This window comes from Atractosteus spatula, chromosome 17 (genome assembly GCF_055471065.1).
Source record: "Atractosteus spatula isolate fAtrSpa1 chromosome 17, fAtrSpa1.hap1, whole genome shotgun sequence".
Taxonomy (NCBI): Eukaryota; Metazoa; Chordata; class Actinopteri; order Semionotiformes; family Lepisosteidae; genus Atractosteus; species Atractosteus spatula.
This window is the reverse complement of record NC_142722.1, coordinates 4962548-5106726: the sequence shown is the minus strand read 5'-3', so window position 1 is coordinate 5106726 and position 144179 is coordinate 4962548. Positions and strand designations below refer to the sequence as shown.

General features: G+C 45.4%; 2 protein-coding genes across 2 annotated transcripts in view; both read left to right on the top strand.

Moving 5' to 3' along the window:
- The window catches only part of LOC148818889 (transmembrane protein 132C-like), a 63180-nt gene extending 56442 nt beyond the window's left edge, over nucleotides 1-6738 (top strand). Inside the window, exons 2-4 of the mRNA XM_088935937.1 lie at nucleotides 2871-3759; nucleotides 6367-6424; nucleotides 6676-6738. Of these exons, the coding sequence (XP_088792063.1) occupies nucleotides 2871-3759; nucleotides 6367-6424; nucleotides 6676-6738 (1010 nt within the window). The remainder of the gene's footprint in view (nucleotides 1-2870; nucleotides 3760-6366; nucleotides 6425-6675) is intronic.
- A 61304-nt stretch (nucleotides 6739-68042) lies between these two features.
- On the top strand, nucleotides 68043-136543 carry LOC148818888 (transmembrane protein 132C). The gene is made up of 9 exons (XM_088935936.1): nucleotides 68043-68295; nucleotides 68699-68739; nucleotides 80619-80647; nucleotides 80709-80895; nucleotides 106270-106413; nucleotides 126029-126234; nucleotides 130305-130578; nucleotides 131994-132185; nucleotides 133644-136543. Exons 1-9 carry the CDS (start codon nucleotides 68043-68045, stop codon nucleotides 134814-134816), a joined length of 2499 nt encoding a protein of 832 aa, XP_088792062.1. The 3' UTR covers nucleotides 134817-136543.
- The last annotated feature ends 7636 nt before the right edge of the window (nucleotides 136544-144179 follow it).

Here is a 144179-nt window from a genome sequence, read left to right as displayed (position 1 = left end):
AATATTTTCCAGAATTTGAACTGAAGAAGCAGGAAACGGGATAGGTTTGTTGTTTTTTAAGCCGTCACACATCTACCAGATGAAAACCTTCTCAAAATATGTTCCGAACTTGAAATGTGCTGGTTTTTCAATAAGGGCCCTGCAGCTTTTAGACCTGAAAATGGAGAAATTGCAATGCTGCGAATTTGAATAATATTAGCAATAGTCCTTCAATGTTGATGCACATATGTTTTGGGCTAAATATTATTGAGGTATTTCTTCACAGGGCAGTTCAGAACACACTACTGAAGTTGATAAGCCTGGTCTATAAAGAGTCTATAAGGATTTATGGTCCATAAAATCAAACGACCCTTTAAATTTTAAAATCAAAGCCAGCCCAGCACATTCTTCAGAATGAGCATGAACAGGAGGACATTAGTGGAAACTATGAAGGAAGTGCATTTAAAACTGAGAACGGGAGACTCATCTTTACACAAAGGGGTGCAAGAGTCTGGAACAAGCTGGTGAGCCGTGTTGTTGAAGCTGATCCCCTGGTTTCCTTCGAGAAATGGCTGGATGAGATCCGAGGATCAGTTAGCTACAAACAACCAAATGGGCTGATTAGCCTCTAGTTAATAACCTTTCTTATGATACCATCGAAAAATAGTTGTACAATGGAATAGCTAGTATTATAGTATTATTTACTTATACAACCAAGGATAAAGTCACCTTGGATGGAAGGGAACTTCAAAACAAATATTGAACTGTATGAATGTGGTTCTGGAGTTAGAGTTATAGTGGTTTAACACAGAGTTTATAATTGAGCACCACAGAATTGGTTCTGCAGTGCAAAACAAAATAAGTTGACATATTTTACCAAAACCTGGAGAGGAATTACAGTACATGCGAATTGGGGATTCAATCACAAAAAACTCCTGAAGTCTGAATGGTTTAGTTGACCATCTCCATCATCTCCTCGAGTCTCCAGGTAACTCTTTGAAATTGGTGTTGGAACAGTCACTCCGCGGGTTAATTTGTTTCTCTTCGTCCTCCTCTGGAAAACGCTGGAACTGAATTAAATCTCAGGAATTTCATAAAGCTCAGGAAATCTCCTTGGGGAGCGTGGAAGCAGCATCTGTAACCATAGAGGAAATAACTCCTTAAAATAGGTGCTTTGAGCAAATCCTTAGGGATTTCCCAAGTTCTGTAAAGTTCTCTTTTTAATAAAACGCGTCTGTATCGTGTCTTGGTAGGATCTCATCAGTTCTGAAGTGAGATTGCTAAAGGTTTCAGCGTCTTTATTCATCCCACATTTCTTTCATCACTGTAAAGCCTTGGGAAACAAGAAGCAAGAATCTGTCTCGTCTGTTAAAGGCTGAAGGTTTTATTGTTAGTAAATGTGTATCGGCTTAAAATGGAAATCAGGGTATCCGAAAGGGAGAGGGAATCTTGGGAAGATATGAAGAAAGAAAGAAAGAGCGTCTTAGTACTTTTGCTGGAGCCCTGAATACTCAATGATAAAGAATAACAAAGACTCTGGTTTGTCAAAGATTGATGTTCCTATCCAGTGCTCTGCCTCTCTCTGACATCTCTGTTTATTTTATTGTACATAACCTTGATATTACTGTTCCCTTGGGCTAAAAGATGCCTAATTTTCTCAGACCTCAGCACAGAATTTCTTTCCAGGCTTCTGTGTAAATTGGGAGGTTGCAGGGCTGTTCCCTCTGGTAAAGGCAGGTTGTGTACAAGCCAGAATAGCAGGCCTCTGGCTCTGCTTCCCTCCCGCAACTCCTGTGTCTTATACATTTCTCCCACGATGGGCCGGGCGCCTCCAGTGTGGCTTTTGGGCGTAGCGGGAAGGCAAAGACGTCCCGGGGCAGGGCAGTGCGTGCGGGAACACTTTGCCGAGTGGCGAATCAAGCAAGGGCTTCTCAAACCGGCTTGTGGGTAGCAAATACTTGCCGTTGTAGTATCTGGGGCTGCTCTCCGTCGCTCTGTCAATAACAATGTAAGTATTCCTGTTCCACCCCTCGTGTTCCTCAGGCTGGCTGGAGCTTGTGTGCTGGTCTATAAAGATCTGTACTGACATACAGAAGACATGATGGATGGATGGATTAATACCCTCATTCATTTATTTCCTTTTTTTTAGTTCTATAATCTTAGCATGCCCAAAGGGGTTGGGCAGCCAGTTGACCTTGGACCCCTAGAGGTTTCTTTTCTCCTTACCAAGGAGTCTTTGGTTCCTCTCCTCTGTTCTGTATTCACAACATGTAGGGTCACTTGCTTTGTTAAGCAACCTTGTTGTGAAAGGCGCTATATAAAAATGAATTGAATTGAATTGTTGCGTGCTTTATTGATTTATATTACTTCATAATACGAGAGAGGCAAAGAATCGCCCCCGACCCAAAGCAAGCCCGTTTGGACCGGTTCTGCCACCTCTGCCAGCTGCAAATTGAGTCTCTTCCTCAGCACGAGTGATGGTGGGTGTTTTTAACAGGTATCTGAACTGTACCTATAATGAATATAAGGAGAATCAAGAAGCCTAGAGTTTAGTGGAAGCCCCCCTTTTTAACAAAATAGCCCCGTTATGGACAAAGCTGGGAGTGGGTTACTGAAAAAGAGTTTTTACCTGTCCCAGTGGAGAATCTGCGAGAAGGGTTTTGTGGTCTGTTCGGAGCTTTTATTACTTTCAACACCACCATCAACCACAGCGTCATAAATACAGACACCTGGAGAAGGCTCCACAGCTGAAACATTGTGTTTCTTTTCTCCACTTTTTCAGAATGTCTTAAATGTAATAAATACATGACCTGCGGTGCGTGTGGAGAGATGCTCAGCTGGTTGTTCTTGGGTTTCTCATCTCCCAGTGATCTCCCACTTTTGTCTTCCAGCTGCAGAGAGCCGGGGGGCGTCCGATGCCCAGCCGCGGTTCAGTTCCCTCTCGACCTACCTGCCCGTATCCTTCCAGATCCAGAACGCCGCGTCCTCCTTCTTCCTGAAGGAGGCCGGCCAGGAGGTGATGAGGAACTCCAGCCTGCAGGCCCGGACCGAGCCCTTCTTCATCCACATGGCAGAGGGGATCCCCTCCATCAACTGCAGCTATGGCAACCTCACCGCGGAGGCCCCCGTCCCCCTGGAGCTACTGCAGTCCGCGCCGCGACTCCTCCCCAGCCCCTCCCAGGCGACTGTGAACTGGAAGATCAGGGCGCACATCGTCAACGAGAGGGTTCATCTCCAGCGGCCCCGGGTGCAGACCTTGTTCTACCTGGCCGGCCGAAGTTGGGATGAGGCCTCCCCGCCCGAAAATTTGCCTTGTATCAAAGTGTTCGCCTTTCAGGAGACGCAGGAAGTCATGGCTGGCTGTAGGCTGGAGGGCAACCTGGGGATCTGCGTGGCAGAGCTGGAGCTCCTCCCCCTCTGGTTCCACCCGAGCTCAGGGGTCCAGGGACGGAAGAAGGCCTCTGAGCAGGGGGAAGGCACCAGTGTGGAGCTGTATTACACGGTGCAGCCACTAGAGGGCGGCGGAGAGTGCAGCACAAAGGATCCCCGCAAGGGGAACAACGCCATTCGTCAGGGACAGGATGAAGCCACTCCCTCCCTGCAGCGGATTGGCTCCGTCTACCTTACCCACTCCCAGGAGGAGGGCCCCGAGGTGACGAGGCTCAGGCTGGATGACAACATTGAGATCTGGCTGCCGTCCAGCCCAGTGAAACAGGGGCAGGTCATCACCTTTCGTATTCACATGGGCACCAGCGCCACAGTGGATCAGTTCACACTGAGGTGGGTGAATTTAGGCTTGCGAAAGGCCGTAGCCACCTCTAATATGAGCTATTACAGCAAAATACCTGTTCTTGGTTATGTACTGCTGGCTAATTAGGATTTAAAAGAGCATCTACAGCCTTCATTTTCAGTAGGTACAGTGCTGGATCTGTTTGGCTCTTACAGACATCTTCCTTGGAGGTACTGTGTGCTTTTCAGGAGACGAAAAGTTGTTGTGGTTGCAGCTGCATGCTCACAGTTTTCAGTTTCCGTTCAGATTATTTGTCATATGCGCAAGTGCAAGGAGATGCTTATGTGCAATGAAAGGCTCAGACAGACATGATCTGATTTGTTTCTGAAAACACGTAAAAGCCCTTTTGGTTTGCAGGTCATTTGTTTTTCGTGTGTTTTGCAGCAACATAGAAACACGCATTTGGGGCTCGGATAGCCGACCTGTTCTGAATTTCAAGCAACATGCAGGGGTGCACTCTATCTCTGTCAGCAGCTCATTAACCCACACTGAGATCCAGCTAATTTTTATATAACTGGAACAACACAAAACAATCACACCTTTATAGCAGATTAATCTTTTTTGCATAGTGTATAGAATTTTTCCTATCAGGTTTTATACATTATTTATTATGTTAGTGTCTTAAAAATAATTTATTGGCAGTATTAAGGAAATGTGTTTCCCTGGAATAAAATTACTGCTTCTACTACAGATTGTCTTTGGCGTTTTTGGGCTTCCAGACTGTTTTCTCCTTCCCTGGACAGCACTCCCCCTGCTGGTCATAGAGAGCTGTTTGCATTGCTGAAGCAATCAGAGGCACCCTGGGCAGTGTCTTTGAAAAGGCAGCACAGGGAGAGTGATTACCGTGAGCAAGAATACAACTGCTGCAAAGAGGCCTGCTCAGAAGACAGGCTGCGGTTCTTCAGTGCACTCTTTCTTCTTGTCCCTGGGGGTTTTAGCTAACAAAACCGCCACATTAGTAAGCTTCCCCACTTCACTGTGCAGTGGATAGCTTTGGTCCTGCGCATGGATGTTATTAACCCAGTAAGGAGCTCCAGTGAAGGGCATGAAAAGCAGCTATGTGATTATTTAACAAATTCTTTCTGGCACATTTACCGAGACTTTCTAAAGCGTTGCAATCATAAAGCATGACTTAAAATTCATAGTCTCCAACAGCATTAGCAAAACCCATCACATTTTTTTTAATTCAGAATATCTGCAATCAATTTGCCATCTCACCTAGAGGCTTAGAGCACAGACAGCTTCTTTCCAATAACCCTTGTCCTTGTATACAGCTGGCTGGTTCTGGCTAATCCTACACCAGGCTCTAAGTAGCTCCAGTGCATTTTAATACTTTTCATTCTGTACTATAGGCCAAAAGTTCAAAATCAGCTGTAGAAGTGGGGACGTCTTAAAGGGCAAGGTCAGGGAGAGGGACCCAAAGTGTGCTAGAAAACGAGGAACAGTAAGACGTACCCCAAAACGGGACCTGCCTGTCCCAATCCCTTGATCTTTTGCCTGTGGGATAAACATGATAGAATTGTCTGAGAGGTGATGCCACGGGATGAAAAGTGCTGTGGGAGTAATTTAACAGTAATGTAACGTCCCTGGGTTTGCTGACACCTGGGAACAGGACTGCTAGAATGCGTACAGATAAGCAAAGCTGTAGTCCAAGGGAAGGGTGGTAGGGTTTAATAAAAGCAGGATTTAGAATGGTTTAGAAATACAGCAAGGTTCAGTTTTTTAGCCAGCAGCCATATCACCCTGCAACTCATAGCTGGCAGCCCACTGAAGCTCAGCAGGGTGAGCCTGGTCAGTACCTGGATGGGAGACTCCTGGGAAAAACTAAGGTTGCCACTAGTAGAGGTATTAGTGGGGCCAGTAGGGGGCGCTCACCCTGAGGTCTGTGTGGGTCCTAATGCCCCATTACATTATAGTGACAGGGACACTATAATTACTGTAAAATAGTGTCATCCTTTGCATGAGATGTAAAACCGAGGCCCTGACTCTCTGTGGTCATTAAAAATCCCAGAGCGTTTCTCGAAAAGAGTAGGGGTGTAACCCCGGTGTCCTGGCCAAATTTCCCCCTGGCCTTTACCAATCATGGCCTCCTAATAATCCCCATCTCTGAACTGGCTCCATCACTCTGCTCTCCTCTCCACTGAGAGCTGGTGTGTGGGGAGTGGACTGGCGCATCATCCAGGTGGGGCTGCACACTGGTTGCGGTGGAGGGGATCCCCATTATCTGTAAGTCACTTTGCATTGTCCAGAAAAGCTTTATATAAGTGTAAGCAATTATTATTGTTATTTAATGTGGAGACTTTATTCTCGTGCTTTTGGCAGTAGAATGGCCTTAACAAAACTGACCGGGTGATATACAGTGTGGATCCCATTCTGGTCAGAAAGCTTGTGAGCTTGTTCTTTACCTGTGTTGCTGCACTAGACCCCCTGCTGCAACACGTCCAGGCACTGCAGCAGCTGGGATGATGGGACTGTTTCCCCTGGGAGCAGAAGGGCACCATCTTTCTGCAGCACTTACCTCCGTTGCCCGATCTGAATTGGCTGTGTGTGTCAAGAGACTGCTGGAGATGCTGTGGGTGTGGGTGATCCTGGAGCAGGCCTTTCTCCCTGTGCCTCATCTCGTGGGACAACACCAGCCAAGGGGAAACGGACTGTGTAGAGCAGTAGAGCTGAGGCTCAGTTTTATATGTAATAATAATTTCAGCAATGGAGAGCCCTTCCAGATTGAGTTAAATAGACAGGGAACTTTGGAAACCATGTTTCCTGTATTTCTGCAGCGATGGTAGGGTCTCCCTACGGTTTCCCATCCTCTGTCTTTGTGATGCCACGCACTCCACAGATCTTGCCCTGAGCCCTGCTACCCTGTACCAGGATAATACCATGGTGGACCTGCGTGTCACTCACAGGGGCTGGCCTGCAGCCTGGATTTCCTGATCCCCACGGAGGGATTGCGGATCTCTGGAACATGATGGAGAGCGGGGAGGACTTATAAGTCCTGTAAAAGTGGATTGATTATCCAGTGCAGGTTCCCTTCCTCCAAGGATGTGTAACAGGAAGCTGGGCTTCCTGGTGCATTGATTGACTCTGTGTCATATAGACATTTAAAAGTCAGTGGAAACTCCCAGCTGTCAGTCCTCCTGAAGGGGTGTTGGGCAAACAGCGGAGAGGGGCTGTTTTAAACGATTGCTAGCTGCTGTCTCATCCCTGTGTCAATCCTTTTAATCCTTGCACACACAACTTTGCTTGCATTCTTCCTCCGGCCTCAGAGAGTCTCTGGTCTTGCACGGAGAGGGGCGCGGAGATGTGCTACAACTTCCACTGAGCTTTGGTACCTGTGGGAACAGAGGTAGCATCACGGTGTTGAATCAGGCAGGTCTTTTTCAGCATCCTGGATCTGGGGCTGTGTGTGTGTGTGTGGAGACCTATCTGGAAAGCCTAACTAGAAAGACATCAGCTAAGTGCTTCCTGCCTTTATCTTCAACCAAGAGCAATCGCGGTCTCTCTGTGCAAGAGAGACGGAGATTATAGACAGCCTTTCAGGCTGAGAACAAATGAAGAAACAGAAAATGCCAGACTTTGTGAAAGGATGGCTTGCTCTGACCTCATTGCCGTGGGCGATCTTATGTAACGTCAAGTGCTTCAGATGCAGAAACAATGAGGGGACCAGCAGTAACCTTGACTTCTTGTATTCGCGCCCCCAGCACAGCATCAGAAATCACAGCAGACAGCTCTCATCGGCTGCTGCTCTGCATCATGTGTACAGAGCCGACTTGCCAGAAAATACAGGCCGAGCAATTACACCAGTACCCAGCCTTGCACCTGAAATGAAAGGACTGAATTGCATATTCACAGAGACGCATTTTAGCTGCTGTGGAAATTATGGTACAGTATATGTTTTGTCCTGTTACATGGAAAGCTCGAAACGTGCTGCTGAAATGTAATGCTCTTTTTGTTTTAATTCTGAACATGGCAAACAGGCTCAATGCTGAGCGACAAAATCAAGTGCTGTCTGTCTCCGGTACCAGAGGTCCATTCTAGGTGCTGGAACTGTCAGCATGCGAGTTGGTGCTGCTCTCGTCACACAGCTCCCTCCCTGCATCCACTGCCACTCAGAGTAGCAGCTTGTAAACTGCTACCCCGACCAGCAGTGGGCGCAAGGGCACACAGACACTAATACGCACCAGGTACACACTCACACCAGGGCCAGTTTTCCCAGAGAATGTATGTCTGTGGACTATAGGAGGTAACCGGAGTGCCCAGGGAAACCCACGCAAACACGGGCAGAACATACAAACTCCACACAGATAGTACCCCAGTTCCAGAATTGAACCCTGGGCCCCATAGTGCCCTGTAAGCTTTACACTACTAATGAGGTCAGTGATACAAAGTTCTCCTCCTACAATGCAGATGCTTCATTTGGCCATGTTAAAAATCAACAAAAAAGATACAAGTGTTTGTGTTACAATGACTGGCTCTAAAATTCTAAATGTTTTCACCCCTGTAGCACTCTGTGTACAGCGTGTATCTCTGAGCAAATCTGTGTGCTCAGAAGGCTTGACGCTTGCTATGAAGCGAAAAAAAACATACCAGTAAGACGATTTTAACCTTTAACATACAGTCCTGGAAGTCTTTGAGTCAAAGACGTGTACAGTACATGTAACTCTAGTACAGGGGTCCCCAACCAGTTACCCCTATGGGTCTCCCCAGATCGTTTTTTTTTGAAGATCTGTTACAGTATTTGTTCAGTTAAAGAAATAAATTCTTAAGGTTTCGTTGAGGCTATTCCGATTTTTGTGCCAGAAGCTCCCTAAACTGCCTCATTTATCAAATCACCTGCTTAGCTGATCACAGGTAGATGGTCCCTGTTCCTTAGCAACGGATGGTTTAGAGGTTACAGACTGGAGCGCGCAAGGACTGGGAGTAGAGACCCCTGCTCTAATGCATTAAACAAGGGAAGTAATGTGTGCAGACAAACTTAAAAGGGAAAACTAAAACCTGAGGAAGTGCAATGTTTCTTCTTCCATGATGTAGCAGGCATATACTTTTTTGCAGCTTGTCATTATTTGGAAGATTGAGGTGACAAATGAGAAGGAGGTTCTTTCAATCCATCTTGCTTATTTCACTGGTAGTTGGTCGAGGATCATCGATCAGCTACTTATCGAAGAATTCCAGATAATCGGCTTCTTCGACATGGCTGGATGTTCGTTCCAGCTTCTGTAGGTGAACAGATAAGCCACAGAGCGGTGAAACAGATTTTTACTACACGGGGTTATTGAACACGCTTTTACAGACTAAAAAGGAGGAAAGCAGGCCTCAGCTTCCGCAGACCAGGCAAATGAAGATCTATTTCTTAGGTTTCTTTCATAAATGTTGTCCTTTTTCATGCTTTGACTATTTTTTTTCGGTACTGATTCTCCATATGTTAATATACAGTAAACCTGTATATCATGCTTCTTAATCGCAAGAAAAGGTTGGAAAAAGAGCCCTGGACCAATTTGCTCGGGGCTGCAGAGCAAAAGGGTGAGAGCAGACAAGCTCAGGCAGCTGTTTGTTCATGCAAAGCAGTTGTTTTCTGTGACAGTTCAACCCGGCAGGGGTGCTTTAAGTGATGGTAATGTTTGTAAATACTGCTAGCAGGGCTCTCATCCAGCAGAAAAAGAACTGTCTGAAATTCACTCCTGCACTGCTTTCAAAGCAATTTGCCACGAGGCAGGGCTGAAATTGGATTTCCGTACTGGGCTTGGATCAACTTCACTTTTAGCTGCTTGGTGCATTTGTTTCCTGTCCACACTTGCGTCGTTGGTCCATACGGAGGGCTGTTTGAAAACCGGGGGAAGGGGACGGGACTGTGACTTGTAGCCGGATGTCTGTGGAATTTTGCGCGATCCTTCTGTTCCTGAATCAAGTGCTGGGGTGACGACGGGCGACGTGGTGCCCCATGTGTGAGCACTTGTCTGTGCTGTATGAACCAGGCAAAGCTGAGGCCTCAGAGACAGGCCAGGCAGAGGTCTGTACATGGGAGACTCCAGGAGCTCTCTGGCCCCTCCCTGTGTCTCACTGAGCTTATAATCCCGGACACACCTGTAGCAAAGTGCTGCACAGCTTTCCTCAGTGCCTGCAACCAAAATAATTGCAGCCTGTGTGAAATTTCTCTTGTCAGAGAATGTTAATGGTCCAAAACGGAAGAAATTACCTATTTTCTCTCTGTCCTGTTGTAAGAGTGATAAGGCTTTGTAAGGCTGTTTGTGTGTGTGTGTGAGATAGTCCTGGTGTTTACTGTTCTTTTGCTTCTGCCTCAGATCTCAGCTATGGTTTGCCTCCTAATTGATGCAGTGAGGTCATTTTGTAATCACAGCCCAGTGTTTTCTCACTCTGTTCTATATTTGCCAAACCCTTCTTAAATGAAATGAGAAATCCATATTCCACAGGGACTCCTGGGGCTCTATCAATGAATAAATCAAATAAGTCCCCTCGCTGTGCAATGCAAACTTGCTTCATGAAAAACCCTCTTTATCACATGCTACTCTGAAGGCATTTGTATCTGTGCTGTTTATTGAATCCGTGCACATCTGCTCCCCCGAACGATTCTTTCAATAAAACCCCCAGCTCGTTTGTGATTTGTCTGATTATCGGTGCGTGACTTAAGTAAGAATGAAAACATATGCTCAGGCTTGTCACAGAATTATTCTATCAAAACAAGAAAAAGGAAATTATTTATATACACACACAGTGTACATGGGAAAGCTAAACAGAACCACATGAAACGGGTTCTTCTGCTTCACAAACTGTCTAGGTGCCACACGAGGAATTCATCATGCTATAACCATATGGCACAATCTCTTTTCAGTAGCATATGGCTTCAAAGGATAATGAAAGTGAGATGGTAGATTTCTGAATTATTGCAGTACTTATCTGCTTTGCAGACTCACCTCGTTAGATTATTTTGCTCTGCAGCCTTTTGTTCATTTCATTCCTCTTGTCTTTATCTGTAAAAACTGTGGCTCTGTTTACACTTGTATATATCGCATTTCTGTTCGATACTGTATGGTAGTAAAAATCTGTTTTTGCCACTCTGCAGTTGATCTCCCATAGAAGCCGAACTTGTCCTGTACCAGAGAAAGGTTTGCATATCATTCCATTAACAAGTAATATTCACATAGAATTTAAAAGATAAGATATCCATGTAATGGTATTAAAGAGACGTCCTGCAGCTACAAGTGGGAAACTAAGAGGAAGAAAATTGTTTAGGAATGAAAAGAGGAAGAAGTGCTTTACACAAAGGGTTGTAGGAGGCTGGAACAAGTTGCATGGCCATGGTGATGTACAGTAGCAGGTTCACTGGGATTCTTCACAGAAGCAGCTGGACAAGATCTGTGGATCAATTACTAGCACAATAAGCAAATTGGGTTTAAATTCCTCCTTTTGTGTGTCAGCTAATATTAGAAGATCCTAAATAATGCTCAAACGGTAAAAGTGTACATGTTATACAAGAGGAAAAATAACACTAGACGACTGGGTTTTGTTTGTCATTTTTCCCTTTTACGCCGTTTTTATTTTTAGATAGATTTTTTGCGTTCATGTTCTGATGAAGAGCTGGGAAACCGATCCCTGCAAATAAACAAAAAAAGGAACAGATTCACTAAAGATGCCCATAGTGTGTGAAGTATTGCTGCAAAAATAAATTGCAGGTGCTGTTGCCTGTGGCCATGTGTCTAAGGTGAAGGGGCTGTACTGGAGGGTTACTGGTTCAAGACCCTGCTGTTAACACAGAGTTACTGAGTACCTCGAGGTCTGCCCTTCGTGTGGGACGAACACTAAGGTCTCATTACTGCAGCAGTTGTCGATATCGAGGCAAGAATGATGCTGATGAAGGCGTCTGCTAAATAGAGAACACCTATTAGGATTTGATGTTTTGTCACAGTTTAAAACAGCCAAACCTGAAATCTTAATGGCTGGCAGCCATCGGTGTGTTAGATTGTACGAGCATTTTAGTGAAACGGCTGCCTTGTTAGGAAGGCAGAAAAAATATCTAGTTTTGTACTTTGGACAAAAAACTAAATATTAAGAAGCACTGAATGGTGGAAAAAGCCAACCAATTAAATGCATTGTAGTATGAGAGGTCTGAAACAATTATAGGGATATGTGCCTAATTTTAAATGAGGTGAAAAAAGAAACTTCTGCTTTTCCAAATCTTGTTTTCTTTAGTGCATGACACACGTCCTTTCTTCATTTTTCTTCTTTGTCACGTACAACTTGTTAGTCTTCAAGGGGAAACAAGACTACATCCGTGAAATTCAAAGACGAGCAAGGCGCAGTTCACTGCCTGTGGAAGCTGTTGAGCTGCTCCTTCGAAAGTTTTGAAACTCTGGGAGATGGGGCTGGCTAGCTTCTCTTTCTTCAGGTTTCTTCTTCTTCTTTGTTAGCAGCGCCTCCTGCGAAAATATTTTCTGCTGGCTCTAACACAGTTATGCATTCAAACACTTGAGTGCCCCCGTCTCGTGTCTTGCCCAATAGTTTCATCTTTAAAAAAAAAAATGGACTCATAAAAGCCCTGTTTTCTCCCTTGAAGTTACTGGGATCTGAAGCTGAAAACCTGATTTAACCTGATTTTTTTAATCTCTTGAGACCGAAGCCTTATAAAGAGAAATCCAATTTTCAGGAGCAATTGTCTGCTTTGCTTTTTAATGCAGATGGAAAAGAAATAAAGATAATTTGGTTTCCTTTTGACTTGGCATCAGATTGGGCCTCTTCAGGGCTTCCCAGCCACCTGTCCTCTGCTCGTGTTTTCTGTTAACTCCCCGGTGACCCGCTGGAGGCACTTTTTCGAGCCATTCCACTCCCCCACTTGAGAAGCCTATCTGAGCTTCGCCTCTAAAGAACCGGGCTCCCGCAAAAGTGATTTTCTGGGTCTGGGGGTTCCAGGAAAGCCGATTTTCTGGGTAGTCAGTCTACCTCGATGCCTGTTTCCAGGAGATATTTAAGTGCTTCTGCATACTGTCTGAGCAAGACTGAGCCTGGAGTACTGAGCCTTCTTGAGCGCTGGCAGAGGCACCAAACCTGCTATCACACTCCAGCAATAGTGGGCATTGGTGTCTGTTTTCTTAAGCCGGCCTAAATGCTCCCTTTTTTGCATCCGAGCGGTAGGACAAACCTTGATGCTCCACAAGAACGTGACAGAGAATCTGGCCTGTCTCCACCCAGGCGTTCGTTTCTGATTAGTTACCCAGTGCAACTCCTGGAAGAAAATAAACAGTGCCCACTTCAGCCCAGCCACTCCTGGTTAAATAAAGGCGATGCCACTGATTTGTAAAGCCCTTCTTAACTCTGTGCTCCATTGTTCAGGCGTGGCAACATTGACATTAGCATGCTGGAGGAATGCTAAGTTTAGAAATCCCACTTATTTCTGCACTGAAGCCTCCATCAAGGCTTAGATTGGATGCATTAATGCAGAGCCAGAGTAAGTGGATATTGTGCACTGCTGGCTAGCACAAGTTAGTCGGTTAGCCATGCACTGATTGGCCTCTCAGTGCCGAGTTGTGTCCGTGGTCAGAGAGGCTGCATTAGCAATGCTCTGTGTGATCTGCTGCCTAATGCGGTGTCTCGATAGCATTGGATGAACCTTTGATAATTGTTAAAACTGCTGCTTAAAAGGCCTCCAGGGTGAGTTTATCCCGGCTTGTTTGATTTTTTTCTTGTCGTTTAGCAGTCAATCGATAAACAAGTCAGCACAAACGCGAGTGAGGTTGCGAGACGGAGCCACTGGGGGTGGATGGAGCAGGGGGGGGGGGTGGGAGGGTGGAATGAAAAATGGGGGGACAAGCTTTCCTGTGTGTTTTCAGATGCAGTTTTGGAGGAAAAGCAAATGAGCAAAGCTGACCAACACCCAAGCACAAACAGACACGTGAAGGGCATAGAGGTCAGCAATAGCCCCTGACATAGCAGAGACTAATGTGGCTTTGAAATGTTAATGAAACGGCACATGTGCACAGGTTTACAATTTCAAGAAAGTGGACTGTGAAGGAAGAGGAGGAGAATGGGAGTTCTTTGTAATCGCTAGAGAACGGATCACAACAGTTGAAAGAAACTCTGGTTGAAGCACAGAGAAGATTCAAAAGTAAGTTAACCAAAAATTAGGAAGGAACAACAAATCAAATGGAGAAGGAGAAACAAATCAAATAATTTCAATAAAGCAATTGAGAAACATGTAAGGAGAAAGAAAGCACTGTATAAAATGATTAAAATACAGGGTACAGATAATACAGATAATAATAGAGCGTATAATGAGAGTATTATAAGCTCCACAAACGGCTAAAAAAAAAGCAACTTTGTTACGTTTATCAACACACTTTCTTGATTTTCACACAGATTCCTTTAGTGTTTCACAGAGTAGGCACACGTCCCATCAGCTATTGCCCTAGAAACTCACCTACGCTGCAGATCAGGTGTAGGAGTGAGAAATGACTTCTCCAAATGAATTAAGGGGGAACTGCAGGGCGGCCAGATCGTGCAAACCCAGGACTGAGATTTAGCCAAGACAATAGGATTTAACACCCCTACCCTTTAATGAGAGCCATAATGACAGAGTAGTCAATGACTTTAATTTAACGACTCAGCTGAAGGATGGCGCCTCCTACAGCTTGGTGTCCCCTATCTCACTGCTGGGCCATTGGTTTTTAATATCTGTTCCGTCTACTGGTCCACCAGCAGCAAACTGGTTTTGCTTTAGAGCTCATCACAGTTACCCACTGTGTGACTATGGTGTGTCTGATGTACTTGGGTTTTACTTATGTTAATTCCCCTTCCCCCCCAAAAAAGAACGACTGAGGGAACAGATAGGACATAATTATCCAGCCGTGACAGATGCTGCAGATGTGCTCCCACATGTTTGTACAGGTGAATTATTTCTGCGGCTGTGTCTTAGTGATGTTTGGGCCCTGAAAGGGTTTCATCTGATAAGTAGCTGAATTCTGTGGACTTCTACCAAAAAGCCCCCTTCTGGTCTGCCTGATTGTGGAAGCTGGGCTTTGCGTGTACGTGTCTGATCGTGGCACCCAGCACTGTTTTATGGAAGAGTTTCCCTGCGGTATGCAAGTTCTGCTCCCAGTAAAGAAAACGTTTTTTTTTTGTCTATGTGCAACCTAGGTAAACAAGTTCTGAAAGAGAGCTGCCACCTTCCTGGTTAGCTGTGGAGGAGCGAGCAGGGGCAGTGCCGTTTGCAGAGAAGGGAGGGTCCCCTCATTCCTCCACACCCCAAAATTTATGGCCTTTGGGTCTTGGGTTTGCCTGTCATGAAGGAACTAGCTCCAGTTCTTTTCTCACTCGGTTTTAATTACCTGTTAAAAGAGACAACGGGCAGGACCACCCCGAGGAGCGAAAAAAAGCAGAAATTTCCACTGCTGATCTTTGCTTCTATCGTGCTTCACATACGTCCCCTCAGCCTTCAGACAGCCGCCTACACCGCAGAGCAGGTGGAGGAGAGAGAAATGACTTCTCCAAATGAATGAAGGGAGATCTGCAGGGTGGCCAGAGTTCGGCAGGAGGCTGGCCAAGGGGAAAGTGCTGGTGGGGCACGAGTCTGCAGCGTACAGGGAGTGAGAAGCGTTTCCACATGAGCTGCAGCCTTGGCTGCTGTCTGCCAGCAGCAGTGGAGTCACAGGGCCGCACGCAGTGCCTGTGAGGGGCATTACTGGGCCAAACTGCTTTTCTCTTAGATTATGTTAATGATACTCTAATGCACTGCAATGCAAAAGCTGTTTTTAGCACACTGTACTGCATGAGAGTACATTAAAGGCTGAATCAGAGGCATGTCTAGGCAGAGGAAGGGGGTGAAGGGAGGGTGTTGTTGTGTGGGGGGGGGAACTGCAGCTTTAAAACAGTTTTCACAAATTCTCCCTTTGCCATGTGTGCTTCTGTCCTTGGAGTTAATCATGCGCTGTGCTAACTGGCTTGTAAAGACCTCTTCTGGATTTCTCCTTGCAGCACATGAGTGGTCACAAACACATCAGATGATTTGTACTTCAAGGGCTATCACTTTATTATTTTCTACCGGTTAGCTGGTACGTGCAAATGTGGGCATTCCTGCCTTTTTATTGACGCATTGGTTACAGACTAATAAGAGACTCTTGAGCCCCCTCATTAGAATTCTCCACGAGGTGGAAGACGATGGTTAATTTTCAGCAGGTTTCTGCAGCTGTGTTATAATGCTTCTGCTGGGTCGGTTCTTCCTGCTTTGTGTTTTTAACAGTCGGTATCCGTTGCTTTCGCCAGGGAATCCTAAAATGTACAGATCGCATTTGAAGTAGTGTGCGCTTTCAAACAAATGTCAAAAAAAAAATATTCATCATGGATGTTGCATGTTCTTTCTCTTGGTTTTGAACGATTCTGTATTTTTAGAAGGAGAAAATGCCTCTTGCGAGTCTGTGCAAATAAAATCAGGTTGAGTTCTGTATTTTGCAAAGTAGCGTCGGTGGTTCTTTGTCAGCCGGAATGCTCCCACGTACAGTATAAAGTCTGTAAGTTGCAGTCGCACACTTTAAAAACCAAGGCTCGCTTCTCTGTGATTTTCAGTCTGTCTAAAACGTGACTTTTGAAGCACTACAGCAGTGTAGTACAGTTCTCGCGCGTGGGCGTCGCCTGAGAGCTCCGAGCCGACTCCGCTAGTGCTTTCTCCCTGCGACTTGTGCGCCGCGATTCTCGCAGTTCGATCCCAAGACAAGGACAAGTTCATTATTAATAACTCTGTCTGTCGGTCAGCGGCTGAAGGCAGAGGGGTCCCCACCTTCCCCCGAGGAATCACGGTGCGTGCTCCACTGGGTGGTCTTCTTGAGCATGGGGAGTTCTCCTCCCCAGGTCTGCTGCCCGTTTCCTATACAGATAGTGGACTTCAAGCTCACAGCTCACTGCATGGCCTTCCTGCAATGGCTGCTCAGCACTGGTGCAACAGGGTTTGAAAAGCTCAGCCCTTCCTCCACATCACGCACCTGGTTCCTGATTCACTGATGTCATACTCTCGGTTCCTGATTCGCTGACGTCACACAGCTGGGCCCTAATTCACTGATGTCGCACACCTGGTTTCTGATTCGCTGGCATCACACACCTGGGCCCTGATTCGCTGACATCACACACCCGGTTCCTGATTCGCTGACGTCACACACCTGGGCCCTTATTTTGCAGCATCACACACCCGGTTCCTGATTCGCTGACGTCACACACCTGGGCCATGATTCGCTGACGTCACACACCTGGGTCCTGGGTGCTTTGGTACCAGCCAGTTAAATTTGCAGAGAAGTTGAAAAGTGATCCATTCACTGCTCTTTTTCTATGTTATTTTAAGTCTAGCTGAAAGTCTGTATTTTATTTTGTTTACTCCTTTCTGTTTTCTTGATAATAGAGAATAGGTGGTGGAGTGTTGCAGTCATGCAGTGGCACAGACAGGAACAGAGTCAGCTTTTACCACAGAATCGTAACCACAGGTACCCCTTTCACTGGTATTGAAGAAAGAAAATGAAAATTGCTGTATGACTTTGTGTGCATGTGGCTTTGTGGCTAATCCTTATACCACTTCTGCCTCAGGATTTTTTAACGATACGGATGAGATTTACAGGAATTGTGCGGCTACAAAAGTGTGTTCTGCTAGGTTAGGCATAGTGACATCATCAGATTAGTACCTTATAAAGTTAACTATGCTCCATTACCCTGCTGGCTAATGTTTCTTATCTAATTATTTCTGCTACATATGTATTTTATGACATCTTCTAAAATCCTGTAACCTCATTTTGAATATAGGTCAGTCCTCTTAATAAAAATCACAGAAGATGTCTTTTCTTTTAGTTGTATATGCATATATTGTCATTTTAGTTTACAGCTTAGAAAATACATCTTAGATTCCCTGTTACCTGCTCACAGTAATTAACATTTACATACTCCACCATGCTGATCAGCTAATTAAGTAAGACAGGGTTTAATTACACATAATTAACATTGCCTTGGAGCGAGGCACACTGAATATTCTCAGAGATGTTGCAATCAAATTCAGTAAGTGGGTAGCAGCTAAACTGGTGGAGTGATTAATTGACACACTTCTCAATCTGTGTTTGAAGTTTATACTGCGCAACGGTTTTGCAGCAAAGTAGCAGGTGTTGTGTTGGCTCTTACAAGTGAGCTCCTCGGCACTGTGCTGTGTACTTAAGCCAGCAGTGATTAGGGTGCTGAAGTTCACACCAACAGGGTCGTGGCTTCAAATTTCAAGTGCAACACTGCTGTTGTATTGTTGTACCCTTGAATGAGATACCTGACCCATTAAAATACCCTTCTGTATAAATGGAGGCTGCAGGTCATCATTGTTACTGAGACCTTTTTTTCCCATTAGCCCAGTATATAGGATACAGGATTGAAACGATAATAAAAGGGTATGGCATGTTTGCCTACTGAGAACTTCAGTCCTAATTGTTAAGAGTTGTAGTATCTGAGCCGTGGGAGTGTGTAAGAAGCGGCCCAGCCATTACTGAAGGTAGAACTCTTGACATCTTTCAAGAAACGACTGGATTAGATCATTGGAGAAATTAGCTGCCATCAACGAGCGGTCTAGGTGGACCCAAATGGCCTTCTGTTGTGTATAATCGTTCCTCTGTAGTCTTGTATTCATCCTGCGGCAGTGATAGTGCATTGCATGTGCAGAAAGCAGCTTTTAGCTGTGGCTGTTGATAATCCCAGAGTTACTCATTTGGGGAAGCCCAGAGGTCTTCTTTGCTGGTGCCGTTCAGGGGGGGTAACTGTTTTGGGCGATGGGGAAGCAGTGTGTCGGGTGCTGCTGTTTGCGGTGGATTAGAACTGCAGTCCGAGGGTCGTAAACGAACCCAGGCATGGGGTCAGACAGGAGAAACAGGAAACCAGCGAGGTGTGCGAGGAACTGGGCAGTCAAGCTCAGCTGAGCTGAGATCGGGATGAGGCAGGAAGGTACAATAAATCCCAGTTCAAGGCACAAAGGGAGAGTCTGAGAGATGAGGTCAAAAACACAGCAGGGTATGAGAATTCAAACAGAGCACAAGACAGGGAACCAGGAGTACAGAGAAGTTACTTTTGTAGCAAAGCGCAGAGCACTGCTCGGTCAGGCCTGAAACAGTAGCTTGCTTCACCAGGAGACAGGGCCGGAGGTGATTACCCACAGGTGAACCAAGCTTCCCGTCTGCTTGCGTTTCCGTAGCAACCAGCCTGACTGACAGGTGGGAGAGGCGTGGCCGGCTGCTGCAGTAGAACTCCACAAGGACAGGCATGACCCAGTGGAGGAGCATGAGTAGGCATGAAAGTCATTTTGATATCCTGCATTGCTGTTGCATATTAATCTAATTTAGAGAAATTCCTATTCATTATGCTCTAAGCATGGGTGAAGGTTGCAATTACTGTATATACTTGGATATACTCAATATTTAAGATAAGATAATATCACTTTATGGGCCATATACAATTTCTTGTATTAGGAATTTGTCTTTTTTCACATACTCCAGCTTGCTTGTCCATGAGACATAGTGACAGAGAGAAGTTTGGGGTCAGAGCACAGTTCAGAGCCATTGTACAGCGCCCCTGGAGCAGTTGGGGGTTAAGGGCATTGCTCAGGGGCCCAAGGGAGTAGGATTCCTCTGCTGGCTGCAGGATTTGAACTGGCAACCTTCCAGCCACAGGCGCAGATCCTTAGCCACAGAGCTACTGCTCCACCCGTTAGTGTAGTGCTGCCTTTTACTGTCCATCTTGGAATTTTTCAAAGAACCCAAGTATTCTGCTCTATCATTCTCGTGATGCATCTCTCATTAACCGAGCATTGAATTGGAATTGCAGCTGGTTGTCGCTCTGCTTCTGTACTAGAATGGTGCTTATCTGTGTTTTCGGAGTGGTGATGGGTAGCTCTTCTGGGGGCCTGGTGGGGTGTGTCTCCAATAATCAATCCCTCTGTCACTGCAATAATTAGCAAGTTCTAATTTCCTTCTTATCAGGCAGAGACTAATTTACTAAAGGAATGGGAAGAATGATCATCAGACAGTCAGGTTAACCTCATCAAACCTCCTGCTGATTTCTGTGCGAGAATGGATCTGTTTTTCTTTTGCATGTTTCTGCCTGGATCTTCACTGTGTCCTGACTCTGGGCCTGATAGGACAACAATTTTCTAGCTTTGCTACTGAGTGCTGCTCCTCTCCAGCTGTGAAATACAAAAACTCAATAACAAATCCACGTGTGAGTGTGTTCGACAGATGTGACAGCTGAGCAGGATCCACACACACACACACACACACACACACACACACACACACACACACACACACACACACACACACACACACACACACACACACACACACACACACACACAGGCCCACTGGAACAGAGCAGAGACGTGCTCTTTCACACTTCTCATCTGATGCAAGATCTTTGCATTCTTAGACTGGTTTTAACTTTTTTTCCCCAACACAACTGCCAAACACACCAGTGACGTTTAGGGTCCCCTGGAACAATATCTTCCCTTGGTGCCCCCCTGAGCTAGGTATCTAGGTATCAAAACTAGGTATCTTCCAAGACTGTTCTCAAAACCTCAAGTTATCTCCAGCATCTTGCTTGGTCAGCCAGACTCTATCTTTCCTCTCTCTTGCAGGTGGCTCTGGTGTCTCCCTCTGTCTTCAGGGAGCAGATTTAGACTGATCTGGAAACAGCAGCTTCCTGTTTGTTTTTTTAAATCAACACTTGCAAAGTTGTCTTTGACCAATCGTCTTCTCCCAGCCGGTCAGGTGACTGAGGGCGGCAGCACAATGCCACACACGTTCCTGGGGGTTTCCATCCTGCCTGACCTCATTGTCGCTGTCCCCCAACAATTGTCATGTCGTCTTGTTAGACAAACCTAGATTTGGAAATCTTTAGGGGCTTTTTCTGAGTCTGAATGAGCCCAAGAACGGCAATGAAGTGAATCTGAGCAAGACTGTTATAACAAGCCATTCAGCATTTTGTCTCCTGTACTGTTACTGCACTGTTAATCTCTAAATACAACAGGCCAGAAAAATATACTGTAGAGCCCTCACTACTGCTGCCTCAGGTTGGCCCCCCACCACTCGGGGCTCAAACCCAGGCCTCCAGCATCACTCAACAGGGAACCAGCCAGCTGAGCTAAAGGGAGCTCTCCCCCCAGCCCGCCTGCTGAGGTCCCTGCTATTCACAGGGAAGGGCGGTGATGTCACCGCGCTGGCAAGCCAGCTCGCACAACCTGTAATGTCGGCCGTATGTGTTACAATACTGAAGCAGTGAGCTAAGTGCCATAGGAGTCATCGCAGGAGTTCTGATCTCCAGGTGCTGCACTTCAGGAGAACACACAGGAGTGACATCAGCAGAGTGTGCTCTGTCAGCGTTCTGGACAGCTGCAGCTCAGTTACTGATAAGTTACACCATGTAAGGTATTCTTATCGTAAGGTAACGGCAGGTCCTGAGCTGTCATCTTCCTCTCATTGCTGATGCTGGGCTGTTTCTGTCACAGAGGAGTGGAACACCAGCCTTTTCAATTTTTTTAAAGTAGCAACTTGGCTCCTGCAAGATTTCGAAATTTACAGTCTGACATAGTTCTTGGAAGTTCCCTTTTACAAAACAAACAAAGTCCCTGTGGTAGGCTGTTTTCTTTCCTTTATTTTTATGGATGTGTTATATAAGTCTTTTAGTGAGACGATTTTTGGTGAATAGGGTGTGTTATGTAAGTCTAAAAAGAACAGACAAGGTGATATTTCTTTCAGTTTGCAGCAGATGTGATGATTGAGGGTTTTCAGGCATGGCTGCACAGAAAAAGCCGACAAGAGTGCCCAGTTATGAGCTTCACTGGCAGATGTGTCTGCTGTGTCTTCTTTGGGGAAAGTGCAAGAATATGGATTGACAGAACCCCCCTACACACACACACACACACACACACACACACACACACACACACACACACACACACACACACACACACACACACACACACACACACACACACAGTACCAAGTTTGTGAAATCATAATGACATTCTTTCAGGATCTCTTCACAAACTGCTGGTTCAGGACATTGCTGGCATCCTGGAAAAGACACAGTAGGCATTTAATTTTTAGATTTTAAACACGGGTTTCCAGTCATCTATTCTTCAAAGTCTATCTAATAGAAGTTTGTCCATGACAACCCTGTGCAGACATTTTGCAGTGTGTCGTGTCTGTGTTATGAATTTGAATGGTCCATTTTCACTATGTAAGCTTTTACTCTGCTGCACTACACTTTAATTTAGCAAGAGACATCTGCAAGTACCTCCCTAGAGCCATCTGTTATACCTTGTATGTGAAGGACTTGTTCCAAACCTCTGATTTTGTCTGCCCTGTGTCGAAGAACCCTGCTAATTCTTTGTCTCTGCGTGTCTACTTCTGTCCCAGCCCTGGTATGTGCTGCTCCTTAGTTGTGGTGCATTGCTCTGCAAAGGTGCATTGTTCTGCATTACCAACACCTAATTTAACAGCATTTTCATAGAAAAACCTATCTACTGCCATCAGAGCATGAGATCCATGCATTCTGAATCCCCATAAGTATTGGGAATCCACACAAATAGAGTACCTGAATGGGAGACTCCTGGGAAAGCTAAGGTTGCTGCTAAAAGTGGTGTTAGTGGGGCCAGTAGGGGGCGTTCACCCCACAGTCTGTGTGGGTCCTAATGCCCCAGTATAGTGACGGGGACACTATACTCTAAAAGTGTTGCCATCCTTCAGATGAGATGTAAAACCGAGGTCCCAACTCTCTGTGGTCATTAAAAATCCCAGGGTGTTTCTCGAAATGTGTAGGGCTGTTACGCTGGAGTCCTGGGCAAATTTCCCCCTGGCCTTTACCAGTCATGGCCTCCTAATAATCCCCATCTCTGAACTGGCTCCATCACTCTGCTCTCCTTCCCACTGAGAGCTGGTGTGTGTGGGGAGCGGACTGGCGCATCATCCAGGTGGGGCTGCACACTGGTGCTGGTGGACGTGATCCCCATTACCTGTATAGCGCTTTGAGTGGAGTGTCCAGAAAAGCGCTATATAAGTGTAAGGAATTATGAAGTCTGTCCTTTTCACTGTGGGGAAAGCTCAGTTTTTCTCCTGGACCTGTAACCTTCATGATTCCCATCTTCCAGTGCAGATCCCGAGGACTGGATGGCAGCCTTGTCTCCCGGCTGTCGGGATGTCAGGAGAGGGGAGACCGCTTTCGGAGGCGGTTGGGGCCGGCCAGCGGGAAAGGACAAAGAGCCCTCTCACACCTTTCAGAGATGAACTTTAAATGACGGCTTTGCTATTGTAGAGGCGCAACATTAAAACTCAAGGAAGACGAAACTTGATTGCCCATTAATGACAGGGCCCTGACTGAACTGAAAGGGTCGTCTCGGTGATTGAAAAGGTTAGCAGTTGCGCAGCCCGTTGCTTAGCTACCCAGCTCTTCCCTGCTTTGTGTTGTATTGAGTAAGTCGTGGTGTCATGCAAAAGAGGGCCATTTTATTAATGTATTGCATGCCGGCGGGAGTTCGGAAAGGATACCGGGTTTCAAAGAGAACCTTATAATGCGTCCAAGGCAGTGGAAACGTCTTTTAGCAAGAGTCTCTGCGTGCCCTTTCCACCTTAAAACCCCCTTTGGTTTTAAGAGTTCGGAGGGATTTTTCCCTGGGGAGGAAATGTTCTTCCATCAGACGAAGAAGGGAGCCCAGCAGCGGGAAAGGGAACGAGATTGAGAGAGCGTGACGGAACGAGTGAGAGAAGAGAAGACAGCGGCGATATGGGTTCCAAAATAAAAGACTGGCCCCCTTAACAAATGGCACTGGGCACTCTTATCTGCCCGCCGCACCTTGGGAAGTCATGGAGGAATGGAGCTGTTCATCACCGCTGCTCCGTGTCTGTTGACATTGATCTCAGCCCAGTTTAATGCAAACTTTTTATTATTATTTATTTAGAGGAAAGGTCACTGCGCTGGATTGGCTCCAGTATTATTACCCATCTCCAGCCGCGTGACGACGTCGCCGCATGTGGGGCTACCGGAGCCCAGCTCGTGTGTGGCTCTGGAGCTGACGAGGCAGCCTGTGCTGCTGTTGCAGCCACAGCGTTGCTCTGAGAAGGCATGTCATTGTAGAAGAGGGGGACTTTTTCCATTTTAACAGCTCCAGCTAGACATTGAAATGAAATGCATGGTTTTGCCACCTTCATTACCGTTAGTCGACCTGATGGGGGTTCGTTTGTGTTTATTTCATACACAAACCAGCCCCCTGTTTTATGTGGATGTTTAGTACAGAAGGTTGCAGTTTCCTGTTATAAACATTGCTGACAGTGGCAGAGTGGTAATAGCTGCTAATAACAAGCTTTAATGCATTAACTGGTTATTACCCACACAATGCTAGGTTATCTCTAAACCGTAAATAGTTAAACACATATTTTAACATTAAGATCGCCGAAAGAATGATGATAATGGAACTAGAACTGGTGTTTACTCACCCATTGACAGTCTATTTCAAACATGCTATTAAAGGACACTATAGTTAGGGGTTTTGTCCTCTTCTCTGAGCACAGTGAAGTTACATTGCTCAACACAGTGAGAGGTGTTATGTGTGGAATTTTGTCCCCACCCTCATTCATTCAAGTGTCTGGATTTTCAAATGGACCAAATTAACCCAGAGGACTTTGGAACGAGCAGCGAGTCACGAACTAGAGGACACAAGTGGCAACTACCTGGAAGAGCATTTAAACCTGAGAAAGAGAGTTTATGCAAAGGGTGGTGGGAGTGTGCAATAAGCTGCCCAGCCATGTTGTTGAAGCCGATACCCTGGTTTCTTTAAAGATGCAGCTGGATGAGATCCTGGGATCAGTTAGCTACTAACTTCTGATGGGTTAGAGGGACCAAATGGCCTCCTCTCACTTGCAACAGTTCCTACGTTCAATTTTGGTGTGGAAGTGAGAGACGACACGACCCACATATCCCTTCTGAATGGTCTGTAGCAAAAAAAAGTCTTGCGCTTGTATTTCTGCCACATTCATTCAAACGCTTCTTCTCCGTACACCCACACCCCTGTGTGTCATGGGAAACGTTTAGGTGGCGGTGAGATGTAATGACATTCGCAGTGCTCATGCTCTTCCTTTGTAGTGTAGCATTGTGTTTTTATTCTTGCTCCTTTTTGGTGACTCTCTGTCAATGTCACCTCTTTTAATCACAGTGAGGGGGCTCTGTGATTCATTTCTAATGCAGCCTGGCCTCCCCTGAGACCACTTTTACTTCTCAACAATAGAATACAATTAGAGATAAAACAAGACCTTGCCTCACACAACGCACTCACCCCCCTCCCTCCCCTCCACCTGCCATTGTTAAACTGGAGAGTTCTTCTGGTCACCTTGGAAAAGAAGAAAAGGCTTTAATAAAGCCTGATGGAATTAAGTTGGGCTTTGGGCTGGTGAGCTGTTTTGAAGATTTGGTGCTTCACCCAGACCATCAGATCTGTAAGGCTATTCCTTAAGATCAAACATGAGGCCAGCACAAAGCATTAATTACTGCTCAACTGGAGGTTTCTCTTGGACGAGCCTGTATGAAGCAGGAATTGCTAAACAGACTGTACTTCACTGTACTCTTTACTTGGTCTACAATGGCAGTTTGGAACTTTTTTTTTCCTATGGAGGTATATATTATCATACAATCCGTCTGATTCTTTAGTATTTTGTGGTAGTGATTAAGGCTACGGTGTTTGTTTTGTATGAGAAGCAGATGGGTCAATAGGGAGCCTTAGTCACATAGTGCATACCTGAACCGGAACAGAAGACAGTGAAGGTAATCACGTGTTTTAGTAATAAAAATGAGAATCACAACATGCAGACGTAAAAGTTTCATCCAATAAGAAAGTTGTATCTTATGAGATGTTTTCCTCACTGGTCCTACGGGCACCATTAATCCCACAGGAAACGAGAAACGACTTCACACATCAACGATAGTGTATCGTTAAAACAACTGGCTGCAACTGACTGATACGCTGAGATAAAATCCTCCTGTATGCGTCTGATTTTTTGCATGCCAACAAAGATATGTGATTCAGGTATAAAATAGTGTGATTTGTATATTGTTCAGTACTGTGTGGGGAATTACAGAAACACGTTGGCTGTGAGGGAAATGTATTTCTTTTCTTTCTAATCTAGGTGAGATGCTTGTGGATAGGGCTTTGATTTAAACCAGAAATATTTTTCAGCCATTACTCTGAAACGTACTAATAGCACGAACGGCCTTTAGAGATATCAACCAATAAATGTCACCACACGGCAAAATTGCATTTGAAAAATGATCAAATAAAATACGACAGTCTGCTAAAAATTTTATAGAATTCTTTTCTCTCCCCGTTTTGAAGGAGCAGGGCTTTAATATTACTTTATGTTAATATGGTCTTTCAGCAAAAGGGGAGAAATATTCTTGCAGGACTATTCTGCATCTTTGTGAAATATTGGTTCACATATTGGACAGTGAGCAAGTCGAGAGATTTTCACTTTTGTTGTTTCTGCCAGGGATAAAGTGGTGTATGTACTGCAGGCCTCCTATATTCTTTGCTCTCTCTATTCTGTCAGTTTCTTCTCTTTGGCTGTTTAAAAAGTGACGTTCCAGGGGTGACCTTTCTGAAATGTGTTCCTCATCCGTATTAGATCTGAGCTTTTCTCTCTGGATTCACTTTCTGATGAGACCTTTGGGGATGGTTTGAGAAGCAAGGATTCACTCATTATATTATCTGATAATGGTGAAATTTCATTTTCATTTTTTTCGTGAATGTGGCCTCCTGTCCCCTATCAAATACATATATATTCCTTGTATATATTTATTCATGCAAATTATGTCAATTTCACTAATTAATGTGGATTGCAACATTTTAATTTCATTATTGCACACAGTAAAGAATTGTTTCCATCCTATGGTGCTAGGAACCAGCTATGGCATTTTAAAAGGTTCTTTGTGCAATTAGGAACATAAATAAGTTGATGCATTGTTAGACATCTAAAATGCATGAAGTGTTCTGTTGGAGCAGTCAGAATGCAGAACTGCTCCTCATCTGATGGCTCGATAATGTGCTTGTAAACCCTTAAGATCAGCAGATGCTGTGTGTTGGAAATACATTATGAAAGATGGCACCCAGGAGTTAAATAGAAACTGTGTGCTTGCATCCTGTTCTCCAGTGCTGTCCATGTGCTCCTGCACTTCTGTGAGGGACAACCAGGAAAAGCTTTTCTGTCACAATTCATTAAATGTGTTAGGAAGATATTTAAAAAATACTTCTGCCTATAAATTTTGTCAATTAATGCACAAGCTGGACAGGTTGATGAATGAAAGTAATAGCTCCAAGTTACGGTTTGACTGCCTGGCACCCCATGATTCTCACAATAAACAACACAGGAACAATGAATATGCTCTTGCTCAGTCTGGAGCAAGCGACACAGGTTGAGTTATATGCTGACCTCCGACCTCCCTGCTAGACATCATTTGCAGCCAGAAAAATTAAAATGTTATCCACACGAAACCAGGCCCCAAGAAGTGTAAACCTTCGCTAATGCAATTCCCCACTGAGTTAATTTCAGGGCCACGCCAGTCACAAAATGAACATTTTTTCCTCCTTATATTTCTGTTACTGTTGCCTACGTGAACAGGGATAAAATTACCTCAAGCCACTGTTGTGTGAGTCTAGTCTGCACCGTTATTTACTCCTTAGTGATGGCTGATAACACCTGAGAACTGTTACATTTTAAAAACCTAATCAGTGGCTTTTTGTACATTTGCATTTCTCAACACACACTCCACAGCTGTGGAAACATAACACAGACCAGCGTGATCGCTGCTTACCCGATTCACATCAGTTTTATACCATGCTGCATCTGTGCTTCCAAAGCAGATTTTACACTTTCAGCTTCTTAAATGCTTATTTGTTCATTTATGGTCCAAAAGTGAAGAGTGCCACCAGCGCAGTCCAAATTTCTTAGACTAGCTATTAAATCTCGGTGACAAAATAAATTCATTGACATTATAGAAAAAAATTGACAAATTCAAATTAAGCACAATATCCTCAACTTTGTGAAGGTACAGTCAGTCACCATGTTCTCATAAACCCCTGGTCTCGCCATGGGCCAGAGTGAGAGTACTCGAGAATTGTGATGTGATGCAGCCCTTCCTGCTCACTAGTCACTGTAATGACTAATGTACTGTGATGTACAAGCGAATAAGTACAGGTTGTGCAGCAGACGTCTACTGCAGAAATGTTCCAACGTGATCTGCACACAGTTAACAAGTAAGTAGTATTTGTCCGGAAAACTGTCTGAATGTCGAGAGCAATATTTCTATTGCATTAAAAGAGATGTATTCACAAGCCTGCTTCTTTACAGTGTAATAAGGCTGTCCCCTAGATGTTTTGTTGTCTTGTTCTGAATCGCTGAATATGGAGCTGCGCAGACCTGGAAATTATATCTATTTTGTGATGTAAAGTGGAAGTTTTACAACTTATTGTGTCCATTTTACTTTTATTGCAGTTTGAAATGCACCCATCAATGCTGATTCGTTCTAATCCAAAATAAAAAAAATAGTATTGCAGTTCCCCTTTAAGAAAGAAGGTCTTCTATCATTGCAGTGCTGACCAGGATTATGATTGCTCAGCTTCTGAGATCTGACAAGATCAGGTTGCAGGGTGGTAACACTAACACATCTGCCTATTCTGATTACAAGAACAAAGCCAGTAGGCCTAGTTTGACTGGGGGGATTCTGTCTAAAATCATAGCCACATTGCAATCGCCAGCCTGTCAAGCTGATGTAGAGAGGATACTGCACAAGCAGCTAGCCAGGACTGTCATGAAGTGTGTTGACCCCATGCAAAGTGGTGGCGACTTACCAGCTGTGACAAATGTACTAGTACATGTGGATTCTGGTCCTGTTTCTGTGCTGGACATGTACATATTGTTGTGAATGTAACATTATGCTGGACCATTTATTAAATCTCAGTGACAAAACAGATCCGTTGACAACATAAGAAAATGCTAAAAATTTTTGATTTAAGCATAAAATCGTGAACTTTGTGAAAGTACTGTAAGTCGCCATGTTGTCAAAAATGCGCATTTGAGTTCCCACCACTTGTGACATGAAGTGGCCCTTCCTGCTCACTAGTCACTGTAATGACTAATGTGATGTACGAGTGAATAAGTACAGATTGTGCAGCAGACATTTCACCGCAGAACACCAGGCTCTGGAATGCTTTGCAACCTCTTATATAATTTTCCGCAATAGCTTCTTTCCTTTTGTCTGATTGCAAGTCATCAAACCTTGCATGTTACATCTATCATAGCCTAGCTATTTTTAGGCTGGAAACCCATCTTTATTTTTAGAAGTTCTCGGATTTTTTTTCTTGTTTCTCTTATGTTTCTAAACCGGAGGCACATCCCACGATTGTTTCGTTCAAGTGGAGAAAACCGTGACTCTTTGGTTCCATCAAGGCAGCCTCTCAAGGACCGAATGTATAATTCAACACGCAGTAGTGTGCAGTGAGCTCTTTCGGCTCTCTTCTTCCCCGGGAGGGCAGATGTCAAAATCTTAAGTGAGCAGAAGTGATGGAGCGGCAGAGAGGCAGCGCCGGGCCGCGGTGTCAGGGCTGTCTCTCTCCGCGGCTCGCCTCCCGTTTGCTGGCGATTCCCCCGCGTGGCTCAGCCTCTCCACCGCCCTTTGAAAACCTCGCCTGCTGCCACCGCGACAGAACTGCTTTGCCTGCGGAGTTCGTGCTGAATGTCTGTTTGCGTGGCTGCGATCAGGCGCTCGAATCTGCCAAAATGATGGATTTTCCTGATCCCTGGCCATTTCAGCATTACTTGCCTTCTTTGTGTGTGTGGTTTACAGTTTGACTTGTTGGCACAGGATTGAATCACAGGGGAGAGTTTGTTTTTTTAAACCAAAGTGAACATTGGCTTCCACTTTCCTTACTTTGGATATCATTCTGGCATGGTCCACTGTTGGCCATGTTGACCGGGTACTTTGTGTACCTGTGAAGGACACTCTAAATACCACAGAGAATTCCCAGCCTCCGAAGTGCAGGCCTGGAAGTAGCACATGTAGCTCTGTCTGCATACACCCCGGAGTTTTTATTTTGCATCGCTCTTAAGACTTCCAATCCAATTATCACCTTTGCTAAAGTCTGTACTTAAGAGTCCTCATCCAAGGAAAAGTGATTTTAAATTTCAGCCTGATGTCTCCTGAGGCCCCTTGGATGGATGTTGGCGTGAAAAGCACCATCCTGGGCTCTCAAGGCTGTTTTATTAAAGAAATGCCAGCGGACGGACCCGCTGAAAGGTTATCAAGGAAGCACTGGGAAGCTGTCCCTAGCTGTCCCTAGCGCTGTCACTTGTGAATGCTGAAAATAAGCAAGAATCAGGAGATCCAAAGACAACAACAGCAACAACCTTGTAACAGGAGAACAACTTTAACGTCCTATTATTGGTTCTGGAAGAGAATTAAAGCTACATATTCTACAGTACAGGTTTTAGTCTGTGGTGTATTGACTAATTACATTACTACACTCTTTATCCTGAATATCTTTCAGAATTTATGGTGATTGAAGCTCCTGGAAAAATAGAATTTAAATGAGAAAAAAATAAATAAATCGCTGTACAGGCTGGGGAATGAAGACACACCTGTGTGCAGTGTATAGCCGACCTGACAGCTTTGCTTTCTGTCAGGCCTTCAGGACATGATTTTGATCATGTGATTAAATGCCATTTTGATTTGTTTCAGGGTTTTAGTGCGTCTCCTGGTTTTCAGAGCAGGGGCAGCGGTACGTAAGAAGCTGATTTCCGACCTCTCTTCCTGTCTCGGCATGAACGTGTTGACCACTGATTGTAAATCAAATCGAAACTGGACGATGAAAGGAGGTATCTGAAATCAGGATTCTTCTCGTTGAGACGTCCAGGTGTTCTTTATATCTGTATATGCTGTGCACAATAATAATTAGCAACGTTAACGTCTCCTGTTCTGCAGATGAAAGAAAATTCTGTTAAATTCCACAGACCTGTAAATTGATTTACTGTCTGGTGCCCTTCTTTTTGTAATCAGGGATTTCTATCACCGCCATCTGTCTGTTAGAGGAGATTAAGTCATTTGCATAAAAATCCACACTCCAGTACACAATTCTAATAGACACATGAGAAAGGTGGGTTTTTATTATGCCAAGATTTTCTGTGGCAAGGGGACAGGAAAATAGTCTGTGTTTCAGAAAACCCCTGGACTCTCCCTGCTGCTCGCCTTGCTTAGAGCAGGTGTTGTGGCCACTGTGGTGAAGTCTGTGTCCCCTGAAGAAGATGCTATAGAGCTGACTGCAGCAGACCGTTCAAGGAGGTGACTTCATGAAAGGTGGACCAACTGTAACCTTTCTGCTTACAAAGGATCTAGACAAAAAACTTTCGGTGCTGGAAGGGCAGAGTCCTGGGTGTCTCGCTGTCTAAAAACATCGAGAGTCAGACTGGAGAGAGGCAGGGTTTCCGGACAGGAAGTTTTTAAGTAATGCCCTTGAGTTTTGTTTTTACAGAGCTGAAGTGGCACTGCTCACTGCTGAAATCCCTGCTTCTCCCCTGTCCCGTCCGCCTGCTGGGGGGGGGGACAGGAGAGGGCAATGAGTCTGTACCTTCCTCTAACTCCACACTCGGGCGCTCAGAAAGGCAATTTCGTCTCTGAAAGAGTAAGCAGGGAGTCGACGGGCGGAAATAAAACGCGCGGGCAAGCTGCCAGGCCGAATGTGAGGGGGAGCAGCTCTTCCGAGCACAGCGATGGCAGTCTGAAGCTGGAACAGATGTGCTTTGCAAATAATTAAAAGGGAAACGTTTAAGGGCACTGCCAGCCTTGCGAGGCCCTGATGTTAGCGGATCGGAAACCAGCGCCGGGCAGTGCAGATGCGCCCCTCGCTTTCGGATTTCTGCGACTCCGATGTCAGCTCACTGAGGCGTGGCGGCGGAGGCCTGGTCTCTGCGTCGATGACTTTGTTGGGGGCCAAATAATAAAGATAAAAAAAAAAAGATTTTTAGTCTTTTCCAAAGCGGGGCTTTGATTTAAAGAAATAAAAGGGAGGGATTGTGGGAAAAAAAACCCAAATAAATAACCTGGCAACGTGAGAAGATAATACATGTAACAAATAGGCATATACATTTAAATGCATTTTCCCTGACAGCGAGAATCCATCTCCTTTGTGCTTGTTAAACTCTAAAGGAAGCGCTTCAGTTTTACTGTGAATTGAATTGTGCAGTAAAGTTTGGCGTCAGATTATATAATATGAAGTGCGAGCAGATGTTAGGCCACTGAAAGCACAAGCAGATTCTCAATGTGACAGCTGTTCCAAATTCAGAGGGGCCCGATCGAGATCTGGAGAGGTCTTGGCAGATCAGAGGAATCTTAAAAGATCGCCGTTCAAGGGCTTCTGTTAAACCAGATATCATGACCAGAATTGCACGCAGTATCTGAATGAATCTGATGTACAGGGGGGCCAGTGGGCTAAGCCCAGGCTGACATCGGACGAGCAAACTGCCTTTGCTGTTGTTGACTGCTGTGTTGGCTGTGTTAAGCTGCTGTTGCACTAGAATTTCCCTCACGGGATCAATAAAGTATCTATCTATCGCTCTTTTCTCAGCCACTCGACAAAGAGAAATAGAGCTTCAGTTTGGCTTTTTAAGAAATGAAGCAGTAGATGTAATGGTCTGATTTTCGTTCTGGGCGAGCTCTGAATGATTTAATTCGTTGATTTCATTAGTGACAGAATTGTGGCTGTCCAAAACCTGGACAAAAACCTGGTGGCAGGCCGTAAGAGTGGCAACCATGGACTTCCATCAGGACAGCTGGGTTAAGTCACCCTTAATATTCTTTGGACTGTCTAGTCCCGTTCCCAGAGACTAGGGCCTTGCACTTTGTAGGAGCATACAGCCAACACAGCCAGCCTTGGCACTGAAGGAAAGACATGAGAAAATGAAGGCTGGAAAATTCCCAAAACTCTCCTCAGCAGCCCTGAGCTTTGTAGATCCACATCTCGGGTAGTTAAATTAGGGAAGAAGGTTCTGAAAGGAAATTGAAAGTCAGCAGTTTCTGCAAGATCATTCGCAGCTGAAACGTATGAAACTGTCCCCTCAGCCATCGTCCTGTCTCTCTTACACCGCGGTACTGAGACTTTAGTGCTTCTCTTCCTTTCGCTCTGTCAGAACGTCTGTAAATGCGGACGAGTTGGTAACATTTAGAGAAAGATGCTTGACAGCAGCAGGCGATAATTACATCTGTTTTTTTTCCTGTGACGGAAAGCAGTTTTTGCTCCTTTCCTCTAGTGGATACACATCCAGGCTCACTTGATGTGTCTCCAAAGTAATGTTCAGCATGTGCCTGTGTGGTTTAATTGCAGCTGTCTGGACAAAGGCAAAGACGACAAATTAAAATCGGGGCAGTGTGGTGGCTCTGTGGCTCAGGATCTGCGCCTGTGGCTGGGAGGTTGCCAGTTCGTATCCCGCGGCCGGCAGAGGAATCCTACTCCGTTGGGCCCCTGAGCAAGGCCCTTAACCCCAACTGCTCCAGGGGCGCCGTATAAATGGCTGACCCTGCGCTCTGACCCCAAGCTTCTCTCTCCCTGTCTGTGTGTCTCATGGAGAGCAAGCTGGGGTCTGCGAAAAGACACATTCGTAATGCGAGAAATTGTTAAGTGATCGTATCTTATCTAATTACGCTGATGGGGATGGTTTCAGTGCCAAGGTGGAAAACCTAGATAGGCAATTAAAATAAGTCCCTTCATTTCTATGGCCCTTTTAATTCCAAATTGTTCTCTATGAAGGGAACTACACTGAAGTGCAGCCCCATCTGGGTGATGTGCAGCATGTATCTTGCGCCAGCAGCCCCACTGAACAGCAGGTCAGGTGGAGAAGTGAGATTGGATTAAGGAGGCCAGACAGTGCAAGCTCAGCAGGGTTAACCGCCTTTACTCCATGGGATCATGAATAAATGAGTAGTCAGGACTACAGCCCAGGGTCCCCAGTCACCATTCCAGTGCGTTGAATTGCTTAGTGTGGGCCAGAGACAAGAGTGCCCCCTACTGGTCCACCAGTGCCCCATGCAGCTGGGGTTTCTCCCTCCCCAGTACTGGCCTGGCCCTGCCTTGCTCGCCTCCTGAGACCTGACGGTGTTGTGACTCAACCTCTAGACCCACCTGAATAACTGGGCAACACTGCCCGCCGCCTCACCCTCTCCTGACATGTGAGACTGAATTCAAACGTGGGGTTTCGGTTGCTTTTCATGCCCTTTTCCTCACGCCCCACAATGCAAACCTAGTCTGCGCCTGCAAATGCAAAACAAGCCTGAAATCCCAAAGACTGGCTGAAAATACAAAAAACAGCCTGGAACAAAAAAACAACAAAAGGAGACAATAAGAAGGAACGTCGCAGGCCTGGAGGTGAATATCCTCTGTATCTCACTTGACTGCCTGCGACCTCTAAGCCCCTTGTATCTGGGGCTGGGCTCCCAGACATCACTTTTTACCAAGGACACAGCAGTGAAACTAGTGTGGAGTGACAGGTCGAGGGAGTGGGGAGCTGTTCTGTAGGGGGGCGTCACAGCTTAAGAGCCAAATAAATCTGGAAACTTCTATTACTCCACAGTTGCGGAAAGCCTCAAGGTAAACCACGTTCCTCAGACACGTCGCCTGGGCAGTCATCGCTCTCATCCGCTGGGAGATTTACCGCCAGCCCCCAACTGAAACTCTCCTCCTGCCTGTCAGAATGTCACCATCCCCTGACGCTCGCCTGCCTCTGTTACTCCCTTCCTGAGCAACGCAGGATTTAGCACTTCTTATTCCTACCCCTTCCCGAGATCCGTCCCTGCCTCCCTAAGACGCACTGCGTTATTGCACAGGGTCACCACTGCCTCAGGATTCCTCAAACCTGTTTAATAATAATAAAAAACAAACAATCACCGCTTTCTGGCCTTGCGTGGGCAGCCCGTCTGGATCGGACTCGTGATCCCTGAGCGATGGCCCTTTCTGCCTTGTGGGCTCCTCTGGCTGTGTCGTTCCTGAAAAGCTCTTCTCCACGGCCCAAGCTTTATAAAGGGAGCTCTGTCCTGAGGCCACTCACAGCTGCACCACCTCGCTGGGGAGCAATATGTTTTCATAAGAGGAGATGGTAATGCTAAGCAGATGGCCTACATACACAGACACTCCATCCCAAAGGCTGCCCACTTTATATTCTATAGCCTATTTACATCAACCTTTTTATTAATATCAGCCGTTATTGTGTTTTCTACAGGGTGCAGATTTCAGGAGAATGTGTAATTGACTGTACTACAACTTCTGAAATGACTTTCCTCTCCAGTGATGGAGGCGAATGCAATAATATCATTATGAACAATGGTGTCCTGCAGGCTAGGAGGCAGGCTCTGGACAGTTCAATATTACTGCGCACGACTTATTGTTCCACTGTGGAACCCACCCACCCCTCCCGCCTGCTTCCAGATATTGACGGCTCGGAGTTAACCCTTCGCGTGCCTGTGTACTCCCGCCAAAACAAGGACTGTGGCGGACGGGCATGCTTTTAGCTACTGGGGATAATCTCTTCGCCCTTTTCAGCTTCCAGTCTGGTGTTATCCTCCTTGCTGCACAATGCAACCACTGAAGCTGTCAGGAAAGAAAGTTAGAAGTGCATCACATTTTGTCAACAAAGAAATAGCATGAGTCTTGATGGTTTAAGAGAGTAAAATGTCTTTAGCGATAGATTGTAGCCTGTGATGTCATTGGAATAATTTATTTCCGGGAGACTTGTCTTGTCAGGAAGATGAACCTCTGATGGTTGGCACATTTCCCCAGTCCTGCAGCAGCCTCTTCCGAAGGAAAACTAATGTTACTCACTACGTGCACTCACAAATCGCTTCTTATTAAGTAAAATACTTCTATTAGAATTCTTGGTGCAGTCTATTCTGCTTTCGTTGATTCTGATTTTTCGCTTCACTGCCCTTTTGGCTATTTTCTCCCAAAGCAGATTGTTTAAGGACATATAAAATAGTGGAGAAAACTGGAAGCACAGAGAATGGATCAGATGTAACAGCTGTCTGAAAGTATGGAGAAGAGGTAGGATTGGGGAGCTGTGCTCTTTCTTCCCCTGCTTGTGAGCAGCTGTGAGTGTAGCTCCTGAAATCTGCAGGACTCACTATAACATGACACTAATTACCAACAGTTCAGACCTGCTCTGCGATACAGGTTTGCAATACTGTAACATAACCCAAGAGATCCACCGAAATGTGGGATAATTACACCTCTGCTTGCAGCCTTGAGGAATTTACCTTTTTCTCCGTTAATCAAAAGCGCAGTGCTCTCTGTCAGGAAGAGCACACCGAGAAAGCTGAAGAGCAGCTGCCTGTCCTTTTACAAGAGAATAAACAAGCTGAATGGGTCTGAAGAGGGACTTGTTGTTGGCTCTGCTGCCAAGGTCGCTGCCACCTTGTAATAACTTGTGCATTTAATAAACTTCCCAAGTGTCTTGTCAAGGTGAAGAATAGCGCAGTCCGCCACAGCTGTATTAGCGGAAACTGGTATGAGCTAGTAAATGTGGGGAAAAAAAGTACTGTAGGGCCGCAGAAAGTCACAGCACAGTTTAGTCAAGTTTTGAAATGAGTGCATTATGGAAGTCCCCCTGGAGAGCCAAGCAGAAATGCAAATGATTCTTTTTTCCTACTCTTGTTCTGAAACAAGCCCTTCTGATTTATACGCCTGAACATGCTTTTGTGTTCCCATAAATGTCACGTGTAGGAGAGGCACACACATCCAACCTTTTTTTTCGAGCTTTTCGTTTGCAGTGGCTTTTCAGGATGTTGGAGCATTCTTGTTTTTCACTTGGAGGTTGTGTGAACGATTTGCCTAAATAAAGGCAATTTAATGCGTCTTGATTGGGGACGGTTAGGCCACAAAATGTGTTTCTTTGAGAAGGGTGTGTAGACTGTCAATAGCTGCTGTATATTTAAATGCAGGAGTGTAAAAGGACACACGTGGTATAAGAACATTTTTTAGCCCTAACATGGATTCCAGTGTCCAGTTGCTCAGGAATGTAATAATAATAATTAATAATTGCTTACACTTATATAGCGCTTTTCTGGACACTCCACTCAAAGCGCTTTACAGGTAATTGGGATCCCCTCCACCGCCACCAGTGTGCAGCCCCACCTGGATGATGCGACGGCAGCCATAGTGCACCAGAACGCTCCCCACACACCAGCTCTCAGTGGGGAGGAGAGCAGAGTGATGAAGCCAGTTCAGAGATGGGGATTATTAGGAGGCCATGATTGATAAGGGCCAATGGGAAATTTGGCCAGGAAGCCGGGGTTACACCCCTACTCTTTTCGAGAAACCCCTGGGATTTTTAGTGACCACAGAGAGTCAAGACCTCGGTTTTACGTCTCATCCGAAGGACAGCACCTGTTTACAGTATTGTGTCCCCGTCACTATACTGGGGCATTAGGACCCACACGAACCGCAGGGTGAGCGCCCCCTGCTGGCCCCACTAACACCTCTTCCAGCAGCAACCTTAGTTTTTCCCAGGAGGTCTCCCATCCAGGTACTGACCAGGCTCACACCTGCTTACACACACTTTCTGGACAGAGTCCACACAGCAGGCGTCTGTCCTCTGCCTTTACCAGAGTTAATTAAGGTCAGCACAAACCCTGCAGAGCGCAGACACTCCTATCAAGCTCTACAGTGCACGGAGCTCCTCAGGGTGGCACTATGTGTCCAGATGAGTCATCCGTCTTGAATAACTGGGATATAATTCTGAGGCCACACGGAGCAACCTGTCTTGCCCCGGAGCTTATTAGCAGCTAAGCACAGGTCTGGCCGTCTCAACTGGACCCGGAAATTTGTTAAGACAGATGGGCCTCGTCATGCCCGCTCTGCCCTCGCTGAGCTGCTCCCTGATGATGCCAGGTCGCCTGCGGCGGGCAGGACACCTGTCTCGGCAGGACAGTCTGGCTCCGGCCAGGTTCATCAGATCGAATCCTTCTGTGTTCAGCCCTCGGCCGCAAAACACATTGGAATGGGAGCAGCGTGTAGGAAGAAGGCACCACTGGCACACCTGCCTGGTTCAGAGTCTGGGCTGGCAGAGTTGCCCCTGCGTGAAAAAGGAATGACTTGGCCGACAGCCAGCGAGGGGAAAACTGGCGCGATCAAATTCTGATCATTTTTCCACCAGACTGCAGTAATAACATTTTAGAACCTAACAGGACCGCTGGCCATTGTCTTACAATAGAGTGTCCAGTAGCTCTTACACTGAGCTCTATTGGACTGTCCTTCTGAAACTGGGGCAAACCTGAATGTGTTAACTCTATAAAAGTGTTTTTCATTTCAGTTCTGTCTTTTAATTGAACACTGAGGCAGCCACTGAGGCAGCCAGCTCCACGCCTTGAGCACCTCAGTCAAGCAGGACCTCTTTAAGTCATCTTTGCTTAAATCCTGAGTGTTAAATTGGATCAACTAAAAAGCATAATTGGTTCAATAAGGCGATTAAGAGCTCAGTTACTATGGGAAGTCAAAGAGCCAGCGTCAGAGGAGTGGAGATGAAATGTCGCTACCTGAGTTTTTCATACCCCTGGGGCTTTAATCTCTGCGTCTGTGCTGTGCTCTTGCTTTCCAGAGCTCTGTTTAACGAAGGGGTGAATTTTCTGGCCGTCAAACCCAGTGACCCAGCTGCGTGGGACGTAAAACAGGAAGTAGGACCTGGAAGTTCAGCAGTGACAGCTTCCTGTCACAGGAAGTCCACTTCTGCAGGAAACGGGTAAGAAACGTTCATGTTTATTTCTCTTATTATTATAACACCATGTCTGAAACATGCCTCTGTTCCATAATGGTATATACTGTATATATATGGATTGTTTCTGCTAAATTGACTTTATAAAAACAGAAAAGGGGGAAAGTCTTCTATATAGTGTAGAGATCAAGTGACTTTCTACCACAACAGTTTAAAAAAAATAGAAAAAAAATCCTGTAATGTATTCATTGTTTTTATAGTGTACCCCTTCATATGAATCACTTTTGGAAATCATACACTTTTGCCTGAGGTGACAATACATTTGACCTGGCCCTAGGACTTTTTTCTTTTGGAGGCTTGGTTTAAAACAAATTATGCAAACAAAACTCTTTTGCTATGTGTTCCCTATCAGGCTTCGATCTTTCCTGGCTTGTACTGGATCTTGTCTCTTTGTACAAAAACTTGTTGGCAGATTATATTCTGACAACCATGTTCAGTGTCTTGTGCCTACCCTTTGCCCAGAAATGTCTCTCCCTGCTTGTCTGCACTTGTGTGCTACTGAGATCCTTCTTAGTGACCAGTTAATAGGCCCTACAGAGGTTAATAACAATTACTGCCCTTAATGAAGGAGTTCCATTCCAATTTGGGCAGCTAATGTGTAATTCTGGGTTTCATATTAAGATTTGCATTGGAGGAACCACATAAATGCTTATAGCCTTCTCCTTGTCTCTGCATGATCAAGCCCCAGCTATGCTTTAATTCTGACTCCAAAGGGTAAATATAAAATTACTTTTCTGAGCTAGGCTCCAAGAAAGCAGAAAAGACTGCAGATTACGAGAAACATGCAAATTAAATTGCTATGACCATTTAACAATGTTAGAAACCGAAAGTCTATTAAATCTTCAATTAAACACACCCGTCTTAAAGGACTTTTCATTCTTTTTAAAAGGAAACTGCTGCCGGGGTTTGTAGATCTTGAGTATGTAGGTGTGAAGCAGATTTGAAGTTTGTTTCAGAGAATCTTGTGTAATTAAACACTTCATTGGAAAAAATACACCTGCAAGGGATTCAATAAGGTTAAGCACTGCGTCAGTTATCAGATAAGGCTGCTTTTTCCCGGTAAGGGTGGTTTTCAGCTTATTCTAGAAAAGAGAGACCTGGAACATCAGTTATTGCAGGGCAAATACACACACACACACACACACACACACACATAGGAGACAATAACACTGGCTTGATAAGGAGGATGGAAACTGGGGTATGTGGTGAAAACCCACAAGTTCAAATTCAAGTTTATTGTCATTATACTCATGTATATACAGGTACTGTATATGGTATAACGAAAGGCTATTTAGCTAGCTCTCAGACGGTAAGTAGTACAAAACAAACAACAATACAATTGTGTAAGAAAAGAAAGACAGAGACAACAGGCAATGTGCAAAACAACAACAGGTAACAGGTCATGTGCAAAACAGCAACAGTGCAAAATCATACATCAACAGAATGAAATAAAGGATTCAAAATTAGGGGAATGTGTTTGAGATTTGAGAAAGAGAAATGGTACTGTAAGGGTTCAGATTGAGGGTGAGAGAGGCTGGGAGTTTAATAGTTTGATAGTGTGGGGGTAAAAACTGTCTCTGAGTCTGGTAGTCTGGGCCCGAATGCTCCAGTGCCGTTTTCCAGATGGTAGAGGGTCATACAGTCTGTAGCTGGGGCGTGTGGGGTCTTTGATGATGCTTAGAGCTTTCCTCAAGCACCGTCTGTCATCAATGCCCTGGATGGATGGGAGGGCAACCCCAGCGATGGACTGGGCAGTTTTCACCACCCGCTGTAGGGCTTTGCGGTCAGCAGTACTGCAGTTGCCATACCACACTGTGATGCAACCTGTCAGTGTGCTTTCTGTAGTGCATCTGTAAAAGTTAGTGAGGATCTGGGGATCTTCAACCGTCTTAGGAAGTAAAGGTGCTGTTGCACTTTCTTAATCAGACAAGTGGCGTTAAGAGACCATGTGAGGTCCTCGGTGATATGGATGCCAAGGAATTTGAAGTTACTGACCCTTTCCACTTCAGTCCCGTTGATGTGGACAGGGGCGCGACAAGGAGAACATTCCGACTCCACACAGACAGGCAGCTGATCCCAGGGAGCCTGGAGCTGTAAAATAATGGGTTCTATTTCAAAATAATTGCAGCAAGCAGTGTGTGAAGCCAAAGTTAATTCTGCATTGTTACTTTCTTAACCTGCTGAATTATTTACGTCACATTGCGGACATGGACTGAAGGCATCTTCCAAATCTCCACTTCTTCACTGTCAGGGTGTCTTTCTGTGGGAAGAAAAATGACAAAGTCTGACCAGCTGAGGGTCTCTTAACGTCGGGAGGGTTTTTACTCTGTTTTTTTTCTGCTCTAAAGAATGCCAAGCATGCGAGGAAAAAGCTGCCGATGGAAAATGTGCAGGGAGCAATAGACAGGAGGATTGATCCGAAAGGGGTCCGTGTAACGGAGACAGGAAACGGCCGTCTGTAAGAAAACAAACAAAAAAAAAAAAGGTTGTAGGGGTTTTATATTCAGGCTGTGTTACCAAAGTGGAATCAGGCGATGAAATTTTCATTGGGCATCATCGTTCTGATCACTGTACACGGACGTTTCAGTCCGTCGGCCGCTGCTGAAATGATCCGCCAAACGAGCAGTAGCATGTCGTCTTCAATCCGCGCTCAGTTCCTGGAGCAGTGATTGACTGAGCTCCGAGCAGCCTGGCAGGGAGCAAGTTTAATGAGGAGTTTTTAGACCAGATGTGGGGTTTATGAGAAAAGAAGCCATGTGAAACTGCCTTAACCCTATTGTCTCATGACAGCTGCCGATACAGTCTTGGGGTATATTCTCTCCAGAGGGGGCTAACGGCTGAAAGCCAATTTGCCTCCTAACGTCTCCCTTTAAAGGGCAAGATGCACTGTGGGATTCTAATTGATGGGGTGGGGCCAGGGTGTTGGATTATACCAATCTCTCCATGGCATTTCTCTCTGAATCCCAACAGCCAGTGTGAATTTACGGCTTTACAGGGCACTAAATCTGTCATATTGCTGGTAATTGCTTGGTCTTCAGACTTTAGGTGTTTGTAAGGGAAAGAAAATTGGTTCTGGAGGTTTTGTGGGCTTTTTTTTTTTGATTCAGTTGTTGCTGATGACGGCTTTAATAAGAAGAAGAAGGGGAAAAGAGGATTTATTTATTTTTAAGGTCTTTCATCTTGTCCCAGGCCTTGGCTAGCGGTACAGTGAAAGAACAAAGTCGTCCCCAGAGTAAGTAATTAGAGGTGGGTGTGCAGTTTGATTCCTTCTTTAGGGACTAGAAAGTGTGTAATATCTGGAAGAGCCCACAATTGCATTGATCTGATGTATTTCTCAGATAAATGCAGACCAGATGCATATTATTATTATTATTATTATTATTATTATTATCCTATCTTCCTTGTACTGGGTATGTTCTTGGGCTTAAGATTTATTCAATCTTTCATATTCTTGCATATTTACTTTGGAGACTGGGAAATATATTTGTGAATATATCATTTATATATTATATACAGTATAGAACTGTGGCCTATACTATATTTAGTACAACAAAAGGAACCCCTGCTTACTGTTAGCAGCGAGTGTGGTGTGAAAACATTATTTATCTTACAGTTATCCACAATGCTTGTTAAACAGCATCGGGACGCATTTTGCAGAAAATAATCTTGAGAAATGAATGGCTCTGTGCAGGATGACCGACATTCCCAGAGCCTCTCAGAGCAGTGAGGTGAGAATGTGCTTAAACCAGACGATTGCTTGAGAGAAATCCTGTCTCTGGTTGTTGCTGCCACTGGAGTTCCTAATTGAGATCTAGGGGGGTAAAGTCAGTTAAAGACTCAGCTGGGCTGAGGAGGGTTAGGGTTTGTAATGGCTAGGAGCATTATGGAGAGTGTGTCTCACTCTCTTCATTGAGAATTTACACTTCTCCAATCTGGGAGACGCCTCTGTGTCCCCAGGTGTAAAAGTAACAGCCTCAGGAAAACTTTCTTCCACTACAATCTCACTCTCAAACAGTGTGAAGTAACTCTTTATCTCCTGTACCACTACTGTACTGTCTTCTCTGCTGGAAACGTTTGTCTTCCTTGTTGTTTTGTTGTATTGGACTTGGCTGTAAAAGGAATTTTCCCCAAGGCATAATAAAGCTTGTATTGGATTGAACTGATCTGCACATGCTGTGGAGCGGGCGAAAGGAGTGAGTGAGGACAAAGTAAATTAGCAGGCCGGACAAATATCTGAAGGTGCCTGAACACTAAATGAGGAAATGCTAAACTTTACGATGACTGACTGGCCAGGTGTTGGCTTTAAAATTCAATAGTAACAGATCGCCAAGCAAGGTCTACGGAAAGGAAACAGACCTACGTGAAGTCATCTTTTTCTGTATTTGGTCTGGGTTTGTTTCTAATAATGTTTAATAAGTTGTTTGTTAAGTTTCTTTTTAATACTGGGAAATCTGCACTCCCTACTGTGAAACAATAAGAGCTTCATTTTTAAAGGACAGCTATGAATCTGTGAAGCCAGATACTGTACAGTATATTTAAGGAAAGCCTACATGCTTCACTGCACAGTATTTGGTTACATCTGGTTCCTTAATGACTTAATTGAATGTTATTAAGATTAATTAAAGACCTGGCGGAACTAAATTCCTTTGGCCAGATGGAGAGGAGAAGCAAAGGCTACCTGCTCATGCTTTTAGACAACAGGAGGCCATTATTATTTTTCCAATTAATGCCCCATTAATGCAGAGTGTTGCATTTTCGAGAATGCTCTCCATCCCACCTTTATGCTTCTTAAGTAATAATAATATAATTGCTTACACTTATATAGCTCTTTTCTGGACACTCCACTCAAAGTGCTTTACAGGTAATGGGGATCCCCTCCACCAGCACCAATGTGCAGCCCCACCTGGATGATGCGACGGCAGCCATAGTGCGCCAGAACACTCCCCACACACCAGCTCTCAGTGGGGAGGAGAGCAGAGTGATGAAGCCAGTTCAGAGATGGGGATTATTAGGAGGCCATGATTGGTAAAGGCCAGGGGGAAATTTGGCCAGGACACCGGGGTAACACTCCTACTCTTTTTGAGAAACGCCCTGGGATTTTGAATGACCACAGAGAGTCAGGACCTCGGTTTTACGTCTAATCCGAAGGACAGCGCCTGTTTACAGTATAGTGTCCCCGTCACTATACTGGGGCATTAGGACCCACATGGACCGCAGGGTGAGCGCCCCCTGCTGGCCCCAATAACACCTCTTCCAGCAGCAACCTTGGTTTTTCCCAGGAGGTCTCCCATCCAGGTACTGACCAGGCTCACGCCTGCTGAGCTTCAGTGGGGCTGCCAGCTGTAAGTTGCCCAAGGTTGCCTCGACCTCCTGGGACATGTGCTTTTTAGACAAAGGGGGGTGATGTTAACCTACCACTGTGCTTTTCTGCCTCCTACCCCCATTAGTCCTGCTGTGGGGCATTAGATTGAACTCTGTAGGAAGTGTGGGCAGCTGGTGGTCAGCTTTTTCAGATGCCGATGTGATAGCTGTTTAATAGCTGGGTGCCAAGGATTAGCTGTTCTTGGATAATTTAGATTTTATCTATAGTGTTTCAGTCCGTCAATCCATCCTCCTGTCTGTTGTCTCTCCATCTCGCTGTGTGTCAAGAATTCCTTACATACAGCTGTGTCATAGCGCATATCTTTTCTGATGTGGTTCTGTCAGTGGATGTGCATGAGGGAACGAAACTCCAGATCGCGCAACTGGAAGGAGCTTTCTTTCTTACTCCCCCGAAGGTGTAAGGTCTCCTGAGCTCCAACAATGCAGGACTTTCTCTTTCTGCGGGAGCCTTTTCACTTTTCTGCATGCTGAAACCCCAGCCCGGAGGCGTGACCTTGAAAAGCTGGGTTTGTGGGGCGCAGGCCACTTTTGGGGTATCATTGGACACTGTTCCTGCCTCCGGTCCTCGAAGCTGAGTGTCTGTCGCCCTTCAGTTCATTCGCTTTGGAGCAACTCCATTCTAACCCTGAGTCATGCGAGACTCTAAAGAAAGTACTGCTAGAATCCCATATGGTTCATGAGTTGGATTTACAGTGAAATTATGTGAAATATTATCAGTGCATAGGGATGAATGCTGTGCTGCTAGATTGCTGAAAAACTTTCCTTATCTAGTCAATTTTGAAGACGTTCTGTTTCCTTCCTCTTGGGCATCCCAATGGCAGCCTCATGTGCCATGTAGTTGACTGTCTTATTCTTTTCTATCATTGCACACTAACAGAGTGGCTGTTATCACTGAGAAGAAAATTATATATTGCTCGTGTTACCCACATGGTTGGTCAATCAGTTGGGAGGGAAGGAAATGAATTATTCCCTCACAGCACGATCTGCCTTACGGTTTGGTGCTGATGTTCTCAAAACATATTTTCAGACAGAGCCCTGTGCATCTCTGGGGAGAATGAGTTTCCTTTCTTGTTCTACAGAGTGTCTGCATCCATATCGTTGCTCTTCTCGGATTTCTTACTCACTTGCTTTTAATACGGCACATAGTCGCCAGCATTCGCCAAAGACCGTATCTTCGGTTCGCGAATAAATCAGTTTTCATGGCTGCACTGTCCTTCTTCTGTGGGAAACTGTTTTCGCAACAATTGCCGCCTGCATATTGTTCTGTGTTTTCAAGAAAATTAGAGAGCTTTCAAAAAAAACAAGGCTGTTCGGTCCATCTTGCCCATTCTGTCGCCAGTATCTGAGCATTGCCCAAGTCCCATTCAGTCATTTCGACAGCAGTTAGACTCAGGCTTCACAGATGGGCTCAATAAACAAAAGCTGTGGAAATCTGACTGCATTTAGTCTCACTTCTGTTTCTCTCTGTTTCCACACAGTCCCATTTCTCATTTTCACAGTCACTTCCCGATAGGCCGTGGGGATCTTCTAGTGAAGGGAAATCAAAAGACACATGTCGCTCTGTTTCTGCATGGATGCCTGCAGAAAATGAAAAACATGGATCGTAGGTATTAATTCAATGTTTTGATGTCCTTTCGTTCATTTGATCAATCGTGACTGACTGATCCGCACGTGAGAGTTTTGGAGTCTTGCACAAACTCTGAGCCACCCTATTAGTGGACCCAACATTAGTGCGTCTGATCAAGAAGAAACACACTTGGGCCATTGGTATGTTGGAGGCTGGACAGAGTCCCCTTGGGTGGACTCGCCAGCACTGGAATCAAGTTCTCCGTAGTGACGACTGAAGGAGTTGTTGTTTACTCATCATGGACATCAGCCACTATGGCACAGACCTGCAGAGTGACGTCCTAATTGCTATGCAACAACTGCCCAAATCGTGGGCAGGTCCAGGTGTGATGATCGTGATCTCAGCAGGGGGGTCCCATTGCACTAGTGACTGATGGTGACTTGACTGCAGGGCATTACATTGATCACGTCCCTGGAGCTCACTTATTACCCTTCCTGCAGAATCATCCTGACAGGACAATATTCCAGCAGGAGTCCTCACAAAGCCCACATCCTCACACTGCTCGTGCAAGAGCAGCTTTCTTACTGTATAAGAGTGAGTTATGCGCCCTACTCACCAGACCTGATCTGTGTTTAACGTCTGTGGGACCACGTGTGGCATTTAGGGCTCAGAGTCCAGTGAGAAGACATGTGCTATTGTATATTTTGGAGACAGTTTGCAGCTGTATATTGGGATTATAAAGGGCTCTAAGGGTGTGGGAAGCACAGGGATAAGGATGTGTAGGTGGGAGTGCATCACTGTTCGTGTGAGAAGGAAAATGGTTCATCTAAAACAACTGGAACTGAGGAAACCTCTGCACAGAGATTGGTAAAAAATAAATGTTTTTAAGAAAATACAAATCATGTATGCATCAAGCAATATTAATGGAGATTTAGTGGTAAAAAATAAAAGCCTTTAACCAGATTAGCCATCTGATGAATTTTCATTGATAATATCCATTTGAGCACATTATAAACCAGCTCGTTACTGCAAAGGAACAAGTAATAGGTTTATTCCATGCTGAAAAAAAGAAGAAAGAAAACACAACGTTTTGGCCGTGGAGCCTTCTTCAGCTCGTTACTGGTCTTACGCCTGACTTGAACCCATGGCCACAGCTTCATGCTGCTGATCATCACTGGGAGATGAGGGTCTCTGGATAGATGCAAGTGACAGTTGTGGTTATCTCTCAGCAGTGCTGCAGTGGGTGCTTCCTTGTTCCAGCAGTTATATCATCCTGCAACTCCCATCTGGCAGTCCACTGAAGCTCAGCAGGTGTAAACTTGGCCAGTACCTGGGTGGGAGACTCCTGGGAAAGCTGAGGCTGCAGTTGGAAGAGATGTTAGTGGGGCCAGCAGGGGGCTCTCACCCTGCGGTCGGTGTGAATCCTAATGCCCCAGTATAGTGACGTAGACGCTGTACTGTAAAATGGTGCTGTTCTTCGGATGAGACATAAAACCAAGATCCTGATGCTCTGTGGTCATTAAAAATCCCAGAGATTCTTGAAAAAAGTAATGGTGTTACCTCGGTCTCCTGGCCAAATCTCCCCCTGGCCTTTAACCATCATGGCCTCCTAATAATCCCCATCTCTGAACTGGCTCCATCACTCTGCTCTCCTCCCCACTGAGAGCTGGTGTGTGGGGAGTGTACTGGCGCATCATCCAGGTGGGGCTGCACACTGGTGGTGGTGGAGGGGATCCCCATTACCTGTAAAGAGCTTTGAGTGGAGTGTCCAGAAAAGAGCTAAAGAAGTGTAAGCAATTATTATTATTACTTCCCCATCAACTGACCATTTGTCTCCCTTCAAAGTGTCAGGTGACTGAGGTCGACAGGTCATTCCCCATTCACTTTCTGGGGGAAAGTAGTTGAGACCAGAACCACCATCTTACACAGTTGAACGAAGTACTCAGATGGTTAAAATATCACTGGTTTTGTTCTGTACAGCAGTGCAGGAAAAGCAAACTTTGTGTCATCAAGGGGAAATTTAGCTGTTGTCTTGTAATCCATCAATTCCATGAACGCTGAACAGCAGGGCCCTGCTTTGTTCTTTCTGTTTTGATTACAGCTTAAATCACACCTTCCACACAACCATAGGAAAGAACAAGTCGAAAATGCTTGTGTGTTATTTTGGCATCATGTATTTTTGTGTGTATTATTATAAGTATGCACTGCAACACTGAAATCTATCAATGCACTGATTAGAAAGTGCTCTTTCAGTGACACAAGATGAAACTGAGGTCCCATATGAAATTTCAAAATTTAGCCCTTCTTTATACAAAGGGTAGTGGACATCTGGAACAAGACTTTGGCACATGTGTAGAGATGTGGGGAAATAGGAGTTAAAAAACTAATTAGTTGCCCCCTCCATAGGTTGAAAGGTTTAGATATGGCTGTGTTTTGAATTCATTGTCTTTTGGTTAGTTTGCAAAAAAAAAAACTTGGAATACTGTGCCCATTTACCTCTTTTGTGGCTTTATTGAGTTTTAAAATACTCTGCAATGCAGTGGCACTCATACAGTAGGTTTGCTGTAATATACAGGAGGGAAGTTGTTTGTGGGTACTGTAAGTGCCCCGCTGTGCTGTTCTGGCCTTCCACACTGGGCACATCTGTACAGCCTGGCAGTACTGCCCACACAGCGCTCCACTGGTCTCCTCAAGGACGACTGGCTAACATCTGGAGCGCTAATGTCCATCTGCAGAGTTCTCCCGCTGTGCTCCGCATTTACTGAGCCACTGCTGGGTTTGTTTAAATAATTAGAACCGCTGCCCCAAGAGAGTCATTATCCACACTTCGCCGAAGAGAGGGCCCAACTAACACACCCCCAGGACACTCCCCTCCACAAACCTCAAGGCCACGATATTATGTGCAGATGCAAAACAAGCCAGACAATTTCCCAAATATTTTTACCCATTTTAATTCTGAAATTGTTTGCATTTGAACACTTTAATGCTCGTTATTCTTTGAAAGCTTTGTTGTTGAAACGTGGAGGTTCTCCGCAAGTGTATATTTAGATTATATTTCTGTGCACAGTGTCTGCGACTGTGTCACTGCAACTTCAAATTAGGGTCATCAGAATAGAATTGTGTGACTTTGTTACCAGGAATATATTCACAGATAATAAATGAAGTGATAATAACTTGGTAACCAAGGACCTTTCCTAATTATTATTTACATGTTATTAAGAAAGGTAGATTGTTCTCACCTAACCATGTAAAGTGCAATTGATTATTAATAGCTTGTTAATTGTTCCACTATCATATACAGTCTCTGTAATCCTTCTTACGGCTTTATGTGGTTCTACATTCAATGTTGGGGGAGGTTACATGAAAAATGTACTCCAGTACAGTGACAAATTGTTCAAGCAAAGGATTACATTTTAAAATTAACAAGAAGTTGGGTAAAATCATTTGTAAAATATCAGCAGTTACTATGATCTCTGTAGTGTATTTCTGGTATGCAAAGGAACACATGATGTCATAAAGGCATTTTCCTTCAAACTCTTATTCATTTAAAAATGTAATCCCTTATGCAAGTAACATTTAACTGTAATGGATTACTTTTGTACTTGTATATGTAATGGATAACAGACTTGCACTGAATTCTCCTGCTTGTCGCTGCTGCAGATGACATACTGTACACTGTGTTAAGGAGTTTACAAGCAAGTTATCTTATTTTCTCATCTGTACAGTATTCATGATTTATTAATACGAGCTCAAAGTTGCGGGAACTAATTTCCACAGCTAACTGCCTCTCAGCTGCGAGACAGTTTTCAGAAAGCACGAAAATAAAGGAAGGGTCTGACGGTAGATTTGTCCCCTGTGGTTCCCAAAGAAATCAAGAAAACAGTTTCTGGTACCAGATGTGCAGGCGAAGACCACAGAGACACTTAATGGAATAAATTAATTAATTGAACAAATTGCTTAAATTCCTTTTACCCTGTGGGCTGCTTCCAAACACCCCCTGCCTTTCTGCTTTATTTTCAAGTCGGCTGTATTTCTGGGGTTACGAGGGGTCGTGGCCAGCCAGTTGACCTCTGTGTGCAGAAGAATGAAAGAATGAAAAGGCTGCCTGGGTGTTGGAGCAGATACAGTACGTGTGTGCGATTGTGCTTATTCAGTATAGTGATCACAACCTGGGAAACGTCAGAGTTGAATCAAGATTAAAAAGACACCCAAAGGTCAGAGGTGTCACACACGGTTTTGTCATGCGCTCACACACAAGGGCAATGGCAAGGAAACTGCTTCGCAACACCAGTCTTCAAGGGCCATGCAGTTATTTTTCAGTTAAAAACTCTTGTTCAACCAGTTCAATTAAGTAATTAGGATTGGAGGAGAAATTAAAACCCAGAGTTCTCTGTAGCCTTTGAGCTGCCCATTCCCGTGACAGCTTAATAATCCAGACTTTCAAGACTTTCATGTTGTTCTATACTCTGCAAATAGACGAGTCTACTTTAAAACGCACTCTCTATTATCCTAACGCTGTTACTGCTACACTGAGTAGTTGAAGTGTTTGTGAGGGTTGAGCCTGTTTGATCCTTGAATGTCTGAAGCAATGCACAAGACTGGTCCGAAAAGCACAAGGGAAAAGTCAATGAATCTGTTAGGCCCCCCTTCGCTCAGGATTGGAATTAGCCCACAGCGGCCCTGCCTGCTTTTAATGACTGGCTGCATCTTTCTAACTGCTTCTCAGGAAGACCAGTGGAAGAAATGGGCCTGCTTGCCCAGGGGGGCTGCTTTAGGCTTGACGCAGCCAGGTTGATTGGGATCTTGTCACGTTGCGTAGTTCTGGACCCTATGCAGACGGTATAATCCAGAAGTGAGTGGAGCAGGACAACGGGGAGGAGACGACGAGGATCAGGAGGGGTTGACAGACAGGGGGGTGTGCCCATGGCAAAGAAGTCCAAGAGAGTCCGGGGGGAAATCCGGGGTTCTTCAAAAGTTCTTCGAGAACTTCGAGAGATCCATCCGCGCCGAAAACAAGACAAAGTTAAAAACCGGAACGGGATCCGGTACAGGGATAGGGAAGTAAAACCAGGATGACGAGGCCAGTTGCTCCGAGCCCCAGAATCAGCTGGCTCAGGATGCCGATAGGAGGCCTATGCCCTCAAGACGCGGATGTAGGGCGACTTGATGGTAGGCGGGCCTCCGGGCGTCCGTCTTCCAATGGAGAGCCGGGAGTAACGAGAGTGCCCGCTTAAATAAGGAGGGGCAGGATTGAGGGCAGGTGCACGGAATCAGCAACATGTGAAAGAGCCAGAGCCCCCTTAAGAGGAGGGATTATGATTGTGACGGATGTCTCTTGGCTCCGAGACCACCGGTGCAAAAGCTGCGGGTCTGTGAGTGCAGACTCCTGATGCAACACAGCGCACAGAGCGACCTGGTGATTTCGGGTTGCTAAAAGCATGCTGCCCTTTCCCCTCCTTGTGCAGAGAGGCCCCCAGGACCCTGCTGCCTTGTGCCCTTGAAATAGTGATGCAGACAGATAACTGATCAATATCAACAGCAGCAGTAGCAGCAACTCAAGTCTCTGAAGCGCTCGAGCCAGGGATTTGCATCAATCCATTCATCTGTTGGGGGATTGATATCTAACCAGCGTTTTGTGGGGAGAAAGGCACGTAGCCTTGTGCAGTTGGACCCGGGTTTCAAACTCTGGGTCACAGACACATAGCTTGTTCCTATTCACACAGCCCAAATAAGTACCAACCCCACTGTAGTAGGACAAACGTTCAGCCTCCTTGCAGAGCTGATGAAGGTCCCCAGAACACTCCTGGGAGTGTCGACACTTCCACTGCCTTCTTGAGGAAATAAAATGACACAAAACACCAGCACCACATAGAACAACCCCAATTTCCAACCACCCTCGTTGGATCCCAAAAACCTTCCCCCCTTGGACCATCAGAAAGCCTGCACATGAGAGGAGACTGTTAGGTCCGTCTGGCCTGTTTAGCAGTCAGTAGCAAATTAATCTCCGAGTCTCATCCAGCTTTAAAGAAAGAAACCAGGGTACCGGCTTCAACAACATGACTGGGCAGCTTGTTCCACACTCCCATAACCCAAAGATTAGGAATGGAAGAAAGTTTACAAATAAGAGGAGGTCACCTAGCCCAGTTTAAAGTTAATCCTTCCTGTTAATTAGGATTAACTGGTCACCTCAGGTGTTTTCCTGGGTGTGCATGTCACATGGAAGCTCATGCAGGCCAGACGGACCTACAGCCACTGTGGGATCCTCAAAGGATGTGGTCCATTCTCTAGTGCTTCCAAACAGTGTTATCCTGAAGAGAGCTGCTGTTTCACTCAGGGTCTGACAGTGAGGATCTACACACCTAAGATAAGATAAGAGATAAGATCACTTTATTGGCCATATACAATTTCTTGCATTAGGAATTTGTCTTTTCACAGACTCCAGCTTGCTCTCCATGAGACACACAGACAAGGAGAGAGAAGCTTGGGGTCAGAGCGCAGGGTCAGCCATTGATCAGCGCCCCTGGAGCAGTTGGGGTTAAGGGCCTTGCTCAGGGGCCCAACAGAGTAGGATTCCTCTGCCGGCCGCGGGATACAAACCGGCTACCTCCCAGCCACAGGCGCAGATCCTTAGCCACAGTGCCACCCCGATGCAGATAGCAGAGCATGGTTTCGATCCATAGACCTCTGGGTTATAGGCCACCCATCTTACCTGTGTTCTGTGGGGCTTCTGTTTTAAGTCAAAGTAAAAAGCAAAGTTCAGAGATACATTAGACTAAGAATTTCTCTGTAAGCAGGACATTGGGGAACGTGATGTATCGAAGGCCCATAATGAGGATAAATGCCTTTCCTTCACCTCACAGAAACCGCGTCACTGTAAAACCGGGCAGCTTCCAAGACACTGCCTGCTTTAATCCGAGCAGCTCAGCAGGGACATTAGCAGGAAAGAAACGGTGCAGCTGAATGAATTATTTTATGGTACTGGGTTTAAAATAGCTCTCTGGTGGCCGACACCGCCCTTCGCGAAAGCAAAAGCTACACATCCCTTTCCTCCAGAGAGCGAGCTGCAGGGAGATTGTGTGATTAAGGCGCTTTCTCCTTGTTCTCTAAGCTCAACCTGCCCCTCGGAGTATAGATTTGTTTTTTTCCTGTCCAGGCGAATGTCAGGCTCATCCTGGCTCTTCTTACAGAATCCTATCGTCCCCCAGCGTGAGCCGATCTGAACCCCACCTCCTTGCTTTCCCAAGTGTTAAAGATGGCAGCAGCTGAAACCACTGGGCTTCCTTTTATTAATTGGGCTGTTCATCATCCAGATAAAAAAAACAGACCTTGTTTATAATCTGCTGCTGTTCTTAGACTGCTGGGGCTGGAAAAATAACAAATCAAAAATCTTCTTCCCGGCCATCTCCTCTCTTGATTTACAGTAATTGGGACTTTTTCTCAGCACATTGTTCACATTTTCCCACTAGAAGAAACGCTCGCTGAACACGCAACTTTAAAACAGTTAATGCATGTAAATGTGACATTGAACACGTAGCTTCTAAAACAATCCAGAACTCCAATCTTGATCGGCTTAGCCGGAACTCTGTCTTCAAATTAAGAAAGAAAATAGATCAGTAATTTAGTCGCTTTTCTCAAAACCTAGTGCCTGAAAACTAGAAAAAACTTATCAGAAGAATTTTAAAGTTTTCTGTGTAAATGATTTCCTCTCATTCAGGCTGTTTATCTAGCGAAGTGTGCAGTGTATATTTGTCTGTTTTTATTTCACTTTCATTATTTTCCTCACTGCACATGTTTTTCACGGTGGGATGGCAATGGTGTTTTTGATTTTGCACCCCCACCCCCTGCCAGCGCGAGGACAGAACACAGTGGCACAGGGAACTCTGATGAACACGTGCGGTGATCACGCTCCAGTTGTACTCTGTACTCTGGGACGACATGAATTTGCAGCTGATTACAGAAAGTTTAGACACATTACCGTTGCAAATGCTACTTATGGAAATGCAAGAGCTAAAATGACATTTTCAGTTAGCCGGAAACATGACAGATGAGATCGGGCTTTTCCTTCTGAAGCTCAGAACTGTCCCTCTATCAGCAGTGGTCTGACTCGCTAACAGCCCTGTCTCACACTGCTTCCGATGACACCTAATTATGTCAATTACAGCTGGCAAAGCAAGTGGCGATATCACGCGTAGATACAGAAGGCTACACAGGGGAAGAAAGAAGTGTTTTTACGCTGAGTGCCGAGAGAGCTCTGGCTGTCTGATCCTCCTCTTCCCTCGGGGAATTGCTCCAAGTTGTGTAGGGGTACGATCCTGGCTTGATCCTGCGATCATGGAGCTCCGTCTACTCTTAGAAGAGTGCCTTTAAAAGTTGAACCAGTTGGGAGGCTTGCAATAAAGTATGGTCTTTTATTTCTTTCACCTGATGACTGCAGTAGAAAATCATGCAAATATCATCTATCCTCGTTGATATGTGTGCATTTGTATTTCTTTTTTTTGTGCTGAGACCAAGAAGGTGACCTGACAAGAAGGAGAGTTGTCATTTAAACCCAGGTGGGGCTCAGGAGCTGAGACCTTGCCAAGCTGTGTGTTCTCGTCTTTGCGAGTGAGTTCCATTTGAGAAAATCAAGACATTCATTATCCAAAGGCCAAGATGCAAAATAATTATATATTGTAAATGTGTGCGCGGGGGTGGGGTTCTTCTCTTAATTCCTTTACTGCCATGGACTCCAGTTTGGTGCCTGTGGGTATGATGGTTAATTAAGTCTATTTTGGTGTAACAGGGCTCAGTGCAATGATGGAGTTACAGAAGTGACATCGCCCTCCTAGACTGCGACGGTGTAGACTGACACATTCTGTGTAGATGGTGTGGACTGCATCTGTCTCAGCCAAAGACTCCGTCATTTAGTGTAGCAGTGTTCATCGCTGTGTCGGGAGTGGGGTTGTGTCCGTCCTGAGAACGTGATCAAATTCCGCTGGTAAAAAGACCATTCCTGACCATTGCAGACCATTCCGTTTTACTGCTGTTTCCTTTGTAATCAGTGCAAGCTTTTTCCCAAAACAAGAAACTGCCTTTGGGACCAATCATGAAGCAGCAAGGATTTTTCAGCAGAGCAGGACACCCTTTGTACAAATCTGGTAGCGAGCGTTTTCTCTGAAATGCAGCATGAATTCCGAAAGCATTGACTCGGCAAGGCAGAGCTATGTCTGTGTGATCACAAAAGCACTGTAAACATTTTTATATCTAGTGCCGACAACTAGATGTCTAGTGTTTTTCTCACAGAAGCTACTTTACATATAAATTGGCACGTTGAGAAAGACAATTGAGTTTTCCTCCTTTCAGAGACGGTAAATTAGCGTTTGCTTAAAAACCAAGGGTGAGTGGGACCGTCTGAGTGGGGCGCGTTAAATAGAAGGGCTCAGCTGAAGTGTCAGTTTGTTCTGGAGATCAGAACATTTGACTGTAACCCAAATCTCTTGTCTTCACATTTCGGGCCTTCGTATTTCTAATTAATGACCCATTTTCTAGAACTGGGTGCAAAACTAACTTTACATATCTCACTGATGCTAAAAATAAATCATAGGAATAGGAACAAATAGGAACTGTGGCTTATGCACCGAGAATTCAGTCTTTAAAACATACAAAGGAGCAGCACATACAGTACAGTAAGTGCATGTTTTTTGTATGTTGCCAGCAGAAGGTTTGTCCTTGATGCGATCTCTTAAGGCATGGATCATGATTAAATCAGACAGTTCGCAGCATTACGATGCAGCATCACAGTGCTAGACGCAGCATGGCAGCTGTCTTGTACCATTCTGTGAACACAGCTCACACTTGTGCTGACTGAAATTGCGCTCCTCAGTGCCTAGTTTCCAAGTGGCGTGCGTATGGGTTTGCAGCAGAGAGATCACACTTTCCCCTTGCCTGCAGGTGTGCACTGAATGAACAAGGTGTGGGGAGCATGTCTATGAAGAGCCAGTCGGCACATGTGGCACGTTTTTGTTTCCAGTGTGTTGTTTTGCATACTATTGTACGACTGCACACGCTTTTGTGTGCTTCCTGGGATTGAACGTCAGCAGAGGTGAAATGTCAGCGTTGTGATTATACCATCTGTAAAAAAACCTGCTAATGTCAAGCAGACTTTCCTTTACTCGGCACGCTTGAATCCCAAAAACATATCGTCGCGCACATCTGTTAGGTTGTCATTGCACATGAATCAGCACGTCGGTGGGAATCATATAGGGAGCCCTCAGAGAGCAGAGTCAGTAGCAGAAGTGTTTTTTTTTCTTTTAATTATTATTGCAGGGCCAGTGAAACAGGAAAAAAATCCCGATAGTCCTTGACGCATGAAATTAGGATCCAACTTTTGCCGGGCTCGTCTGTATATTAGGTGTTAAATTTAATATGCAGTGGTAACAAATTGTAATGCGGTTATTACCCAGTGGGACAGTTAAACGAGTGTTCTTTCACTACTAGTTTGGCAAATCATATGTCTTCTGTTTAATAAGCGCCTGTTTCCCGTCCAAATCTTTTCATTTTTGGAAAAGAAATGTTCATCCAGTTCTGCCCAAGTCCTGCGTGACAATGTGAGAATTGTGTACCGTTCCTGTATTTCTGACGGTCACTTTCTTTCTCTTTGCTCTGTGTCCTGGCATTCATCTTCACTGGTATCCTGGGCATTTCCATCACAGGCTCCGGTAACGGGAGCCAGTCCAGGCTCTCGTGAAGCGTAGTTCAGGACCCTGTGCAGACGGTATAATCCGGAAGTGAGTGGAGTAGGACAACGGGGAGGAGACGACAAGGATCAGGGCAGGTTGACAGACAGGGGGGCGTGACGACGGTGAACCGGTGCTCGGGGGGCGTGACCATAGCAGACAAGTCCAAGGAGTCCAGGGGGGAAATCCAGGGCGAATTCCAAGGTCCAGAACCGGCTGATCCATCCGAGACGAAACAAGACGAGGTTAAAAACCAGAATGGGATCCGGTGCAGGGACAGGGAATAAAAACAGGATGATGAGGCCAGGTGCTCCGAGCCCTGGTCTCAGACGGTCAGGACGCCGGGAGGAAGCCGATGGCATCGGGTCTCTCCTGGACCCGCTGGTAGGTGGGCTTCCGGGCGTCCATCTCCCAATGCTAAGCCAGGAATGGTAGGAGCGTCTGGCTTAAATAAGGAGGGGCAGGACTGGGGACAGGTGCAAGTAATCAGGTAAAATATGAAAGAGCCGGAGTGCCCTTCAAGCTACCCGAGGGATGACAAAGCATGGACACATCATGCTTATGAAACACGATATGAAAACATGACATTTCTCCATGGGAGAAAACAATTCCCCAAGGACTCAGCAAGGTGTCAAGGTGTCACCTCAGATTCCCCCTTTTCAGTGAATTGTTTCAAAGATGAAGGCCGTAAAACGTGTGGCTGAGGTGGAGAAGTACAAAGAGCTCCATGATCCTAGAAGCCCTTCATACACTGACATCGCAAAAAAGATGGAATGTGTTTCCTGTCAGCGTTGAGCATGTTTTATATAAGACTCTACCCCACACCAATACAATTAAAGTAATTCAGAGTTTCATTAATCGAACAGTGTTATATGTGGTATAGTTGTTGAATATGTTGTTTGGTTCTACAGTTCCATCTGTGTCCGTGCTATGGAGTTAACAACAAATTGCGCAGCATGGAAACATAACTAGTGTGGCTCACCAGCTGTTTTCTAAAACACTACACAAGCAGCCTGCATGCCTGTTGCTTATTAACGGACTGCCATCCATAATCACAAACACCAGGGTTTTATTAATGTAATGCTAGACTAGTGAATGCTTTATGACTTTAGAGCACAAAGTAATTACTGGAATTGCACTGTGATAAAGCAATTTAATGTGTCATCAGATAAAATATAAATTAATAATATTAACTGTACAAACAACATTTAACTTTCTAATGACATAGACAACCCTTCTTGAGATTTTGTTTGTTCATAAACCCAACTGACCTGCCTATGTAATACGCTCCCAAAGATTACACAGATACAAGGTGTACTCCTTTTAACCTTCCAGTCTCTACATGAGCTTACCATCCATTATTTACAACCAGTACACCAGCTCACCAGTATATAATGACCTAACCTCTCTCTGTATATTTAATGATGTAAACACAAGAATGTGTTGCTCTGAAGTTGGCATGGTACTTTGTAGGATTTCAAAAAAATCAGAATTACCATAAATTGCCACCGCTATTAGGCTTTATAATGACTGTAATAATTTTAATGTTGGTATGTAAGTAGATGTTTTACTTCTTCTATGTTTTTATTATTGCTTAGACAATAAAATTCTGCTTTTAACAGTGATGCATGAATCAAAAGTCATGAAGTCAAATTGTATCTTCCAAATCACTGAATGAATAAATAACAGGCTGTTTAAAAATGGCAAATGCGCTTTCAAACTTGATGAAATAGTGCACCACTAGATAGACTATGGATCAGGAGATGAGGTATTGGTGCATCTTAATAGACCTTGGCACCACAGAACTGTAAATAATTGGAGGTATAGAACTAAAAACATCTGTCCTTGCTCCTTTGATGCTACACGTGGTAACTGTCACGAACCGTCTTTGAGGACCCTATGCAGACAGCACAATCCGGAAGGGAGTGAGAAAACACGGGGAAAAAGACTAGGATAGGGGCTGGAAAAATAACAGGGGGCATATCCAAGGTGCGCTGGTGCTCGGGGGGGGGGGTGTCCAGGGCAAACAAGTCCAAGGGAGTCCGTTAGAATATCCTGGGAAAGGCAATCTCCAAAGCCGGGTGATCCATCCTGACACAGACGAACGGAGTTAAAAGCCGGAGCGGGATCCGGCGAAGTGTCGAGGGAATAAAAGGGGTATATGGGGCCAGGCGCTCTCAGTCCCGGACCCAGATGGTCAGGACACCGTGGTGAAGCCGATGTCGTCGGGTTGCTCCTGGACTCACGGGTAGGCGGGCTTCCGGGCGTCCATCTTCCAAAGCTGAGCCCAGAATAGTAGGAGCGTCTAGCTCTTATAGGATGGGGGTAGGAACCGGAGGCAGGTGCAGGAGATCCAGAACAAACAAGGAAGGGCTGGAGCGTCCTTAAGAGGAGGGGTTTACGATCGTGGCAGTAACTCTCAGGACATTGACTGTGAGAGGATGTTCTGCCAAACAAATCTTCCCCCTGTCTGCTCAGGGTTCTGAGGGCAGTGTCTACTGACATTGCCTGACATCCTGTACAAGGACTTCTAGCTCCTGGTATGCAAACCTCTTTTTTCTTTTCCACCCACAACCTCCACCGTCATATGGTTCAGCTCTCTGCTCTGGCTACTATGATGCCAAAACATAGCAAAACATAGCTGATTCTCTTTCTCACTCCGTTTATGTGCTTCTGCGTGGCACACCTGCTGTTGTTTTGCTGTTGCAAAAATCTGTGCTTAGTATGCTGCACCTATTTTTACCCTAAATTCACATAGAAAACTCTGTTACATGCAATCAGGTGTTGTTAATTTGAGCTGTAGGTGCGCTGATTTGTAGACGCTCCTTTTGCACAGTGACACCTCTTGCATAGACTTGCTTTGCACAGGACGAAGGCAACTGACAGCTGTACCCACTACCCACTGCTGTACAGCACATGCAATGGACATCTTGCTTTAATGCATAAAGCACATGGCATGCACATCAGTGGGTGTGTAGTTGGTCAGTTGCCTTTATCCTTGTGGGCTACAGGATCTTCTTACTGTGCTATCATTTCACCTGAGCTCATGTTGGCCTAATTGAGCTGGTTGTTTGCTCATGAAAGTAGTGGTTTAATGAGGCACACAAAACCCAGGTCCATCCAGTTTCCAAATTAAAATTTGGTACACAAAAACCTGTAATCTAGTACACAGGGTATCTCAAATATAATACCCCGGATGTCTGCCTTGACTTCTTGTTTTTGAGATCTAAAGGTGACCATGAAATAAAACAATTTATGAAAGGATGAAAGGGGAGCTTTAGAGATGAGGGACAGCAGTGTACCCTTGTGAGGTTGAAGTAAAAGGATGTGTAAAATTCATTTGTTGAATTATTTATTTAAATATATAATACATAAAGGCAAAAGTCTCTCTATTCTCTGCCGGTTTTTAGTTGTGGAAATAAATGCCGGTCAGATTTAGCCTCTAATTTAAAGTTTTTATGTCGGACAGAATTGATGCCCTGGAGTTACAGTCTTTTCCATTAATAGAGCTGCACTAAATTCTGTTAGAGCGGAGATCAATAACCTTTCCTGTGTGAAAGAGAAGCACTCTGCTTTCTCCTGGCCTGGTGGGCTGGGCTGTCCCGATCTCTCCCTGCTCTCCCCCTGGGAACCATCTGTCAGGGCCTTGCAGGACAGGCCAGACCTGGTCAGCGGGTCTGAAACCGCAGGGCAACAACGGGCTGATGGGAGGTTTGTTCAAGGTCATCGCGCTCCACACTCTGTAAACGAACGAATTGGCAGCTGTCATTATTAATGCATGCCGGCACCTTCCTCCTCCTCGCCTTGTATTCAGAAACATGCTGTCTAGAAAATTAAGCTAAACCCCAAAGCTTTGGAGGGCTACCGGTGTTAAATTAGGCCAGGCAGAGTGATTGGTTCTGGCCTTAATTAAAGAAAGACCTAAAAACACGCACACACTAAACTCTGCATGTACCCTGAGGCTTTGCAGCCAGACACTGGAGTGCCTATTTTAAGCACAGTTCAGATTATGTTTGATAAGGCTTGGTGACAAAGTGAGTGAATCACTGAGTCCAGTCCTTATCCTGTCTTCTCTGTGAATCGAAGGGTATTAATAAGCTGTGAAGGGCGTCGAGGTGTCACTTGTTGTGTTGGATCAGGCTGAAGTTTTTCAGCATGTAAAGTCTGTTGTGCTCACTTTTTCTTTCAAACCATCTGGGCATGTCAGGACAGCTCGGCGTGTCGTGTTTTTTGAAACACAGGGCCCGGTTCATGCATATCCTTGACCTCTCCTTGTAATAGGGTCAGCGCCCTGCTTTTGTGCTGCTTTAGAAACTGCTTTGGAACTATGGGGGACCGCCTCAACAAATACAGGTACAACAACAGTACGTCTAAGGGTGTAATTAGCAGGTGAGCCAGAAACATGCCGTGTGTGGTGAGTGCAGCCCTGCTCTGCCCCTGTCAGAGTTCACTCGCGGTCTGTAGAGGACACAGCACTGCTCCCAAGACAGAAACAAGCTCCACTGTGCCAAATGACAAGGTCTCCACCCGTACAGGAATACCTCACCATCTAGTTTTCACAGATGGGGGGACGACACTTTAATAACAGGCACAAGCACCACTGAACAAGCGCTTTGAGAAGTCACCTTTAAAGGTGCTATATAAAATAAAGTTTATTATTATATTATTATTATCAACTAACTAATGCATCCAACACAGCTATTAATAAGGCAACACATACTGTATGTTACAACTGTGCAATCATAGCGTGCCTGATATTCTTAGCCAAGAACCATGCCATTTATTTCCAAAACCTTGCGTGTCCAGAGTAGTCTTCTCATGGGGGAAATGGACGTAGTCTGAAGGACTCCTGTGAACAAAAAGGGCGAAGCTGTGAAATATTAAAGCCAGTGTTTGACATTACTGAGTTTCTCACTTAAAATGAGTCAGGATGACACCCGGAAAACCTGGCGAAGATCCCAACTGAAATCTTATTTATTTCTAATTTATTCCCAACAGGAGCCCTTATAGACAAAGACACGTCTGCCTGCGTACACATGCCAGCATGATGGAAATACAGAATTATCTTTTTTTTGTGTTGTACGACAGCATTACTGCTTCGATTTCTGTCACTGCGGTTGTATGCTATTCTTAATAATTATTAATATCAGTTAATTTGCCTGATGCTTTTACCCTCAAGAGACTTACATTTGTATTCATTTGTACAGCTGGGGTTTTAGTGAATCAGTCTAAATGTGCAGTACGTTGCATCAGGGGTATAGCAGCACTGTCTCACCTTCCTGGGCTTGGAGGTGAGCCCTCAGCTGTCCAGTTACAAGTCCCGAGACCCCCCTGCTCCTCCACACTGCTGCTTTTCTCCATTTAAGACCATTAAATACCATTTTCACTTTCCGAGCTGGAAGCGCTCAGTTCCCCATCTCTGCACGCTTTGGTGATCAGGACTAAGGGTCAGGCCTGTACCATGCTTCCTGGTCTCCTCTCACAGCCTAATCAGCTGAAGCCTGATGTGCTCTGAGATGCACAGCGAGATGTGCCTTAATCATTTAGCACGGCGACAGCTTATTGCTATTAAAATCTTTCATCACCCGCTGTCAAAAGTAGCCTCTCCGTCCTTCCTGGGCTGTTTTACAGTGCAGGCCACCACTGGCCTCTGATTTTATGCGGAATGAGTGGTTGGGTACGGACGGATCAGAGGAAAGGAGTTATCTCTGCTACACCCCCGGCACATCCAAGCCAGCCAGCCTCCAGAGAAACTTCATTCCTCCTGGTTGATGGCAGGCTTGAAGCCCCTGCCCTTGGACTACAGCCCCAGCTCTGTTATCAGAGCAGGAGCACGCTGAGCCACCCTGCACGCTCCACTTTAATTTCTCCTTTAATGGGAAAGGGACTCTGTAGCGCACAGAATTAATCCCTTCACCTCCGGGAGCAGTTTTCCTTTTCTAATTAGTCTAAACGTTAAATAGCTAAAAATTTCGTTTGATCTGCCTGCTGTAATTGCGTGAAATGGTGGCGAGACTCTGCCCTGCTGGTGGCCACTGACGGGCTATCTCCAAAGCTGCTCTGATTGATAACAGCTCCTCGGTCTGGACTGGAGACTCGCGAAGAGTGAGCTGCATTAAGGCTGTTTTAAAGTGACACGTACCAGTGTGAGGTCAGCCAGGCTGACGCAGCGGCTCTGCACCAAGAAGAAGAGAGATATCTGAACAGCGCTTATCTGCCATTCTCCGGGGTCACGTTGGGCCATGACTGACAGCGCAACATCAGCCCAGTTCTGAGAGTTTGAGACCCGTAGTTTCAGTACATGCAATTAATCCCTAAACCCAGCCCCCAAAACACAGCTACAGCCAGAAGTAAACTCCTTTCCCTGGTCTACTGTAAATCTGTTGCACAGAACTTGACCCAAAGCAGCCTGGTAAGGTAATTCACAGTTTTCTGATTGTTTTTCAGCTGTGTCGAAGCTGCACTGTTGTGCAGAAAAATATGTTGGCACTTTCAACATTTGGGATATTTGGTTTAGCTGTTTTTAAACTGGAGTCGCTGGCTGGTTTTCTGACTGTGTACCCAGTGCCTAATAGATAATTGATCTCCCCAGTATAATACGACGGCTGCTGGTTTCGTCCAGTGGAACTTCGCTCGAGGGTACGACACCAGCCTCTTGCAGGCAGCCTGCACACGCGCCTTCCTGGTGACAAGACCACCGCCCCCGTCACGGCTACACACTGCCGCCACATAGAGAATATCGCTCATCTCCACGTCCACAGCGATTGTCGTTTAAACTCAAATTGAAAGAAAAAAAAAGATTTTGGGCTTCCCTGTTGTTTCCTCACTCTTTGGGTGCTCAAGACCTCCCAGCTGACTCAAGGCCTTCTGCCCATCACTGACTAACAGCTGCCCCTCTGGAGCCCCTGTTACAGCCCCTGTATGCTGTATAGGCACTTGCGGTCTCCTGTTGGGCCCCTATGTTGCTGCTGGAACTCAGCTGCTCCCTCTATTCGTTTAGCTGTACGTTGTTAATACTTTCTCCAGCTGGTCCTTATTTTCAAACGTGTTTCTCCACCACGGACCGATCAGTGGGACTTATTCCCAGAATTTAACGGCTGATGTCGTAGCTGGGGAAGGCAGGCAGACGGCATTTCAGATTTGATGCTCCCACACAGTCATACCGTGACATACCTCCTGACACAGGCTTTCTTCTGATGGTGATGAATATTACTTGATGTGTCACCTTCTGCGGCCCCTTCTCCGTTCCTAATAGGATAATCCTTTTATATTTGGAGTGGAGGGCTCACAGAATCATTTCCGTTCCCCTTTTTTCAATCAGTCATTTACCATTCTTCTTCCAGACGGTATTGCTGCAATGAATTTTAAACAGAGCACGGTCTGTTGTTCGCAGCAAAGAAAGGCCAATGAAAGACAGAAGGATTCTATTAAATGCTGTTGAATACAATTGGCACAGAGAGAGTGTACTGTAAGTGCTCAATTCAGTCTCAGTGCATGAGAAGACCAGTGAGCAAATGAAGAGGGGTTAATTGTGTTTAGAGTATGGAGATTGAGAATATGAACTTAATTACAGAGCTGGTCTTCAGTGAGTTCCAAACTCTGCTGAATATAAGAAATTGATTTTTCCCTCTTTGGTATTAGAATTATTTATGTTTCACTGCTGCTAGCGAAGTGCATGCTTGTAGGTAGGTAGCCTTGTGTTATTTCACCAGTATTTCATTGCAGATGAGCCTTCTCCATTGCAGACGAGCTGAAATTAAATATCTTTTTAATGAAGTACGGACTGGAGACAGGACTTCAAGTGAATTGATTTTGGCTGTTGTCTAAAAGGTAGCAAAAAAAAATGATTAAACTTTAAATGTCTGTTTGCCTCATGTGTGGGAGGGTGGGAGGCTGGAGCATTCGGTGCAGACGTATTTAAAATAGTACTTTCCTTCCCGTACCTGCAGATGTTTCTGTGTCGGCTTTGGACACAGAGGTTAATAATAATAATAATAATTAATAATAATTCCTTTCACTTATATAGCGCTTTTCTGGACACTCCACTCAAAGCGCTTTACAGGTAATGGGGATCCCCTCCACCCCCACCAGTGTGCAGCCCCACCTGGATGATGCACCAGTCCTCTCCCCACACACCAGCTCTCAGTGGGGAGGAGAGCAGAGTGATGAAGCCAGTTCAGAGATGGGGATTATGAGGAGGCCATGACTGGTAAAGGCCAGGGGGAAATGTGGCCAGGACGCCGGGGTTATACCCCTACTCTTTTTGAGAAACGCCTTGAGATTTTTAATGACGACAGAGAGTCAGGTCCTCGATTTAACGTCTCATCCGAAGAAAGACGCCTTTTTACAGTATAGTGTCCCTGTCACTATACTGGGGCATAAGGTCCCACACAGACTGCAGGGTGAGCTCCCCCTGCTGGCCCCACTAACACCTCTTCCAGCTTTCCGAGTGTGAAGAAAGAGCTGTAAAATGAGATGTGTTATCTTGAAAGATCCCAGGAAGGGAAAAGGCACTGAAATAGGAACAGGAAGGTCAGTAGGACTACAGATTAGAGTGCGCAACACACAGGTGCCAAATCATCAACCTCAACTTGACCATTTTGCTTTAGTTAAAAGCCTCAGAAACCAGAGGGAAGCAGGAGGCCACAATGTAGCCTCTGTGGCTATTGTTGGTTCTGTGAAGAGTCTGCATTGAACTGCTCATTTCCTCCAAGACGCCACCCCTGTGCTTTGATTTATTACCCATCCACCCCATTCATCTGGCTCACTTTCACAAGCCGGCTAAAAGAAGCTATTGAATTTGAGCCCAAATTACAGGCAGAGCGTAATAACCGTTGTCAGAAAATAAGAAGTGCGGTGCCACACGCAGTAGGGAGAAGCTCCCCTCAGAGAAATTATCTTCGAGATGAAGGCATGACGGCAACTTTGACAGATCCCTCTCCACGCCCCCCTCCCCCCCCCCCACCAATCTCCCACTCCAGCTGCAAAATCGGATTCCTGACCTAGATATTTTTTAAAGAAATGATCACTGTCAGGCCGCGAGATGAAAGATCTTACTTTTCTCCAAGAGGCAGAGAAAGCCCCCCCCCCCCCCCTCCCCCACACCAGCAGTCCGGGCAAGAGGGGGCAAAGCTGACTTCTTTGGGAAAATAAGGGCAATCAGGATTCAAGAAAGCGACAAGCACCGTTTCACCAAACCACAGCAACCATTCGTCATAGTCGCCTGTTGATGTTGTGAAGAGTATTGACAGACTCCCCTTGGCTCTTATTAATTAATGCTTTTATTTTTGGTTGTGATGGATTGAAGGACTTCTCACAAAGGGTGCAGCTGTGCAAACCAGACATATTGGGGCAAACTATGGCCCAGTGCTCGTCCTTACCGATGATAAGCCTACGATCGAACTTCATACTATGGTTAGGTCAGTATTGGTACTGGCTGCCAAGACAGTGTATGCAACTACGTGGTTTAAAATGTCAAATGCTTGTGACAGACAGAAAATTTTATGAATAGTAATGAAGTGTCATTAATACCTTTTCCTGGAAGAAGACAATTCCTCTTAGGTGGAGTATCTCTTTTCAAAGACATTTCCAACCTTTCAAAGGTATGTCATTCCTGTAACACACTGGCTATTTGACTATCTGCCAGCAGCCATATCACCCTGCAACTCACCACAAGCAGCCCACTGAAGCTCAGCAGGTGTGAGCCTGGTCAGTACCTTCGTGGGATTCTCCTAGGAAAAACTAAGGTTGCTTCTGAAAGAGGTGTTGGTGGGGCCAGTATGGGGTGCTCACCCCATTATCTGTGTGGGATGTAATGCTCCAGTACAGTGACAGGGACACGACACTGTAAAAAGGCACTATACATAAAACCAAAGTCCTGACTGTCTGTGGTTATTAAAAATCCAAGGACATTTCTCAAAAAGAGTAGGGGTGTAACCCTGGTGTCCTGAACTGGCTAATCCCCATCTCTGAACTGGCTCCATCACTCTGCTCAACTCCCACTGAGAGCTGGTGTGTGGGGAGCGGACTGGCGCATCATCCAGGTGGGGGTGCACACTGGTGGGGGTGGAGGGGATCCCCATTACCTGTTAAGCGCTTTGAGTGGAGTGTCCAGAAAAGAGCTATATAGGTATAAGGAATTATTATTATTTTAAAACATCAGCTCTCTCCAAATCACATGCAGGTATGCACATACTGTAATTCCTGAAGCCACTGAATTATGCTTTAAAAAAGCATCAATCCCAAGGACATTACTTTCTCACATTTAATTCAAACAGAGTCGAGTGTCAGAAAGCACAGCCCTGAGATAAAATGTGTAGTATGGAAATGCATGATACAGTATAAGCATGTTCGCACTGTGAACAGACCATGCGCATGTACTGTTTTTTCTTCTCTTTTAGCTAGAGAGCCCAAACCTCGTTTTCTCACTCTCAGTCCGGCTCATGACACAGCATTTTCTACAACAAGGGTATTCAACCTTGGTACCTTGATTCCGTGTCATTTCAGGGATTTGAATCTTCTAAGATGTCCTGGATCCTTAATGAATTCCTTAATTAACCCAGTGTAACCCCGCAAAGCGTAGTTCAGGACCCTATGCAGATGGTATAATCCAGAAGTGAGTGGAGAAGGACATCAGGGGAGGAGATGAAGAGGATCAGGATGGGTTGACAGACAGGAGGGCGTGACGGCGGTGATCCAGTGCTCGGGGGGCGTGGCGATGGCAAGCAAGTTCAGGCAGTCCAAAGGGGGGAATCCGGGGCGCAGTCCAACGTCCAAAACGGGGGGATCCAAACAAGACTAAACAAACATAGTTAAAATCCGCAACAGGGACAGGGACAGGGAACCAGAAAGATTAAAACAGGATAACGAGGCAAGGCGCTCTGAGCCCCGGTCTCAGATGGTCAGGACACTGTGATGAAGCCGATGCCGTCGGGTCTCTCCTGGACCAGCTGGTGGGCGGGCTTCCAGGCGTCCATCTCCCAATGCTGAGCCAGGAATAGCGAGAGCGCCAGGCTTAAATAATGAGACACAAAACAGGTGGCAGGTGCACATAATCAACTAAGATACGAAAGGGTCGGAGAGCCCTTTAAGAAGAGGGATGCCGATCGTGACACTCATGTGCAGCAGATCACTTTGTGAATGAAGGATGAGCTGGAGCAAACACCTGCATGCTGAGCAAGACCACCAGGTCTCATCAGTATCGTTAATCTTTCCTTTTGAAACAGGAAGAGGCGTCACTCCCTGCTCTGCAGCACGACTGTCTTCTTCTTCTAATCTGGCTTTTGATTTGTACCATTTACCAGTGTTTCAATGAATATCACAGGCTGTGCGATGGTAGGGGTGGGAGTGTGTTGAGTTATTGCCAGCCTGATGTACAGATTGTATCTCCTTGCCCTCTGCAAGTGGTTTGAAAAGGAGACAGCATATTGTCTTATCTTCCCTGTCCTGTTTTTTTTCTCCCTTTTCCCCTTCTGTGTCTCGATTTTATTTCTGGCCACTTCCTGTGGAGGTGTTGTGGTGTATGGTATGTTTTGCCGTTTAGGCTTCTGAGCTGCATCTCTGATGCCTTAACTCTTTGCAAACGAGGTCCAGAGGCCCCAGGGTTCTGTCTAACGGAGACGTCATTAGCACATGAGTGGAAGCAGGTAAATTCCCTTCGGAAAGGTAAATAAAGTTTCTCTGCATCTGAATTGCAGCCTAAATTGTAGAGTATTTCTCTGTTTCCTTTTCCCTGTGGGATTAACCTGTGCTCATCGACAATGGGAAGCCCAAAAATGAAGCCCAAAGCCCAGTGTGAATTCGGACTGGGGCTCGGAGCTTTGGGAATTGTGTTGGCTTTGAAGCCGATAACTTTTAGAGCCGAGACCCCTTTGTCCTTTGCGCCCAAGTCGCTTTTGTTTCTTGCAGTCGAGTCGTTTAGTTTCTGTCTCCCTCCTCCGGAGTCCGTGAGGATGCAGTCGGATGTGTGGCACCAGGGAGCCTGCAGGTGTTTGGTACGGAGCAGGGGGAGCTGTCAGAATGAGTCTCCCTGACATGTCTGAGAATCAGCCCGACAGGTCCTACAGAGAAAGACATACAGTACCAGCAGCAGGCAGAGAGTGTCACGAAGCGTTCTTTCAGGACCCTATGCAGACAACACAATCCGGGGGGGGAGTGAAGAAAACCCGGGGAAAAGAGACATGCAAGGGGGCTGGTAGGAAAAGAGGGGGCGTGGTCAAGGTGCGCTGGTGTTCGGGGGAGGTGTGGCCGAGGCAAACAGTCTGAGGGAATCCGAGGCAAATCCAGGAGTGAAGCAAATGTCCAAGACCGGGTGATCCATCCTGACGGAGTTAAAAACCGGAGTGGGATCCGGCGGAGAGTCGGGGGAATAAAAAAGGGGGTAACGGGACCAGACGCTCCCTGATCCCGGACCCAGATGGTCAGGACGCCGTGGTGAAGCCACTCCTGGACTCGCGGGTAGGTGGGCTTCCGGGTGTCCATCTTCCAAAGCTGAGCCCAGATTGGCAGGAACACCTGGCTTTTATAGGACAGGGGGCAGGAACCGGAGGCAGGTGCAGGAGATCAGTTGAAAACAAGGAAGGGGTTAAGAGGAGGGGTTTACGAGCGTGACAAGAACATTCCATTACATTCAGCCCTTTGGAGTAGCCCTAACATGGACTTCATTCAGCAGAATCAACAAGCAGAATAACATTTTCCATAAAATGAAATCAACAGAACCTCAGCATTGTGTTGCTGGAATACTTTTTTTTTAAATACGTACTGTATTATCAGAGACAAATCACTGTGCAGATTCCCTTACCAGGCTCAGAGTGGCTTTCTTTCTGACAGGGTTATTTACACAGGAAGCCTTCTGCGGAGGAGAAGGACTTTGACATTGCTGTGTCTTCTGCAGCTGATAAAGACATTAAAAGTGAATGATCTGACACATTACAAACCCAGCCGCCCTCCTTAATGGACAATCCCTCAGTTTGGTTTTGAGAGTTTGGCAAATGTTACCTTAACCATCTACAGTATATTAAATTATTTAATTTTAATTAATAGTATAATAAATATTATTATACCTGAAGTATAACATGCAGACAGTAAAAAAAATCCAGAACTGTTTCCTGTTAAATAAATTATGATACTTGCTGTGATAAAGACAGTTCCTGGTTATCTGTGGGTCATTAATTCTTCTTAGTATTATCAATAGTTTTTGGCTGATGCATTTATCCAAAATGACTATTATTTACACAGCTGGGTGTTTCACTGTAGCAAACTGAGTGACGTGCTTTGCTCACGATATCGACAAGTACAGCCAGCAGACAGGAGTGAACCCACAGCCCTGGTGCTCTGGTCCTGTGCCCTGAGCACTGCTACCACATCATCCTGCATGGAGCCATGTGGGAAACTGACTGTAGCACCTACTGTGTGAAACCACAGTACAGTAAAGCCGTCTGTGGTACAGCTGTGTGGAATAATGCAGCTGTAGGTTATGCATTTCCCATGCAAAACATTTCAATGGGCAATGAGACCTTGTTTGAATCGGGGTTGACCTTGTGTTCTGAAGTGCTTGACTTCCTGTCACCAGAGCAGTGCACATTTTCATTAGGACACCGGATCCATAACCATTCACCATCCATCCAATAGTTTTAGAAGAGGACTGAGCCATGTGCACACTCTGCACTTCAGCAATATTTTGCACGCTGACACAATACGATAATTTTCTGCTCTACCGGTAGACAGAATCATCTCATCGTAATTGATGTACTGTAATTGGTCTGGCTCTGTCATTTTTTTTTCCCTGCGTGCTATTCCTAGCAAATCTGTGCCCCCTGGTTCATAAATAAAGCACACTGGTGAATGTCGGGAGTTAGGTTAAGACACACAGTGACATTCTCCAGTGCTGCTGTAGCCCCAGATCCTGTCTGTGCCTTTTGACTGTGGTCTTCAGAACCCTGCAGAAGAAACGAGGGCAAATAACTGATTTCACCCATGGTGGCGTTCGGTTGGGAAGATTGATGGATCAGACTGCCCTGGTTATGGAAATTGTTGAACCTTTAATTTTGTTTTTAATGAAGCGCATTTGGGATGGATTTATCAGACAGAAAGATTAATGCTTAACCAGTGTGCAGCACTTATAGGAAAAGGCTCAGTGCAGGGCTGAAGCAACAAACCTAACAGCGGCATTTCTACTATATAGCCAGGTCTTGTCAGATCTCACACCAGGCAGTGGGGGCATCTTAGGAAAACCAGGTTGCTGCTGTAAGTGGTGCTGGAAGACCACTAAGTGGCGCTGTGTAACCTTCTCAAACCCGTGTTCCAATATGGTGACCAGAGACACTGTTTTACAGGAGCTGCCCTTCTTCAGATGGGATGTTAAACTGAGGTCCAGTCTGCTTGGTCATTAAGGATCCTATGGCTGTTTGTATGAACCGTGATATTACTCTAGTGTCCAGCCTAAATCCCCTCGGGATTTGGGTGACCTATCCTACCAAAATCCCCCTCCCCCCCTTAAATTAAAACTAGTTCTATAATTTTGATGTTCATGACTTTCAACAACCATTTAACAACAAATGATGTTTTAATCAACATTATATCATAGATGTTTTTCCCTCCCTTCAAGGTAAACATTTCTGCTTCTCTTGCGTCCCTTAATTTGTAACAGCTCGATACCTAAGCGCAGTATGATGATGATTCTTATTGTTGGTTCGTTAAGGGATTTGACAATGCTTATCGTCTGCACACAAGGAAATTATATACTCTCGCTTTTTAGAATGCTTTCTGTTAGAACCAGGAAGCTCGGTGGAAAGACGCCTCATGATCCCCAGCTACTTCAAAATCCTATTAAAATGTTCAGTGCACCATGCAATTTGTCATAGGAATCAACACCAGTTGGCTCTCAAGGACACTGCTTTAATCTTTCCTGGGATGCATACTGGGAAATTTTATCCTAAACACGCTACTGCTAATACTAATAATAATGGAAAAAAACTGAATGAAATATTTCTGATTTCATTAGATCCACGTGCATTTCACACAGCATCTGGATTTGAGAGCATACTTTTAAATCATCAGGAAAATGTGACAACTGCCTTTCCGGAAGGTTTTCCACAATGCATCAAAGTTGCAACAGGATTATCATTGTCCTGTAGCCATAGGCGAGATTGTCCTTGCTGTGGACAATTCTTTTTTCCCAAGGGTTGAGCCGTCCCGTTCACAGGACTGTGTCTTTGGACAGGACGCACCGCAGGACAACTAAATTCAGAGTTTACTTGTGCTGGAACTTTTGAAGCATTTCCTGGTCGGCCGTCTTGTCTGTAACAGAAATCCAAACGCGCAACCAATCCCAAACAAGGAGTCACGCCTTGCGGCCTTCTTCCCGAAAAACGCCAAGGAGGCCTTCCTAGAATGAGAACCTTTTCCCTCCGTTGACTGAAAAATATCAGCCTGATACTGTCAAGCAAACAGAGCGTCTGGAGGCTTCAGAGAGGCTGACAGGCGCTGTGGAGTCTGCCCTCAGGTTTGAAGATGCTTTTGCGCAAGCTGGAGGCTCGCTGGGACTGACGTGCCGTTAGTGTGACGTGGAGCTCAGACACGGGGGCTGGATGCCGTGACAGCTCTGTGTCTCTGCGTACGGTCCGCTGAGTACGACCTCGGCTCTGTGGCTTGCCGACTGCCTGCCAGCCCAGTGCTCAGCATATTAAGTGACGGCTGAGGCCTGTGCTTCAGAATGAAGGCTCCCCCTGCAGGGGGAGGGTCTAGCCACCCTCTGTTCTGTGTTTTTCTGTGAACTATAGCGCTTTCTGGGAAGTGTCGGGCAGATTCCTTTAACTTCCCAGAAGTCCTAACATAACATCACTTTATTAGCCCTATACAATTTCTTGCATTAGGAATTTGTTTTTTCACATACCCCAGCTTGCTCTCCCTGAGACACACAGACAGGGAGAAAAGCTGGGGGTCAGCGCCCCTGGAGCAGTTGGGGTTAAGGGCCTTGCTCAGGAGCCCAACGGAGTAGGATTCCTCTGCCAGCTGCGGGATTTGAACCAGCAACCTTCCAGCCAGAGGCACAGTTCCTTAGCCACAGAGCCACCGCTCCGCCCCGTCTGAAGTCATCTTCATCAATGAAGTCATCTTCATCTACTGGGTGGACCTTGATCCCAAGGTCCACCCACTAGGAACAGGGCCTTGTTGCCTAAGACAAAGTCTTTTTGATGAATGTACAGAACGTACAGAACATGTGTTCAATATTAGCTTTTTTCACACAATCTCAGGCAACACAGGCAATATCCATCACGATCGTGTGAATAATTGCAGTGTTGGGTATTGAGAGCACAGCGACTGAGATGAGAGCAAACAGACAGAGGAAAGATGTCACTGCTGAGGGAGGCTACACCATACTCACGACACTCAAAGTCAGAGTGGATAGTCTTCTCAACCAAGACTTTGTTCAACATCTGGATATACGTAATTCACACGCGATGTACTTGCCTCTTGCGAGTTCAATTCCTTCCCAGTTCCTGCCCTCTTGATTTGCCCTCGTATCCCTTGACCCATGATAAGCTTTGGCGCAGACAGTTGGTAAACAGGGAAACCTTGTTTGAACACGGCTGATCATCAGTTCTCACCCCCCCCATTCAGTATTTTATTTTTAAATAAGTGCATGGGAATTGAGAAGAAGGTAGACAATGTTCTACAGGCTGGCATGACCTTAGCTGTATATTAGCCATGTAGGAGCAGAAGTCCTTGGTGATCACAATCCTTACTGATTCTGGGAATGCGATCAAGTCCGTCTGTTAAGTGCGCTGTTGAATCTGAAGAAACAGGAACAGAAAATGGGGCTCTAATGTGTTAGAAAATGCCAGTTCTGCAGGGGAGAATGAAGCCCTCAGTGCCCATTATGATGCTGGTAAATGTGTGAAGATGGTATCTCTGACTTTTCACTGCAGGTTATGGACCATTTGCATCAGAAAACATGACCTGAGCAGAGCTAAAGCCAGGGTATTTTCGGAGGTGCTGTCAGTGGATATCACAAAGGAGTGTCTCACTAGGAACTTGGCATTAAACTTCTTCTCCAAAAATGAGACGTTATACACTCGCAGTGCACAGCATGCTTCGGGTAAAAATTGAGGGAGCTAATAGCCTCTCCGCTGTACACTGGTAGTGCAGGGCATGCTCATATTGAGATCTTTCTCATCCTGTGTTGCCTCTTACTCATTCCCTGGCAGTGTTGCACTAGTGAATCTAAGATCCTGAGCCGAAATAGCAACACAGAATGACGGCAAAAGAAAACATAGAAGGTTCAACGGGGTTTATGCTGTGTCAATTTGTCAGCCATCTGTCAGCATCTTAATCCAGAAGTTAGCTTCTTGTTCCAGGTGTTACTGTGGCTTCTTGTTCTTGGTAGCTTGTTCCCGGGTAGCTGTTTCAGAAGAACGGGTGGAAGGTAATACTGTACACCGATCAGGACACCAGTCCTTCGCAGGGCACACAGACATAATTTAGAAACAATTTAGAGACGCTAATTAACCAATTAGCCAGCATGTGTCTAGGAGGAGGGCGGAAATGGTCCTACAGTATATTAAAACCAGGAACCTGTATGGAAGCAGCACAAAATGCCATGTGACTTTGCCACCCATTTAATCAACCAACAAGGCATTCTGCCTCAATGAAATACTGGAGTCAATTAGGCATTCAGTATTGTAGTCAGTACTGAGTCAATTTTGGAACTTGGTCTTAATAAGTAAATTGTTTATTTTAGAAGGAAAGAGAGACATCGTTCCAAAACAGACGATGTTATATAAAGCCTGGGAAATTATGCTCAGAGAACAAAAAACAGATTTAGTAAGGATTCGTGTCTGTCAGTAAGGCTGTTACATCAAGAGTTCAACAAGGGGATGAGCCAAACCCATCAACAGTCCCTATCAGACTCTTTGGGGCTGCTTACATGGCTGTCAGTCTGCTTTGTAATGATTAGAACTGCCTGCAACTGAAGATAGCATCTGCTTTGCTTCAGCTCCCTAGTGCAAGCCTTAATTAATCCTTAATGCAGTTTTAATTTGCTTTTTAATGTTAAAAAAATTGTTCCGCCTGCCAAGATGGGACAGTTTAGGGCTGTGTTATTCATTCAAGTAATGGAGAGCAGCCTTTTATGTGTAACGAAAATGGCAAACAAAAAGACCCTAATAAGTTTTTATTCAAAACATTTTTTTTGTTAACTACAAACCTGGACATACAGTTGCTCTATCAATAATCACTTGGCAGGCTAAAAGTATTTTTTTCTCATCTAGGGAGTGTTTTTTTAATGTTTTTTTATATTGAGTGGAAGTCCATTGTACATCAGCCCTGGAAGACAAATATAGAGGTCTACCAGGTGTGTCACAGCAATCCAGGTGACAAACATCTGGGAGTGTCTGTCCTGTCTTTCGAAATCCCCTTGCCAGCTTAGGGCTGGGGTATCTAGATTCCTTCATTCTTCTTGAAACTTGTTTCCACTTCCCCCTGAAATAGCCCAGAGCAGAATCTTGCCTTACGAAGGGCTTGTTCAGAGAGAACCTCTGTGGGTGCAAGTCTTTCTCCTCACCACTCTTTCAGATACCACAGAGAAGACTTTGCTTGAATCAACAGTCTGGTACTCCTCAGAAATCAGGGGTTTGGGGGGGGTTGGCTGGCCCCAGAAGCTCCATTCTCAGAGGATAGCTTATGAAATAAAAAAAAACAACAAAATATTGTTGATCAGTCTGTAAAAAACAAACTTTACCTTCACGAGCTCAGTGACAGCTTGCTTCTTTTTTCTTTTTTTAAGAAACATGACATTCTCAGCCAAGGGGCACAACCCTTGAGAAAATGATAACAAAGACTTCTCTAGACTTTATTCTGGGACAAAAAAAATGTTTGACTGTTTTGGGCATTCTTTATGTTTTATATCTGAACTAATATTTTGTTAAATTTGATCAATAGAAGCTTGGAAGGAGGACAAATTGTAATCGCACTTCAGCTTCATTACGTAGAGATATCTCCTATGCTGAGCCCCTTTGTCTGCATCCTTTCTTTCACCTCCCTTTGCTTCAACTTCACCTTTGTGACTGCCTCCCTCGCTCATTCCTTGCAAGTGAAGCCTATCCTTTCCTCAGCCAGCAAACACCAAATGATAAAGTATAACTACTCTATTTCTCGATGCATTCACTAAAATGTGACCCAAACTATTAAACATATTTTGCATAGAACTGAGAGTTAAGCAGAAGGAAATTCGCTGGGTATCTGTGACAGTATTTGTTCATCTGACAGTGTCAGCCATGCCACACAGCAAAACAGTTCTGCAAAAATCTTGTTCAGCAAGAGCTCGACTCTCCCCCAGAGAAATCAGTGCTACAGTTTTTGGTTCATAAACACATTATGCAAAACTACAAAACTACTCTTGCCATACAGAGGCTTAATTTAGACAGGATTACAAAACAACTTCTCAGCCTTGGTAGCAGGGGGCTTGTTTTTTACTCCTAAAACACCTACATTGTTACATCCCTCGTAGACATCTGCTCTGAGAGCTCATGTATTTCAGCTAGCTGCGCCCTTCCTGTCGTTCTATGATTTCCACTATGGCGTGATTTTTCACCCTTTAAAAAGCACACAAGGAGGAAATCCAGAATCAAACTTTCAGGCAAACTTTTCTATAACGGGAGCCAGTCCAGGCTCCCGTGATGTGCGTAGTTAGGACCCTATGAAGACAGTATAATCCGGAAGTAACTGGAGAAGGACAACAGAGAAAACACGAAGAGGATCAGGACGGGATGACAGACAGGGGGGCGTGATGACGGTTATCCGGAGCTTGGAGGGTTTGGCGCAGGCAAACAAATCCAAACATTCCAAGGGGGAAATCTGGAGCGCAGTCCAAGGTCCAGGTGCTTGGAGAACCATCCAAGACAGACAAAGTTAAAATCCAGAATGGTATCCAGAGCAAGAACAGGGTGTTAAAAACAGGGTAACGAAGTCAGGTGCTCCGAGCCCCAGAATCAGATGGTCAGGACGCTGTTCTGAAGCCGATGCCATCGGGTCTCTCCTTGACCTGCTGGTAGGCGGGCTTCCGGGCGTCCATCTCCTAATGCTGAGCCAGGAATAGCGGGAGTGCCGGGCTTAAATAATAACAGGCAAAACAGGGGGCAGGTGCACGTAATAAACTAAAATACGAAAGGGTTGGAGCGCGCTTAAGAGGAGCGATGACGATCGTGACATTTTGGGCAAGCTCAGGAAAGTTTGAGGTTTTCTCTGTATTGTTAGCATGTGCTAACAAGCTTCTTTTAATTAGTTATTAGTCAACAGAAAGTTTAGGATGTGTGAATTTCAGGGCAGGATCAGAAGAGGCGAACCATATTACAACATACGGTTCCTCTCCTGCCTTCATAACATGTATTGGGATGCTTGAAGAAAACTTGTCTTCGGTAGGCCCAGCACGTTCAAAGCCAAGTCTGAAAGAAGTGTAATTTGGCAGTTTTTCACTTTGGCATTTTGTAGATGTTTTAAAAGGAAAATAATAATATACATTCAGCATATTTACATATTCACAGCAAGGAGCTGTGGCACTGCGTGGTTTGGAGTTTGGAATGTTTGTAATTTAGAACCGTTGTATAATTTTCTATTCTAAAAATCTAAAATTGCCGTTTCAGCTATTCTTATGTCTCTTAGCTCAGCTTGGCTTCCCCACGTTTAACCACACATTATCATAAATTTCTAGGGGAATGAAGCCTCCTGCTTGAAAAATGCAGTCTTGGAGCTGAAGATCTTTCACTAGAGTTACAGTATCTCAAAGACCGCTGGCATCCCCAGCTCGCTGTCTTAATTCAGTCATCCAGGCCCGTTATTCGACTTGTGACTCAAGGGGCCTGCTGGAGGGTCAGCCAGTGCTCAGGGCAAATTAAAACTTCTTTAGGTTGGGAGGTGTTTAAAACTTGTTCCAATTAACCTACTTAAAGGCCCCAGCTTATACATTTAGAGCTATAATGGAAAATCCGCACATTTGCATAGCAGAATCTGGTGTTGTACTGACTGATGAATACAAACCTTAAAAAAACCCTTTAAAAAAAGGCTCAGTGTCATTTAAGCTGAGCCACGGTACTTAGCCACTTTCTGTATATATTAACTCTTTAATCCAATGAATCACCACATGAAGAATTTAAACTTGCATTTCAGCATCTGCTGCAGTCACAGATGGTAATATCTGTCCCTTTATACTAAATAACTTTTCTAATCTGCCCTGGTGCAGTAATCTACTTAGGCAGTATTACTGCACCTAATTCTGTTTCTACAGTACCCGTTAGTTTAACAAGGCTAGATGTGGTCTGTTAGCTGCTCCCCGTGAGACAGGCGGTGTGAAATAATAGCCTCTCTCTTGTAATCCTACTCCACTGAAGGCCATCAAATTAAAACACTGCATTACAGCACGTCAACGGGAGATAAAACATGCACTGAGAGGTTTGTGTAAGCAGGATGTGTTTAATGACGGAGACCTTATAATAAAGTAGTTTTCAGCAATTTGCTGCTCCCAATAAATATTTTTGTTCTTCCTTATAACGATGCCTTAACTTACTTTGAAATGAACTATGACAATAAAAATAATGAATATCACATCCTGTTTTTTTTTCAGAGGGGATGTCTTGGTAAACAAAGATCAATTAAGTCTTACAAAATGAAAAGAATAAAAATGGTCTGTATTTCATTTTGGGGTGGTATGGTGGCACAGTGTTTATCATTGCTGCCTGGCAGCGCTGAAGCTCTGGGGTCAATTCTGGCACATGCCTGTGCTGATATCTGTGTGGAGCTTGTATGTTCTCCCCATCCTCTAGATGCTCTGGTTTCCTCACACACTCCAAAACATAGCATAGAGGTCAGTTGGCTTCTGGGAAGATTGGCCCTGGTGTGAGTGTGTGCGTGTCCGTGTGTGTCCTGCCATGGACTGGCGTCCCCTCCAGGGTATAGCCTGCCTTGCTCCCATAGCTTGCTGGGTTAGGCTCTGGCTCCCCTGTGATTTTCAATTGGGATAAGTGGTTAAAAAACGGATGTATATTTCATTATTATTATTATTATTATTAATAATTACACACAGTGTAAAACATCATGTATCTGTTAATCCCTAAATAGGTTTTCATAATGCTGGCATTTTCAGGTTGTCTAATCTGATTTTAAAGATTACTGGATGAATAACTCCAACTCATTGGCACTGTGTTACACAGGCATAGCAATAAACCAAGTCAGTTTAAAGCCAGCATGTGAAATTCACGGAGTCTGTGCTTCATCCTGTTAAGGTACTGTATATATCCCACAGGACACATTGGGAACAATGTATTTTAGCAATAACATAACTGTAATTCTCCTTTCAATTTGTTAGATGTTTGTTTTAAAATCCCAAAGGGAACGGTGAAGCTTTGAGTCTTGAGAATTGCTCAAACATGCCTGCTCTTCAGGGACACTTAGAGGCCTCCCTTGAGTGTTGTAAATAGTGTCTGATGCAGGAAGGACTATAGAATTGGAGTGAGCAGGGACAGGATGGCACAGCATTGACATGCTGTCTGACAAAAGCACAATTAACAAGCAAAAGAGAAGGGGTCGATATAGAACAGACAATTCCCAGCGATTTCTGGACTCGTAACTGGAAGGTTGGGGGTTCAAAACCCAGGTGAGTCACTCCTTGTCTGAGGTACTTCATCTGAATTGTTCCTGTAAAATATTTCAGCTGTATAAGTGGGTGCAAATGTGAGTCTCTTTGGATAAAAGCTTTGATAAATTAGTAGTAGTGCTTGTAGCCTCTTCACAAATATGTGGTGTCTGGTTTTCTTCAGTCTTAAAACCTCTTGCCTATTGAGCAGTAGAGAGTTATGAGTCAGTTGGCACCAGGAATATGATTACTGGCTATTGCTTTGGTTTACAGCTTGATCACAGTTATTTTGACTAGATTACAGATGTAGGTATGAGCTGGTCTGTCATCTCCACTGCTCCCTGGACCTTTGACTGTTTTTCTTCCTCCCACTGCTGTGTTTTCATCACTTACCCATGCTGCGTGTAACAAGGACAGGCCTGATTGCAAGAAAACCCCCGACTCACCCCAGTCTGACACCTTGCCTGCAAATCTCTCTTATTTTGAACCGGCTTAAAAAGAGCGCTGCTGGCGGTTAAGTGTCAGGTCAGGACTGAGTTACTTACTTGCGCTCTTTAAATGTTTGATCCTGGACATCGCAGGGCAGTCAAATGCTGCAGAAGCTGTAGGCTTAGGCGATAGCTCCTGTGGATGTTTCTGTCACGAAAGCATTCTTTCCGGACCCTATGCAGACTATACAATCCGGGGTAGAGTGAGGAAAACACGGGGAAAAAAGCATGCGGAAGTAGGGAATGAAAACAGGGGGCGTGTCCATGGTGCGCAGGTGTTCAGGGGGGTGAATCCAGGGCAAACAATCCAAAACAGAGTCCAAAGGGAAATCCAAGAGGAAGGCAAAAGTTCCAAAGCAGGGAGGTCCATCCAAGACGAGGACAAACAGGATTAAAAACCGGAGCGGGATCTGGTGGAGGGTCGGGGGAAAAAGGGGGAACGGGACCAGACGCTCAGATCCCGGACTCGCTTGGTACAGGAACCAATGCAGAGCCCGGAACAGAGTGTGCGTCTGGCTCTTATAGGGAGGCAGGAACCGGGAGCAGGTGCACAAAATCGACTCAAAAGTGAAAGAGCTGGAGCTCCCTTAAGGGGGAGGGACTACAATCGTGACAGTTTCTTCCCAACAAAATGACATTTTTTGATCCCCTCCAAAACAGCGAGAAGCCTTTTACTCATTTCATTTCCTTAAATTAGTGAGCGAATGAGCGAGCAGACGAGTAGGCAGGACATCCAGTACATGAGCTGTAATGAAACCTGGTTATGTTCTAAGAATCTTCAGCCCGCAGGGATACGAGCTGTCTGGGGCAAATGTCAAGGCTGCCCCAATCTTGAAGGTCAGGGATCATTGCGACCTGTTAGATTTTGTCACCCACAGGGCAGATTAAACATCAGTCTCAATCAGAGGCTCTGGTGGCAGTTCCATTTCAGACAGAAAGCTCTTATTGAACAATTGAAGGTTTTCTTTTTTTCCAACTGGATACATTTAACTCCTCTGAGATGAAATGATGATTCCAATATATATAAAATGTTTTCCAATATATATATATCGACACTTGTTATTTTTTGAAATATTAGTTTCTCTAAACATGTGGGTTTGCCATTTGAGTTGTTAAAGAGTAATAAAGACAAAACAAGGATGCCTGTCAAAGCTTTTTACTGTCCAAATAAAACTCATCTCATTTCCATATTTTCGTTTAATAGACACTTTGTCTCTTGATAGGCGTGCAGCCACTGTCAGAAGACGGTTGCGTGAGGGCTGTTTAATAGTCCAGCTCTCTCACTGTCCCCCTGTGAACTTGTCTCTTTCCAGAGTGGATAGTGCCTCCTACGAGGTACTGCAGGTGGATTTCGAAATCGATAACTTCATCAGCTTGCGGTCCACGCAGACGGTCACCTGGCAGGTGGAGTATCCCGGCGACAGCATCGTGCCTGTGGAGGCAGCTTCCCACGTCTACGTCAGTCAGAGAGAGCTGACAGGGATCGTCCCCCTGGCCGAGGTAAGGCGATCAGCTGGGGGCCTTGTCCGTCAAGTGTTTTTGATGTGGCTTCAGTTTAACTGGGGGAATTGAAAAGTTGCGTTTCTCAAAGAGATAGCGGTAGTGTTTTCTCTCACTGGGCAGTGCCTCCATCTTACAAAGGCCTCCTATCTACGTAATCGGCCATCGATGGGCCCGTCTCGGTGGCCAGTCAGTCTGGTTTGCTTTTGGCTTGCTGTTCAAGGGATGCTGATTGTTCTGTGTAAGCGCTGTGATTTTGTCATGGTAGAAGTAGACAAAAATCATGGCGCTGTTAATGCAAATAATACAATACCAAGTTTCACTGGTTAATTCTGTAAGTAAGGACTCAGCGGAGACAACGGAGTCAGATGGACTGAGGTGACAGGCTGAGCTGGGGCACAGAGATTGAAAGGAAGAAGTAGGGAGTCTCCATAACTCGCGTCATGTCCTCATGGTCAGTCAGTATGCACCCTGGCAGTAATTTGGTCACCTGTAGAAGTTACCGATTCCTCAGCCAATGGGCAGTCTTTTGATTTGTGGTGTTTGGTGCTGTCTGACCAGGACATACAGTTTTCCTGTCGCTGCTCATTTCATGCAGCCTGGCTTTGTCATCTGAGGTCCCCAGTGAACAGCACTGCAGCCGTGAAGTTTGATTTTCTAAAAACACCGGCAGCGATCGCCCGTCGCTGTAGGATTATGTCCCATCCGCGCCGCTTCATGGAAAAGGAATTCTAAATTGCAAGTCCTGGTTGCAATTTCATTTTCAAATCTAAAAAAAAAAACTTCACTCCTCAAAAACTGCAGAAATATCTGGCCTTAAGCACCAGCCTGTTTCAGAAATTCCCCGGAACTGGATGTGAATCAAGACCATAAGGTGAAAAGCCTGTGGCTTGTCATCTGCCCCCATGGTTTCTATACACTAAAGGTCAAACATATTGAACGCAGGATTATCGCAGTCCTGTTTTCTTGTGCCATTTATTGTGTGCTCTTCTCTTTGCTCCAGACACAGAGAACTTGTGTTTTCCTTGTCAATCAAATCTCTCCAGCTCTCTGATGGCCAAGTGGTCTTAAAGGTCAACTCTCGTGTCCCTGCTGTTTGACACGGCAACAAGAATTTGTTACACTGCAAGCAACTGGGATTGTTTCACCACTAGCCCAGGACAGACTTCCTCATGGGTCGATCACCTGCGAGCACACCTGCTCCTCGGAGGAATGCCGGTGCTTCCGAAATGTGGGGCATTTTCATGGATCAGGGGTATTTGCCCAACGCTTCTGGAGTACGATACCTGCAGTTCTACTTCTCTATCCTCCACTCTGCGCTTTAGCAGCAGAGCTGGCTGGCCTTGAAGTAGGTTCATTGGGTGTGAAGTTTACAGTTGGTCATGACAACTCTGCTCCGTATCGCAGAGCTTGTCCCTGTGCTCTCTGGAGATGAAGATCTGTCACAGCAGTGTTCAGCAGACTAACGCCATAGGCTATGTGTGGCACACAACACAGAAGCATTTCCAGATGCTTCTGACTTGGTAGATATTAAAGCATATCTGTCTTGTTTATGACAGCAAAACCGACTGATGCTGCTTCCTGGCCCTTTTTCACCATGGCTGCTGTCCTTCAGCATTGCGCCGATAGCCTGGATGAAGGCAGCGGAGGTGTTTTGAAGTGTAGAAAACGCAGAGCGCCTTAGAGCCGCGTCCCCGGTTGGGAGAGACAGTCAGCTCTGCAGGTCGTCTCAGGGTTCAGCCCTGGCTGCTGAGTTCCAGCCGTTTCCTCCGAGGGAATATGGCTCCTGCGGCTTCTAGCCTGTCTCCCCCCTCAAAAGGTTTGCCTGGGTGTACGTCGTCACAAAAGCGAGAGAAATCTGGTCAGGCGCCACAGGCAGTGCAAGGGGGATAGGTGTAGAGTCACATGGGTAATGAGGCAGCACTTGGGCTGCCTTCCCAGAGAACTCGGTGTAAAAGAAGACCAAAAACAGCAAGTGAATTAATGAATCTCCTCAAATGTAACAAAGTATGGAAGCATCAGATCTAATGCTAAATATTACTTAGGATGTGTTGAAATAGGTTAATGGACTGTACATATTGTAGCAGTTCAGGTGGGTAGTTGCGTCAGCATGCGTAGGCTGCAAAGGAACAAATAATGGGTTTATTCCATGCTGAAAAGACAACATTTCGGCCGTGGAGCCTTCTTCATTTGGGTGTACATATTGTATGTAAGTGTACTGTCCCACAAATCCCAAGTATATGAGCACCATCGCAAAACACAGATATTACACAGCTTAAAGCATTGTTCTGAATGGACTTATTTTGTACTGTGTCTTTTGTATGTGATCTACTGTAGATTGGTTTGCTTGGTATTGCTCTAAACCTAAATGCTAGGTTCTTCTGGGCGTCTGACTGAGAGAATGTTTCTTGCACTTGTACAATTACGACAATTTTCCCAGTGGCACCTCCGCAGCTATTTTCTGAGCCGTGGCCATTAGCTTCTCCGTAATGGGATGGAAGAGGCGCCGGAGCAGGGTGGGCCTGATTTCGGAAGATGGGTCTCGGGGAGCCGCTGCGATCTCCCTGGAGATGAAAGGCAGGGAGGTCGTGTGCTCGCGCAGGATCGGCGCGGTTGAAGAACGCCTTCGCACGGTGCAAAAGAGCCTCGTCTCAGCCTCAGGCGCTCAGCTGCCAGGAGCTGCTGCATCTTTACAGACGGACGCTATTGACCTACTTAGAATTCGTTACGTCAGTCAATTAATACTTTCCTTGAATATGTTGACCGGTTAACCCAGGTTTCACGAGAATGAAGCACCGAATTTTATTAGAAAAATGTAATATATCATACTGTATATTATACTGTAAGATATCAATTTTCCCCCAAAATCTGTGCTTTATTCTATATAAAAAATATTTTATTTTTCTTCTTGGACCCAAATTTCAGGTCTGGGTGGTAACAATTTGTTGCGCTTCTTAGTCTGGGAGTCAGATTCCTCTGTGAAAGAGGACCAGAGCAGATTGTTCTTCTAGGTCCTGTGCTGGGCTATTACTCCCCAGGCTGTGGGCCTGTTGGGTTCATCTGCGTCATTAATAAAAACATTCTGCTTCTGTCTTCTTTCCTTTTCACCCAATAACCACACTGTCTGTTGTTTTTCAACAGCTTAACGCTTGGAATGACTTTCAGACTCACAGCCTGCTATATTTGAGAGAGGCCTGGGCCCCAGCAGCCTCATTGTGAGAATCAAAACATTTTTACCATGCTCACAGATAATATTTAATTCTAAGACCTGCTTTTGTTTTCTTTACTGGAGAATCTCAAGAGTTGCAGCTCACCCACTCAGCTTTAGCCAAAAAGAGAAGAGTCGTGTTTACTGTTCGTCATGCAGTGTAGCAATTACACACATTTGAATTTGTGGTGAACCATTTTGCTTTCCGTTTTCTGTAAGTGCTTGAATAAAGGGAGGTCTGACAAAGGGAGGTATAAATGGCTGACCCTGTGCTCTCTGACCCCCAGCTTCTCTCCCTGTCTGTGTGTCTCATGGAGAGCAAGTTGGGGGTATGCGAAAAGACAAATTTCTAATACAAGAAATTGTATATGGCAAATACAGTGATCTCAGTCTTATAGTGGGAGTCGCATCAGTTCTCCATTTGAGCTCAGTTCCCCTGAGTTTTCTGTGGGACTCTTGAGTGTGAAGAACAGCAGCTGGCCCTGCAGTGTGAGATTTGGAGGAGAGCGTGCACAGTCTTCACCATACCCTGCTGTTCCAAGAGTCATGGCAACAGACAGCTCTGGTTCATGGTTGGTTATTCTAAATGTATCTGCCACCTCCGCCCACCAGCTTTCAATGAAATATTCTACCACACTGTTTTATCCCCTTTAGAGGGAATCCTTGTACTTTGTCTTTGATGTCTTTTATAAACTTGAGTACCTAAAAGACACAAACATTTCAAAGATCCTGCTTCTCTACAGACCCACTGAAAAGGCCCTCAAATGTCTATGCAAATTACACAGGCAGCTGGTGTATCCACCAGAGCTCCACCAGTTACTGGCAGCTCCTTGCCTGCAAGATAGACGAGAGTGAAATAAGCATGACCAGGGAGACGTGGCGTGTAACGTTCAAATCATACCCTCTCGAGAATCTCATTGATTTTTCTTATGTCACTTTGATTAAGAGAAAGGAGGATTGCAGCATCTGATTTCGAGCCTAAATGTGATACATGTGCCACAAGAACAAGTTAGGCAAAGTAAAGCCCTGTTAGCCCAAGGAGAAAGACCAAGTTTAAACTACAAGGGGTTTTACAGCGTTAGCTTTAGCAAAGGATTGTTTGCAATGTAGGATTTGGCTCTGGCGTTGTCTGAAAAACAGGGTCTCATCCTGATCATGGCTGAGGTTAAAGAATTCTAATATACAGGTGTTGCTAACATAAGAATTCAGTTTCTGCCTGCACCGAGGAAAGGTTTAGGTTTTGTTCATCATCATTATTCAGGCAGCTGATGTACTGCACGTGTTTTTTCCAGCTGGAACAGTGTCTGTAGTGAGTTAGAACTTTATGGACAGATCTGCTGCGATGCACGGGCGTCCTGCCCCAGGGTGTATCCCACCTTGTGCCCCTTGTTACTTGCCAGGTTAGGCTTTGGCTGCCCCATGACCCTGTACTGGATAAAGTGGTTAAAAAATGAATGAATGGATGGATGATCTGTGAAGGTAAAACAGAAGACAGAAGAGCAGTACGCCTGTCTGGGGGTGCAGACCACTAGGGCTTGTGCTGTTCAGGAAAGGTGGTTTTGATGCTGTATAGAGTAGATCTGGGGGGCAGATATTTATAGACAGAAAGAAGTGAAAACATTTCTTGTGACAGTTTGGGAGTATCATATTTATTTTCTCACAGTGATTTGATAGAGAATTCTCAAAAATATTTGCTTGTATAGATTATTTTATTGAACTAAATACCCTTTGTTAATTTCTGCCCCTGCCAGGCTCTTCTGCGCCAGTTTATCACTCATGCTCCTGTTTCTTAAATCCTCACAACCCCATTATCAGACCTGATGGTAATCCAATTGCACAGAATGGTGATTTCTTGTTTGTTAGTTGTTGTTTTTTTTTTGCCCTGTGGGTATAACACACGACTCGTTTTTTTTCTCAGAAAACCCATTGGGTCACGCTGGATTCCTTAATTTGCCGCCAGGCATCTTGTAGCTCCAAGGCCGGTGGAGCTGTATGTACTGTGTGTACGCGGGCTTGCTTCTGTCTGTTAAAGCAGAGGAGAAAGCAATTTCGCTATAAATTAGGGAAGTTGCTTAACTCGAATTGACAGAAGTGGAAATTAAAAGCCCAGTGGAATTCCCAGACCTCGCGCTAATAGGTCCACAGGGTAGGAGCAGGATGGAGCCTAATGTAATTAGAGGCTCAAAACTGAAAGAACGTCCTCATGTGAATGTTCAGATGGGCCATTAGGTTTTGCATCTGAAGAATGTGTTACTTTTTCTCAGCTATTTTTGCTTGAAAGGAAAAAAAAAATTGCCTCTATCTATCACACATTAGAGTAGCAGGCTGCCTTATTTTTTTTAATAATCTTTTATGATGAATAGCATGTTTAAAATAACTTGAGTGCACACCGACTCCAACATGTAGCTCTTTTGATCAAGGTTAAAAAAAATTGCAGTGTTCGGTGTTGCAGAAGGCTGGCTCTTGATGGCTTTACTTGGGGGATGTATTAAAAAGTAAGGTACAGAACAGAATTAAACAGCTTGTTCTTCCGCGGAGAGTGAACGTTTCTGAAAAACTAATTCCCCCTTGTAAAAGCAATTCTATATTTCGGTCCTTAAATATTATTTTATACCAACAATTCAGGAGTGTGTTCTGTGGGGTGCCTTTCGTTTTGACCAGCCCCTCCATCAATTAATCCATCAGTCTGATTGGACACAACAAACTAGATGTTTATTAGCGACAACCCTTGAAGAAAGTAAAACTGATATTTGCACGTAGTGCGTGTGGACCCAATAAAAGCACATCCCTGCTTTTGAAGCACATTCTGTGGACAAGGGGATGTGCACACGCATTTCTGTGTGGTTTATTGTGCCTGTACGCTCCAGGAGATAATTCTGTTTGACCTCGCAGAGCCCTTTGGGTGATAGCTAGCCTGCTTGGCCTGTTACGGCTTTTTTTTTTTCTTGATCGTATAGACTTTTGTCACATTTAATCTGGAGCTGAAACGAGGTCACCAGGACATTAATTGACATAGCCATTAGGAAGTTTACAAATAGATTATTTAGGTATTCAATTAGCCTGTCAGTAAAGTGCGGGAGTAAAGATTTTCCCCCCCATCACTGAATGAAGCTCGCTGTCAGTGTGCGGCTCGGCACTTTTTTAAACACCTAGAAAATAATCCTTCATCTTTTTTTTTTTTCCTGCCGAAGGAAGCCGGTGAGGGGGAGAAAGGGACATTTTTCCTCAGTCCGCCTGGGCACTAGGATAGCTGGCTTTTAAACAGGGATGAAGGGAACAGCTCAGAAGCCAACAATTTGAAAGTTGCTTTCCGGTCGTCGCCGGAGACTGAGGGACTGAGGGCATGCCCAGAGCGTGCAGGTGGTGATCCGCAGCTGGGCCTCGGGGCCGAATCGGAGAGAGGAGAGGGAATGTGGGGCTCGGATCCCCTCAGAGTTCCTGTGCCACGTCCGCTGCGCTTTGATTCCAAGTCATCCTTCTGCCCCGGCCTCGTTAGCGCAGTGGGATGTGGCTTTTTTTTCCCTTTGCCCAGCAGGGTTCTGTTTGCAGGGGAATGAATGGTTCAATTACCAGACTCCTAATAGATGAAGTGTAATTAACATTGTCATGCAGCTAATTTTCATTTATTTCTGTGCCATCACTCTTTAGCATCCTATTATTACTCCAGGCGCACAGCTCGCTCTGCTCTTCCCCGTTTCCTTGCTTTTCCAGGCTCATACAGCTCACGTGTAACACTTTCACACAACCTTAAAATACAGCTGCATCACATTTCCTTTGCGTCCCGTTTATTTTCTCCTGCCAAACCCGAAACTAAAATCCCTTGGGTGGTGCTGATGGTGTACGTGTCGGTTGTTCGGGGCACCGTGAGCCGTGAGCCCTTCCAGCTGTGATATCGGCACGCCTTCAGGCGAGAGGGTTGTGTGGAGTCTGTGTGTCGGTGCCTCTGGTGTGAGGAGGGTGCTTCTCTTGCCGTTTTGAAGATGCTGCTACCTCCTGAGTGTAACGAACAGTTCTTTCCGGACCCCATGCGGACGACACAATCCGAAGAAGTGAGGAAACACTAGGGAAAAGTCATGCAGGAATACGGGGGTGAAAACAGGGGGGCGTGTCCAAAGTGCGCTGGTGCACGGGGGAGGGGTGGCCGAGGCAAACAATCCAAAAGTAATCCATAGAGGGAATCCAAAAACGCAAGAATAAGTCCATAGCCAGGTGATCCATCCAAACAAGGAATTAAAACCATGAACTGGGTCGGAACCGGCGGACAGGGAATGGGAACAGAGATAAAACCTTAATGGGACCAGGCACTTCCAGGTCCCGGACTCGCACGATACGGAGATCAGATGCAGAGCCAGGATGAACGTCAGCGCCTGGCTTTTAAGGTGGACTGGGAACAGGGGTCAGGTGCACAGAATCAAGTCTGAAGTGAAAGGGCCGGAGCACCCTTAAGGAGGAGGGACTACAATCGTGACACTGAGTTTCACAGCAGTCTTTGTGATCACTTTATTAGCCCTATACAATTTCTTGTATTAGGAATGTGTCTTTTCGCAGACCCCAGCTTGCTCTCCATGAGACACACAGACAGGGAGAGAGAAGCTGGGGGTCAGAGCGCAGGGTCAGCCATTTATACGGCGCCCCTGGAGTGGTTGGGGTGAAGGGCCTTGCTCAGGGGCCCAACGGAGTAGGATTCCTCTGCTGGCCGCGGGATTTGAACCGGCAACCTCCCAGCCACAGGCCACAGAGACACCGCTCCGCCCGTGAACCGCCTGTGAACAAGTAAAGGTTTACTCCATGCTGAAAAGAGAAGAAAAGAAACACGACATTTCGGCTGTGGAGCCTTCTTCGGGTGTGAAAAAGAGAGGAAAGTCAGCAGCTGATAAAGCAGGGGAGAGCAAAAGCCGGGAGTGGAGAGGAGGCGGGAGCAGGGGGAAGGCGGAGTGGACACTCAGGTGGTGTGAAGTCAAGAGAGTTAAAGAGAGGAGTGAAGTCAAAACCTGCAAAAGAATAGATAGGATTAGAAGGAAACAAGTCTGTCATTGAGAGAAGGGGGAAGGTGTGATCCTAGTTTCAGGATAATTTCAGTTTCGGGTGTCTTTCTGCAGTAGGAGTTGAGAAACCCTTGTTTGAGAGCGCAGATGGAGAGATCAGTGTGATCATGGCCATTGGAGGTGAAATGAGAAACTATGGGCTTGGAGAGATCTTTGATTCTCACAGCCCTGACATGTTCTCTGAAGCGGTCTCAGAGCCAACTGTCTTTGAAGTCGTGACCATATCATTTTATCTAGAGACACAGTCATTTCCTCCCAAGCATGCACTGAAATCTGAGTTTTGGGAATCTTTGTGCGCTGCATAACATTGTGTAGCAGTTCTGTTTACTGCATTTGGATCACTGGCTTCTCGAGTTGGATTTCTATCATTGTCATTCATTTTGGACAGAAAGTTCCCGTGTTTTGGTCTAAACAGGACTTGAACCCATGTGTCGAAGCAAATACCCAGTGCATTAAGGCAGTTAAATCTAAATTTGTCTCCACCATAGGGTGGAGAGTGGGCTGAGGGCAGGCTCACAGGATGCACTTGATGTGTTTAATGGATTTTCAGTAAATCGTTGCTAAGTGCCTCCCCCCAATTTGTCTCTCTCTGCTGAAGCATGAAGAGCAAAAAAAAAAATGAAGAAATGAAAATCATGTTGCTTGAAAATAACCTGAGTGCGCTAAGCCCTAAATAAACTAAGTGGTAAATGAAAAGAAACAAAGTATTTTTACAGGGTGTGCTTGATCTTTTTTTTTTTCGGCTCTTGCTGTGAACGCCTGCAAGGCTGACGAATGCTGAGGAAAGACAGTCACTCCTCACCAGTTTATTTGTAGGTATAAAAGTGCCAAAAATATTGGCTTTGGTTGCCAAAGGGAAGAATGGCAGTCTTTTGGAAGTCCCTAGGAAGAAGAATTAAATTTATTTCTTGCTCTTCAAAGGATGCTTCACATATAGAAAGGGACTCATATTATCTACACTTCTTTGCTCCCCTAAACACCCCTAAACTTACAAACAGCCATGGAATCCTTAATGACCAAGTCGTCAGCCTAATGTGTCAACCAAAGTACAGCGCTCCTGCACTCTATACAGTATGTGGACACTTGTTTGCAAATTCTGCTGCAGAGAGAATAGCGCCACCTACTGGTTTACCAGCACCAGCTGCTGCAGCAGCCTGGTTTCTTCGGAGGTCTCCTGTCACAGTACTGACTCGCCTTCAGAGCTATGACAGGATTGACATACAAGGCGGCAATATTAAGTCCAAAAACCTTTAAAGAAAGGACCAACGTTCAAATTCTGTTGAACGGCGACGTACTGTATGGTGTCCCCACTTATTTTTGTCACAAAAGTCAAGCAGTGCGCTCCGTGCATTCGTACAGTAAAGGAAAAGAGAAATTACATTGTACATTGCAGATGGTAACTTCAGTGTCAACTCGCGTTACTGTGTGTTACGTCAAAAAATAAACTGCAAAATGTTTCATGATATCGATGTCATTATCGCTCAGATGGAGGGATTCCAGTGGTCTGAATGAAAACAGAATATGCAGGAGTCCATTGAGGACCCAGCAAAACTGCCAGGCTGTAAGGACCCTGTTTCCAGAACACGATACCATCTGGGATGTCAGTGACAGATGGTGTGTTTGACCGACCCCCTGTGGGGAACACACACAGAACACAGAGAGCACAAGGAAAGTTACAAAACGCAATGAGGCCTTTTGCTCATCTGCTAGTTAGAAGCATGCATTCATCTAAGACTCTTGTCTAGATGTTAGTAGAACGATTTCAGGGATTTGCTGCAGACGCATGCGATAGTTTTAAAGGGACCCCTGCAGAGAGAGAGAACCAAAATTCCCCAATTCATTTGATTATTCAGGGAAAAATATTTTTAAAAAGCTTGCACATTTAGTGCACAAAACCTATTCCTTCCCCCCCCCCCCAAATGATTTATAAGTGCTTTCCTTACAAAAATAGGCCTAATTCACAAATGTTAAATTTTGCACAGCAGAGCTGTCCTGAATTATTTAAGCAGCCCTGGCTCTTGACTTCAAGTAACACATATATTATTGTGGGAGGTCATGTAGATAACTTTCCATTTTTTCCCCACCTCCTACAGATTAAATTAAGAATTAAACCATAAAAAAGAGGGAATGGGTTTTTAACTTGATTATACTTTAATGGCAAGAGCCAACTCTTGTTCTGCTTAATGATACAGCCTCATGTACAAGACTGCCTTTTATTTGAATATAATTGTATTAGTATCTGGTTATGAACTCCCTAGTTATGGACGCAAGTCTTCAAATACTGTTACACAGTGCAACAGTCTAATAGGATAATACAGAAAATAATTATACCACTTACCAGGGTTTAAGTTTGGTATTCTAACTATAAAAAGAACAGCACTGTGATAATTAAAAACAGATGTGTTCATTTTCTATACAATATCCCTTGCAGTGCTTGACTTTTCACAGGGCAAAAACATTCTTACTGTAAACTCTAGTCTGGGCCGCCACTAAGACCATAACCAACAGGCTGATGACTCCTTCATACGATGTGCAGTTTGTGAAACAGGAACACTGGATGGAGGTTTGTCCATTATTGAAAGATCTTTCTTGTAGAACGCCTTGAGACTGTGTGAACTTTCAGTTCATGTCTTCCGGCTGTATATGCCAGTATGCTTACTTGCTTTAGAATAAATTGAATATAATATTCTGCTGATTTTTGTCAGAGTCTGAGAATGGTTACCATCCCCGAGAGGTCATTTGGCCCAAGTGGTTTGTGCGGTAGTTAGTAGCTGATCGATCGCAGGATCACACCCAGCTGTGCCGTGAAGGTAGCCGAGGTATCTCCTTCAGCAACACGGCTGGGCAGCTCGTTCCAGACTGCCACCATCCTTTGCCAGAGCTTCATTAGTAAATCAGGAGGAGCTGCAGCTCGATGTGAAATGGGGAAGAGTGGATGTGGGGGCAATGGAGGTACTAGCGTACTTGATCGTGGCATGCACATACAGTAATAGGAATTTAATGCACTTTATAATAATAATAATTTCTTATACTTATATAGCTCTTTTTTTTTCTGGACACTCCACTCAAAGCGCTTTACAGGTAATGGGGATCCCCTCCACCCCCTCCAGTGTGCAGCCCCACCTGGATGATGCGCCAGTCCGCTCCCCACACACCAGCTCTCAGTGGGGAGGACAGCAGAGAGATGAACCAGTTCAGAGATGGGGATTATTAGGAGGCCACGATCGGTAAAGTCCAGGGGGAAATTTGGCCGGGACAGTGGGGTAACACCCCTACTCTTTTCGAAACCCCTGGGATTTTTAAAGACCAGAGAGAGTCAGGACCTCGGTTTTACATCTCATCTGAAGGACAGTGCCTTTTTACAGTATAGTGTCTCCATCACTATACTGGGGCATTAGGACCCACACAGACTGCAGGGGTAGCGCCTCCTACTGGCCCCACTAACACCTCTTCCAGCGGCAACCTTAGCTTTCCCAGGAGGTTTCCAATCCAGATACTGGCCAGGCTCCCACCTGCTGAGCTTCAGTGCCAGTGGTGCGTTTCCCGCTAGCCTGTGCTGGACAGTACACGTCACAGGGCTCAGTGCAGTGAACCTGTTGCAGAAGTGGTGTCACTCTAGTAGAGGTCTCCCACAGCAGGAGACTCACTCAGTCGGTGTGGCTGCATTTTAGAAGTGCAAAGGTTGCAAGGTAGGACGATAGTAGCTCAGATAGGTACTGAGGCGCCAAGCCATGCAGAGCCTTAAAGGTGAGCATGAGGATTTTATTCATCCGGTACTGGACACCCACACTTCTTTCTGTAACATTCCCATGGGGCTTTGCACATTCTGATAGTACTGTTCAAACACAGGCATTCTGAGACCAGTGCATGCACCGTATTAAAAAGTTTTAAAAAGTTTTTGCCCCATTCTGTACAGAATTTATCTCCTTTGTGTTATTGATCCTGAAGTGGCCACTGAGTTATACACCTGGACTGTTTGTTTTCAGCATGGGGTGAAATAAGCTGAGTTTACAAACACCACTTCTCTGAAGGGACTCAGGTAAACCAAGTGACTTAACCCTGAGTAGGCTGTTGTGCAATAGCTCAAATACAACACAACCCCCTCCACCCTTATAATGTAAACTACTTTGTATGCAACTGCTTTTTATAGATCAGGATTTATATAATCCATGTTCTTATTTTATTGTATATAATACTTCAGCATGGGTAATCTCCTCCAACTGGTTCTCTCTGCAGGTTGTGTTTACTTTCCTGTGTAAACCTACCCACATTGCCCTTCTCACACACACCCCTGCACTCACCTCCCACGGTCAAGATATTGGGATCTAGACCAGCCAAAGGGGGCGTCCATGACTGATCCCTTGAAAAAACTCCAGTTCTCATCAAGACTGCCTTGCCAAACATCCCAAGTCCAAGAGCAGCCCAATCCAAGAGCAGCCCAGACAGGAACATAAGGATACAAGGGTAAAAATGAATGTAGAAAATAAGACTTTGCCTTAAATACTGAATAAAATAACCTAGCAGGGCAGTCGTCTATAAAATAAGCATGCATTTCTTATGGCTGTTAACATTGTTTATGTATTAGCCCCCTCCCCCACTGCAGTATTACTAATTCTGTCAGCTTTGTTTCCTAATGTAGCACCCCTGCAATGTAGTGCAATTTTCCCCTACAGCCGAGACTTCTGCGTTCCAAATTCCTGAGCTAGCCCCCCGCATTAGTAGAATATGAAGTTAATGGACATTCGTTGTGACCTCAATTATTCCAAGCAGGAGATTATCTTAATAAAAAATGCCTGCTGCCAGGAGAGATTGACTAATTGAGTGTCAGCTGAGTCTTGGATTAATCCACCCTCCAAAAATGGGATCACCTCATAATTGGAATTTAGTGTGATAGACTTCACTGTGTCCTGTATATTAACAGAGTATATACCTAAGCATGGTTACATTCAATCGGGCTGGATGAGATGCTTGGGTCAATTAAATCCTAGCAGCATAATGAGCTAGACAGGCCTGGATGGCCTTCTTTCATTTAACATTTCTCACGCACCCAGTCATGACCTGAATCAGCCAGGTGATGCATGTTGAGATGGAAATCCAATGGCTATGGTCAGAAGCTTCAGGATTGTGGCCACAGATTAAGGCGTTCCTCTCCTGGAAAGGAAAACTTTCGTGATTGAAGTTTCTCAAGCACAAGCTGCTCTTCCATCTACTGTAGTTGCATGTTCAGGCTCACCGGAGCAGGCAAATCACTCCGCCTTGTCAACAATGTACCCTGGGACCCGATCTCTTCGCGTTTCTCCGTGAGCAGGACGAATGCTTCCCAAGGACTCAGTGGTTTCCAGGGATCTTTAACAAGTTCTCAAAAATACACGTCCAAAACACTGATATTTAACATCCCTGCTGCAAGTTGGATTTTAACCAGAGGAAAGACCAAATCTATAAAAAAAATGGAAATAAACATTCTGTCTTTAAATCCAATAATTAAATCATACCTGCAGGCGTGAGCAGTTAATGAATGCAGTTTGCAATGGAAGAAGACGTCTTCCTAACTAGATATCATAAATGTATGCAGTGGTCTCTGTTCCACAGACCATGACATTCTATAGACTAGGAAAATTGTAGGTATTTCATGGTACCATGTCACTGTCAATGACTTACCTTGGTGTGCCCATGGCTTAAAGTATAGAAATTCTTACAATGATGTTTAATATTTCAGATTTGAACAAAAGTATGATGTGATTTGACAAGTACGTATAACGTTCAAGCTCCATCACTGTCTGACTGTTCTCCCAACTAACTGATTTGGTAACTGATTTTATCATGATTTATACCATCTTGACCAACCCTGTTCCTGTGGTTAGAAATAAGATTTGATTCTGCTTTCCATGAGCATCAAAATTAGATTTAGATTTAGATCTCCAAGCCTCAATAAATAATACACAGGAAGCAAGGGGGTCTACTTTATTTAAATACATAACAAAATAACAGAATAGTGTTCAAAATTGGTGATTGGGGGTGAACTGAGCTTGTGGCAGTGCTAGGATCTGCCCTTGATGATCACACATCAGTTTAAGTCTTCATTACACCTGTCTGTATGTATAAATCAAATGTGATCCCATATTATTAATGGTATCATAAATATTGATTACTAGCCCTAGGAGGAGGCTTTCAAGAAATAACTAGATAGAATCCAAGGTTCAATTGGCCACTGAAAACCAAATTAACTTGGTGACCTGAACAGTCTTCTTGTTAGGCTTAGAGCTAGGGGGATAGTTCAGTATGATATTTTGTTGACTTGCCTGGATCTTCTTAATATGTTTTGAATATATTATTGTGAAACATTTATAAATGGCAGCTGTAACCCCTAATCTACATGGTGGCCACCTAAATTAGGTGGAAGCTCACCCGGAGTGATGGAAAATACAGATGCATGTGTTTTTTTTTGTGATAGTTAATTTTGTTTTGCTTGTAAATTATAAACGAGAACGGGTTTATGGTTACCTTAAGAAAACATTGTCCTCGACATGACCTGATGTCTCTGACATGGGCACATGACTGCCTGCAGAAAAGTAAGAAAACGGGTAGCTGTTAGCTTGACTGGCAGTTGAGTGATGATCTGATTGGCAGAGACTGACAAGGGAGTCCATCTTGTGCTCTTATGTCACCTGTTGTTGTTGTCTGGTCTATAGAAAGGGTTCAGACATGATTAATTCTCTGTTTCAGGACAGGGATGACAGACAGTGTCCTGCAAAGCCAGGACACAGAGACCTGGCTTTGCAGACTGATAAGATAGCTCCTGTGTTGCGTTCTGTTCTGGGATACCTTGTCTTCCTGCATGTTCTGGGATTAAACTCCTAAGTGAAGCTGTGCTAACCTCTGGGCTAATAACACTTCATAACCCTGGATAATGGGGGCATAGCAGAAGACTGCTTGGGACCAAGGTCTCAGCTGATCGATTGGGGAACCAGCTCAATTAATCTCGAAAGATCCAATCTAAAGCAGAATAGGAGAAGCTTGCTCACTCTGACGTGAAACAAAGTTTTAATGGCTTTTCATCTACCTGAGCTCTGTCGAGTCTCTCTTTGCCAGGGAGAGGAAGTCTAGGCTTCTGCTTGTCGTGAGCAGCAAAGAAGGAAGTTGAAAGGAAAGGCAAATTTGAGAAGAAAAGTCATTTGGTGGGGTGAGGGGGTTGATATTTAGACGCTAGCCCTTTATTTTGTTTGGTAAAGAAACTGTGCCTCATACCTGATGCTTGGAATCAAAATGTGGGGTGGAGGCAGGTGCCCTCCTGCTGTCGGGAGCCTAGCATTTTTTTATAGCAGTGACTGTAACAGTCCACCTTCCACCTACACACACCACCTGAGGACCGTTTCAGGTGAAGAGCTGCGTTAGAGGAAGATGAACTCTACATGGAAGACCCTGCAAGAAACAGCTTAATGAAACTGGATGATTAGGTTGGACTAAATTAGCCAAAAGCCCCCACTCAGGGAGAACCTTGGGTAATTTCTTAAGAAAGGCATGAACAATGTACGTCTCTTTCACTTTTTATAACGTAGACTTTTATTTTTAGAGAGGAAGTGTCATAGAGAATTGCCTTACTGTACCCTTGGCTGCTCTCTTGCTCAATGAACTTTGTTGAAAGGAGCTAATGTAGTGATGCTGTTCTGGTTTCAGTGGAAAACAGGTCAGGTCAGGAGTTCCCAGCTGGCCAGCAGTGTTGTCTGCATGCTCCTTCTTACAGTATGTACAGCTCTTCACTGTGTCTGGACAGACACTGGTATGCAGAGTAACAGAGCTGTGTCCTACCATTCACAGATAGCAGCTTGTTCTTTTCTGATCTTTCAGAAGAAAACTACAAAAGAAAAGTGATCAACAGGGATATTATTTCTCAAAAAAGGTATTTCCATCATGTTAAGAATCTCACTTGATTGCCCTGTGCTCCAGCACTGAATGGGACATTAGACTCTGCTGAGCTATTGAATAAATGTGCTGCAGGCTCACTCAGAAGGTTTTTTCAGCTTTCCACCTCTGAAAAGAAGCTAAGAGATCTTTTCTCTGAATACAAAATAAATAACAAATGGTTTGTAGCACATGGGGGAAAAATCAATAGATTTATCTTTCTCTGGTGTTCCTAAAGTAATACTATGCTGCTCCTGAAGTCTTTCTGTTATTCTTCAAAGACAGTGCAGGGAGAGAAACCCATTGAAGAAGGAGGCCCTGGTTGAGGCTGGAAACAGAGACACACCTTTATGGTTACCTTAAGAAAACATTGTCCTCAACATGACCTGCTGTCTCTGACATGGTCACATGACTGCCTGCAGAAAAGTAGGAAAACGGTAAAGAAACTTTTACTAAGGGGCTGTGGGGAAAAACACAAAGACGGTTTCCACCATCTCCTAAAAGCACAAGAAAGGCTGAATCACACAAAACACTGAGTTATTCACATGCACAAAAAGCGACTTGACAACAAAATGTGGAAAACCTTTAAGTCTTCTCAGAAAACGAGAGAGTTCCCAGCAATGTCAAAAAGTAAAAAGCCAAGCCAATCTCCTTCACAGTGTGAAAACAAAACCAAAGAACTGAAATGAAAGCATACAATGTGTGCATACTTACAGCATATTCATTTTTTCAGCTCATGTAAAGTTGTGACAACATTTCAGGTCAGTGCCTAAAAGTAAGATGTAACCCCCAGGTAACACACTGTTTTCAGAGTTTTTTATGACTAGAACAATGACTAATGTCCTGTAATGACTAGCATACACTGTCTAAAGTCTCATACATCTTTTTTTTCCTATGTTAGTCTTAAATTGTACAATAATCAGGACACTTGAGAATTAGGATGCTGAACAGTCTGTATCATCTCAGCTGCTATAATCCCTCTCCAGGTCTATTCGACAATAATAACAGATTGTTCATGGCATAAGACCACAAAAAACTTCATCCATTGTTCAGCTTCACTTATCATGTTCCAGTTTCCACAAGTCTGAGAGCAAACCATTCTGGGGCCTTTGTAAATACGCTGGCTGGAGGGGGGACACATGTTAAAATGCGTACAGGACAGCATGTTCAGATAGCCTGGTGAAATACTTCGGGACTTCTGTGATATCAAAAGTTTAGGATTATTGGATTACGGGGAGTCTGCAAAATACAAAATATGTAATAGCTTCAAAATTGGATTTCTCTTCTGACGCTTCCTGGTCTGATATTAGCATAAATTCTTTGGTAATCTTGCAGCTGGGGATTAAACTCTCTTTGAATTGCTTTCTAAGATCACAAGGAAGCTCGTTTTAGCAATGACATGCTGACATATTTATGGTGTTTCTTTAAGATCTAATTTTAGGTTGATAATACAGGTCTTACTGGGCCAAGCCCTCTAAGAGCAAACGTCTTTAAATGGTATGATGTGTCAGAGCAGTAGTATGTTAAGTAGTATAAAAATAGTAGCATTTTAGCTTAGGCTTTGAAACAAGGCAGACCTTTCTTGAAAAGAACCAGAAAATGTCCTGTACAAAATAAACACCATTCCTTTATTCCTTTTAGTTTGCTCCTTGATATTGAAATTGTGCTCAATAAAATCTTTTTTATCGTCTGTTCCAGTAGTATATCAAGCCTGACGTTCTGCCCTATGCCAAACTGTGCATAAGAAATTGAGAATTTTATGAGATATGGTACAGTATGAATCTTATGAGACTGTTTGCACTCCTTTGGTATTCTAAGTGTGCTGTGAAGGCGGGGTGTTTGCCCCTCAGACTCGTTGTTGGTAAGAGTAAGAGGCAAAAATACATTTGGCCACTATGAAAGATCAAGGCAGTTAGAAGAAAGAAGATTGTCAAACTGCATGCCTTTGGCAGCCTTAGAGACTGGACATGAGCAGAGATGAGGAAGAAAATCCCAGATTTACCAGAGGCAAGCCGGTGCCTAGTTTTCTTGTTGAAATTAAAATGAAAAGGTGACGCATTGGGCAATTTGCCAGGGAGACCAAACATTTGTTTTTGTGTCACACTTTATATACCCAGTTAATTGGCCGTGTAACATTCCTTTACTTTCTCATTACGCATACTTTACACAGAGTAAGTGTAAAAGCTTGATTGCCGTCTCAAACTCATTGAGCGGAAAGTGAAATTACCAGGAGTTTAGCGGGCGATTCCTGGAGCGCCTCGCTCCTGTCTTCCATAGGGTCTCTCCTGTGCTCACAGCGACCCAGTCCTGGCTGGGCTGCGTGTCGGCTGGAGTCAGGCTGTCGCTCTGCTGCTCAGAGATTCGCTCTGCACGGCGGCGGGAACCGTTTCCATATCCCTCCCGTCTTATTCAGGGATACACGAGAGAACGATGCCCCTGAACACGGTACACATGTCGCAGTTTTTCAGTTATTTTTACAGTACTGCCATCATTATCTCCCGTTGCCTGATTTATTCTCTGAGCCTGTTATCAGGCTCCGTATACATAGTGGCCTATACCATGCTGGTCTGTTTCCTCCTGCTACCCTATCCTGACACAGCAAGCCTGATCAGCTTTAACTTTTAATTAGGTAGCTATGATTTGGATTTCTTGAGGCGTAATGTAGAGAGATATTTCTGAATCCCCAATGCATGACTTCTGCTGAGAGTGTTTGTTATAATACTGTATTAAATTACTCGCTCACGCGGTTGGACTCTGCTCTCTCTAACTGAGGTGGATCTTTTCAGCTGGGGGTATCTGGCCTTGATTAGCGTTAGCCTCAGTGGTCAAGGAGATCTCACTGCAACATTCTGACTTTTTGGCTCGTTTAGACTCTGTTAATTGACCTTACAGCCGACATGCCGCGAGTGAGAATTCACAAGCACCTTTTTTTTTTGTTTTTCTCGGGAAAGCGTTTGTGAGGTTGGTTCTGTGCTCGCCATTCTGAGTTCTGCATTCCAGCTCCTACAGTTTGTTGCTAGGAGCTGTTAAGGAAGAGGTGCTGTGGTCGGGTGCTCATGAGGTGAACCAAGCCTGAGCGATTGCGAGCGAACTGCCAGATCAGTTCAAGCTGACAATGAAGAGAAACAGGCTTCAGAAACATGTAATAGTCATCTGTCATGCCCCGTCTATCCCTATCGTATTCACAGCTGTACAGGTAATGGGAACAGGTGTGGTAAGACACTGCTGTAGTTCCTTCTGTGTGGGGGCACTTACTTACTTATTTTAGAATAACTCGGATTCCAGAAACTGAGGATTCCAGTGCTGTGCCCTGTGTTGTAGTGCATGTACAACAGCCACAGCTCTCCCAGCACTGGGATTCAATCACCACTGCTGTTCCCAGGAACCACTCCCCAGCCGTGGGGAATGCCAGGGCTCCATAAAGGCCTGACCCCCTGGCCTGGGAGCCTACCTAGCTTCTAATCGGAGCAACATCACTTCCTGCAACAGGCTTAGCCCCGGCCCACTGCCCTTTAATGTATGTAGCATAGGAATTGATATACTGTATAGCTGCAGACACATGGGTTGGCATTGAATCAGTAGAGCATCTTAGCCTCCACTTGCTAGGACACTCAACAGACGTAGAAGAGGCATGGCTGAGAAGGTATTTGTACTTCAGCAAACAATACTTAGTTTGCTGAATAAATAAGCGAGTGGCCCGTTTTCGAGTAGCGGCTGTCAAAACGTGTGTCTGCATGCAAGTCACCAAGTCACCAAGAGACAAAAGTAGACATGGAGACGGGAGGGTACTCTGTCTCATGTGGCTGAAAGAGGTGTTTGAGGGAGGCGTTGGGTTTTGGACCTCTTCACGCAGAGCTGTCCTGCCCGATTGCTCAGTTCAGTAGCTCAGGTCAAAGCCCAACGAAGGCTGATTGAGAAGAGGCGCGAGCGCGAGCCAAATAGTGAGCTTTGTTGTGAGAACTCACTTAGCTGAGGAAACCATTGGAAAAGCCCTCCCTCTCTCCACCGGGAATGAGCTAGGGAGCCGCTCTGGAGGTGAAGATGGGCTGGGGGGGGAAGGAAACATGCCAGAGAGTTGGCAGGAAGAGTGATGTTTATAGGTAGGGCCAGATCAGGATTAGGAAATTAGGAAATGGGTGAAATTAGGGTCTGACCTCCCCCTGAGCTTTGTTTAAAACTCCACTTGGCTTTGCTTGGACCTTGGTTACTGTAACACTGTCCGGTCCATATACAGGTATCTCTCACAGGCTCCTCCATGTCTGTTTCAAGGTATCGGGAAACCACAGAACACACATGATCGATAGCGAAATTCAATCAGGCCAGCATGAAAGCTTTGCAGAATCAAAGGCGGCTTTATTTCAAATCCAAAATATGTGAAAGCAACAGCTAAACAGGGATTAGCAAGCTGAGATGTGGATATTAACTTTTATTTTCCTACAGTGCGCACAGCTGACTTCTCTTACCTGTTTGCTTAACAAAAGCACTGTTAATAGATTTTGCATTATAAGAGAGGAAGATCACTTTATTGGCCATATACAATTTCTCTCATTAGGAATTTGTCTTTTCACTTACCCCAACTTGCTCTCCATGAGACACACAGACAGGGAGAGAAGCTGGGGGTCAGAGCGCAGGGTCAGCCATTTATATGGCACCTCTGGAGCATTTGGGGTTAAGGGCCTTGCACGGGGGCCCAACGGAGTAGGATTCCTCTGCTGGCCACGGGATTTGAACCAGCAACCTTCCAGCCACAGGCGCAGATCCTGAGCCACCGCACCACACCGAGATCTTACAGAGTCAAGATGCTAATGATTAAGGAGGGGAGCCATTTTTTTATCTATATCTTACAGATTATTTAATTGTGAAGGTTGGGCAAAGATTGAAATCCTTAAAATGTGTTTATTTTCCCTCGGTGGGACTAGAATACTGAACGACAGAGGAGCATTAGTCTGAAATGGAAAAACTACAGCAGGCAGTGTTCTAACCCAGGCCACTGAGAGACGAGCAATCAGGAGTTGTCAGATGGAGTCTTTTTCAGCCAGTGCCTGAGTGAACTTTAACCCTTGACCCGACAAAAGTATGATAAAGAAAATGTGGCCAAGTAAATCTACTCAATATTCAATGCAATTAAAAAAACTTCAAGCTCAGGTTGTGGCATTTTATTTTCCTAGTTGCTCATCTTTTTTGCCCTGAAAATTACACATGTTCTCACTCGACAACACCCAATTTTCACACCATTAAATCCACTGCAGCCAGTTGGCGTGCTTGGTGACAGCTCCTGACTGCTCTGACCTCAACGGAATCGCAGGTTTCAGAGGTAATACTGATTCTGAGGGTTCGTCATTGCAACGTAACTGCAGCAGAGTGAATGCTTCTTCATTGCACAGATAATGGTACCGATTTTACTGGCTGTTGCTTTTTTTCTCTGATTCTGCTCACCTGACTGTTTAAGACACTAAAGGGAGGCAATATGTGTTAATACTAAATGTGGTGTTAAATTTCCATTATATCCTTTGGATGTTTTATTAGAAAAAAAATAAGCTTGTTAGGTTTACCATTCTAAGGACTAGGCAATATCAGAGAATCGGATTTTACGTTGATACAGAAGAGACTGCCTTTGGCTTATTTATCAATAAAGTCATTAAACCATATTCATTTCATAACTTATTAACATTGAACATTCCCATGGTGCCCCTGGTCTCATTGCAGTTTATTTAATAGCCATCCAAAGCTTTTTCTTGTCTTTTTTATGCCAGACAGCAGAAAAATGGGCAGATCATTTTTTTTCTCTGTTCTCCTGCTGATAATGGTGAAGCTGGAAGACTGCATAATTACAGCATTTCTAACGAAGCTCCCCTATTTTGCTTTCCATCTGCTTTTTTCGGCTCTAACTGGGAAAATGATGTGAAGTCTGCCTTATCTTGATATGGTTTCATTTTTAAAAAATGACATCTCTGAGTTAGCGATTCGATCAATATTACTGTCTAAATCTGTAAGACTCAGGCATGCAGAACATGCACAAGCATTATCTCTGCTTCTGGCTCTAAAAGCCATTTCCTGTATTGAAATACATTGCAAATGATTTAAATAATGTTAACAGAATGTGTATCCCTGCTGGTGAATCAGTAGATTTGCAACTGGCTTTGTATGGTGTCACTGGGAAGCTGAGTTAAAGATAGCTTCCTTTCTGTAGTGTCCCCAGAAACAGATGTTGGCATCTGACCCATTAAGAAATGATCATTTTGTGGGTGTTTGAAGCAGTCCTACATGCCTGTGTATTCAAGACATTATAAAAAATTCAACTTTGCTGAAATTACAAATTGCACAGTTACATCGCTGCTGAAAATGAGCCTGATCGTCACCTGATATGTAATATCCTCCTGTTACCTTGCAAGTGCATTTGAATTACATGATTGCTGGTGCTTAATTACGTTTAGGATGTCTGCTCCACAGTTGTAAAAGAAGCAAGCCCAGCCCCTGTGCAGTGGTAATAATCCTAATGGTTGCTGAGCTGTACTGTAGCATCTTTACAGTCAGCTGTAAAGTCAGCAATAACTGGCTTTAATGTGTCACTCAAGGTATGAAGTGGTTAATGTGGCCCCAGTGCATCTATTCCACATAGAAATCACGGCACTTGCTAGAACAGGCAATGAAATGCTTTCAGTAATGCACAGTGAAGAGGGTATTGTTTTAATTTCAACCCTTCAGTCATAATTAGACTTACGCAGTATATTTATTTTAGATCGTTGTAGATGCTGGGATAATGATTTTTCGGTGTTTCTCTCTGCTTCAGAAAGCAGAACGCCCAGTCTGAGCGTTGTCTTCTGTGGCTGATCACACCGGTACGCGGCCACGGATCTTTGCAGTGGAAGTGAACCGCCAAAGCTGAGAGATGGCCAACTGTTGCCAGCAATTAAAGGTTGCAAATGAAGTATTAATCAGCGCTGGCTGTGGCCCAAGCCGTGAGAGGGGGCCCGAGCGAGCGAGATCACAGCTTGCTTCTCCTGGTGCAGTTGGGGTACACGTGTCACGCTGCCGACAGCAATGGATCACACCTTTTGAAACCAGCCCACGTCACTCCGCCGCCCAGGTTGCTAATGTGACAGGAAGGCAGGCAGGGGGGCTCAGCAGTTAGAGAAATAGGGTTGAAAACAAAGACTCTCAAAACGTACACCATGTAACATGCATTACATTTGCCCCACTCCTAAAAATATAAAATATTAATCGTGTTAAGTAAAAAAAACTAATGGAAGAGGGACATGAAAATGAGCAGAATTTGGAGAAAGGAAAAGGTTGTGTTTCTTCTTTCTGCTTTTCAGCGTGGAGTTAACCTTCGCTTGTTGCTGTGCAGCAGGGACACAATCTGTGCACAACTGTGCGCAAGCAAAGCACAGTGACCTCATGCTTAACGTGGTGAGCTCATGCCAGAACATGCTCTGACCTCACACTGAGCCCTCTGACCTCTTGTTGAGCACTCTGACCTCACACCGAGGACTCTGACCTCACATTGCACACTCTGACCTCACATTGAGCACTCTGAGCTCATGCTGAGCACTCTGACCTCACACTGAGGACTCTGACCTCACATTGCACACTCTGACCTCACCCAGAGCACCTTGACTTCAGACAGAGTACTCTGACCTCATGCTGAGCACGCTGATCTCACATTGAGCACCTTGATTTCAGAGAGAGCACTCTGACCTCACGTTGAGCACTCTGATCTCACACTGAGGACTCTGACCTCACATTGCACACTCTGACCTCACCCAGAGCACCTTGACTTCAGACAGAGTACTCTGACCTCATGTTGAGCACGCTGATCTCACATTGAGCACCTTGATTTCAGAGAGAGCACTCTGACCTCACGTTGAGCGCTCTGATCTCACACTGAGGACTCTGACCTCACATTGAGCACTCTGACCTCACATTGAGCACTCTGAGCTCATGCTAAGCACTCTGACCTCACGCTGGGCACTCTGACCTCATGCTGAGCACTCTGATCTCACACTGAGGACTCTGACCTCACATTGCACACTCTGACCTCACCCAGAGCACCTTGACTTCAGACAGAGTACTCTGACCTGATGCTGAGCACGCTGATCTCACGTTGAGCACCTTGACTTCGTAGAGAGCACTCTGACCTCGCACTGAGCACACTAACCTCACGCTGGGCACTCTGACCTCAGACGAGTACGAATTCAGAAGGCAGTGTTTACCCTCCGCTGGTCCGCCACTATTCACACGTCAGTTAGCAGCGTGTTGCATCGTGTCATTCTTCACGTCTGCTCCTCATACTTGTCTTCCTCTCACTCCTCGACACCATCACTCCTTAAAAACACAAGCATGGGCCATCACCGTCTGCAGCGCCAACAGGCAGTGAGTTCCTCGTTAGCATCATGTAGATGACTGCATTTCGGGGGTTTTTAAAAAGCCAGCAGTTAAAGAAAAATAAACAAAAGCGCTGTCTGCCTTGCCTTTGGCACCCCGTCATGCCTTTGTATAGGGTAACGAGAGAAGTAATTAAGACATGCCTTTACTGCGCGTAATCTGTGCATTTATTTTTAGAACGATTCTGCTCTGTTACAGTTTACACCCTTTCCGATTAATGGCGCTTTCATGCTTTCGTCTTTACCGTGCCTGCAAAAGAATATCTGATATATTTTATTAAGCGCAGCGTAACGGATGTTCTTCTTTGTCGGCTAAACACCGTTGAGTTCTGCCCAGAAGCCGCTGTGATTGATGAGGAATTTGTCTTGCAAACTGACTTGTCTTGGATGTACAGTGTGAAAAGCCAGAAATCTCCAAGGGAGAGTTCAAGTGCACAGCCGGACCAAAGGGGGGCTCAGTGTGAACAGTCTGAGGTGCTCGGTGCGCCCCCCCAGTGTCAGAGTTCAGTACGTACAGGCCTGTACCTGTACCTGAATACAGACCTGTGCCTGCTGTTCAGAATTAAGAATCCCAGTGAATCCAAATTTTTACTGAACCTTGAATTTCCTATCCTGACCGTTTCAGTCATGGCAGGAGTTTTTTCTGTAAATTGCATTTTCAGTTTATATCTTTTTTGAATCATTTTTTGCTTTTTATCCATGCTGAGCCGTTGGCTTTGCAGAGGGTGACTGGTGGCTTTCCCAGAATGCCCGGGAGAGAAGGGCTCCGCCCGGCACGTTCCGCTGCTGGTGAATGAAGCCCACCAATGTGTGTGTGTGTCTGCTCTGTGTGTTCCAGGACACCGAAGTTCTGAACACGGCCATTCTGACGGGGCGGCTGGTGACCGTGCCGGTCAAGGTGGTGACCGTGGAGAGGGATGGCACGGTCAGGGAAGTGGAGGACGCGCCTGCCTGCAGGTCCACGGACGAGGACGTCATCAAGGTACGGTCCGACAGCACCATGTAGTGCCAGTCCGGCCCGGCTCACGCAGGAGCCCAGTTCCCAACTCCCAGTCCCAGCCAGTCCGGCCCGGCTCACGCGGGAGCCCAGTTCCCAACTCCCAGTCCCAATTCCCAACTCCCAACTCCCAGTCCCAGCCAGTCTGGCCCGGTTCACGCAGGAGCCCAATTCCCAATTCCCAGTCCCAGCCAGTCCGGCCCGGCTCACACAGGAGCCCAATTCCCAACTCCCAGTCCCAATTCCCAACTCCCAACTCCCAGTCCCAGCCAGTCCGGCCCGGCTCACGCAGGAGCCCAGTTCCCAACTCCCAGTCCCAATTCCCAACTCCCAACTCCCAGTCCCAGCCAGTCCGGCCCGGCTCACGCAGGAGCCCAATTCCTTTTAACAGGATTGTTCCTGGCTCTGGCATTTAGAAATAAAGGGATGTGAATTTCAAAATTGTGCAGAAATGTGCAATTTTTTTTTTATCAGTGTCGCAAGCTTAACCCTCCATCTGAAAGATTGCAAACAAGAGCAGGCCGTTCACCCCTCCTGCCCTGTGTGATTGCCAGTAGCCAATCCGTCTCCTTGATGGGAGCCAGGTGATGGGCTTGGGCAGCCTTGCTAGACAGCTGGTTCCAGATCCTCTCAGTGCTACATGGAGGAAAAAGCACCTCTGCATATGGAGCCCCCTTCTCCATAGTTTCCCCTCATATCCCCCAATTCTCTCATTGCTACACCACTGAGAGACAGAGCCCTCTGGAAGCGAAGTGCTGTGCTGCAGGCCCGGAGTTCCCCAGCAGTCCAGGAGGAGCCCGGCTGAGACGGGTGAGATGAACCCCACAGTGAGGCGTGGTGCAGCACCGCTGTTTCCTGCGCGGGCCCTGCACAAGGCAGGGGGTCCGCAGCCGGCTCCCCTGTCTCACCAGTCACAACAGCCTTGTCCATCCCAGCGTAAGAGCTGACCCCCAGTCAACGCAATGAAAAAAGATTGTTGTGCAGCAGTAATGAAGTAAAACTACCTACTGGAGTTTATACGATTTCTCAAATTGATATTTTGTGTGTGGATATTGTCAATAATACGAATTATTATTAGTAGTAATATTATTATAATATCTTTAAACTTTTCAACTTTGTAATGCAGCTGGTAAGAAACTGTAGTGATATTATTGATTTCATGCAGAAGTACCAAAATGTGACCTAAAGAGACTTGAGGTTTCACATTTTGTAAATACAAGCTGTGCCTCCGACGATGAAGGGGGTGATATTTACTTGTGCCTGTGCTTACTGTCCCTCCATGCATGATAATCTTTCTAGAAGTCACTGAAACAGAGCGTTCTCGTGCCGGAGGAACATACTCACAGTCTCGGGGAAATGAAATTGAGGTCACTTATAACAGATTGGTTTAGTTCATAACTCAGTTGCAGGCTGAAATTGCAATTCAACATTTCCATAATTTGATTTATGGATGGGGTTGTTGTTTTATCATTATTACTTTCTTCCTAATAAACAGAAGATAATAACGTGTAGAAACCAAATGTAGTTTTTTTTTTGGTAACAAAAGCCTTCTATTACCTTAAGCTTTATAAATGAGTTTTCTATTACATGAATCAGTTTCCTTGATATAAATTCAGTCGTTTTCCCTTGTTGGGGAAGAGCAGATGAACTCTTCTTATCTTCATCCTTTGGCTTCAAGTAAATTACACTTAAAAATTTGCGCCAATACATTTTTTCAAATGATTTTGTTGCTGAATTTCAAAATGTACTGGTAACATTACTATTCTGTATCATATTAAACAGTCCCAATTAAGCTTTATAGGACCCTCTCATGAAAACACAGACTTATTACAGCACGTGTTTTAACAGAATGAATAGAAATAGAAATACTGTACATGAAGCGAAGATGTATAGAAAAAAACGCACACAGCTCAGAATGACAACTATCAGAGGTGGAAAAAAAGGTTTTCAGGGAGCTGGAGACGAGTTCTGGGGATGTAAAGATCTTTGTGTACAGCTCGGTCCAGGGGATTTCAGATCCGATCTGGAAATGTCCCCCCAGCTCCTCACCTGCAGCTGTTTCCCGGGAAGCTGCAGACGTTGAAGGCCAGGGTCAGGTGATCCTGGCCTCTCGGGGGGCTCTCCGTGCTCTGGTGTGAATCCCTGTCAGTTCCGCTCGGGATAATAAGTTGTGTTCCTTCCCGGGAGGAGACGGTGCTGGAGAGGCAGCAGCTCCGATTATAAACCCTGCCCACAGCTTTGTTAAACTCCCGGATTAAAGGAAAGTAAGGCAGGTCAGACCGTTTATAAGGCAGCCAGCTTCTCCTGGCTGCAGTCTGTGAGAGCAGAACACCTACTGGTAGCAAACAAGAGGGAAGGGGTACACTTCTCCACGCTTCATGCAGTGTATAAAATAACAGAAATGTTAGATACGCTGAAGGGCTCTTCACCAAACACTGTGCCGTCTCCTTTTGTTGATGAAACCTTGACTGGGAAGAACACAGCCTGCTATGATATGATGGTCATCTATTGATAGTACTCAGGAGCCCAGGTTGAAGAAGGTTGCTGGTTCAAATCCCGCAGCCGGCAGAGGAATCCTACTCCGTTGGGCCCCTGAGCAAGGCCCTTCACCCCAACTGCTCCAGGGGTGCTGTACAATAGCTAACCCTGCGCTCTGACCCCAAGCTTCTCTCCCTGTTTGTGTGTCTCATGGAGAGCAAGCTGAGGTCTGCGAAAAGACGAATTCCTAATACAAGAAATTGTATAGGGCTAATAAAGCAACATTATTATTATAATTATTATTCATTGCCATAAAAAAATTGCTTGATCACGGTAACTAAAAGACAAACCAGATGTTCGTGAAGCCCGACACCACTACGAAAGCTTGTTTGTTGCGAGCTGTTTCCTAGCCCTTTATTCTGTGCAGAGGTAAGCAGTTTTCACCACTGTAAAACTATTATGCTGGAGTTAGGCCTGATGAGTTGAGAAAATAAAGTTAATTGAGAGAATCATGTAGCCTATTATCTAAATCCCTTGTTTAGCCCCATATTAGCAGTGCGCATGAGGGGGTGGCTGCTACACTGTAATTCGCTCTGAGGAGGAATTCAAGAATTCCTCTGTAGTTTTGTCCCTGGTTAATACATCCGAGAAAACAAGGAGGATTACAAGTTTATCCCGGAAATTTACTGTACTGATAAAATAACTGGGATGCCTGTATGTGATTGATACTCTCCTTTTAATTTGTGCCAAACCTGCAGGAGCGTTCAGAGGGGTGAGAGTGTTGATTGGGAAACCTCACCCCTAGCCATGTGCTGCACTGTGCTTTATTCTGCCAACAGACCTGCAGACTGGGCACTTCAGTCCAATCAGCTGTTCAGGATTCGACACCTGGAGGAGTTATTCTTACAAGTGAAGCAGAAATAAGCCGTGAGCTGATCCTTTAGCAGTGGAGATAGAGCAGGGGGTTTTAAAGTCCTGACTGAGGGGATGCTGGTGTGTGTTTCATCGTTGGCAATGGTGGAGTTGTGTGTTTTGTTGTGTGTTACCTTCATCAAGGACCGTTGACATGAAAGTGGGTTATTTATTAATATTTCATTCTGCAGCACAAACACATGCAATCTGCGCTCAATCTCACCACCGCCATGGCATAGCTGTGCTAATGATGAGAACTGGCTCAGAGTTGAGCACCTAGAGGAACGGAGAAAAATGAACTAATTATTCCCATTCATTCCCCAGCTGTCGCGGTTTCTTCCTTTAAAATGAGAGAGTCGTGTTGAGCCAGGATCGCTTCGAACGGTATTTTGTTCTCTCTGCATGTTGGAGAGCCTTGCTGGCTATACGACGTGGATCAAAAGCTTTAACTAAGCTCAACCCCACACACGCACACACACCTCCCACTGGTGTCACAGTGAAAACTGCCAAACATGTTTGTAACTGCCAGTCGCACCTATAACAGTCCACATGTTTGTCATTTACAAGAAATGGTCTAAACTGCAGCTTTTCTCATTATGTCATTACATTGCAGGCTGTATACATTTTTTACAGCTTTCTCTCCCCTTTGGCAGCACCTTCTAATAGAATTCAGCCATCTTACTGCAATTGCTACGGCCTAATGCAGCACAATTTATAGCACACCTATACTTGTACAGAATGAACTAATAACTCAGCACACTGATTGAGCTGTCTGGTGCAGATAAGTGGCACTGTCTGGGCTTGTTTAGTAGCATTGCAAAACAGCCTCAATGCACCCAGCTGAAGTGTAGGCCTACATTAGAACAGAAGAGACCCATTCCCCAAGCCTAATATTGTGATAATTTTCAAAACAGGATGTACAAATGGTGCTCTGTGAAATTATTCCCGTTCCCTCTGTAGGTGCACTTGTACAGTATATGAGAGAGTACATAAAAATATATCTGTGTTTGTGGAGTTTAAAACGCTTTATTGCTTCCAAGAGGATTGCGGTGTTGGAAAAGCAAGTGACAATCTAACTACAGTGTACAAACTTCCTCTTGGTGCCCCTCTCTTCTTCCTAATGAAGGAGAAGTGGCTCTGTTATGAGAGGGATAAATGAGAATTATTCAGCTGTAATTTGCTCTTGGTAATTGCTCTTTACAGACAGCAAGTCTCTGAAGACGTTCCTTCTGCCACAACGCCCACCGTTGCACAGAGAGCACAGAAACGCTCTGCTCACCAGATCCGAAAGCTTTTCTTGCAGTTGTTTCAGTTTGTGGCTCTTAATTTTCACATTTTTCAGATTTGAAAAGTTTTATTTGCATGGCCGATGAATAATTCATGTCGCCAAAGCAATAACAATTAGTAGAACATCTACTAACATTTAGGACATCATCATTATTATTATTATTATTATTATTATTATTATTATTACTCAAGAGGCTCTCTCTTCCATCTCTGGATCTGTATTTCTAAAGGCAGAGACGAGCTCACTAAGAGGACCATGTGAGCTGCAGAGTCCCATGCCATAAACCCATGTCTGTGCAGGAGATTACACAAAGCTTTTCTAGTAAAATCAAGAAGGTTATGCCTTTTTATTGCCAATACTTTATGATTAATGAACTTTTAGTGCTGATACTAAATTCACTTGGCCATTTCATCTTTCTTATTTCACGAGGATCATTAGTTTATTATACTTAGACAATATTTAGTGAGATACAGTATAATGCATAGCTGCTGGGCTTCAGCAGAGCACTGTTATTAATTGTTCCCCATGCTGGCGAGTCCTCCCCGATTCTATCACCTGTCCTGGATTCTCTCAGGAATTCACCCAGTGATCAGGTGTTGTTGAGTCCTGCTAATGTGCTGCATTTGCTTTTCTTGAAAGCAAATGAATCTATAGGAAGTTCTTGGGTCTTATTCTCTGGCTTCTCCATAGATAAGATAAGATCACTTTATTAGCCCTGTACAATTTCTTGCATTAGGAATTTGTCTTTTCGCAGACCCCAGCTTGCTCTCCATGAGACACACAGACGGGGAGAGAAGCTGGGGGTCAGAGCGCAGGGTCAGCCATTTATACGGCACCCCTGGAGCAGCTGGGGTTAAGGGCCTTGCTCAGGGGCCCAACGGAGTAGGATTCCTCTGCTGGCCGCGGGATACGAGCCAGCAACATTCCAGCCACAGGCGCAGATCCTTAGCCAGAGTGCCACCGCTCTGCCCCCAAACTTGGTCCCCCTAATGCAGTTTCTGTGGGCTTTACTCTTATGCAGAAAAGAAGGGACATTGAGACAAAGGACGTTGGACATGGGGATTTTGCCATTTCTTTTTTCTCCACCTGGGGTTCAGTGGAGTTTGCTCCCTTTCCAATTCCTTACAAATGTCGCGTTATTTCTCCTTGTTTCCAATGGGCCTCATTCTGTGAGAGCCTTCACTCCTCCGTCCCCAGCTCACCTGACACCATCCTTTCCAAAAGCTGGGACAGCTGGTTCCTGGATTCCTGGTTAATTGATGCCCTGTGGTTCAAACCGCAGGAGTTTGTGACCTCCTCTCATGCCCAGCTCTGAAGCAGAAAAAGAAATATACCCTTTTTTGTCCTTGGCATGAGAAAACTCATTTAAAGACCCTCACGACTTTTACACCTATGAATGGGCTTGTCATGCAGACTGACTGTGCCCTGATGTTCTAACCCTCATAAATGTTATAGGTGCTAATCAATAACTAATTACTCGGTAATTACTTTGTAATTCATTCACGTGCTCAGAGATGTGCGGTTCCTCCTGATCCCTCATCCCTTGGCTGTGGTCACTGCATTGTGATGGCCAGGCTTTTTAGAAAACTGTACACGTTGCTAGCAGAGCACTTCCCTCTGGGCCTTTGCCTGTGTTTGCACCTGTATCGTATAGATACCTTTAAGATCATAATTGCCTGCAGACGGCATGGGCCCTGACTTCCCTGTCACCTCCTCTCGGAATGACCCCTTCCTTCCTCGCCTGCCTCATCCGCAGAGATCCATTAGCCCTCTCCACGGTCACATGGCCTTGTCATTAGTTTTCAGGATGGGGTCCCGCTGTTCTTAGCGGCCAGAGCCTTTTGTCCGTCACCCCTGGGCGTTGAAAACCGCTGCATGGTTCGCTCCTGCTGGCTCTCGATTGACTGTCTGAAGGGTTTCGTTTTGTTCTCGAGGTGTCGACAAGAAATCAGAGAAAGTACGTTTTGAGGGATTCGTTTTGGGTTGTGTGGTCCCTTGAACTGTTGATTGTCCTGTTGCCCTGCTATCGGTAACGAACGCATTGTTTAGCTTGAATTTAAGCCATAAACCAGGCTTCTACTTTAAAAACGTCCTGAGATATTACCAAATGTTTGAGGGGACATCATTACAGACAGAAATTGCCTCTACAGATCTTTGGTGCAAAAAGGTTCAGCAGCTACAGTATGTGGTTCTGGATTACGTAAAATCGATTGAGTATTTTTTTTATCTGGGCTCTCCTTTTTGATTTAAACAACCTGCTGATGACATGCGAATCGCCTGGAGTACACCAGCCGCTTTGTTAGCAAGCTAAAAAGCTAGGTGGTTTTTAGGCATGGGTCCTGACACTTTTGAGACAGTGCTCCTATGTACGGGGAGGGTATCTGATGTGTGGGACACGACTCTGTCGGAATACAGCTGGCTTTGCTTGCACAACCACATGTTTCTGACTGGTCTAGTGATTGTTCTGGTGTAACACAGGAAAATCAAAGCTCCAGTGTTTATATCCTAGAGCTGTCACAGCGTTGTCTTACACCGAATCTCTACTACAGTAAATGGAGTTTTAATCAAAGGTCTGGGAGAGGGTCAAGCCCTCGTCTCACCTACCCTCCAACTGCCTAGGTATAAAAATCGTGCTGTTTGCTGATTCGGTGGCATGTTTTGCTGCTGGAGGACATTTTGGAGGAGCTGATTTTGTGCAGGGTTTGCTGGGGAACGAGACAGCCTCTTGTGTGTAAGTGTCCACCCTGTCCCCAGTGGTAGTGAGCCAACTGTGCACTGCCACACGGGGAGTCCTGGGCACAGTCAGTGACAGCGAATCCCCCAGGTTATACACCAAATGAAAAGACCACAGGATTCCAGACTGGTATTCGCTCATGTTAGTAAGCCCCTGGCACTAGTCAGTGCAGGTTTGAGCGTTTCGGGGGGCTCAGACTTCCCCCACATTTCCCGAGCAGGAGAAAAAAAGGCTTAGTCCTTTCTCTGATTTTGGACAGAATTATCAAGCAGTGGGTTTATCACCCTTTATGCTCCTGCTCTCAGCCCGTATGAGTCCGGTCCCTGAACTGCGATATCAGGAGGCAGTTCTCCAAGGCTCGGCCCTGTGCAGCTGGCACCGAGCCGTGACTTAACGGGCGTCACTGCAGCAGCAGGGGAACAAAATAAAAAAGGCCATAAACGCGCGCGTTAGAGAACATTTTTGTTCTAGTTCATAAATGTGAGGTGACAGGCTATATGATTAGCTCTGTGGATTTATAAAGAAACATTATTACTCTAACAAAATAAGAAAATAATAAGGTGGAGTGGAGAAAGCCAGGAGGAGGTGTGTAATAGAATCTGCCATTGACACAAATGTGAATTAGCGGAGGAGATTGCAGTAATGCAGGTTATGAAAGCCACCAGCTGCAGGTCTTAAACAGATCAGGGGGTTGCTGTCCTTGGAAGCCCCAGAGAGTTCTGCCTTGGAAAGAGGCTGAATCGCTCCATCTCCAGCCTTTCCGGAATCCTGGCATCTTGCTCCTGGCACTGAGATTTCGGACAGGGATCCAGATATCAGTCCTGTAGGAGGAGGATCGAAACTCCCTTTCTGATCACAATCCCATTCTCTTTGTCCTTCCCTGTTGGTAGCGCTGTTTGGAGCCCTGCTGCTCGACCGGTTTGTTCTGCTTAACTTTTGCAAATTGTCAGGTGGGACTCATTTTAATTATAATTAAGCACAGCTCTATAGCATTGGAAGATTTTCTCTTCAGCTCCGCACATGGCGATGATAGATTGTTTAATCATAATTAGTGGACACAGGGGCTGTAGTGTATCAGCACCTGGAATTTTAAAACCTGAGTTTTATGATAATGACTACCTGCGGTGTCTTTGGTTTTGCTGACAGAGAAAGTTTTCATCCCTTTTAATAACCAAGAGGAGCCATAAAAAAGTGAAGCGCTTGTAAACAATTTATTTTTGCAGTTAGTTTTGCGTTTCTTTACTAAGATCTTTGTAGTTAAAATCAAAGCATGCAAATTATAGTGATGCACATTATGCACATTTTTTTTGTTTTTGCTGGGTTCTATACTTTAACACTGATAGTCATTTTGGTAAGGACGCCCGTGTGTTCTCTCTCACTGGGATGCTGTCCTCAACAGTATTGGTCATTCGTGCTCCATACAAATGACTGCTGTGCCTGTCACACACTAGACAGTTAATGAGTCTGTGGCTTCAGAGTCTTACTCGTCCCACAACCATTAGGAAGTCTGGAGGGGTCATGTTTGATGAGGAGCTGGTATCTACCGCAGAGACCCCACAGCAGATACAGGGCTCTCCTTCTTGAGTACCTAGAAATGTCTCGGCAAAAAACAAGCAGGGGTGACCTTTCTCTCCTGCCCTCTCTTCCCTTGTATGTTTTGTTGTCCCTCACTGGCAGTTTTGTTCCACAACAGTGCTAACCGACTCCTCTTGCAGGCTGTGTCCCTGGCAGTCAGAGAAATAACAACCTTGTTCTTCGGAGTTCTGTTTTAAATAAATGTACCCCCTTCTGTGTTTCCTTCAGATGGGTGACACTTTGTCTTCTCCTGGTAGCTATTCTCTCGTCCCGTCCTGTCCCCCCCCCCCCCCATTTTCTGTCTGCCAATTTTTCCAGGTAATTTGACACTTGGACTGTGAAATGATTGGTCTTTTTCTGCTCTTGGCAGCATTTTGCATTGTCAGCTGAATAACGTGTGATTTATCATGGAGAGGAGACTAGGCCCTGCCATAGCTGGGGCTGTCCGCACTGTATCACGGAGAGAAGGATTTAATTCAGCCTTCAAGCTGCTAATCTTAGGGAATCCGAGTTTCTTCCGAATCGCAGCTTGGGAAAAAAAGATAGGTTACATTCTTCAACCTAATCGGTTAACTTATCTTTGTTATTTTGCAATCTCTTTACTGAGTTAATTCTGCAAATAATATTTCAGCTTTCTAAATGATTATTATCATAACAAAATCAGCTTTATGTTGCTTTTCAATTCTCCTGTTCTCCACTGACATTTTAACTGCGTGCCTTAAAAATGAAGAAATACCGCTATAGGGAAATATCCCATTCAGATTTTGATCTGTCTAGCTGGGTGCTGATCACACTGCTCCCACTTGACCCCTCCCTCCTTTGTGCACCAATCACTGGTGCATTATCCCGAGGCCCCGCCTCCAAGGAGAGCAAGGATGAGGTTTGGCAACAGCTGGTCTGAATCAGACTGGGGAACGCAGACAGGCACATCAGTTCCCAGCTGAACCTGTGGGTCAAATGCAGTCAACACTAGGACTAAGGGGCAGCAGTGACAGGCCAGACCTTAGCCGTCGTCATGGTGGCAGCATGTCGAGCAGGAGAAACACACCTGTCATTAGTTCACTTTGTGCACTTCTGTGGAAGAGTTTGCCCAGGATGCTGAGGGGAGGGTGGGAAGGCAGGGAGTGAAAATGAGTCCAAAGAGATGGAAATCCAGGCCACAATTTGGAAGTGTTTGGCGATCAGGGACATCTCGGATTCCCAAGTTGATGATTCAACATGACGATGCAAACAGAAGACAGGAGTTCTTTTGCTTCAAAGGGCTTCACTCCTGATCATTAAGATAAGATCAGATCACTTTATTAGTCATATACAATTTCTTGCATGAGGAATGTGTCTTTTCACAGACCCCAGCTTGCTCTCCATGAGACACACAGACAGGGAGAGAAGCTGGGGGTCCGAGCACAGGGTCAGCCATTTATACGGCGCCCCTGAAGCAGCTGGGGTTAAGGGCCTTGCTCAGGGGCCCAATGGTAGTAGGATTCCTCTGCCAGCCGCGGGATTCAAACCGGCAACCTCCCAGCCACAGGCACAGCTCCTTAGCCACAGAGCCACCGATCCGCCCCCATCAGAGTTCACTTCCTTCGCTTTCGTGGAACCGTTTGCCCAGGATGCTGATGGCCTCAGCACCTGTCTCCGGATGAGGAGTGTGGTGTGCTGTTTGTGAACCGAGTTACAGAGCTGTGTTGGGTGTTTGGGAAGCCTGGAATATTTTCTGTCTTTCTTTAGTGATTTTTCCAGGCTAGCATCTGCTGAAAAGCTTTTTCTTTTCTGTTGTTTTTTTTTTTGGTGCTTCCTTATTTTGACCAAATTCTGCCATTTATATCTGATCATTATTTAAGCTATTTTAAGCCACGATACATAGTTCCAGATGACGGTTTATCTCGTCTGTCTGGTTTATCTGTCAGCTCTTGAATGAATAACGGTAGTTTGACTGCTAGTTGGGTTTCACACTTATTGCTTGCATTCACTCCATGTTTTCTTCCAAGACATACAGAGAGAGAGAGAGAGAGACAGACAGAGATTTTTTGTGTCTCTCCAAATCCATTATTCAGCTGTTTTGCATTGGCACAGAGGGCGTTTTGAAGAAGGGTGTTCTGTTGGATACAAACACAACTTTTCTCATATAAATAGCAGCTGAGAATGGAAAGCGACACGGGTGGGCAGATGAACAGATGTTGCCTTCATTAGCAAGAAAAGGAATAGTGCATTGTGTTAGAAATTACCTACAACAATGACAGTGACTTGTATCACTGGCGACTGTCACCTAAGACGATTCAATTAATCTGCTGCGTCATTGATCAGATTCATGTTTTGTCAGACTTTCATTTGCTCCTGGAGTTGATTAAGTCAGGCCAGAAGGAGACAAGAACACACACCCAAGACAGGGTAAGGGCTGAGCTCTCGCTGCCTTGCAGAACACAGTCAGCTGCTTCACCCCATGAACAGGAGCTCAGCGGGGTCTGTGACTGCCGGCACAGAAACGCTAGGTGTCCTCCAGGTCCTAGCGATGTCCTGATGTCCGCCGCCGGCCCTGCTCCTGTCTTGAATTCCCAGCTGAGGCCAAGCGCTGGACCGGGCCTCACAAGATACAGGCGTCGGGCCGATAGGGTGATGATCCCGAGTCACGTTCGAGCGCTGTTTCCCTTGACCTGCCGCCCCCCCCACCCGGCAAGCTGCAATTTCTCCTAACGACAAACCCCCCCTTTCACCTCTTACCCTTCGTGGACAACAGCTGCCTTCGACTCACCGGTCAGAGGAGCAGCCCTCGTCCCAGGAGGCCCTGCAGAAGTGCCACCTGCAAGTGCTCCTGCACGAGAGAGGGACCGCTCCGGCTCTCCTGCAGCAGGGCAGACTAACGATGCCGTCGCCTCCCACGAGATCCCTTCCCATCAGCCCTCAAAACTGACCAAAAACCCTGAATAGACCTAATTAAGCAAAGAAGGGAGCAAATAAAACATTCCCATCAGACTGAAGAAAGGAAAAGCTAACAGGAAGGAACCGAAGAGGAAGCAGGCCCTTTTTTGTGTTGTGGAGGTTGAAGACTCATTGATGGCGCTGTTATCAGATTGCAGTCAGTGTGCTCGTAATTCCAAAAATGAGAAACACTGTAATTAAATTCTGAATGCGGGATTCAATTTTATTCGATTTGGATGTTCAGCGCTTTTTAAAAAGGATTGCTTAATCTCATATCAGCCTCCAAATTACTCATAATAGCTCTTCAGAATGATTCATCAAGCTTTTTTATTTGGAAGCACTTGTCAGGGACTTGCTACAAAGAGCTAGATGGGGTGGGGGGGGGGGGGGGGGGCTTCAGCGGTTTTTTTAAATTCCGTCTTCAAAAGGAAAAAAAAAAGCCAAAAACTCATCACGAACCTGAAGATATTCCAGGGTTGTTTATTTTCTTCCCCGCAATTCCCTCAGTGCTCTCTCGAAACCACACCATCTGGGATACAAACATCTGTTCTCTCCGGCAAGGAGTGAAGGCCGATAGATTATAGCGCTCGTCCCGGACAAGCTGGCAGAAGGCGTCTCCAGTGACGCACCCGGGTGAAATGGCGGCCCAGTCTCACACGCAGGGTGACCAAAGTGTGTTGCTCAGATCGTAGCTGCCCTGTCGTGCTGTAGTTAGGACCCTACTGTCACGATCGCTACTCCTCCTCTTAAGGGCGCTCCAGCCCTTCCTCGTTCTGTCCCATTCCCCACACCTGTTCCTTATTCCAGCCCCTTTTCAGTTCCACCTTAAAAGCCAGACGCAGACGTCACTCGAGGCTCTTCATTGAATCCTGTTTCGTGAGAGCCCGGGTCCTGCTGCGTCTGGCTCTTCTGTTCCTGATCCCCCCCGCCGGTTCCGACCCGGTTCCTGTGTTTTAACCCCCGGATGGATCGCCTGGCTATGGACTCTCGCTTCTGTCTTGGATTACCTGTTTGGACTTTTACATGGATTGTTCGCCCCAGAATTACTACCCCTGGACACCTGCACCCCTTGGACACGCCCCCTGTCTCCATACCCTCTCCTGCATGGCTTTTTCCCCAGTGTTTCCTCACTAATCCGGATCATGTCGTCTGCACAGGGCCCGGAAAGAGCTGTTCGTGACACCTACAAGAACAACACCCCAGTACTCCAGCAGTGACAGAAGGCAAAACCATCTGTGACTGGTTTGAAGAGCCACTGTCTTGCACCCTCAGTGAAGTTGGCCTGTGACTGGCCGTGGGCTGCTGGCCCATGTACTTCACAGAGCTCTCGGGTGCAGAGCCCACACCAGCACTGAAGTCATCTTGCTTTAGTGCTGGTGTCCAGTGCCAGGTATTCCCATTCTCTTAACAACATACTGTACTGGTCCGGGACAGTCCTACACTGTGAGTCCTGATACTGGGCTCTGGTGATGCCCTGCAACATTAATCCAAGTAGACATTCAGATCAATACTTTTTATAGAATTATACATGACCTACTGTGTATAATATAAGATATACGATATTATTACTATTAATTATATATGAATCTAATAAAAAATATATGTAATAGAAGATTTATATTATGTAAAATTCCTAAATGGTGGCTCTGCAGCTGTAATGAACTAAACATTACCTTTGTAAATTCAAAGGGATGTGAGATCAAGGCCTTCATTCTGACAGTAGTAAATCTACGACCCATCTGTATTAATGATGACTTATTCCTGTTGGTTTAAAATGTGCAATAGCGGGATGTAATGCGTTGAAATATGCAGCTTTTGATCTTTTTCACTCTTCCTCCTTATCTAATTGGCTGAGACAAGGTCAAATGTCTGTATAATTAATGAATTAAATTCTGGCTGGGAAAAGCGACTTTTCAGTCATAGCTGAGCCCTCCAGTTACATACAGACTTCAATTTTTTCCATTACTTGCGCCTCATGTTCTCTTGTATTAGAAAGGAACTGCAGGCAGCCAGACTGATAAGTCTGATTTTAAATACTTTTTTTTTTTGTAGTAAAGATATTAAAAAGCCAATGATCCGGCATGTTGGGGAAGAATAAGAAAAGATCTTTTCCTCGCGATGAAGATTTTTCAAGGCCAGTAAATTGTACAGCGTCGCGAGCTTCCTCATCTGAATTCTGAGTAAACCACTGTGGGAACATGACCTTGCCCACTGGCACAGGCTGTGCCACACTAGCGGTGTCTAAAAGTGAATCTGACCGTGTTTCAGCAGAGCTCTAAATAGCAGGCAAGTAAGTCCTGCTCCTTCTCTGACCCGACTGTGCTAATGCACAGCTTTCATGCTGCAGGCTTACATACTGGTCCACTTTGCAATTTGCTGTGATTTTCTTCGTGACTTTTCCTGAGTCATTAGAGAACGCGGTACGTCTGCAGTGTGCAGTAGTTGTTAGGGCTCTGAATCATGTGTTAGATCTCCCATTGCAGGCACTGCTGCTGTGTCCTTGGGCAAGCTGCTACAGTCCAGCCAGCTGTATAAATGGGTACTAGATTTCCAGAATTATTGTGGCAGGAGGGGGTGGGGGGGGGGGGGGTAGCCTGCAATTAACTATGGACACATCTCTGTGGGGTGGGCCTCTTGTACATTCCCTGTGTTTAGCGTTTTAGAAGAGGCACTGGCTTCAGCGAGTCTGTAAACTTGTGAAGGACTCTTTTTTTTTTAAGGATTGCAGTTCTCGACTGCAGTGGGGAAAGATACAGTCTGATCCGTGAGATTAATAAACAGCCCGTCACCCCAGTTAGTAGAGCTCACTGAACTCTGCGGTCAAGACACAGCCTTAAGCCACTCTGCTTTATCCCATAGCGGCTTAAACATGTGTCCTGCCTCGCAGAAACTGACCCTCAGTTCCCGGGCAGATGCACGGTGCAATATTGAGTGAAGTGCTTTCTTGCCACTTACAAATGACTGATATCAAGTAAATTGATTGGCAAGGCATTTATTGAATGAGGAGGAAAGAAAGGCTTATGCTCTTGCCTGTAACATTTCTGTAAACACGTTCCTATTGATTGGTACAAGGAGTCTAAGTGCTGCAGGGATGAGATGGTGAAAGGAAAGCTTGATTTTTATTTTTAATTTCAAAGGGGCTTCATACAACCTCAGCCAACCCTCACCGTTCAGCCTAATCTCCGCAACAGACACATTTCTCATTTCATCTTCCCGGTGCCTGTAATCTCACAGAGAGGAGAGCAGCAGGTGAAGGGCACTCTTGTACAGTGTTATTTGTGGGCGTGCACTTTACAAGAGCCCCTGAACTAGATCACCAGTCCACACAAGACAGCAAAACCTCAGCTAAAGAAACAGGGAGACAGAACGAAACTGCTGCACGCACACGGGAGAACTACCGCACCAGTCGGATCTTTATGTTCTCCTTTAACCTCTGGGAGAATTCATGCACGCGCAATTCTCTGCAAGCGCAACATGCCACCAGCATCCACATGGACGTTCAGAAGACACCATCCCGCCAACCGGAAACCATTTAGGAGCTGTTAACGTCTTAAAGAATTTCTTGTCACATTAATCTAGCCCATTAGGAGGACAGCGGGTGGGTGCATACGTTACTAAATCAAACCCAGCCGATACCCCTGGGTAGACACGTTTTGACATTAACACCACTCCAGCCGGGGAAAATTAATAGAAGACATGAAGGAGACTGATGAACCGTCGTGATGGGCCTTCTTGTGCGTGAAACGCTGATCGTTGTTGACACTTTGTCAGGGATGTGTGCGGAACCGTATTTTGACACCAAGGAAAGAAAGTTGCAGCTTTCTGTAGCTACACAGTTTCCACAGTCCACAGCCTCCATCCGCTCTTCAGCCACTGCTCTGATCTCGGTGGGGGGGGGGGGCTTCAGACTGTTAACCTCATAATACGAGAGGCCCATCTTTACGCAAAGGGAGGTGGGAGTATGGAACGGGTTATCCAGCCGTGCTGTCAACGCCGGCGTCCTGGCTTTTTTGAAAGAGAGGAATTTAGACTAGATGTTTCGAATGGTCTCTCATTTGTATAATAAAAGCAAAGATCTGTTGATTGCAGTAGGTATACTTGCATGGAAAATAAGTGTAGTTCACATAGCCAGTATGTGGATTAGCTGATCTAGTTATTTAATGTAGATAGCGATACTGTGTACTTATTGTAATATGTATACTTATGATGATAAATAATTCCTTACACGTATATAGCTGTTTTCTGGACACTCCACTCAGAGCGCTTTACAGGTCATGGGGATCCCCTCCACCCCCACCAGTGTGCAGCCCCACCTGGATGATGCACCAGTACACTCCCCACACACCAGCTCTCAGTGGGGAGGAAAGCAGAGCGATGGAGCCAGTTCAGAGATGGGGGTTATTAGCAGGCCATGATGGGTAAGGGCCAAGGAAAACTTTAGCCAGGATGCCAGAGTAACACACCTACTCTTTCGAGAAACACCCTGGGGTTTTTAATGACCACAGAGAGTTAGGACTTTGGTTTTAATTCTTCTGTGATGGACAGCGCCTTTTTAAAGTATAGTGTCCCCATCACTATACTGAGGCATTAGGACCCACACAGACCGCAGGGTGAGCGCCCCCTGCTGGCTCCACTAACACCTCTTCCAGCAGCAACCTTAGCTTTTCCAGGAGTCTCCCCTCCAGGTACTGAGCTTCAGTGGGCTGCCAGTGGTGAGTTGCAGGGTGAAAGAGCTGCTGTCTATGTTAGCTACACCATGTCACAGAGCAGGCCTCATATCCTCTGATAAGCCCTCTCACAGTATCACACTTGTACTGCCAATGACAATCCTGCACCGATCCAATATTGCAATAATCCTGTCACAGCCCAGACTCAGATCCAGCCTGATTCACAAGTCCCGTGTTAGTCCGGGCCCTGGTTAGCAGACACTGACAAAACACAGACTCGGACAGCCAGGGGGCGCCACTGTGTGAACATGCTGCTCAGAGTGTACATGCAGAGGGACTCTGTAATTCCTCCAATGACAACTAAGTCTGTGCCACCAGTCATTTCTTAAACTGGTCAGGAGAACCTGGCCTCTCGAATCTGGGACCCTGCCCAAGTGGCTGAGCTGCAATTTCACTGAAACAGCCACAATATGTCCTGTTAAAAAAAAAGTGAATTTGTTTTGCTCTCATCCGAAACCTCCTCACATCGTGCTGGATGGTAATGAGAAGTGACGTGTAACTGTCACAGCTGAACAGAAGCGCTCGAAGTGGGCTTTCAGGGAGATCCGTGCCTTTTCCTGTGCCATCCCATCTGATGAAGTAGCCAGGTGCTTTATTAAATCTCTCTCTTCTTCCCCCTCAGCCTTAAGTGAGTCCCCCTCCTCTGAAAACCCTGGCAAGCTGAGTGTGAGCAAGCTGTGCAAGGATTAAAAAACCTTAAAAAAAACCTTCTCTCCAAACATTTCAGTGATTTTGATTAAAAACCCGGTGGGAGTTTACACTTCTGTTTAATAAACATTTAGGAATAAATTGGTTATATAAATAAATTGTTTTTGAAGCGATGGAAGAGGCCGCCGTGTCACTGTCTGAACTAAGAAGAATGTCAGAAATGTGTTTTATCGCCAGGGGGCTGCTTGCCCTGTTCCGTTTCCTGCCCTCAGTCCCAGCTCCTCTCCCGCTCAGCCTCTGCTTTGCTTGTATTGACATGAGGAAGCGCTGCCAGATTGCCAGTGCAGCCGCTGCCACCTGGCTCCCTGATACTGGTGTGCTTTGGAAAAGGTCAGCTTGCTTAACTCGGCTCTGCTCCGCAGTGCTCAAGATGGGCGTGTGAGCACCTTGGCCTAATTAGCTGAATTGTTGCGTTAAAACAGGAACGAGGAAGAAATCCAAATGCATAAACAAACAAAACTTAAACTTGGAGACAGGAAGCGGGCTCTTGGTGACCCATGGGAAATTGTCTAAAAAAGGATGGAAGCACTTTAAAGATTTTCCAATCGCTCATTGAGTCCTCATGTTTGTTTTTACTGACACATCAATGCAGCGATGCATGTCTGTGGATAATTTTTTACATTTTTAAATAGTTACATTACCTTAACAATGCACAGGTTAGAATATGTGACCTGACTGATATTATTTCTGAAAACCGCTCCTCCGAAACTATCAGCGGGCGCGATGCAGGGTGGACTCGGATCATCAGACCTTTGCGCCTAGTATTTGCAGTACATCACAGAGACAGCTGCACAGTTTCAGGCCAGGCGGACTGAGACTAAGCCGTCATTATCCCGTTTGCACAGATGGTCGTTTTCTGTGTCACAGGATGCTTCAGCCTCTCGGTTGGCAGGGTGGGTGTTTACACGGGGGGCGCCGCAGCGCAGAGCTGAGCGGGGGGCCGAGACCGCGAGCAAATCTCCGAGCCACGGCGCGGAGGAATGCGCTTGCATTCCTGCAGGAAAAAATCCAGGGTACGCGGGACCACCCAACACGAGTCACCTTCAAAAATACAAGAACAGGAAATTTGTTCCTCCCCTAAAGAGGCTTTTTAGTCACCTGAAGGAGCTTCTATGGCCTAAATCTCGTGTTTCTCCTCTTTTTTAGCGTGGAATTTAATCTCTGCTCGTTCCTCTGCAGATGGCGCGTGTTGACACAGCTCCCCACACAATGTTGTATCATGCTTGTATTGGAATAGTGTCATTTAGGACACAGTGTGTCCCCCCACCTCCTACACAGAAACTCCCAGCAGTAGAACAGTGCTTACAGGGGAACTGCAGTCCCTATCTCTCAGACCTCTCGGTAAATCCCGGGAAACATTAATTGGCGGGATCACAAAATTTGACAAATTCCGAATTAAGCGAAAAATCATAAGCTTTGTGAAAGTCCTGTAAGCCGCCATATTGTTGCAAACCCCTGATTTAGCCTGGGGAGAGAGTGAGAGTTCCCACGAACTGTGATGTGGAGCGGCCCTTCCTGCTCACTAGTCCCTGTACTATCGTATTGAGGTTTAGAGTGAATAAGCCCAGGTTGTCAGCAGACATTTCACCGCAGAAATGTTCTAACATGATCTTCAGGCAAAGTTAACAAGTAAGTTATCAGCAAAACCATCCTGAAGACGAGAGCAATATTTCAATTGGATTAAAAGCGACGTGATCACCAGCCTGCTTGTTTACAGTGTCGCAGGGCCGCTTCACCTCACTGGAGAGTTGGTTTCCTTGTTCTGAATCGCAGAACATGGCGCTGCGCAGACCTGGAACTTTTGTCTATTTTGTGTCGTAAATTGGAGGTTTTACAGGTTACTGTGTTTCATTGTGGTTTGAAATGCAGTTGTCACTGCCGATTCTTCTGACCCCAAATATAGAAATAGCATTGCTGTTCCCCTTTAGATAGGTACCATCTAAACAAATGGTTGAATGATAATCAGACAGGTCTGTGTGTCTCATCCCCTCCACTGTGACTTTACCCTCCTGCAGTCTGGGAGACACCTCTGTGCCCCCATGCGTAACCGTAAAAGACTCGGGAAATCTTTCCTCCCCTCTGCAATCTCGCTCTCAAACAATGTAAAATAACTCTCTTGTCTCCCTTGTGCCGTATTCTTTGCTGGGTGATCTTTGTCTATCTGTTTTGTGCTGTTGTGTTGCACTCGTAAACGACATCTCCCCCAAAGCTCTGACTCGAGAAATGAACCCGTCTTGACGTGCGGCGTGTGGTGCTCCGCAGGTCTCGGAGGCGTGCGACTTCGTCCTGGTGAACGGCAGGGAGATGAGGGGCCAGCAGGGCGTGCGGGTCAACTTCACCTACCTGTACCTGGGCACGCAGCTGGAGCTGACGGTCTGGGTGCCCCGCCTGCCCCTGCAGATCGAGGTGTCCGACGCCGAGCTCAGTCAGGTCAAGGGCTGGAGAGTCCCCATCGTCGCCAACAAACGGTACGACGAGCCCCCGCAGGGCAGCGGCGTTACAGAGCAGGTCTCCCTCTGTCTGCCTGGCACAGTCTTTAAGCGACGATACACAGCAAATGTTGGAATCGTTTTGAAGTGATATTTCAAAATTAAGCCATATTAATGAGAGTGTAATTTACCAGTGATAAAGTTCTGAACCTTTTAATGTATATAATAGATCTATACAATAAATAACACTTAAGAGTATTTTCTTTCTTCAAAGGCACATGCCAGGCTTTTTACAGTCTTAATACCTCTTATCCACAACATTTGACTCTGTCTGTTCCACCTTCTGCAGCAGTTGTTCCGGTTCCTTTTTCTGGGATTAGTCTCTGTGTGCCGCGCTTCCCCGCGGCTGGAGGGATGAGATGTTAGTGTTTGGTTCCTTCAGTTTTGTTCAGGTTTGCTTTTGGCCTGTTGGGATCAAAACAGCACAAGGCTGCTTTTGTGGACGTGTGGAAATAAGGCGAATGTGGTCCCAAGACATTTTAGGACACAGTCTCAAGACACGGGAGAGCAGGTTTAGAGCAGTTCAGACTGCAGTGTTCAGACTGCAGTGTTCAGACTGCAGTGTTCATACTGCTTGTGTTCAGACTGCTTGTGTTCAGACTGCAAGTGTTCAGACTGCAGTGTTCAGACTGCTTGTGTTCAGACTGCGTGTGTTCAGACTGCAGTGTTCAGACTGCTTGTGTTCATAATGCTTGTGTTCAGACTGCAGTGCTCACACTACAGTGCTCAGATTGCAGTGTTCAGATTACTTGTGTTCAGATTGCAGTGTTCAGACCGCTTGTGGTTCAGACCGCTTGTGGTTCAGACCGCTTGTGGTTCAGACTGCAGTGTTCAGACTGCAGTGCTCAGACTGCTTGTGTTCATACTGCTTGTGTTCAGACTGCAGTGTTCAGACTATTTGTGCTCAGACAGCACTGTTCAGACTGCTTGTGTTCAGACTGCAGTGTTCATATTGCTTGTGTTCAGACTGCAGTATTCAGACTGCAGTATTCAGACTGCTTGTGTTCAGACTGCAGTGTTCAGACTGCAGTGTTCATACTGCTTGTGTTCAGACTGCTTATGTTCAGACTGCTTGTGTTCAGACCGCTTGTGGTTCATACTGCTTGTGTTCAGACTGCAGTGCACACACTACAGTGCTCAGATTGCAGTGTTCAGATTACTTGTGGTTCAGACCGCTTGTGTTCAGACTGCAGTGTTCAGACTGCTTGTGTTCATACTGCTTGTGTTCATACTGCTTGTGTTCAGACTGCTTGTGTTCAGACTGCTTGTGCTCAGACTGCAGTGTTCAGACTGCTTGTGTTCAGACTGCTTGTGTTCAGACTGCTTGTGCTCAGATTGCAGTGCTCAGACTACAGTGCTCAGATTGCAGTGTTCAGATTACTTGTGTTCAGATTGCAGTGTTCAGACCGCTTGTGGTTCAGACAGCAGTGTTCAGCTGCTGAGATTGTAAGGAGAGGAAACAGCCCTGAGCTGAGCTGGCTCTTGAGCTGAGAGCTTGTGTTCTGTACTGAAGAGACCTTACAAGCTCCTCCGCTGGAAACTCTGTCTTCATTAGTGTAATGACACCCTCATTATGCTTGCTGGCCAAAAATACATTACAGAAAAAAATGAATGGTTGGAGACATAAAGCATTTTTTCTGTATATTATTGAGAGATTTATAAGACCACTGGTGACAGCAGCATTAGCACCTTATACCCTGATCTGGTCAGGTCTCAAGAGCCCAGCAGGGCTGGGCCTGGTCAGTACTGGGGTGGGAAACCTCTCAGGAAAGCCAGATTGCTGCTATAAATGTAAGTTGCTTGTCGCCAGTTGGTGGCGCTCTTCCCTCTGGACAAGAGCTTCCAAACCAGCACCCCATTGTGGTGAGTGGGACACTGTTCTGTAGGGGGTGCCATTCTTTTGGAAAAGCCATTAAAATGAGGTTCAAATGACTTGGTCACTAAAGAGCCCAGAACTCTTTCAGTGTAGGTAGGTCCCTTTTCAGGCCATTCAGGCCCATGGGGAATGGGGGGCAAGGGCCACCATTTTTCCTAGACTATCCGACACTGGAGGTGGAGGTGATGTGGTCAGCATCAAGCTCTGGCCGGCCTGTTACCCCCGGAAGGATTAACCCGTGGGACTCACTTGGAGAGCAGGCTGAGTGGACTTGGGAGCCGTCTGGAAGGAATTAGCTTGTCCCTACCTGGGAATGAACCCAGGACCTTCCGGTCAGGAGCTACCATGGCTCTTTCAGTGTAGGAGTGTTAAACCCAGTTTCTAGGATAAATTCCTCTCTGGTTTCCTAGGGTAAAATTTGCCCATTTTAATTGCACTGGTGAAGACATTTCCCAGTCCTCCCCCTGACCTGCTGTGCAGTGTGACCAGAATGGCTGCTATGTGTCACTCAGCAGGAGGCTGCGTCTCAGTGGTGCACAAGCTCGTCAGGAATTGTCCAGAATTTCTGGTGACTTTGACTTCTCACAGACATCGCTTTTGACTCGCATGCTTCAAGATGATCTTCCCCATTCTCCTCAAAACTCAGACGGCATTTTCCATAAAGATTTAGTCTATGTGAGTGATTCTGAGGGAATGAGCAGGAGATAAACTAACCATTTATACTAAAAGGTCTCTGCAGCACTGTGCGTTCTGCATTGTTCTGCTCCCTGCTGGTCCCCTGTGCACGTCATCATGGTGTGTAAGCAACATCCATCAATTATCGTGATGAATTCATTCTTAAATTGAAACATGCCTACTTTCAAACATGCAGATACATCACACTGATAGAAAAACTGAGTGAAAGGCAAGGTGGCACGAGGAAGGATAGTCAAGAGAATGCACACTACTGTAATACCACAGTTTTCTTAAAGGTTAATATTTTATTAAGTATAAAGGCAAATATTAGCCATGCATGAGTGCAGACAAAGTGCAACCAAAACGCATGGACAGAAAAAATCTCTGAGGTCTGTGTAAGGCAGACTTATTGCTTCTAGCAGTAACCAAAGAATACATCCATTCTTTCCATTATCGTTCGATTTCCTAACTTGTACAAGAGAATAGGAGAAGGAAAAACAATAATAATAAAGTTGGGGAAAACATCAAAGTGCAAGCAGTTTGACAAAGGCTTCTCTTCAAGAGACGTTAACGTCCCAGATGTGTCTAAATATTAATGAACCACAACAGTTTCTCAGTTTCTCCGGTGAGGAGTGGAGAATTTATTTATTCGATTCTCCTTTCGCCCCACAGATGATCCTCATGCCCCAGGATCTTCGCTCCACTCACTGCAGGGGGTGCAAAATATTGTACACAAAATTGAAAAATATTTGGAGTGTTTTCCAGTTTGGTGTTAGAAATATTGTTTTTCTGTTAACCAGTATGCATGCTGTCAAATCAATGAGGCACGAGTCAGTGGCACACACGTCTTCTACAAAATCAACCGTATGGACTGCGACTTTCCTTTTGTTTTTGTATTTATTTTAGAAACAGTTGGAATAAATGTAATCTGTAGACAAACTGCTAGAATTCCAGTCATCGCAGTGCTTTATTTTCACATTGTGCCTTTCCTGCGAACTGTGAAACTGTTGTTTACCGTGAGATACACAACCGTTCTCTTAGACTGTTGCAGACACTGTGGTGTATCACCCTGTGACATGATTCTGGCGAAGACAATTTGTTGTATTCGTCTGACAATAAAAAGACAAGATTTTATACCGTATATCAAGGATTCGTGTTTCAGGCCCTGACCATGGTCACTGTACTGACATGTGACTTGGAGTTCAGTTTGAAACTCAGATGGAGGACAGAGTGGGTCCCCTCCTATATCTGAAGTACAGTACCTGGAAGATAGTTTGGGATGCAAAGAGCTGCACAACTGCATGGAAGTATTATTTCAGTAGTTTGTTCTGATCCTAATAAGTGCGATATATAGAGATGAGATCATGAGGAATGAGCCAGGGAGCTGCTCTGGGAGAAGTCTTAGAGAGTAGAGCCTGACCTTCCACCCGTATTTCTATGAAAACGTGCACAAGGGCCACAGCTTCTGAACTCTGCTGCCGACCCCTGTTCCCTGCAGGCCTACACGAGAGAGTGACGACGAGGAGGACGATGAGAAGAAGGGCAAGGGCTGCACCCTGCAGTACCAGCACGCCATCGTCCGGGTCCTGACCCATTTCGTGGCCGAGCCGGCCGACCCAGGGGGAGAGCTGGTCTACATGCTGGGCTCCGACTGGCAGGCCGACATCACGGAGCTGGTGGTGGACTTCTTTAAGGTGGAGGATCCGCGCATTGCCAGGCTGCAGGATGGCAGGGTACTGATAGGGAAGGACCTGGGCATCACCACCATCCAGGTACCACTTAGAGATCAGGGTGCTTGTTCAAGCAATTGATCGGTTAAGCAAGTAATGTTCCGATGGGAACAACACTGGTCCTGGAGTGCTGAGGGATATTCGGATTTCTGTTCCCAACATGCTCTAAATTACATAATAGAGCATTGATCATAGTTAAATTGCTCCAGGACTTTATAAATTGACGATTTAAATCTGCTGGACTGAGGGTCCCCAGGACCAGGCTTGGAGTGTGAAAATTAGCCCCAAGTAGAGGATTGTGAGGAGTCACAGGATGTTTTGCTTCCTGGTTTCACACAGTCACCTGACGTCCAAAGGTAGCCTCTGGATTTTTTAAAGAAACGAAAAAAGCACAAAGATGAAAAAGAGAGAAGCAATGTTTTTGCTAGTTCCTCCAAATGAAGTAGGAACGCACACGTGTGGGAGTGAAGATGAAATCGGCTGCTCTTTATTCCACGGTGAAACCGACTGATAGTCTTGATAGCCTGGTAACAAACATTTTGACATCTGCCTTTTCGCACTGACAGGCTTCTTAGACGCGTCCCGTGTCGAGCCGGGAGAGATAAGCTCACGGTGAAAAGGAAAAAGATGATGGCAGGATGTTCAGAGTCTCCGGATGGTTTTGATGCGAGCTTTTGTTTTAGCTGTGGAGGAAAAGGAAATCTTAAACCGCATTTATTAAGTATTCGAACGTGTTCCGTGAATTGGGGACAGCGACTGATTATGCTCACTTTTCTGTAATGAGAAACAGATAAGGAATGCTTTCTGTTTGTTGAAGCGCATTTGTCAGAGAGTTATCTGTTTGTGTCTCTCGGTGACATGAAGATATATTGTTTCTGTTATCAGTCTTCTCTGTAGTGCTTCTTTTTTTAAACCAGCGTCTCTAGGTTGAATGCAGCGCTCGGTAATTTTAAACAATGGTAGAAATAAGTTTGCAGTACCATCTTCAGGTACCTCTCAGCTTTAACCTTTAGATTTTTTTTCTCTTGGAAATTCCAGCCAATGCCGTGATTGTCCTGAAATTCTAGTTCTGTTTCTTTTGCAAGATGGAAATTGCGAGCATTCCCCATTCACAGTTCGTGTGAGAGCAGGGAGCGAATTAAAACTCTTGCTGTCCAGTAAAACTCTTTTTCTGAAATCTCAAGCTTTCCTGACCCGGATGGCGGTCAGAGATTTATTCCAGTCAGTATTTCTGCTGTCTTTCACCTGCGTTTAGCCACCTTGAACATTTTGACAGCTGGGTGAGGAGTGACCCTCTGTTGTCTTCTGGTCTTTCCTGTTCTGTGTTCACAACATGTATGGTCACTTGCTTTGTTAAGCGCCTTGGGGCAACCTTGTTGTGAAAGGCGCTATATAAAAATACATTGAATTGAATTGAATTGATGGCGGCGGTGTCCTCTGTCTGGCTGTCCTCCTAGGTGCTGTCCCCACTGTCTGACTCCATCCTGGCGGAGAAGACAGTGACAGTGCTGGACGACAAGGTGACCATCACAGACCTGGGGGTACAGCTGGTGGGTGGGTTGACCCTTGCCCTGCAGCCCAGTCCTGGCAGCAGCTGGGCCATCATGGCCATCGCCACTGGCCAGGAGCTCCTGCACTCCTCCAAACAGGTGATGCACTCACCGGTACACCATTTTCCATACACAAGCTTCCCACCAGCTTCATAGGGGTGTTACCCAGGTGTCCTGGCCAAATATCCCCCCTGGCCTTTACCAGTCATGGCCTCCTAATAATCCCCATCTCTAAACTGGCTTCATCACTCTGCTCTCCTCCCCACTGAGAGCTGGTGTGTGGTGAGTGTACTGGTGCACTCTGGCTGCTGTCGCATCATCCAGGTGGGGCTGCATATTGGTGGCGGTAGTGGGATTCCCCATTACCTGTAAAGCGCTTTGATTGGAGTGTCCAGAAAAGAGAATTATTTTTCTTCTTTGTTTCTAGGCAGTGAAGCGTCTCAGGGATTTTCAGCTCTTGCATTTCACTCTCTGTGTTTACTGTTTTTTTGAACTCGTTAGCATCTGCCCTAACGAGGCTAGTTAACATTTGAATGCTTGAATTAAAACGCTTTTTTTTCTTAATCCACATAAGAGCAAATTACATTAAAAACATTCCATAGATGTGTGTAGGCTCAGTCTAGCAAATCTAGGAAATTATTTCAAATAAAAGTTTAATTGCAAATGTTGGGCCTAAATCGTGAAACCTTCTGTTATGGTCTCAACTCTCGGGGAAGGTGGAACTGTGAAGAGAGATTTCTAAGTCAGCTGGTGGGCAAGAACAGCTGTTTCTCTTTTACTTGAGGTTCAACAGGATGACATAGCTAACATTTAAAAAAATTACATTTAAATGAAAAACTAAATTAAAAAATTTAGTCTGTTTCTTCAAAAAACTGCATCGTTGTGAAGCAACAAATTAATATTCATTCCCATGATTCATAGCGACAGCATGCTCTTAAAATGCACCTTAAACCTGAAAGGTTTTTCTTGTAAGATATATATACATACTTTTTTTTGCATTTAATTATCGAGCGAGAGATAAATTGCTATTCTATATTTTCCTTCATAGGTTTAATTACTTTTCTTCAAGGCATTAGCTATAACCTAACCGAATTTCTTTTTCACTCCAATTATAAATCAGTGTTGTTTTCTTTTTTTATCTTGGGAAATTAAGATTGCATATAAACACAACACACTGAAAAATAACAGTTGCTTTGTGTTGTCTTGTGTTTTTTAATCTGTGAAACAAATAGATCATAAACACATTTTAAGTCTTCTTAAAAAACAGAAGACACTGTTCGATGCTTTAGAATTTTACCTGGGAACATTCTCTCATGCAGCGTAATTAAGCTAGCAATATCCAGGAAAAATGATTCTTTTATTTATGAGCTGGAGAGTTGGATAACATGGAATGTTTTGAAGTGGGGCCATGCTTGAGCTCCTCGCTGCAGGCATTCTAATGACGCAGGGAACACAAGGGTCTCATAAAGTTTAATGTTGCATTTTAGCTTGACAGAAAGGCAGGTTGAGCAAGTTGGAGCTGTTCTTATTAGCTGACACGGCTCTTCTGATCTGCAGGATGCCATCATTAGTGCCTGGATCCAGTTCAGCGATGGCTCGGTGACACCTCTGAATATCTACGACTCCAAAGACTTCTCCCTGAGTGCCACGTCCGCGGACGAGGCCGTGGTGTCCACCACTCAGGACCCCCTGACGAAGTGGCCGGTCGTGGTGGCCGAAGGGGAGGGCCAGGGGTCTCTGGTCCGGGTGGAGATGGTTATCTCGGAGGCCTGTCAGAAGTCCAAGAGGAAGAGCGTGCTGGCCGTGGGGAACGGGAACGTGAAAGTCAAGTTCGGGCAGAACGACGTGGAGCAGGGGGCGGGGGCCCCGGGTGGGGGCGAGGGCGGCGGCGATCCCGAGGGCAGCGCCGGCGACCGGCGGCAGAAGGGCTCTGAGCAGGACAAGGCCGGGCCGGACGGCTGGAAGCACAACAGCGCCTCCTCCGACCGGGAGGAAGGGGCCATGAGGAAAGTCAGCACCACCACCAAGACTACCATCACCAACCTGGTGGCCGGGAGTAAGCCGGTGGACGACGAGGGGCCGGTCAAGAACATCGACTTGACCGGCTTCCCTGCCCAGGTGGACCTGCCCAGCGGAGGCGACTCGGAGGGCGACCTGTCCCAGGCGGCCCGGGGCCTCTCCGACCTGGAGATCGGGATGTACGCCCTGCTGGGCGTCTTCTGCCTGGCCATCCTGGTCTTTCTCATCAACTGCGTGACCTTCGCCCTGAAGTACCGGCACAAGCAGGTGCCGGCGCTGGAGCAGGGCAGCCTGAACCACGCCCACGACTGGGTGTGGCTGGGGAACGACGCCGAGCTGCTGGAGCACCACGGCGACCCCTCCCTGCAGCAGGACGAGTGCACCACCATCATCGACCGGGGGGAGGAAAGCAAGTACCTGCTCAACGGGGGCTGCCAGAAGAACATCCAGGGCCAGGTCCACCGGGCGGCCGAGCCGGGGCCCTGCAACGGCAAGGAGCTCAAGAGCGAGCCCCCGAACTCGCCCACCTCCAAGCGGAAGAGGGTGAAATTCACCTCCTTCGCCACCGTCCTGCCAGACGACGGTGGCCCGTACACCAACTCCATCCTGATAGGCAACGAGGACGACATCAAGTGGGTCTGCCAGGACATGGACCTCGGACAGTCGACAGAAATCAGAACGTACATGGAGAGGCTACAAGACAATCTGTGAGCGCGACAGGGACGCGGACATAACTCACCGACATGCCTTCGGTCACGAGGAAGGAGAGCGAGAGAAGGGGTGGGTGGGAGTTACTGGGGGGGAGGGGGGCGTGTGGCGACAGATCCCGAGCCAGCGGAGAGGTAACTGCATAACGCGAGAATCCGAGAAAAAGCGAATGAACACAGGCAGGGGATTACAAAACAGACGCGAACTCTGAACGGAGAGGGCACGAGGCTTGTAAAGACTGCAGGAGTACAGCTCAATCAGAACGGAAGCCCTTCTTTTTTTTTTTGGCTAATGATTTTTCTTTCTTCTGAAATACTGACTGGAAAGACATACAGTACACACACTGTACCGGACAACGAGGCGTAGTCACCGAAGACTTGTTCCAATAAAAGGTGTCCAGCTGGGGTGAGGTTGTCAAATATATATATATGTGAAGAACAGTGCTTTTAATAATGACTGAAAGACAAAGTGTTTCCAATAAAACATCTTAAAGATTTGGCACTTACAATACCCCTGTGAATCTCCTTTCTACGTGATAGACGGAGATTGGCTGCTGTTCTCTCTAAGCTGGTCTCTTTAGAGGCCCGGCACTACTAATTGTTTTTCAAAGGCCAAGATAAAGAATTATAGCGTGTTGTGGGTTTTTTTTGCTACATTATGAGATGTTGCCATGTTTTATCGCATTCCTGATTGTCCATTCTATGCAGTTTTGCGTGCTGTGCGTCTGTCTTTTCTCGATATATGCACCATTCCTTTGTCTAGTTATGGTTCAGGATGAGTTTTGTTTCATAGTAAATGCTGGTAGCAGGATGCACTCCTGAAAAAAACAAGATTTCCAGATCCCTTAGTTTTAACTTCTCTGACAGCGTTTCTAGTTTACTGAAATATGGGACCAAACAGCAATTTAAAGGCATGTACAGCAAGCTGAAGTTCAGGATGAGGTTTCGTGCGTTTTCTCGTACAGCACTGAACATGTTCCATCAACACAAAGATAAAGAGGTGCTGTTGGGTTATCGAGTCAGTCTTCAGATTACAATCTTAGCTACAGCAGCAGAGCTCAAGTTAGGTTGCAATGCACAACATTGTAAGACCTATGAGAACTGTCTCAGAGTGCTTTCCAACCTGTGAAATGTGCAGCAGACTTTACTGTAGATGTGCTAACAGCATGTTTCAGGCTAGTCAAGGCGAAGATCCCCAGTGAAAAATAGTCGAGCACGTGCTTCAGTCGGTGACATGGATCTTACAAGCTGCTGGGAAGTTTCTTGTGTGAGCAGACACAGGTGAAGGCTACTTTGAAGAGCAGTGAGGGGTCACAGATTTAGGAATTATTAAAAAAAATATGTTCGGAGCTGCAGCACATTAAGGAAATGGGAAGAAAATAATAGATTACATGAATGACCGGCATTTGTCTGATTCATCTGAATTTATAAACATGGATTTTCTTCAGTAGTGATGTATACGTTTTAATTTGCCGTCTTATTTTATTTCAAAAAAGCTCTACCTTTGAATTTTGTTTGCTTAGTTGTTGTTTTTTTTCTCATTTGCACTCATTTCTGTGGTACTTTACAAAAGAAAACAGCCCCTGCCCACCTAAAATCTCAGGTGAATACTTTATTGGAATATACATAGTATGCATTGTAGATTGTAAGAATGTAATATTTATTTCGAAGTATTATACACAACGATGTTGTAAAATAAAATTTGCTTCAAAATGCTTGTTAATGAACAAATCCCCCAATTAATTTGATTATTTTTTCAGTTTTATTTTTTTACAGGAAGTAGTTCATGTACAGTATAATTCTTGATAATGGAAAGCGCATTTTTAGCATTGAAAGTAGCCATAATAGGCCTGTCATGCTTTTTCTCATTTAAAGATGTACCTTTCAACAGGAATGCACAGTAAGAGATCCCTGTGAATAGTTGCTGTGAACTGTGTACAAGTAACTCTCTCTGTATCAACATGAAATGCGATTTGGGCCATTTTGAGCTGCAAACCTTTATTTACAGTACTTAGTCTTTAAGCCAAAGCTATATATGTCTGTATTTTGTAAAAAAAAGAGATTAGCCTGACTGTCCTTAATAAGTCTTCCTGCTTTCACAGTGCAGTTTTCTGCTCTTTCTGTTTAAAGAGTATTATTACAGTATTCTTGAGACCCTGCAAAATGCATTTGTCATATGAATACACTGCCTATAAAGGAAAAAATATATAATTATTGGAATCATTATTATTACCAAAACGATGAGATGAGAAAAATCGTATATTTCCAGTACTACCCCTTAATTTTGCAAGTCGTATTCTTTTATTTAATAAATAACTTTGCAATGTGCTGTTGCCACAGCCTGCCAGTTTTGTTTGCAGGGGGACAGACTGGGGTCTTTGTGTGCCTGTGCTTGTGAGTGCATGCATGAACTGGGCCTGACCAGCACGGGGCCAGTCGCTGAAGGGGGCACCCGGGGAGGATGAGGTTGTCCATCTTTCAGAGGAGATCTGGGCTGGCTGCAGGGGTCCCATCCTTCACATAGTGCACAGCGGTACACCAGTTCCACTGGAGGTCACATGGAGGCCACAGTCCATGAAGATGAGGCTGAGGGTAGCGTGGGGATGCTGAGCTGTCAGAAGTAGCTTGATCCCATTTGTGCAGCCAGAAGGAGAATGTCCACTGAGCGCAAAGGTAACATACTGAGAAGAGGCAGGCTGGGGGTAGCAAGCACTGTAAGCCAGCAGCCATATCACCCTGCAACTCACAGCTGGCAGCCCACTGAAGCTCAGCAGGTGGGAGCCTTGCCAGTACCTGGAGGGGGAGACTCCTGGGAAAGCTAAGGCTGCTGCTGGAGGAGGTGTTAGTGGGGCCAGTAGGGGGCGCTCACCCAGCAGTCTGTGTGAGTCCTAATGCCCCAGTATAGTGACGGGGACACTATACTGTAAAAAGGCGCCGTCCTTCGGATGAGACGTAAAACCAAGGTCCTGACTCTCTGTGGTGTTTCTCGAAAAGAGTAGGGGTGTTACCCTGGTGTCCTGGCCAAATTTCCCATTGGCCCTTACCAATCATGGCCTCCTAATAATCCCCATCTCTGAACTGGCTTCATCACTCTGCTCTCCTCCCACTGAGAGCTGGTGTGTGGGGAGTGTACTGGTGCATCCTCCAGGTGGGGCTGCACACTGCTGCTGGTGGAGTGGATTACCTGTAAAGTGCTTTGAGTGGATTGTCCAGAAAAACGCTATAAAAGTGTGAGCAAATAATTAATATAACACCCTCACCTCCCTCAAACTATTCTCGCCCGTCATTTTGCTTTGCAGATTGTGAATGTTTTAAATGCATGGAACAAGGATGACGGGTTCCTCCTCAACTGTTATTTATACAGTAGATGCTTATAGTTAGTAATCAGCGCTGTCGCACAAGTCCTTTCGTTTTCATTATGTTTATCCGTCATCTTCATGGTGTGCTGCGGTCATTCGCAGGACGGACCCCTTTTGTGGTCTGGGCGTGTGCTGCAGCGACCCAGAACATCACAGCGTGGGGACTCAGGTATTGGATTGAAAATACCCAATGCTATTATTCCATCACACACACCTCAATGGGCACCTCCCTTTGAAAGCATGGGCTGAAGCCCACTGGCACACAGGCCAGTGCGCCCACCTTTTCCCATCCAGATGTTGTGTTAAATACCCACGATGCAAGGCGGAATCGCTCAAGCCATCGGGAAGGATGAAGTGCTGTAAGAGAGAAGCTCACCTTCACTGTTTGCGTCGCCCCGTGAGTTACTGCCCGAAAAGTTTCTCTTGACGTTGGAGGTGGAAAAGGGAAAAATTGAAGTTGCCCTGCACTGGTGGCGGCTCAGCCCGGTGAGGTAAGTCTAGCAACAGAATCAGAAAAAAAAAATCGCTGTCCGCAGGGAACAGGCTCTGTCTTGCTTTTTTCCCTGCGCTGTCATGTTGTCTCTGCAGCCACATCCCATGAGTCCTGCAATCCGGTCTATGACGCAGATCGGCAGGACATTCAAGAGCAAAAGTAAGACATTCTACCTCCCATAGCATACCATTCTTGTGGCTTCAGGCACAGTCCAGGACACAGGTGACACATGGGTGACACATGGGTGACACTCAGGTTCTCTGGCCTCCAACCCACAAGGTAAGAAAAGATCATCTCTCCTTCTTTAACCCTACATGGAGAAAAGTAGAAATAGCAGGCTGTCCCATTTTTAAAACCTGTTGAGATCTTCTTTTTTTGTGCAAAACCACATGCCAGGTACAAAACACCCAGAAAGCATAGCCCTGGTGTGTGTAGAGGAGTCCCAGCGCAAGGGTTTGTCTTTCTTGGAAACCACCACTTGTTGAGAAGCTACTCAACCAATAGACTCAACAGGGTAAAGCCCTGCTGGTGTCCAGCTCGGCTCTCCTCGTTGGCCTGCAGGAGAACGCGGCTCGTTAGCGTGACGCCGAGCTTTGCTCCAGAAAAGGCAGCTTTCTAAGTGACCATGAGCGCAAACAAACCTGTTCTTTTTAATTAAAGATGTTTCTGCTTTGTGTTGGTGTACCAGAAATAGAGATTATTATTATTATTATTATTATTATTATTATTATTATTCAGGTCCTTGAAACAGAAATGACAATACAGAGACAAAAACGGCTGAGTGTTCTTAAAATGTTTTTGAAAGGTGCCGGAGAGAGAGAGCCAATCAGGCAGATACAAAGCAAGCACTTAGAACCAGCAAAGCCACAAAAAAGAGTGCTTGAAATGCATCAAGCAACAAAATACCCGCACTTTCTCCTGAAGTAGGTGTAATTTGTGAAGCATTAGGCTATTTATAGAGATGAGGAATGGAATGGGTGTAAGTGGAAGCATTTCTATTGTTGGACCGCAAGTGCGTAATCGCATCAATGTTTGTTTTTCCAATCACAGCAGTTGTATTTGCACATGGAATCGACTGTGCTGCCTGTATCTCTGTATTTTTAAGAAACATACAGAGAATGTGTTTGGTACAATGGGGAAGTTCTGGGTTACAGTGCACTACGGTGGAGCTTGTGGCTGGCATGAACGCAGAAAATATCACCATTTAACAGACGGACACCCTTTGCATTGGCCCTGGCCTGCTGGGAGCAGATGTCACTGGAAATGTGCGGACGGCCTGAAAATAAACAGGTGTCAGGACACTACTGTCTTGAGATGAGGGATCAGGGGACCCTTGAGATTTTTAATCGCCCACAAGGGGATTAGTAATGGAATTGCATCATTCTTCCTCCTCGGTCTGGTGTCAGGCGGCCTTAGGAAAGGGTTAATTCAGGCTGCGCCCTTTCCCTTCGGATGTTTTCTCTTCTCTGTGAGCAAAATAAATGCCTCCGTTTTTCACACACAGGCGCCTCTTTCCCTTCAAACAAATTCCATTCCAATTTAGCAGGTTCTATTAACATGTGCGTCCGTGCCATGTTGATTTACCGCGGTTATCAAATACATATTGCAAACGAAGTGAGACATGCAACCTTTCATCCTCGAGCCATCGCCTCCCAAATTCGACATGGTACATTAAGAAGAAAAATGACTACACTGACGAAGCAAAGAAACGTTCTGCATCTTCAAATGACATTGCGCTTTCATTTCACTTTCATTACTAAACGCGGCCTGGGTTAGCGGTGCCGGTGGGTGACGAGCAGCCCCCTGTCAGAGGCACATGTTGGATCGTGGGGGGGGTCGGGGGTGGTTGGGCCTCTCAGAAGTCACAGTTAACCCGTCGAGTGACAGGCCTGTGCAAACCTCAAATCCAATTCTAGGAAACCTGTTTGGACTTATTACAGCTCGTCAGCTCTTCCTGAGAATCCACTGTTATTCCTCTAAGATTACATAAAAACAAGAAAAGAGCATCACCATCACAAGCAAGAAAAGCCCTCATTTGCCACTGTTATGCGTTCAGAGTCTCAAATTCGGCTCCTGGATTGCCTTGGGTCTTTTGGTTTGTGTTCCAACCTTGGTAGTCAATTAAACAATTAACCTAATTATGTTCTTGATTAGACATATACAGGATTTTTCTTCAGGTCTTTTACAGTTGGCTGCACAAGACATTCACTTCATTAAGGGCATGGTTATCTGTAAATCCCCTCCAAGCCTGGTTCGGAGTGTTACAATTATGCAGCTAATTAAATAATTAGACCGACTGTGTAACTGAGAGCGTAGGTGGAACAGAAACCAGGAGACATCAGGCCCTCCAGGAGCTAAGCTGCAGTGTCCTGGTTCCGAGCAAGGACTACACAGCTTTTTATTTTAGCAGGTTGAATTTTCCTGAGGAGCTTGGAAATTTATGAGGTTGCCTTTGACAAAGAGAACCAACCAATTTAAGAATTCCTCCCTGTGGTAGTGGCAATAAAAAGGTCGGTTTGTGATTGCAAAGCATAGGGAGAGAAATGACAGCCAGAGGTTTAGACCCAGATGAGATTTAAATCAATCCATGCAAAGGATGACAAGAATGGAAGAATTAAGTGGAATAAATTCAGGTGCAAATCAAATCTAGATTCAAAGCAAACAAAACAAACTAGTAAATTCACAAACTAATACACAAATAAATAAACAAACTAATAACTAATAAATACATATTAGTAACTACTAAACAAATAAATACCAGTCTATGTACACCATGACATACAGTATATAGGTAATGTCATACAGGGTTAAAATCTTTTAAAACAAAATTTGGAATTCCTGGTAGAGGCTGTTGAATGTCTGTCTCAGTAAGAACGTATACAAAGGATACACTTAATGATTTCCTTTTAAAGCCCAAATAAAACACCATTGTCCAAACTTACATGCAATACAATGACAATGTCTACTTTGAGAGCCACTAAAAACATGAGAATCACAGGCAGCCAACAGTTTCATGTTATATCTGTCTTCAGATGCTCCTGTCTTAGAGGTTACAACCAGGAACAAGGGAAATTAAATTGTGATAGTATTTGTAACAAACTGAGGTCCACGTTATTAATGGTATATTGTATAGGGTGAAAAATGCGACCATCCCAAAACGTTAAAAAAAATCAAAACAACCTTTATGAAGTTGAAAATCTCTCTTCTCTCTTTGTGGAGACAGGGATGCCCAAAATCGTGTGTCCATTCTCACCAGTCCACACACCACCCCTCATTGGACCCAAAATCACCATTACTAGGGTCTCTGTCTGAGAGATTTGTTTTTGGGCTGAAAGAGATCCATCTGTTCAGCCAGCCCCCATTTTTGGGACGGGTCTACAGAATTCTGATTAACCGGTTGGCAACTTAGATGCTCCTTGGGTCTGATTGTGCATCAGCACACACAGTAGACTTTTATTTTGTGTGTAAATTTAAGCAAAACTGAGGAGTAACGGGCTTTTGGTAAAACAATACTATTCTTTTCTTTTAAAAAGCGGTCACATGCCTAACGAGGAGAAACACAGCACGAGTTAGTGGAATTATATCATTAATTTAAAAGCCATTGCTGTGTAGGCATGCAGGAAGATAATAGCCCTGCAAAGACATTATGCCTCTCTCTGTGCTGCAGTAATGAACCAGAGTTATCAAAGTCTATAATACCTTAACTCCCGTTTCATTCAGTACGACTGACTTCATTCTCACCTCATAGCGGCTGGAGATTAGCGCCTGTTCAGCACAGAACTGTGCAGAAGGAGAAGAAAAGGAGGCAGAAACATTCAGAAGTGCTACAGAATGTAAAAAGAAACTAAAATTTTACTGTCTGGTGCTTCATGTATATATAAACGTAGAAGTGTTGTTTTGTTTTTATGTTTTAGTGTGGTAGAAAATGTAGTTTCTTTCAGGCTCTTACAGAGATGGATTTCACCTGCTCAAGATCATGCCTTACTCCGCCCTCAATACTGTGATGCCTCAAGGCCGCGGCAGTGTGGGGGGTGGTGAGAGAGGCTCTGATTAAGGAGAACAGCTGGGTTAAAATGAAACACACCCAGTCTCATTCAATCACTCACACCCAGAAGAAGAAGGATGGCACAGATCCATAGAGCCCTAGCCTGTGCCACATTCCGGACACGATTCCCGGGAAGAAAACATTCAGGCTCTAGCAGATGCAACAGACTGAACATTTTTCTTTTCTTTTTTTTCCCCTCTCTTCTAGCAAACAACTTAATCAGAGAAGCACATGCCCTGCTGCAGCTTTCCTAAACTTTGCAATTTTTTTGTCCCTTTACCGGTTTGATGTATTGCAGTTACGATGATGTGTGTCTGAAGTTCAGCCCATTTCATCTTCCTAAATTACTCTCCATCCATTTATCCTCACTCTGAGTTATTTAATGAAGGCTCTATATTTTTAGTCAGACAGTGCCGAGTCTGAGTTGCCGTGGGGATGAGTTATGGTTGGCACACACAAGGCTGAATGCCTAAATGAAGCGCAATTAGTTTTTACCCGGCACCAAAGTGAGGAGGGGGAGCTGTAATGTCAGCCCTCCTTTAACGCGCAGAGAAGAGTGAAATGATATCAGCTTCACCCCATAAGGCACAGTCACTCCTGGTTTTGGCCCAAAAGTTGACGTTTGTTCCCCTGTTCCTTCACAAAAGAGAGAGGAAAGCAATATGTGAGCATAGAACAAACGCAGAGAATCTAGTATGAGTGAACCTCCTTTGTTCAGCTCACGTTCCAGAAAAAGAGGGACTTAATGTACATGAACGACAGTTTCCTTCAGCTCCTGTCATTACTAAAACTAAGGAAAACTAGTAAAGTAGTGTTCAAAACACTAGTCGCTGGCAGTAATTCACTAGCAGTGCCTACCTCAACGAACTTCACTTATAGATAATCTATATTAAATGACCTTTAGGTCACTTTCAGAAAGGTGTTTAAGAAATAAATTACACTCAATGAGGCTGCCAATTTTCCAATTTATGAATCGTTTGCATGCGCTGTGGTTTCATTGGCATTCTTGACACAGTGAGCAACACAACACTCAACGCCCCATTGAACAATATCGCAGGATTAACTGGCTTGGTAATCGCTCAGCACTGTTTGAGTTCCCAATTACAGCAAAGTGATAATGCTGTAGAGTTTGGAGCTGTGCAGCACAATGCGTGACTTGCAGACACCTTTGTGTTTGACAGATGCAAAGAACGTATAATAATAACTCTTTTATAGGTCTTTTCTGGACACTCCACTCAAAGCACTTTTGAGGTAATGTTGATCCCCTCCACCCCCACCAGTGTGCAGCCCCACCTGGATGATGCGCCAGTCCGCCCCCCACACACCAGCTCTCAGTGGGGAGGAGAGCAGAGTGATGAAGCCAGTTCAGAGATGGGGATTATTAGGAGGCCAGGATGTCGGGGTAACACGTCTACTCTTTTTGAGAAACACCCTGGGATTTTTAATGACCACAGAGAGTCGGGACCTCGG

Excerpts from the sequence above, each read along its gene's own strand:
- LOC148818888 (XM_088935936.1), top strand. The coding sequence starts at position 68,043 with ATGGGAAGCCCAAAAATGAAGCCCAAAGCCCAGTGTGAATTCGGACTG. Across the intron at positions 68,296-68,698 it reads GGTACGGAGCAGGGGGAGCT|ATGGTCAGGACGCCGTGGTG; the intron begins GTCAGAATGAGT and ends TCCCGGACCCAG. Across the intron at positions 80,896-106,269 it reads GGATCGTCCCCCTGGCCGAG|GACACCGAAGTTCTGAACAC; the intron begins GTAAGGCGATCA and ends TGTGTGTTCCAG.